At 38.5% G+C, this 140,292-nt stretch overlaps 1 protein-coding gene and 6 long non-coding RNA genes across 11 annotated transcripts; 2 read left to right on the top strand and 5 right to left on the bottom strand.

Annotated features, from left to right (window-relative positions):
• Window positions 1-6,639: 6,639 nt before the first annotated feature.
• LOC135288306 (uncharacterized) lies at window positions 6,640-32,842 on the bottom strand. The gene is made up of 3 exons (XR_010351496.1): window positions 32,607-32,842; window positions 29,008-29,196; window positions 6,640-7,266 (listed from the first exon to the last, which is right to left on the bottom strand). It is a non-coding gene; the product is annotated as an uncharacterized LOC135288306 (long non-coding RNA).
• A 5,524-nt stretch (window positions 32,843-38,366) lies between these two features.
• Window positions 38,367-60,196, bottom strand: LOC135288301 (uncharacterized). The gene is made up of 4 exons (XR_010351495.1): window positions 60,062-60,196; window positions 59,336-59,716; window positions 40,355-40,476; window positions 38,367-38,565 (listed from the first exon to the last, which is right to left on the bottom strand). It is a non-coding gene; the product is annotated as an uncharacterized LOC135288301 (long non-coding RNA).
• A 205-nt stretch (window positions 60,197-60,401) lies between these two features.
• Window positions 60,402-75,654, bottom strand: LOC135303319 (uncharacterized). Its single transcript, XR_010364788.1, has 4 exons — window positions 75,564-75,654; window positions 71,548-71,767; window positions 70,695-70,812; window positions 60,402-60,510 (listed from the first exon to the last, which is right to left on the bottom strand). It is a non-coding gene; the product is annotated as an uncharacterized LOC135303319 (long non-coding RNA).
• LOC135303324 (uncharacterized) lies at window positions 72,371-106,118 on the top strand. Its single transcript, XR_010364790.1, has 3 exons — window positions 72,371-72,488; window positions 72,581-72,688; window positions 105,986-106,118. It is a non-coding gene; the product is annotated as an uncharacterized LOC135303324 (long non-coding RNA).
• A 2,080-nt stretch (window positions 106,119-108,198) lies between these two features.
• LOC135303306 (uncharacterized) lies at window positions 108,199-123,360 on the bottom strand. Of its 2 annotated transcripts, none has more exons than XM_064424973.1 (3): window positions 122,942-123,360; window positions 120,411-120,491; window positions 108,199-119,825 (listed from the first exon to the last, which is right to left on the bottom strand). In XM_064424973.1, the coding sequence occupies exon 3, from the start codon at window positions 119,798-119,800 to the stop codon at window positions 119,048-119,050; it is 753 nt and encodes a 250-aa protein (XP_064281043.1). In that variant the 5' UTR covers window positions 119,801-119,825; window positions 120,411-120,491; window positions 122,942-123,360; the 3' UTR covers window positions 108,199-119,047. The 2 variants fall into 2 exon arrangements, with proteins under 2 accessions (XP_064281043.1, XP_064281033.1); XM_064424963.1 differs by having other exon boundaries at window positions 123,107-123,360.
• Window positions 118,897-126,910, top strand: LOC135303315 (uncharacterized). 4 transcript variants are annotated; one of them, XR_010364787.1, is made up of 4 exons: window positions 118,897-119,058; window positions 122,980-123,009; window positions 123,109-123,208; window positions 124,629-126,910. It is a non-coding gene; the product is annotated as an uncharacterized LOC135303315 (long non-coding RNA). The 4 variants fall into 4 exon arrangements; XR_010364786.1 differs by having other exon boundaries at window positions 123,109-123,472; XR_010364784.1 differs by having other exon boundaries at window positions 122,980-123,472.
• A 6,280-nt stretch (window positions 126,911-133,190) lies between these two features.
• On the bottom strand, window positions 133,191-139,741 carry LOC135303320 (uncharacterized). The gene is made up of 3 exons (XR_010364789.1): window positions 139,525-139,741; window positions 137,314-137,341; window positions 133,191-133,302 (listed from the first exon to the last, which is right to left on the bottom strand). It is a non-coding gene; the product is annotated as an uncharacterized LOC135303320 (long non-coding RNA).
• Window positions 139,742-140,292: the final 551 nt, after the last annotated feature.

The raw sequence follows: 140,292 nt of genomic DNA, 5'->3' as shown, positions 1-140,292 counted from the left end.
TAACACTATTGATTAAATAAAACAGTTTTTACTGTATCTTATGCTGATGGTGCCAGCCATGAGACATTGCAAGGCAGTGACAACCTCTTCCTAATCCCAAGTCAATGAGAAGTTTTGGCATTTACTTTACTGGGCCCAGAATTTTTTTCCCATGACTTTTTCTCAGCCATTCATGTGATTAGAGTAATGCACAAGCATAACAGATATACTTTATGCCACCACAACATTATGGTTTAGTCAGAGTGCACATTAAATCTATCTTTTCAATACTGTGCAATGATTTCCATATCTGCATTAGTCTACCTTTAGTAAGCACATGTACAATGTAGGCCACATTTGCATGTGAAAAGTCATCAAAAATCGGGAGGAAAAGTGCCTACCTCAGTAATTTTTAAATAACTCAGGCCATTAATTGGTAACCTTTGTTCTCCTACTTGCAGAGGCATAAATTAGTTTTATGGATTAAGTATATTTGAACTTTAAAAAATGCTTTTATAGCTTAGAAAGCAAAATACTGTATTTGCCATCCCACTTCAAAAACAGTGGATAGGTGTGTATGTGTCTGGGACATGATTAGGGCTCTAATACCTTGATGCAAATTGTTACTGGAAAAATCAACCTGATTAATATTTGCAGCAACAGCCCAAGGGTTCATGCAAGAAAATATTACAATTAGCAAAATCAGTTTTCACAATAGAAAATTCAGCATGTTATTTGTTTATAAAAGAAAGCTTTAGGAAAGCACCAGCCATCAGCCACCAGTTAAAAGAGAGAATATGAGAAACCTTTGGTATTATGATAAAGTTACGACTTCCTCGAGTACCATAGATTTCATTACCAGTTTGATGTCCTTACTTATGGATCCCCAAAATATTTTTATTTTAAGCTGGAGTACTCACAGGTAATTGTCCAGTTTCCTGACAGGTGTGGTGTTAACAGATGCGAAAGGCATTTGTGGCACTTGGGACTTAGAACCAGGTCTGACCTGTGGGGGACTGTTGCTCTGGTGGGGATGGACTTGTGTGCTGCATAGCTGAGGTTTCTGGAGCAAGTTATGGTTTAAAGCAAATTTTGACTTTTGGTTCCCAGAAGTGACCAGCTTCTCCAGAAGGGAAGAGGTGGATTCTCAGGCAGTGGTTAATCAACACTTAAAAGTTCCATATGGTACAATACAGTCCTGTGCCACAGGGCTCTGCCAGCCTTGGAACACCTCCAGATGGTGTTATCATTCACACGGGACTAGCATGTAGTAAAAAACATCACAGCAGCAAGGGGTCAGATATAGACCTCATGAGAGTTGCTGCTAGTGCTTGATACAGAATCATCTAGAGGAAGCTCTCACTAGTGCTGAAGAGAGGCTTTCCTGAACTCCCAATCCCTTACCCAAATCATGCAATTGAAAACCAACCAGCCAACTCTGTGGTTGCCTTTACTTGCCTTGTGCTCTACAGCCATTTCCAACTTGACTTTTCAACCATGATAAGACAAGGTATTAAAAGAACAAACCATGGAACCATGAATGTTTTGCATAATTGCATGACTCCAGGAGATGGAGCCTTAACAATACCATTTCTGGATGCATCTGTACTAACTTCTGCCTCTCTCACTATGCTTGGTTTGAAACTGGCAGTATCTCTGTTGCTGGGCTCTCTTCTACCAGGGGAGGCCAAAGATATATTTTTTTACAACTCTGAACAGTTAGACATCTTCCCAGATCAAGCAGCACCATGTGGTCAGAACTGAAAGTATTTCCCTGCCTGACTGCCTTGCAGAGTAGTTTTATAGGCACATATTTCTTTCCCCAGTATGGATCTCCTGCCCTGAATTTTTGCTTAACAAATTTCAGAGGACTTCTAAATATCTGCTTCTGCTCTAGACTCAAGAGAAATCAGGTGGAGAAACTTCTCAGTGATGTCAATATTATGGACACCTAGGGCCTAATAACTGTCTCTTGTAGACTTTCAAGTCTGCAGTGGTGGGTCCCACCATAGTGGACAAAGGTCTTCTGCTTCACTTAACCAGAGCATTTTTCGGTACTCTTTCAACATGAGCGCTTTGACTGTGGCTGCTAAAGTGAGGAACCAGGACCTGTGCTTCTCCCTCACTGTAACAGCTGCTTGAGCATTTTTCACCAGCTTTGTCAAGGCTCTGGATCACAGTTCACCTCTTCACAGATGCTGTGAAATATGTAACATAACAGCCTCTCCAAGGGCTTTTATGCCATTAGCCCATACTTTGTGAGAAAAGCTAAATGGAGCTAAAGGAAATAGTGATATAAGTATATGCCTTTACTTACCTAAGTTTTTCCCCCTATTCTTGCGCATTCATCTGAGTCTTTTTAAGTTTTCAGGATCTTGCCTTTCTCCTTGCATATAGACTTGCACTGGTTTCTCTTAGGCGCCTGGCATCCCATCTTATTCCTTCAGCCACTGAGGTAGCAGAGCACTTCTGCTTCCCAATAAATGAGATGACAAAAGACCTTGAGACCATTTCCTTTGTAATCATCAGATTTCATCATCAGATAATCAGTTACTCAGTTACCAGCTTATGAGAGCTGGTGATTTTTCTGGTTGGCAGCCAGCTCCTCACCTCTGACTAACTTTGGGTGAAGAGATAATAGAGGCTCAATAACTTTCTGTTGTTACCTCTGTCTTCATCATGTGAAATCCCAGTCCAAGGAGGGGGTAAAAAGGCTGTCTGATCACCCCATTCCTCATGGATAGTTTGATTTAAAAAAAAAAACAAAAAAAACCAAAAATCCACATTTCTTCAATCTCTATGCAAAAATTCACCATATCAAAGAGGAAAATATTGTCTTTACAGTGAGGGATTCTTTCAGCTGCTGTAGAGATCCCTTCATACACCACTAGGATGACTATATTATTCAGATGAACATTTTTACCTGTTTGGACATGTTTGTGTCTTGATGCAGCAGAAGGCTGATAGAGCTTTTCATCCATCAGACTGAATCAATCCATCAATCAAATATTGATGCATGACTAGTAAGTGAAATCCATCCTTAGTCTATCAGTCTTTCATTCCTCCCTATCTTCAAAGTCACCCACTCCTAAGACCAATTAATGCAGAGGCTGACAGTGGTACTCTTGCTTTGATTTCTTTGTGACAGAGTATCCAAAAGTATTTCTTGGCTTGTTCTAGCACTTACTTTCCTTTGCTTAGTGGTTCAGCAACAAACATGCACACTATTGCTAATTAATATATTTGAAATTCTATCCTGGCCCACAGCGCTGAAAAAAATCTCAGAAGTCTTTGACTGCAGTAGCTATTAATCAGCCCTAAGCCTTTGCATTTGTCCTAATTCAAAGCATTTGTTTCACAACATATTTTCTGCATACCACACCAGTGTTGATCAACGTAGGTTTCAAAATCCTTGTTTATTTTATTTTACAGCATGTCAGTCTGGGAAGTTAGGCAAAAAAAATAAAATACAAAAAGCTGTTTATTTGTCTCATGCTGGGGAATTACAGACTCCAGCAGGGTTCAATGGAGTGTGTGTCACCATCACAGAGCATCACAGAGCATGCTAAGGAGGCACACTGAGTGGGAGCTGATGATGAGAGAGAAGGAGCAGAAGTCCATGTTTGGCAGCAGAGAGGACATAAAAGAAAACAAACAACAGTCTTTGCAGAGACGCCTCTTTCATGCTGTACAATGGATGCATGTTTTTATCAGCCTGCATTGTCCATTCTGCTGCTTAAAGGGAAGTAGTCTTTTGCCACAAAACTCAACCCTACCATGCACAGAGGGTGACAGTTCCACAGAAGCTCTGCTGTGTGACCTCTGAAGACCTCAGGAAAGATGCTGAACTGATATGCTACCTGGGATATGGGCAGAAGCAATGTAATAAGCTTTGTCTTCCAGCTCTGTAGCAATTCTCTTAGAAAAAGGGATAAAACAACCATTATGCAGGTACAGACACCCCAGGACTCCTCACATGTTAAGGGTGGATCTGGGAAGCATCTCTCTAAAATTTCACAACCAGAGCAGAGGGAAATTTGAGATGCTTTCCTTGCCTCAGACCTCTCCCACATATATTGACTATCTGGATAGAGGTTAAAACATTGCTTTGAGCAATGACTTATCCCTTATTTTTCTACAATACTTCTCTATAAGAATAATTTTTGTCCCCGCAATTAATTTAATTTATTAAGATAGCAGGTATTTTTATGGTATAGTGACATGTTCCACTGGGTCTGCTAACTCTAACACTCATTGTACAATAACACTGTCAAGATAACACAGTAATACCTGCCAAAAGAGAGTACATTTTAAAGGAAAAAGTACCTACCTATTTCCAGGAAAGTGTAACTGTGAGAGAACACAACTGCAGCTGAAGCTGCAGCTGAGGTTGCTCTGCCCATTTTTTGAAGGAGATTCATGAAGAAGTTGGGGAAAAAAAAGTCATAAATTTACTTGAATAAAAGCTAGAAGCTGTTAAAAAACACATATGCCAAATAGGCAGCAGATTCAATAAATAAATAATAACACACACACCCCAAACCCAAACCAACCAAACAAAAAAACCCTACCACTAAACTTCCTCATGAAAAAGAAAAGAAAAAGCTTAAATCCAACTCCAGTCTTGCCCACTATGTCTTTGCAATTTCTATGTTTGGCTTGCCATGACTCACTGTCCAGCAGCTAAACCTGCCTGATATTTTGGGAAAGCCTTCCCATCACCTCTGAGGCAGCTGCTCCCATCTGTCACACAGGTTCTCCTGCTCCTCTGAGCAACATCAGCACCTCACTCCAGGAAGGAGCCATTTCCCCCACCCACCCAGAGCTCGTCTGGCCTATTCTTCCAGGAATATATAACTTAGTACAGATAAATCCGCTTCACAGCAATGCAGTCTTGCCATCTTTCTAAGCAGTGCTTTCACCTCACCTTGGCTATGCAAAATTTTTATGACTTAAATGGCAGGAGATGTTACTTATTTGTCTGATTTCTCCTCCTCCCCTCCTGTGGGAGCATTCAAGGACACAGTACTTATTGGAGGCTGGGACAAAACAGTCTTATCTATAGCACATCACTGCTTGAAAGCAAATATTGTTTCTAGCTTCTGATTCCCTTTTTCCCTAAGGTAAGTTTAACTCTCATTTAGTTTAGGCATTTAGTTTGCCTTTGCTTTGTTCCATCCCTAAAGTGCCTAAAAGCAAAACATAATGCTGTGTCCCTATTCCCTCTTGGTGTGGAAAGATTTCAGCGTCTTTATCCAGAAAGAAAAATAGAAATAAAAAACTGGGTGGTTTTGTTTTGGTTTGGAGTTTTTATAGGATTTGTGATTTCTTTCCATTGTACTGGAAGACTCAAACTAAGAGGGACACTGGCAGGAGTATCATAACAAGGAAGAAATGAACTTCCTGAGGCTCAAGGTGCACTTGTAATGACACCGTTTTTAAACTTGCTGCCATTATTTTTCCGTACAGAAATGTCCAGCTGGAATTTGAATACAGCTTACACTTCTACTTTAACAGCTGATGCGGTGACATTTTCATCTTAAATCTTTTCAGGTTCCTTGCAGGAGAAAGAAGAGTTTTATACCTCTGTATCCGCTGTCATTATGTTACAATTCCAGAGCCATGCTTTTCCAAAGCCTACCAGTCAAACAGGATATTAGATTCTCATTTCTGACTAGCTCTGTTGAAAGGGGTGGGAGGAAAGGTATGAATGGGAAAAGAAAGCGAGGATGAAAACAAAAATATATATGTGGGCTTGTCTTTCCCAATGATAAAGATGTAAAACTGTGAGATTTTAAGGAGATAATTTGGGATAAAGAAGGAAAGAGAGTAAGAGTGAGATCTATATGTTTTTTTTTCTTTTTTGTTCATCTTCAGCAGTGGTACTCAATGTATAGATGGAATGTATTTACCCACATCCAGAATTAACACGTGACCATAGCAACAATCAGTGCTTAATTCTTACACAGAATATTTTTCACCATAGCAGTAGATCAGACAACAAAATACAAAATTTGGCAAACAAGTCTCTTATCCTAGTTATAGAAAAGGATTTTTTTTTTGGTAAGGCAGGAAATGTAGTCCAGATTTCCTAATTTTCCAGATCAGTATGTATATCTATAGGCCATTAAGCACTACAAAAATCAATGAACTACATGTTGTAATATGACAGTGGGAGTGTCTTACAGCTTGTCCTTGAAAGATGTTTGTATTGATAGCAAACAACCCAAATGACAAAGCCTGCACCATGACAATTCCACAAAATCACTTAAAAAACCAAAAAGAGTACAATCCTTAGGGCTTCAAACCTTCCAAATTAAGGAATTGAAATCCCTATAAAATGTCTAACCCCGGAGGCTTTTTCCTGTAGAATTATCACTGGTAAATATATAGATTATTTAATTAATCCACTTGGTTTTAAGTTGTCTGCTCTTTTATTTTCCTTCTGTGCCTCACTTTGGTGGTTTGAGCCCCCTGGCACCTGCAGAAATTGCTGAGAGGTGTCTGGTAGAAAGGATCAGAAGTTCACAGGCACAGGTGTATGTGGTGTGAGGGACCTCATCCTGATGTCTCAGTCCCATTTCCACTCAACACTTGCCCCTTGGATGCAGTCTTAAGTTCAAAGGCACACCCAAAGTGGCACCCCAGTGGTACAGCCTTGCCTGCTTTGCTTTTAATGAGATCAGGGTTTCACTAGGCTCTGGAGTCTGTGATTCAAATGCTCTCCTCACTGTTCAGTTAATGGGATCAGAGTAGCTCCATCTGTAATGTGCGGGTTGTCTCCTGGGTAATCTGCCTCAAGGAGATGAATTGAGAAGCTTACACCTTTAAATATGATGCAGTCAAGGAGAATTATAATTATTGCATGTATTAACACTGTGTACAAGGCCCAAATTACATGGTACAGAAAATATGAAATAAAATGGAATATTGTAATAGCCAATAGTCCGGGGGAAAAATCCTCATTTTTTGAGCATTATCTATGCTTTTGGTAAACTTTGCTGTGGAGAAAAGAAACAGAACATCCTTTCTCCCTGAAACTACTGGAAGTCCTCTAGGGCCGTGAGGCAGATCATCATACTTAGCTTGTATGTGGGAGTTGCAAAGAACTCATCAGCTTATCCTTTCATTTCTTCTTCCTCGAGATCAGTCTTTTTCCTCATTTTAGGATCAGAGAGCAACTTTTGCCTCTTTTGCTGTCCAGGCTGGTTCATTCATCTAAGCACAGTTTTGTTAAAATGGTCGTTTTCTCAGAGGAATTGTTCCCAAAAGGCTTCCAAGCATTCCCTGTATTGGTAGAGAAAGGAAGAGGCTGAGTGAATTTGGAAAGTCATCTTTGAAGCTGACTCTAGGACCTGAGTGCCTGGTTTATTTTTCTCTTTCTGGAAAGTATGCATACAAATCCCTAAGCTTTCAAAAAAATGTAGCCCAAAGGCTTGACTTGTCAGTCTTAGCCTAAAGGAATGTAGGTGTCATCAGTTACAGATACAGTTGTTGGCATTTAGCTATCAAACTACTTGATTTGCATGTATAAAGATTATTTTAACCTATAAGCTTTGGATCTTCTGGTGTTGCCCAAATTGAATACTCAGCACAAAACCTCTCATACAAGATCAGGCTCTGATACCTCAAATAGCCTTCAGGAAACTGAGCATTTGCCTACTTAAAGTTGAAGTCAAAGACACTGGAAGTTGAAGAGAAATATATTTTAAAATACTGATTTTAGTCCTATTTGTTTGGCCCAATAAATACTGTTATCTGACAACACTGATTTTAACTGCTTCTTTCACAATTAAGGTGTCTAAATCCAGCATCGTTTAAGAGACCTAGTCCTCATCAAAGAGATTTTCTTCCCATTATGAGCAGTTTAAAAATCATTGTAATTTCCATGGCAACAAAACTCCTACTATCCATACACTTCCCAGCTAATTCATTCTTCTATATTAATTAAAATATAGCAATAAGAAACGTGTATTTCTCTGCTTCAGAAATCTGCTCTGAAGAACAGAAACACCATGCTGTATTGCAGGTATGAGTAAGACACTTTCATTTCTTTTTTGAGGGCTTCCTTCATTCTGCATCAAATAATATTTTTAACCTGACTCTTACCTCATACCACAGAAATGCCCGAGTCACAATAATAAGTACTTGAAATTACCTAAACCCTTTCCAGTTATTCTAGTTTCAAATATTTTACTGAGGATCACAAACAAGCATATTAGGGACCAGCTTCAGAAAAGGCTTGTGTTTGCAGTGAACCTGAGTATGCTGTGCAGTTTCGTTGACATCACAGGGACAAGGGTGGAACACATCAAGTGTGGTTGAAAGTTTCAGCTGTAATGCATCTGGTTTTGAAAGTTACAGACTCCAGGTTTGTGAGAAGAGAAAAGAGGGTCTCACAACTGCACTTTCAGACACAGATCTGTGAAACTGAAATTTTAAAAGCCTGCAGAGGAGGTGGCATGCTGAGTTAAAGAACTTGATATGGAAATAATCAGAGAGCAGACAAGATACAAAATAGAGAAAATAGAGGAGTAAGAGCTTTTAAGAAAGTTAAATGATTGCTCAAATCTCTCCTCCCCTTACCATTCCTGACCTCCCTTAAGTTAAGGCAGGCATGATGAAAGATCTACACACTTTCTTCTTCTAATAATTTCCTCGGTAATCAAGGGGCGGAAGTTGTTAAGTGTAGTACGATCGGTTGGAAGAGATTTGCTCCAGCATTTGGCTCTTGTGCCAAGAATATAAAACTGTCTAATAGGAAGTTCTCCACACATGAGCAGGGAGTAGAGCTGAAGTAGCAATCAGCAGCTGATCAAGGCTATCTGAGCACACAGACCAGCTGAACAAGCAGGAATTTCAGCAAGTGGTTGCTGCGCTGTTTTAGACTAGCCCGTGCATCTGATCCCACCGGCCCTGACAGCGGCTCTACACTTTGGGGAAAATCCTGCAGCTACTTGCAGGGGTATACAAGGACCACAATGCAAGTAGATTGGGAGGTAGAATAAATGAGAGTGTCACAACAAAAAAAAGGTGACATTTTGGTAAGACCTGTATATTAGGAAATGGAATGGATTACTTGGTGGGATAGAAAGCTAAGGAAATGTGATCCTTCTTGCTCATTCTTCCACGTTCTCCTACCTCCCACCACGAGTAAGTAACATGTGGGTGGATAAGTGTATCCTCTGGCTTGGTTTAATGCCAGCAATGAGAGCATTTGTGAAGCAAAGCCAGGCATGCTGGCAAACATCCATCGATCATTCTTTCCTTCATTAAAGTCCTCTCACCTTGTGAGAAGAAATTGATTACGCTCCCATAGACACGCTTCCTCCAGCACTTCAAAGCCTGCAGAGGTGGAAGCTGGATTTGGGCCATAGTGCCTGGAGCCTTCAAGAGTTAATTAAACATAATAGTAACCTATATATTTAGAGGTCCCTTTTTGATGACAGAAACAGAATAGAGGTTAACCCCACTTTTCAGGTTCTCCCTCAGGATTTGTTTGAACTTTGCTCTTCTTGCACCTCTCCATCAGGTATGAACTGAGTTCTGCAAGTCAGAGAGAAATGAGTGCTGAATCTCCAGCTGCAGACATGGGCCACAGGGGTGGAAAGACTGAGTGATTTGCCAGAGGTTATATGTGAAAACTGTGGCAAGGTGCAGTTGTATTATTTCATCCGCTTTTTTTCTCACAAATTCCCTGCTACCCTCCCTCTTCTGTGATGAATCATGAGAATACCAATACATAACTAAGTATAGATGACATGTAGGCACTGGCTGAAATTCTGCAAAGCACCTTACTGCTGCTGAGGTGGCAACGAATGAGGAACAGAAATCCTCCAGATTTACTAGTCCTAAATGCAAACAGCATTTATTTAAGCTTCCACATAAAGATCAACTAAGCAGCTTTAAATACATCACTAAAACCTTCAAGCTGCATAACACTGATGAAAAATTGACTCGGAATCAACATGCTGCACTGTGCTTACTAGCCCTGACAAGGTGGATAAAAATAGTAAGGAGACAATGGTGACGTCAATCAAAGACTGGGTGAGCCAAAGAGTTTTGCAAATACTCCCACGTGGAATGAGTCAGAGATGGAGTAGAGAGTTTGAGAAACACAAGGCAAGCAAAATCTCTTTAAAAGAAGTTTCGCTGTGTGCTCAGAAGCCGTAGAAAATTTAAATTTAAAACAAGAGGTAAATATTGAAAAGAGGGGGGAAAAAAAGAGTCCTGAACGTGTTTCAGTCCGCTGGCATGGTGAGAGGTTCTTTTATGATTTTTTTCCCTGAAAGCTTTCCAAATCAAATGCTAGATGTGATAAATAAATCCCGATCTTTAGGCAGGATAAATTTCTCAGCTGACATTTGGCAGCAAGAAACCTGATTCCTATGCCTTCATGTGGGGATGTGATAGGCACCCTGCAGGGTCTTGTACAGAGTATTGATGTCTCCTATCTCCCTACACAGGGACAAGGACAAGTCTGGCAGCTGATGGACAGACCATGATGTGACTTTATATGGTAGTTTAGGGAAGGAAGTAAAAAAGCATTTGCAGCTGATTGGAAATAATGAGAGAATTTGGGGATGCAGATGGTCATTAACTTATTTAAATGTTTTCCTAAAACAATGACAAGTAATTAAAAAAAAAAAGGAAAAAAGTAAAATTAAAAGCCCAAAAGTGAGTATTATATCTCTCCAAACATGTCAAGCAACAAAAATGTCCTCAGATTTATAGAAGATGGTATTTTTACATGTAGTAGTCTAAGGCCTCATATACATTCCAGTTTCAAATCCTATGTGTTTACTTTGGACAAATATAAAACAATCATGTTTTCTAAAATCTCTAATTCTGAAAATTCACCAAAAAGATGGCTTTTGCAACATCTGAATATCTTGACCATTATAAAAATACACAGCTTCTTGACAACACCAATAAAGATCTCTTGGATTAAATGTGTCAGGAGCGATGTTTCCTTTTTAAGCTCATTACATCCATGAGTTGATTATCTTGATCCACAGGGCATAAAGACCCTGAATTTGCATGCACAGTAATCAAAGCAAGTATTTTCCTATCTTCATTAGGCCTGGGACCAAGCTTCTTAGCAACTTAGCAACTTCATGCAAATATCTTTCTTTTTTTTTCCCATCAGAAGAGGTGCACGAATATGGTGCAACACACAGGAGATACAAATGCCAGCTCCTGTCACAATAAACATCTTCCCTCAGGTAAGGAAGAAGGTTTCTTTCACAAAACTTCTATCCACTCTGATTTTTTACCCAAGTCATGCCTTTTCTCCACAGATACTTTTTCTGCAGATAGCTTTACAACCTTTAAAGTCTACATAATGCAAAATTTACACAATTTTGTCCTGAAAAAGATCCCCACCAACAACCAATCTCTTTTTCATTTCAGAATTGATTCTTCTTGATTCTCACAGTCTTTTCTTTATCTTTGACCACTCGTGGAGTTGGGTCTGAAGCTGGAAAACAGAACAACTCTAAGGAAACAGCTGAGACAACTTTTGTCCTTTTTTTTTTTTTTTCTTCTATATAGTCTTCATCTCTTACCCTTATTTCTTTGATGTTTCAGTCTTTTGCAACTGTTGAGCAAGGAAGATTAAAGCCATTATTGCTTTATTAAAAATTCAGTGTTCTGTGCCACTCCTTTCCTGTTTTTGACTGAAAAGTCAGCCAAAACTAAGATACTATCTGTGGGTAGGAAGCATCTGAACCGAAAATGCCGTGGTCTCTAATGGTTACGAGGAAAACCAAATATTTTGGTATACACGCAGCCTAATTATTAGCTCTTTTAAAAACAGCAAGTACACACTTGCAGTGGAAGATCCATCCTAATATTATATATGTAGTCATACACCAATTCTTGAGAGTCCTTTATATGGCAGAACAATGAGAAATTCCAATAAAGACTGAAAAATACTCATATTTTTCCTTTTAACTTCTGGAATGAATGTAAAACAATGTTTAACTTTCTTTATGCTAAGTTTTAGCTGTGAAATGATTTTAGCCTTCCTCTACCAAAATCATAAAGTGCTGAGAAATCATAACTGCTATCATATTATGATTTTGGAAGAAGAGTTAAGTACCAAACCATAGTTTAAGGAAAGATACATAGGCCTCATTAACTGATCATGTCAGAACAACTTCACTGCTTCTTTTTGCAGACTTTTGGCATAGCTGAAGGCTTTAGTTTAAGGTGGAAGCTTCATTTTGGCCTGGGGATAGCCTCTGAAAGATGCAGCAACCTCACAGCAGAATAATGGCTTATCTGCACTGCTAATTTAAATACCACAAGACTGTGACATGTCAGTGTAATACTGTGGTGGAGATACTCAGGGAATTACACGTGCCCCACTTAATAACGTGACTCGTTAGTCAACAGAGCCTTTGCTGGTGGGAATTGTCTGCATAGGCCTTAATGGAAAAAGTCTAACTTCTTATCCAACTATGGAAAAGAGAGATATCGTTTTATTCAGTAAGACTGATACCATAATTTAAGTGGTGACAGCTGGAGGATTTCTGAGTGAAATCTGACCAATGATTACCATGAAATTCAGTGTTCAAGCAAAAATGATTGCCCATATTTTATAGCTATAACAGGAAAGAATATGGGCTATACCTTACTGGTTTCTTTCGACAAATCAAAAGTTTACTACTCAGAATAGTAACAGTGTTGTAAACTGTCATTGGGATAAGGGCCTTAGGTGTTGAAATGTAAATGTCTACATATAATCTGACTAATGCATGTATTTTGTAAGCAATTACTATCGTTTGTCCTTTGACAGGGCTTTCTGAAACATTACAGAGAAATGAAGAATACTTTTAATTTGTACTGTATTAAATTATACTTGTATTAATTATTAAATAAAGATTATTACTAAAACTTAATGAAAGAAACTATCATTATTATATCTGCCACAAATAAAAAATCTACCTATTGCATAGTAAAGATGATGCCATCCATTAATTAGTTTACAGATCCCCAAATCTAAGGGAATGCCAGAAATTCCCAGGATTTCCCTGACTCTCACATATATGTCAGGTTCCTGATGAAGTTGAAAGATATGTGCTGTGTATTAATTTGAATGCTTCTGTCTTTATTTCACTCATGTAACATCTTCCTCTTTCCAATCTATTGCAGAAAAATCATCTGACTGTGTTGGGCAGGAGATGCACCCATTGGGCTGTCCACAGAGGAGGTCTCAGGACATGGAGATCCATTGTGCAGAGAGTAAAGTCAAGCCACTTGCTGAAACCTGCCGGCCTCTACTGCTAAGCTCTACAGTAGGTTTTTCTTCCAGAGGACAGGAGGGGTTTTTTTTAGGTGGACATACCTACAAAGCTGTGAATCACTGCCCTCAAAACTGACACGGACCCAGCATCAGCAAGTGCTCTCTGAGGAGCCCCCACCAGACTAGGGGAGAAATCCACTGATCTTGTCTTTGCTGATCTTTCTGTCTGACAGTAACTTCTCCTCCTGCTTTGCACAGGCCCTGGGGAATTCACCCTTACTAAAAAAAATTCAGAAATGTGCGTGTAGGACATGCAGCTTTACAATTTTGATGTATTCATAAAGTCATGCAAATACTGTACAAGTATGTGAGGTACTTGTCAGAGAGACAGTTTCAGTTAAAATAGCTGACATACATATCTGGATAGACAGATGAACTATGCTGGGGTGAAAAGTATAATCGTGCTTTTAATATTCATGAACGGGATATGGCAATACAGGTCTTTAGGGATAGGACAATGCAGAGCCAGATACACTCAGAAAAGTTGGATGTCACTGGACAAACACATGATGTGATCCCAGAAGCAATGCTTCTCAGGACATTTTCTTATAGGAGCAACGTCCTTGATCTTGAATGACTGCAGGTTTTAAGTGAATAGTATGTTAGTACTTTCCACTGAAATAATTTTACATGACAACTTTAAAATACACAAAACATATTCTGCTGAAGAAGAAATTCATTAACTACTGGAGCCCAAAAAGAAACACCTCATAAATAAATATCTGGTAGCATTTTATGTAGATTAAAAATACACAAATATATGCACATGTATATGTAATAGTAGACACAAAGGCATATAGAAAACTAAATATATAAACATATGCATATTTATGTAAGATTCCTACACATTATTGACAAGAACAAACTATTCATAAGGTAGTAGGTTTACATATAGCAAAAAAAAAGGCATTTTATCACTACATTTTACTTGCTCTTGTTTTATTGCCTTGTCTGTATCCTTGAAATCTTCCTCTGTATTCTGGTAAAAACCAATCTCACATTTCTTAGCTGCTGAGTGGAAAATCTAGCAACTAACCTGTTTGAAAACATGCATAATCAAGCGTAAGTCAACATAGTGGGAGCTGCAGGTGCTGAGCAAATGAAGGGCTAGTGTAAAGAAGCCTAAGTAGAAGTAACTCTGTCTTTAGGTTTTAATATGGTAACAGAGACCAGGCTGTCAGATCTTGGACATCTGTTTGACAATTTTGACTTGTAATTATAATGATGAATCCTTAAACAAACAGATCATAGTAGACAGTGGAAAGTACGCTAGGATAAAGTAGAATCTGGTCTATTACTAGGGCTGATGTGTGTAGGAGGAATCAACAAATACTTTTTTTTCTTTTTTAAGTAAACCAGCAATTTTTCTGCTCTTCTACCTACTGAAAGCATACAGTGCAATTCATTTGGCATTGCCTGTTTAAACTCTGAAAGAACCTCAAAGCAAAGATGCTATTATTGCTTTGACTATGATGTGTTTACTGTGGCACATACTTGCAAAATGAAGAGCCTAAAGTAATACTCCTAACACCCTATTCAGACACTCAGACATCAGCAGACTGAAATCAAAGCGCTCATTGCTCTCCTTTAATTCAACAGGATTTGTGAGAGTAGGACATGTTAAGAATATAAGGCTGTTTTTACTTTGATTCCTTAATAAATGGACTTAGGTTCCCAACTGGAAAGCTGTAACTTATGTGCATAGCAAGGGGGTTAATGTGGCACAGGGTTAAGGTGGGAAGACATCAGAAGTCTCTTTGCTCTGTTTCAACCTTCTGAAATTTGATGCCATTCACCAGAGGTCTCCTAAGTGTAAAAGTTTGTCTCCTCTTGTTATATTGCCACCTGCTCAGGGAAACGCTAATCCATTAAGGTCAAGCAGTTCTGAGAAGGTGCTGCAGTGCCTGGGGCAGCCTCTTGAGTTTCACTCCTAGCAGCTGCAGGAAGATGAAGTCGGGATGGTCCTCGTTACTGAAATTAGACAGATCAGGAAGTAAACAGAGCTTGCCTTTCATCTGATCTGGCTTTGAGATGGGAAAGGTTGGGGAGGGGGGCAGAGCAGAGGGTGAATTCCTCTTCTAATTACTTTATGGGTCAGTTCTCCAGACTTTGTGTCAATGTCAGACATGCATAATCTTTTTTATTTTTAAATGGGAGAAAAGGAAAAAAAATCTCATGAACTACTGAAGATTTTAGGGTTTACTATCATTTAGTTCTCAATACCATGATTTTCATGGGGATTATTATATTTTCCTTTGGGAATGAGCAGCCAACAGATCTAAGAGGGGGAGAGCCATCCTTTCAGCATAAACTTCTTGCCCCTTTACACAGTGAAACCTTTTCCTTTTGTGTTCATTGCTTGGCTTCTTTTCTCTGAAGTGGATTTGAGGATTATGAAAGGCACTGGACTGACAGTACAGGCTGGAGTTCTCTTTTTTTTCCACACCTGAACAGCTGGGATAGCAGCCCTGTGAGACCATCTCCTCCCCACAGATCTGAAGGGACAGACACCAACTACAGAAGAGTCAGATGCCACCTCCATAGCAAAAACTTCCCACTCGTCTCCTCTCTTTGCAGCCCATGCCAAAAACCACCTTGCACAAACCACAGGCCCTCTGGGAGGGCATCATCACCTTGTCGAACTCCCTGATTTGCAGATGGTGACTTTGAAAAAGAGAACACAAAAACCTGAATGATGGAAGTTCACTGAGGAGCACTGCCTCGTGCGCTCAGCAGGAGCTATAACGCGTAGCAGCAATTCAGATGTGCTCCAGCAAATGAACGAACCAGGCTCAATCTTGTTTTGTCTCACTGAGAGCCAGTACTGTCTGGGATCAGCTGGGGCAAAAGCAGACTTTTCAACACCATTTTTGGGTAATGTAGGCTGTGATTATATGAATTCCATAGGCACAGGCAGCCTTATTGCTGCAGTCCCCACATCTCACACACCCACTTGGAGTCCTATTTTCACAGGGTTTTTAAGAGCCGCTTTAGAGAGCTGTGATAATCCAGGGGATTAGTGAGAGCCAGAGGGGAGCCAGACATATGATGCCCCACAACTGAAACATGCAGATTCTTTGCTTTGATGTGATAAGGTGCAATGAAGCCTTTCAAAACCGAGGTGAGGGAGTGTTTTGTAGGGCTCTGCAGCATCCTAGCTCTACTAGGGACTTCAGAAGCCAAGATGCTGTGAAGACAGCTGGTCAACTACTTGATTCAATTAATTTTTTTCCACCTTGATTTTGCTCAAAGCTCTCTTCTTCACCTTCCCCCACACCTCTGCTCTCTCAGTTTATGGGGCAATGTTGATGAGGAAGAAAACTGTATTTTCATTTGATATTCCCTTCCTCCAGAACCGGTTCTGTCTCCATTACATGTAGCCAGAAGGAGCCTTTTGACTGGATGGATATAGGCATGTTCTACAGTCCTCTTTCTTCCTCTGACTTGTAGCAGGTGTTTCTCCTAGAGCCAATACTTTAATTTGAAACTTTTCTCTCTTCTTCTAAACTGGGCAAGATACTCAAATGCCTGCCTTTCCCTCTATAAATTCTTAGAGTGTTTCTACACCAGAGACAAATGCATGTAGCAACATTTCTTTCTGCATAATTGCTTCTCAAAGTATATGCAGAAATTCTCCAATGTGCATGCAGATGCAAAGTACATATTTAATCATACATCTGTATGTCCCTATACATATATGTACAACTACCTGGGGGACCAGGACATTCACTTGGCAATTTTCTTTCACGCTAGAAATCTGTATGCATGCCATTGATGTCAATTATTTCATTAGGCTCAAATGAGGATTATCTTGTGGTGGACATTAAAGAGATCAGAGGAAAAACAATCTCTAAGGAAAGTAGTTCCATCAACATAGTACAAAATAACTGGATAAGGTAGGAAATAAAACTTTTTCTTGTTGGAAAATGCATTTTTCTAATACTATGTTGAAATTTCTTTTCTTACCCAATATTAAGAAAGCATAAATATTTACTGGCACTTGAAGTCAGAAATTCATAAATTCACCAGAAACTCAGAGTTTGTTTGAATCTCCAAGGATGCACATTATCAGGATTGTTTAAAAATATGACTCACTAATTACAATAAGTCTGCAGACGATGGATCACCAAGTGTGCTCTAAGGTGCCATCCACATATATTCACAAGGCCTGCAGATTGAATTTTTAACTAAAAAAATCCTAACTTAAGAAAAACAGTGGTAAAATACCATCACAAACCCAGATCCTGAAGCCAGACATGTTTGGTTTGCTCTTAAAATCCATACAGATTGAATTCTAAACAAAGTTATTGGAAACTACCTTTCAGGTTGTGACAGCTCTCGACCAGAAAGCATTCAGCAGCCACCACATGCTACAAATCTCAGAGTGATGAATAAGATATTGCGACACTACTTTCTTCTTTTTTGTGGTACCTTTACACTGTTTTGTCTTGGCTTTTTGCCCCTAACTTTTCATATTTCTATTTCTCACATCTCAGCTGAGAGTTGTAATAGGTAAGATAGGGACTACTGCGGAGTCACTGCTAGTGTGTGTAAATAATTACTGGGGGTTTTGGTTTCATTCTGCATGTTGTGAAAACAGGTCTTTAAATCTCAAAATTTGTCATTAAATAAAATTTTTTGGGGGTTTCAACCAGCCTAACTTTTCTCTGCCATCTGCTAGGCAAACTATCTTGTCTTTGGAATACAGTTGGAAGAGGTCTATTAAGATTAGCATAAATGTTGCTGGAAAATAAACTTTATGGGAATTTTTAATATTACTCCATCCGACAAGGACAGTCTTGCTAATTGGACCCTATTCCTGCACTGCCAGTTTCAGTTGAGAAGAAATGTAAGCAGTACACAGTTGGGATTTTCCCATTGTGATTAAACACATAGTTATTTAAACACAATCTAGAGGAGATACATCATTCAGTGTACCTCTAGATAGTTATTTCATTTGTGCAAGTGTTTGCCTCTTATCTTGGCACAGTTCTAAAATGAGTATTTAGTCAAAAACACTAAGTGAATTCTAAGAGAGCATCCAGTCAGGACTGGGCACAATATGAGTATTTTTAAAATAATGACAATAAACCACCAAACTAACCAGAAGAATTGTTGGAATCGATCAATTAGTGTAAATAAACTGCTCCTGACATAAGCTAAAATCTGTAAAAATTATGTTTCATAATAGCTTCACATCAGCAAATCTCTTCAGGATGCTCTTTTAAATCTGCAGTATCTTGATTTCAAACTCCCTGCAGAATAAGGGATTATCTCTCATTTTAATGTTCCAAAGGTACAGTCCCACATATTCTTTCAAGTGTCACTTGACAAAGAGAGTAGAAGATGTTAGCCCCTTTATGAAGTGGAAAGCTTTAAAAAGCTCTTATTATTATTCTGCAAAATGCAAACATAGCTCAGGAGGAGTCTCTGTTAGGAAGTGATTTGCATCTCTTGGAATGGTTTAAAACTGACACAGAAGACAACTTGAGTGACTTAGACGGAAAAGGAAGTTAAATATTGAAATTGTTTTGCTATTGAAAGACACAAAATCTGATCTTATATTTAGGCCTTCCATGCCTGCTTCTGGGCCTTTGTCACTTTATCATCTGTGACCTTGACTCAGGGAATCGCTGATTTCCATTTTATCAACAGCCAGTGGCTGCACAGTCTCTGGCTGATATTGACAGCACATGGTGCTTAAAAAATTGCACTGTCTCATTTCTCAAGAAGTTACTTATTTTTAAAGATTGTTTTATCTACTAGACACATTAAGATTTTCTTTACAATAAGAACCACATAGCTCTAGGACAGCAAGCTGGATTCAGTGACAGAATCATGGGAGAGTAGATAAATAAGTGGGGTTGTACAGTTGACTCTGGGAGTTCAGCATTTGTTTAAATATTCTAAAGAACAGAAGACTTTCCTGAACTAAAGAAATGGTAAATGGGAACCAAAGGCAAATAACAGCAGAGAACACATTTAGAAGACTTGTTTTCCTTATGGAAGATCAACATACCAACAACAAACCCACAATTTTAGATTAAATTTAATGTATACCAAAAATAATATCTATTACAGAGAAGTCCATAAGGCATGCTACAAAAACATGTGGAGGATCAACAAGTTCTTTGATCATTAGATCTGACTCAGAGGTACAAGGTGATAACCCAGATTCATAACAAGAATTACTGACACTACTATTTGTTATATAACACCATTTGATGGAAATCAACCAAAGTTTTAGCATATGATCCTCCTCTAGAACAGAGTTTGCCTGTGCTGTCTGTGAAGTCAACAAAAGCTTCACCTTTGACTTGATAGGAGCAGAATAAAGCCAGTGAGGACAGAGAAAAAACAAAATGTGAGCTTGACCAGACACACATATGCTGGAGAAATGACCCACCTAAATTATCACACAAAGAGCTCCAAAGCAGCTCCAAAACTAAAAGCACACATAAAGAAGATTCTGTAAAGGCCAGCCAGTCATGGACACGCCATGTTCCAGTTTTGTCTCCTTTGGGCCTGCCACACCAGCCTGGATGTCTATCCATCAGCCACAGACAGAGAATGTCTGGGCCCAATGAAGTCAACAGCAAGGATGCCCCTGACTGCCACGGGGCCATGTTTCATGCAGTCACAGTTGTCTACACAAAATTTGAAGTTGCCCCCTTCACTCTTTCACTTCCTCTCTTGCATGGCAGTGCATTTTGTGGCAACCTGAGAGTGATGGGAGCCACTGGAATATTTTTCAGTGTGGGAACTCAGCACATCACTCCAGATGTCCAGAGCTACCGAGATGAGCTTTGGGGGGCTTGGAAGTCGTGGAATGCTGCCAAAAGTGACTGGTGACTTGACTTTGACCCTTCTAAGGATGTGTCATCTGTGTATGAGGAGATGAGAGATTTTCAAGTTTGAATGGTGAAGGGATGGTATTCACTGGGTGAAACATAGATTTTAAAGCACTGTACAGGGGGGTTTTGAGTGTTACACAGGGGGGTTTAGAATCCTGTACATGGGGGTCAGGAGTCCCAAGATGGAGGGATTTGGGCATGCCCTGTCCTTCTTCTTTCTTCTCCTTGGCATCCATGTTCAGGATGATGTTGGCACGTGTGGATTGGTTCCTGGTAAAGGTGCACTTGTTAACAAGGGTGAAAAGTATTGGAAATAGAAGGTAAATATATTGTACATACTTTTCACTATAAAAGACACAACCGCCCCGTGGGCGGGAGAGAGTGCCCTTGGCTGTCTTGCTGATCAGACCTCGGCTGGGCAGACAGAAAAACTTTGTAGATAAGAAATAATAAACACAACTGAAGACCGAAAACTCATTCTTCGAGAGCGCGGCCTGCCCAGAACCACCTTTTCCTGTGCTGGGGCAGAGACAAGTAACTGCTGACCCCGACATTTCAGGACACTCTTTTTGGTGGAGTTGCGTTCTTCGGGCAGCTGTGCCCAGAGATGCAGAGGAATCAGCCAGGAACTTTGTATCACTGTGGTTAACAGTCAAAATAAAGGAGTCCATAATGTGTAGGCTAACAGTGACTGCAAAGGGATGAGATATTACTGCTTCTCCTTATTTGAGATTGAATCCTTATTTTAGCAAGGTGATGAAGATCAGTTTCCTTGCAGTTTGGAAGACAATTTTCACAGAATGACTAGGTTGGAAGAGACCTTCAAGATAATCAAGTCTAACCCATGCCCTAACACCTCAACTAAACCCTGGCACTGAGTGCCACATCCAGTCTTTTTTTAAACACATCCAGGGATGGTGACTCCACCACCTCCCTGGGCAGATCATTCCAGAACTTTATCACTCTTTCCATAAAAAACTTTTTCCTAATATCCAACTTGTATTTCCCTTGGAAATTTCAGTTACTCTGGGCTTTGATAATATGCTAAATAGCAGAGGTGTTCTGAGCTTGATTAGTCACTTCTAGGGATTACAGCAAACAAAATTAGTAAATAATAATCATAGTGATCAGTGTTTCCTCCTTAAAAAACTGAAAGTTCAGAAAAGCAAAGAAGAAAGGCATTCTGAAGTTTATGTCCACTGTATCAGGTGAGAAGAAATAACACATGGAAAATTCAAAATAACAAAATTTGGCTTTTCAGATGGACCAGGATGCTACCTCCAACTTCACTGACAAGGTCAAAGTCTCTTGGATTACATATCTAGGAATTTGGTGGCCATGACTGGGTAACTGAGAATAAAAACAGTCTCTTCTTGGCCACAAGAATACAATAATGCCTCTGTTACTACACTCCTTTTTCCTCCTTATGCTGGGCTTCTTGCTCCTATCTGATTCATGCTGAAAGAGTAAGGATGTGCACTAAGATCAGAAAGCAGCATGCAGGAGCAAGGATGTTTCTTTTGCAGAGGAATGGCACTGTATTTAATAAATGTCCTCAGCCTTAGTTCATTCAAAAGCATTTCATAATGAAGCCCATTGTTTAATCTTCTCTCCTCCCATAGTTAATAATATTCTAATTAAAATAATTATTATTTCTTAGCATTTACATAACACTATATATCTTCAAAGCATTCTCTAGCTATGACTCACACTGCTCACAAGTTAAGTTATAGAACTAGCTAGGATTTCTCTGCAAATTTTTTGAAAGAAAAACAATTTTTAAAGCCCTGATTTTATGATGTGAAGTGGTATAATTAGCTCATATTTGAACCTGAATATCTTTCAGTTTGACAAAGTAGCCTAGTTCCTTTTGGAAAAGATAAGGACCACAGCCTGTCCATCTGTGGCATCCAAACAGCTCAGAGGAATACTGAACAGGGCCCAAAACGGATAGGTAGATTTAGTTCAACAAATTGAAATAGAACATTTAACTTATTTTTTTAAAAAACACTTTCACAATTATGAAAAATTAAAATCCAGAAAAAAACCCAACCAGAATAGCGCAGAGAGGCATTTTCAATATTGTAATTTAGAATACATAGATTTTGAAGGAATGGATTTTTCCTCAATATGAATGTCCAAGTTTTCATCATCTTCATTAAGTTCAAAACGATGACAGAGCATTGTGCTATTTTCCTCACCTCTAACCAGTTTGCTGTGTGAACCAGGGTCTCAGAAAGCAAATGGGGAAATCACTGTTTCCAGCTGAAGAATGACCACTATGAAAGAGAAAATGGTGTTCTTAAACAGGGAAAGGGCAATGATGGGATTCGGGTGTCCAAACTTCAGATGCACATAAGTACCTTGCCAGCACAAGAACACAAGACGATTCACCCATCCTTGGTCACCAGTGGTCACAGAGGGAGAAGGAGGTTTGGTCACAGAGGGAGAAGGAGGTTTACTGGTTGTCTCTGCACAAGATGTATGACTGACACAGGTGGGTTGAAATCTTCCCAAGCATGCCTGTTTCACTTCACTGAGCACTGAAGAAGTTCTTTTTCTAAGTTCAGAGCTCTGAGTTGGCGCTAGGTAGACAAGATTAATCCCTCGTGGATGAGGAAAAGTGGCTTACTTGGCTTTAAAAGAAACTTAAAGAAACTTGTGTATTGACCAAAAAGACAAAGTCTCCTTTCTTTTAAATTTGTGCCACCTCTGACCTCCCCACAGAAAGCCATGACTTTTCACCTTCTGATGGCCTCTCTGAGAGGCACACAAGCTTGGGTTTGGTCCATAGATGATATTAAGCCATTAATATCAACAATAAACTGGATAATCTGCCAAGAAAATAAGCACTGCTGCATTTAACTTCATAAGAGATGGTTACTCCTGGACTATGTATATTAATGAGTTTTGAATGAGTGACGTTTGATAAAATATTCACCATCTCTTCAACTTTCTTTCATTTCTTTTCTTGCTGGAGCCCTTTCATATTTGAAAATTAATTATGCACACCATATTTAACCAGGGTGAAAATGAGACTTACATGGAACCTTTCCAGCTCTTCATTACATATTTAATTGTTAAAATAATCAAGCTATCCATCACACATTCTGCCACCCAGTCATCTGTCACCTTGGAATCAGTCAAAAAGAACAGAGAAAGAGAAGTGTAGAAACAGAAATTTCACATTTCTTGAGCTGAACAGTTTTGCTATTGAAAGGAATGGTCTTAGCATGGCATATCTGTATTGTGTTTGCAAAAATAACAAATGGCATCTTCATGGCATCTTCTGTGCTTTGTGTTTTCTCCCATGAAGCCCTAAAAACTACCACCATGTTATAGGAAAGTTCTTAGCGCAGAAGAAATTCAAGTTCCTGTGTCTTATTGATTTTAGAGCCTGGCTAAAAATGCTTTACAAAGTGTGCAGTGATCTGGTCAGGATTTAATAATAGCTGCATACTGTGGGATGCTTTTCATCAAAAACTTGTCCATGCACTTCACCAAAATGCTAGGAAACACAGACCTTGCTTAGTGGATGGTGAAACAGAAACTCTAGAGCAGCATCAGGCTACAGTGGTAATCCATCAAACACAACAAGGCATTGTGTGGAGCCGAGTCCTTTGTCCCAGAAAACCTCAAGGCAAATATAGGAAGAAGGATGAAACCTCCTCCTCCTGAGTTTGACCACTGCTCCTTTTACTGAGCTTTTCACATTCTAAGCGCTGCATGAAGTCTGCTGGGGTGTTGCATTTAAACATGGGACTCAGTGCTACAGGATCAGAAGCCCTTATGATGCAATTGATACACAATATTTTAAAAGTGTAAAGCACAAAGAATTCATGGACTTTCAATGGACCCTTGGTTTTTTATAAAGTAGAAGAGTAAAGGTGTGAAGAAGAACAAAGATTTCTTATTTACATGGGTGTCATTCCCCAACTATCTTATATGCTAAATGTTCATAATGTTGCCAGGAAAGCAATATTGCACACAATGTTTTTAAAATATAGATATATTTCAGTAGTCATAAAAATATAACCTGGTTTCAATTCACAAAGGAGCATAGACGAGGTGCAAGTTTTAGCTTTTCATATTTTACTGAAATTTTATTTCACTGTGTTCTATGCTAGAGACAAAAGGATCAAAAGGAATACTTAATTCTTACAGTCAATCCCATAGAGGTGAGATTTTCAAAGGCATTTTGGTGGGAACTGAGTAGCCCAGTTAGTTTATTTAGCCCAGTCTCACTGTGTATTTCTCTATAAATAATGATTTCAATTTAATCCCAAATTTTACATAACAAAGAGTGAGCTTATAGCTAGACAGGTCCAATGGAGCTCAGAAAAACTGCAGCTTTAAATGACTATTATTTCATTCTTTAGCAGTCCCTAACAGTAATTGTGCATTGCCCTGTGGTCTAAAAGGAAAATAAGCTTTCTCCTTTTTCATACACAAAGGTAGAACAAATACTATTAAAATCTAACTGGAGAGCTTTCTAAAGAGTATTAAATAAATCTCAGCTCAGGCAGACTGTGATGTATTGTGAAGGTCACAGCTGATATGAACAGTGAAGTAGCTACTTGCAGGGAAATAATGCATTTGGATAAAGAAGTTGTGCCTATCAAATAGGGATATGAGCTGGAAAAACAAAAAGAAACTACTCAAAAACCAAAGCAAATAAAAAAACCTACAGAAGATGTAAGAATCACAAAACAAAAGTCACCAACACCAGCCATAGCTTGAAAAGTATCAAGGACAGAACCAGTGGAGCGAATGATCTATCTTATAAATTAGACTTCAACTAGTGTAAAAGCAGCCAAAGTGAGGGCCCAATTGTTTTTGTAGCCTGTCGGAAATAATTTCAAACCTGACAGGATACCATGGCTCGTAGTGTGATCTCACAGATTTCAGTGGTCATGCTGAGAGATAAGCAGAGAAGCACAGTAAAAACCCTGATAGCAAAAGCACTGCTGCCAGCTTTGCTGTACTAAAAAATTATCATTCAGTCCGAATAGCAGATCAGGCAAGCACTGAATGACTTCCCTTTCCTTCTCTCCCTCCTCCTCTGCTTGTCTCCCTGCTACCACCCTCTTTCTTCCCCTTTCCACTCCCTGAGAGGACATGAAATGTTGTGTTTTATAGCATCGAAACCAGCTGTTATATCCAGTAACAACAAACATCAGAAGAATTACACTGTCATCAAACTATCTTATGATATCATTAGTGTCCTAAATTAAAGCAAGATGATTGCCCCAGCAGAGAGCAATAGGGATATGAGCTGGAAACCATACACAGATACTAATGCTGCAGGTAGGTTGTAGAATTCCACTGGAGGGGAAGGTGCTGTGTCCTTGCTCTGTAATTATGCTGGGAATCAACTGACAAAGCCCTTTCTTCAGTTACAAATGGTGAAGGGCAGAGCCACACACTTCTGTCTGAGATGGGGTGCCTGTTCCAGCTCTTCAGATTCCCAGAAGGGCTCTGTAGCCTGCCTCACTCAGGTGGGAGAAGAGCAGGTCCTCTCAGCCGTGCAATATCATGCAATTAGTGCCTGGACAAACATGGAGCCGCAGGCACCAAGGGAAGCCCACGGGAAGTTGTGGCATCTCTTTTGCTGTTAAAACCCTGTGGCTTCCTCAAGCAGGGCAGCAAGAAGGATTGGTAGATGAAGGGATGGGTGCAGAGGCACCTGGTTTGGAGTGCAGAGCCCTTGAGTGGGAGATGCTTTTGACCGCTTAACCCATAAATGGTCACTTCTGTCTGTTACCTTCTTTTTGGAAGTTGCAGTACTGGCATGCAAAATGGGAATGCCTCTGTTTTCTGGGGCAGGAAATATTTATTCCCCCTGCCTTATAACCTCATATACTCGGACTAGTATTTGCATATGTGCTATGCTATAAGGCCCTGTCCAAACCGTATTCCCTGCAGATTAATATTTTCCTGGCAGAAACACTTACTAATTCCACTAAAGGTACAGTTTGAATCCATTTAATTTATGTGCACAATCTTCAAGCTGGTGGGGAGGAAAGAGAACCCCCCGAGAAAAACACTAAGCAGGGTTTGCAGGGAAGTGAATTTGGTTGATGCAGTTTCAACTGCCAACAAATTACTTCATCAGCCTCTACTCATTGTCCCAAGTGGAAAACAGAGATATTTTCTTTGATCAACATATCCAATTCTAAAGTAGCTGTTCAGGACAATAGTCATTTAACAAATGCTTTCATTTCTAGAGTCTATCACAATTTGATTCCAATAGTAATTTGGCTGTCTAGCTTTAAACAACAACATGTGAAGCTAGAAGATGGGTTACAACTCCATTTAGCTTTTCTTAGTAAAGATGTTCAGCTGAAGCTTTCTTGATTCACCCCAGGCCCCAGCACTATCTCCTCAGTTCAGTATCCACCAATTTAAACTGATCTGGTACAGGTCAAATGCCCACGACTTCTTCTTTTTCCCCACCCACTGTATCCTACAAACACTTGTACTAACACTAAAGTGTTGGAAGATGAAAAGCAGAAAAAAGAGAATTATTTTCCTTCCAAAATTTTACATTACTGGTGCTTGTATGTACTCCTGTAGAGAGGCAAAAGCAATACCATCTTTGTTTTACAGTCAGGGAATGAAATCACAGAAATATTAATTGCCTTGCCCCAGGTCACAGAGGAATCTATTGCAAGGCCAGAAATTTGACATAGATCTCCCATATCTCAGATCAGTGTCTTAATCATGAAATAACCACCAGAAAGTTGAATAGTTAGGTTATCTGTGGAAATGGAAGGGGGTTTACTGCTATGGTCTATAAAGAGAGAAATGGCAGCAATGCATTTACAATAACTTATATTCTGATCTTGGGAAAATGGCACTGTGGGGATCTCTGTTTACTCTCATTTACTTTATATGAAGTTTGCAGAGTTTGCAGTCTAAAGGAAGATGCTTGCTTAATGCAAACTCAATTGAGGACTGAAAATTCATATTCAATTTTTCACTCTTACATCATCAGTAGATAGGAAGAGTTTTCAAAAATATCCCAGATGTTAAAGGTCCTGAAAAAGAGAGTCCTGTTTAACTGATCTTACTCCTGCTGGTGGCAGAATGCTCTCCAAAATGTGGAGGCCTAATTTTTTTTCATGCTTACCCTGACATTAGAGAGAAAAATTTTCCAGTCCAGTTCAAGCTATCTAATTTCTAAGACAGTTACCTTCTAAAATACATAAATATTAATACTGTTAATAGCATAATAATATTCCTTCACACTTGATTTCAAGCAATTATTTAATTTTATTAATCCAAACAGAGCAAGAAGGATTTCACTTGCCCATTCCACTTTCTCTTTTTGTGATGCATCCTTCTGATTGCAAAGTTTCAATAACTTGCAGTTTGCTGTCCTGCAGGTGCCAGACACACGGAACTGCTATGCTCAAACAAAAGTGTGAGGCAAAGAGTGAGATTTTGGGACGCTTTTCTCCACAAACACAGTTGCAGGAAGCAACTCTCTGGCATCCACCAGCGCTCACCTCACTGAGACTGTGGTTCCATTCCTGCTGAGCAAAAAGCCTTTTCACCTAAGGGCAGAAGCAAAGGGGTGTGATGCTGCTGGGAACAGAGCTTCTGGCAATGAAATGTTTGGTCAAGCCCAGATTAGCTGATCCCAAACTGGCAGGTCTCCAGTCCCATCAGGAGACGAAATGATCATGTGGGCAAAAACCCTTTCCTTTTTCCAGATTTTAAAAGAAAAAAAATGCCCAGGATTTGATCCTTAAACTTATGCTGGCCCAAAATTTCATCTGGCTACAAAGTCCAGGCACTTACAACATACTTTGTTTTCTCCTTCACATATTTCCTTGCTCCATGTATTGGTGTGCTTGCTATTCCATGTAATGTAGTAAAAAAAATTAATGCATGTCTCAAAATACTGACTGGGATGTTTAGGAGTATCAAAAGGCAGACTTCATTTTGAGCATCTACATCCAAGACAAAGCTGAGATTTTAGTTTATGGCCCACTCTGTGGCCTTGTGTTTGCAAAAACCAGCAGCACAGTGAGACAAATCCTTCGTTATCTCTAGCTGCTCACATCCCACATTGAAAGGCTCCATATATAGCTGGAATTCACCACAGGTAAGTGTTTGTAATATAGTGCTATTTCCTCCCTATTACTATATGACTTTCCCTTTCCTTACCCCCATTTTGAAAGAGTTCTCAACTGCTTTTGCAATATAAATATTAAGACAGCATGATGACAACAAAGGTTGAGAAGGTACAATAAAATTTAAAAACTAATAATACAGTACGAGTATTGCAGTAGTGTATGATCTTTCAACAGATATTATAAAAGAAAGCATTAATTAAGCTTCAATCATTTAACCTTTGAGGTAGGTAATATTCACACTTCACTAAAGAGTAAACAGAGGCCTTCTTATAAGTCTTGCATGTTACAAGCCTTGTCTAAAGCTGCCCAGCAAGTCAGAAGAAAGGGAAGAGGAGTAATGAAATTAAGAGCAACAGAAATTATTTCTAGCATGACATCATGCAAATTCTCTTCCCTACTTCCAGCAGCTAGTACCATTGTATTTCTCAAATTATGGTGGTTTTATATATTTAACCCATGGATTAACCATCTTCCTGCCATGGTGTAGGAGTTGCACTCTTTTCTGTGGGTATTACTGCAGGTTTGCCCTTTTCTTTGTTTGCTCACTGACTCCCTTGTTCCCACCCTGCTTGGTCTTCCTCACTTCCTTGCTTGCAAGCTGGCATCCAAAGCAGCAGAGGTCAGAGGAGTCATTTTCAAGTAAGGATACCTTTGCAAAGGTGTAGGTTTCCAAAGGGTTCATTTAAAGCCTGAAAATATGGCAACAGATCAATCAGCTTACTTTTAGCAAATTCCTGTCTGCAGCACCATCTATGGAGAGGAAACTTCTGTATGCATTTTACTTGCTCAATCTGCACAGTCACCTCTTGGGGTCAAGTCACATTCAGGGAATTCACCCCCCAGGAGGAGAACAAAACAAGTGTTGATTCCCCAAAAGACCATCTTCATGTAAAATTTCCTCAATGCCTTCCTGGAGAAAGCAGAAGAATAAGAAAGTTAGAATGTACAACTGTGTCTGCAGGAGAAAAAAAAACTAACCATCTTTTCTTTTACAGACTGGACTTTTTGGGATCAAAAGTAAGCTTCTTTCTGAGGCCTGGAGTGGTTCCAGACAGCTGTGGAGTAAGAAGGTGGGAGAGACAAGCTTTTCTCCCAGTGCATACTTATTTGTATTTGTGAGAAAAATGCTGCACTATTACATGAGCAGCACAGATAACGTGCCTTGGAGATGCAAAATCAGTTAGGCTGACACCTTACAGAAGTGCACAAAACAGAAATGCTGTCAGGAATATTAAAGGAGATAGGTAATTAATGAAAACTGTCAAGGATCTGCCCCCACAGTTATTTTAAACCTTGCTTTTTTTGCCTAGTCTCTGCCCTAGCCAGTGATGCTTCCTTCCCTCCTCGTTTTGATTCAATAGCCCTGACAGAAGTTCGCAGCTCCCCCTCTCTCCCATTTATTCCAAGACATAATGTAGTAATTATACTTACATTTTTAAAGGTAGACATTTCTCCATAGGCCCTATCAACCTGTGGCCTCACAATTATAATTACTTGATCTACAGACTGTTAATTTTTTATCTTTCATAGGAATAAAATAGCACAGGAATAGGACACAAGGAAATGCGGAGAAGTTGCAGACAGATAAAAGTTAATGTTCTCTAATGACTACAGCATATGACAGGAAATATAAATGTCAGGGGCATCAGAAAGTACATTATTTTACTTATATTTTTTCCTAATTTCCTATTTGTCAACATGTCAACAGAGTCAGTGAAATGGATTAAATTTCTAGGTGGCTTCCTGGGTTATAAGCAGCAAGAAAAGCATCCAAATAGGTTTCTGTTTATTACTTTTCCAATTAGATTTGCATGGCATTGATGCTTGCTCTCAGGAGTCTATTTGCAGTATTGGGAAAGGGTGTGAGTGAAATGAGGCCAAATCCATGACAAGTTTCTACTTAGCCTAGTTTTCCCTCAGTTACTTATGACATTTCTGTTTTTCCAGCCTGTAAACAAGATGAAAACCAGGAAAAGCAAGAGTTGGTAATAACAGTGCTTATGCTGGCTGGAAAAAACTGGTCCAAAACAGCAACCCTGGTTTTGATTACGTGTAGTAATCAAGCTGTGTTCATAATTACTTGACTTAATGTCTCAGGAAATGTTAATCTGCACATGGAAATCTTAGTTCTAAAGACTGTATTGATCCACTGACATCAGGTAAGAAGTTAAAGTACTTCATGCTTCCTTTTTGTCCACTGTAGTTTCATGTTGGGGGACGGCTAACAGAGATAATGGAAAAGCTGGTTAGTAAATGGTTAGTAATTTTTATCTTCTAGGCCAGGATTGAAACAATACTAAACAAAACACCACAAACAAAACCTATTAGCGAGTCAAAGAAGCTGGGTGTAACTTATACAGGAAGGTTTGGTTTTTTTTCGACTGGCCTTAGAGTACACTAGCCTGACAGCATATATTTTAATATACTTCAGAATTTAGTGAACTAGAAAAATACTTTGCTGAGGATATCACAGTGTAGCAAAAGTACTCTGATGTCAGGGTAGATGCCAATGGTGATCACTTAGGGTAAATTGTAAATTTTCAGATATTCTTTCATCAACATCTCCTAAAGAAAGACATACATTAGATGTCAGGACTGTTAACTACACCAGTGAATTAATTACACAGTTGCACATTGCATTCAAAAATAAAACAAAAGTGCTTCAGGACTACACAGCTTATTGGGAATGAAAGGCATGGGTAGACTGAAAGAGCTCAGAGGATGTGTGTTGTCTTGTTTATGGCAGGTAAGTGGCAGGTAAGTATTGTGGTACTGCAGAAACCCTCCCAGTCCCCATCAGGAGTTTGATTACATTTGGCGAAATTATTTTCATTTGATGGCAAATACCACCAGTTTCTTTTTGTCCTCTTTGAGTGTCTTGCCTCCTTAAAAACTGTTCTGCTTCCCATTGCAGCCAGTCAGACACACAAAGAGCTTGGGGAGAGAGTGGGACAGAAGTTTGAAGAAAAATCACAGTCATCCTGCAACATAGGGGAAAAAGTGCTTGAGACTATATTTGGGTTTAACAGAACAGCAGAAGAATGAGTAAAATATGGCAGTCTGGAGAATGAGACAAATAAATTGTTTGTGATTATTTTGACATACACTTAAGTACCAGTTTTCAAGCATTTCAGAAACTTAAGTGTTATTTCATCTTGTCAGCAAAACTTAACGTGTTTCTATAGATCAGAATTATTTTCAGCTATTTGACACAGGTATGGATTTTCTACTGAGAACTCTGGATTTTATTCCTTGTCAATACATCCTAGGCCTGTATTTGCCTCTTCCACGGGGTCAGCCTGATGGTTCTCAGCCATGGATGTGCTTGACAGATTGCACACCCAATACTTTCCCTTCTTTTATTTCCAGCTAAGAAGTTCTAATAAAAAGCACTTGAAACTGTTGGTGCTTCATGGGTGACCAAGCCCTTCATGCTACTGCTCACATCTTGTGTAGTATTCTCTCTCCATTAATTAAGACTCCCATCCATACTGCCTTTCTGGTATGTATGCTATATATCTCTGCAGCCAAGGTTTCCCAAGGTTAGGAAAATCTCAACAAATTTCATTAGCACTCTCTTGCTTTATATGACATGGTCAATCATGCAAGTATTAAGTAAAAACTGTCATAAGACGGAGCCTGCAGGAGCCTGTAACTGCAATACCTACTCTTTCAGCACAAAATACTGCAATGTGCCCTTTAACTTATTCTGCCCCACCTCAAAGCTCTTGACCAAATACTCCCTTTATGCCTTGGTAATTTTCCACCCCTATAGTACAGAAGTCCACAAATCTTCTGCACTTTCATTTGTCTAAGAAAATCTTACCAAGAAGTAGCACCAGTTGAGTGTGGTAACAATCTACATTGATGACCTGTGCTGCATTTTTCTCCCCTTTCACCCTTTTTTTCCCACACTTTTTTATTATTTTCTCTGAAAATATATTCCAGTAACTTTCATACTCAAATGTGCTAAACCTGTAGTTACCCAGATTTTTATTTTAAAACCTTGAATAAAGTTAACACACAATGATGAACTACTTTATAAAATTAAGACTAAAAGGAGTAAACAACTTTTTTCAGATAATATTTCTGAAAATAAGCACCATGAAAAATAGTTTTCCATGGATGTCAATAGTAATATAGTGGTTCATAAAATTTTATTCCATTATCAGAGCATGTGGTAATTTAAACTGATTCAAATCATACTGTTCATGGCAGAACCTCCCCCATGTGTGTTATAGGTGAACAGCACAGAGGGAGTTTGGCAAGATTAAAAATATGGTGATCCTTAGATTTAAAAAGTAAATAAAAGGAAGATACCTGGCTCAGACCTCCCCAAATCCTTTGTTCTTTATAACTGGCAATATAAAAACAAATAAACAAACAAATCAGCCCATCTCAGAGGTAAGCCATGCACAGAACTTTGTCCCCACATATTTCTGCCTAGAAAATATCTCTGCATTTATTTGCTGTATGCAAAATGCTGACTGGCACAGCAACCGTAGAGTGACTAATATATCACTGTAATCAAGGACAGCTGGTTTTCTTGTGGAGTTACCAAATTCTCTTCAGGAGCCCTAGCTTCTAATTATCTCTAACTAGGAGCAGCCTCCACCTTGCCTCCCCTCCCCTCCCCAGCACTACAAGAGACCGCGGTGCAGCACCCCCAGCCTCCAGCTCTGCTCCCACACCACGGGAGGCGATGTATTAAACATACAATGCATGTTCTAATAAGTGGAGCCAACGAGAGCTAAAGAGCTTGCAGCTGCTGGTACCACCTGTGTCCCTTCGCTTCCAGCCAGAACAATCTCCTCTCTGCAGTCCCTAGTTGTGGCGAGAGATAAAAGAGGCAGAAAGTGAGAGTGACATGTCTGGCTCGTGTCCTGCTCTCGTCATGAAGGAGCCAGTTGATCTGGAAAGCTTGCTCGCTCCCTCTGTGCATGTGGATGATTGGGCCTGTTTCCCCCCCAAGCAAGCAAACACAAAGTAGCCATGTATGAATTTCCTACTTGTTCCTCTGTGGAGTGTGCCCCACATGCTTGTTGCCATAGTTCATGGAAGTGCAATTTCATTAGTCATCCCTGTTGGCTTCCTGAGTCATGAGGATTGCTGTGAGATGGTAAACTTGGCTTGAGCAGGGAACAGACCTGATGGGTAAATGTGGCTTTGGCAGACTGAATGGAAATCCACCCTGAGATCCATTTTTTTTTAAGAGACATTTTTATAAAGGCTGTTGACAGAGAACTGGAGTATTTTTTTTAACCTTCCTCTTTTTTTTTTTTTTTTTTTTTTTTAATATGCTGTTTCTTTTTCCCTTTCCTGACCGAGTGGTCATATGGATGCCTTTCAAAGTTTGGAATTATCTGTTGGCCATTTCACTGCCTCAGGACAACTGGCATCCATTCAGGGATCAGAAAGACCATCAGTTGTTTGGATCTTTTTCCTTTCACATGGAGTTTTGTTTTGCTTTTTCCCTTTCCATGTATTTCATTTCTGAGTTGGCTGTTTTGAATCAATGCCCATCTTGAGCCAGATTGTGCCATTAAAGCACTGGCCAGTATTGTGGCCTGGGTAGGAAGCAGGGTTGGCAGAAATAGGCACTCACATAGATTCACACTAGATTATTACCAGTATTAGTTATCAACAATGAGAACTGAATCTAATTTTTACTGTATTCTCAAACTAGACTCTCCTTTCTTGAAACACCATCTGCAGTTTATCCACTCATTTTAGATATCCTTGCTTAGCTGATATTCCAAGCATGAGTGCTGGAGAAAATTCTCTCAGCCACATTTTATGAGCAGCACCTGTACTCCTACAGTCTTGCCCTTCTTACTTCTCAAATCCAGGGACCTTATTCCTTCCTTTCCCTTGCATCACATTGGAATGCTGCTGCCAGACAGGACTAACAGGCACAACAGAACATCTCTCTTTTTGCTCCAACATCCACTTGGCTCCTTCTGTTTCAATTTCACATAAACTAATGACCCAAACTACAAAGATATTTTAGCTTTGTAGTATGGAATCTGGGCTCTTAGAGCTATCACAAAGCTCTGGTTATAACACCATTACTTTATTTAAACAAATCTTCTCTTCAACGTAGAAATACTGTTCACAAAAATTTTGAGGATTCCTTGTGCTTGCCCATAATTTTTGAACCCACAGCAGCATTGGCAAGGAAGCTTTTCCCAGAGGTTTTTTCTCTAGCGAGGACAATTCTGAGTTTGAATATAATTCTCCCACAATTTAGAAAGGAAGTAATTGCATGTGGGGTTGTGATGCCTGTTCCAGTCATTGCAGCAGTTGTTTTCCTATTACTACATTATAGTAAGTATTCATAATAACCACATCAAATTATCTAGCACAAGCCATGCAGCAGATGAAAATACTCTTTGCTTCTCTGAATTTCCTCACAGAAGAGCTCTCCCTCCTCACTGACTACACAAAGAGCCTGAAACTCCTCACAAGACAACTTAGCAGGTGACTGAGGTGGGTGGTATGAATATCCCGCTGTGCCACTGCCTATTTACTGCTCCATGTGTCGTTTGTTTCATAGTCACTGTTACATGCTTTGTTCTCCTTTGTGAAATGCTCTGCAAAGCATTAGATGCTGTGAGAAAAGATTCTTGCATTTAATAGCCTGATTGATTATGACTGGTCTTGAAACAGAGGGGGCACAAGGGGTAGATTGAACAATTTAAGAGACAATGTTATTTGATATTCCTGCTAGTAAATGCATCAAGCAGAAAGTGACCATGTTAAACAAACAGCCTGCACGGTAACTATACCATTAGTTCTGATAGTAAAAAGGGAGTAAAAAAACCCTCCAACGTTCCATGTTGTCCCATGGCAACTCCCAGAATTTGTTTTTGTATTTGCACTGTAGCTCATTCTTTCAATCATTGCAACACTGTCATTGAACCAATTTAATTTCTCTTGGCCTCCTTCTTGCTTGTTCCCTGTATGCACTGATGGTCCAGTCCTATAATGTGGCAAGATGCTGTCGTGAAACAGAGGGAAATTGAATATTGCCCTGCACCTTCTAGGAATGAAGGAAAAGATAGCCCAGACTTTTCCAATTTTTATACTGCTCTTATTTTTTTTATTACCATTATTATTTTTCAGACACTGGACACATACAGTTAGCAACAGACACATACAGGTAACAACTGGTAGCTGATACTGTAAGTCTACCAGAAAGTGTTTATTTTCTTTAGGAACAATTGACTGTTTAATTGTGTTCCTCCACTCCTTTTACAAACATACTATTTATACAAACCACTAAGGAAGGCAGATATCCGTCCATCCGTCCATCCATCCACGTTTCTGCACAAACATGGTTTGCATGTTTAAATTCAGATGTGTTTATGAGTGCATGGGAGAAAATATTAATGCACAAACTTGGGTGTAACTCAACAAACCACATTACTACTTCTTTGAAAATGCAATGCAGTATTTAAAATACTGTTGACCTGCTGACATGCTAAACTAAGAAATGCTTAAAAGCATTTAACATTTCAAATATATCATTATTCTCCCTACTTAGCATATGACATTATAGATTCAAAACTTAAATTAAAGATGTTCACATTGCCATCTCCTTTGTGTGGGGGACTTAGAATAGTTGTTCTTACAGTGGGCTGCAGGAAAATAATTTTTCAATAGCTCTGTTTTGTGGAGCTTGACTAAGAAATGGCAATAATTGTCATTAGTTACTCACTAGACAGTGTTTGGGCAGAATTGTTAGTGCTATTTTCAAATCACTTTAATTATTTTTCATTGTAATAATTTTAACATTGGCATTCTGTGGAACTGATACCTTGATGTTTTATTTGTGAAAGATTCCAGTAATCTCTTTTTTTTTTCTTGTGTGTGTGTGAATGTGCTCTTAGTCTTTCTATACTTCCAGATTTTCTTCTGATCATTACTGTATGTGTAGTAATGGCCAAGTTAATGAGATTTCATTTTAACTTATGCTTCAGCTAGTCCTTTGTCACAGGAAGGAGGGACCTAAGGAGCTACTGCTTGTGAAAGTTTAAATCATGGATCCAGGTACCTGCCTCAAGAGCCACTCCAGGGTAGCAGTAGAGCAGAGTGGAGCAAAATTTAACCTCACGCGCAGGTGATTACAGCTGTGGTGTAGTGAAAACCCATCATTACTGCTTCTCAGCCAGTGTTTTCCTCTCCTCTCCACATGGATACTCTTAGAAGAGAAGAATTTGAGGGAGGCTTTTGCAGGAGATTGTGTCTGCTTTCCACCCAAGTCAGCTGCAGAAACACAGCCATCAAGCTGATTTTAATCTTATGCTTTGTATGTAGGGTGTACAGCAAACAGAAGAAATGTTTCAAAGCACTTCAGTAATTTAGGAGTGTAAACCCTGTTGATTTGTCAAGTGTACAAAACCCATTACTAAAGAAACCTGGATCATGGAAGAGATTTTCCTCATCAATATTGTGTTTGTAAGTTGCCTAGAGTAAGTGCAAACAGCATGATGCAAAATTGTATAATTTGTTCATACAAACAGAAAATTCTCCTTTCTGCCAAAGATTAATAATATTTGAATCTTTCACTTACTCTTACCAGTGTTTTATATTGATTTTAATATGGTATTTATCAGTGTGTGTCTATGTTTCACTTGGAGTTTTAAAATATGGACTCATCTGTATTGTATTTTATTCTTAACTATATCACAGGCATATTAATTTCCAGACTGTATTTACAAGTATGTAAAAGTACAAAAACCAGAAAAGGCTGCTGAAAACTAAGTTTTGTGTAGTTGTTGCTAGATAAAGCTATGTGTGAATAAGCAGTTACCACACATTTAGCTATATTGTGTTATGTATATCCTTCTCAAGATAAAAGGACAGGCAGAGCAGCATTTTCACATCACTACTAAAACCTTGTTACAGCAAAATTGTTCCATAATTATAGTACACATTGAGATACTACTGTAAAAAGCTGGGGAGAAATTACAGGTTATTTAGATAGTATGACATAACCAGAAACAAAGATTTGTTGTGTTGGAATTCCCAGTTTTAGTAGCCATTATCTGTTTAACTGATCTTGTGATTTCAAAAAATGCATTTCCTTATAGAGCCATACGCAAGTCACCTGCAAAGCAGAGAATAAATTCAGTCTTCATGTGAGGTAATATACACAGAGAAAAAAAAAAAAGAGGAAAAAGAAGCACACAAAGATAATTATATGAATCCTGGGCCTGATTCACTGCAGTAACGTTCCAGCCAAGTAATTCAAAAGAAATTAAGCCAGCACCGTATTGGAAGAGATCCACAATGGTAAATTAGGACTTCTTTTGGCACGCTCATGGCAAAAGGGAAATTTGCTTGTTGGATTCTCCCCTCACTTTCACAACATAAATCAGCAGTAATTCCACTGAAATCAATGGAGTTAAGCCAGGTTAGAATGAAGGGGAGATGAGAATCAGATTCACAAAGCACAGTTTGCTGTGATTTAGCACACAAACAAATGCCTTATAATCTGTTTACTAACAATGGATGAAATATGCAAATTGTCTTTTTGGAAAGCAACTGTGAAAACTGAGCTTCACAAAAGGAAAATGAGGGGTGCAAATGTTCTTAATTCCAGGCACTCTCATCCACAGCCAGAGGTTTGATACACAAACACTCTCTAAGTGAGAAGAAAACTGCCAAGTCTTCACAAACCATGCAGAAGTAAGGTAGATTATAACAAGATGTCAGCCCGTGATGTGGAATGGCAAACATCCCTCACAGACACCGGGATAATCCAGCAATCAGGCCCTGAACAATGTCCCTCCGAGCAAACCCAGGCAGGCCAGCCATGCCATTTCACATTACAGGCTGCACCCCAAATCTACTGCAAAGCCCTGTAAATGTGACTGGGTCCAGGTGGATCCAGTGTCTGGTAGACTAGAGCAGGAAACGTTCACAAAAACCCCCCACTTTAATGTTTTCAAAACTACTGAGGATTTTAAATGGTTGTAACTGAGAATCAGTATGTGTTAAGTGACTGAATGGAAGATCTCAAAATAACTACACAGTGAAATGCTTTCATATTCACTTACCCATGGAACGGACAGGAAGAGTTAACTTTTGCTGGCTCTGAGCAAATGCTCATTTTGGGTTTCTGGATGCAGAATGAGTGTGGTGAAACTGCATATCATAATTAGAGAGATTACTTCCTTATGCTGTCTTTAACTTGAGATTTCCTTCTTTGGATTTTCTTTTTCCTTATGATTCTTTTATTCTGATCCAGGCTTAACACAGATATTTATGTTACCTATGAGAAGACATTGTATTATGACATTCAAGACTGGGCAGGACATTCAATACATGGAGAGACTGGGATTTGTGTTAAGCATATCCCAAAGCATTGCTTCAGGAGCACTCCAAGTTCTATAGGAGAACACAATGAAGGAGGGCAGAGCTTATCTTTTCCCAGCAAGCTGATGACTTCATATCCCTAATTCCTGACTTCTGTTAATTTCTAATAGGTGCAAGGAGGACTGACTCACAGTTTGAGATAACAGGGAGGAGAAGACATGAAGAGCTGTCTCAGCTCACAGGCCTACAAAACTTACGCAGTTGGCTAGAAAATAGTATGAGGGAAACCAAAAACGTGTCACAGCAGACTCTGGAACCCTATTGCCCAGAAGAGGGCAGACCTACAGTATTTTTCAGTAGACGGTGGCATTCTTGCACATCTACTTTTCTTTTGTCTGTCTAGTCTGCTGTGTGGGCTGAAGAAATTAAATGCAATGCAAACATACAAACAACCACAACTCTAGAAAAAATAATCTTAGGTATTGGTCTCAATCCATGGGCTTAATCCTTTACCACTTTAGCCAGTTGGAGTTCTTAGGCAAGTACGTTTTCCTGTCTGCCTAAAAATTATTATGGTCAAGTAAGTTAACTAGATCCATTTCACTGCTGTAGATCTAGACAAAAGGCCTGTCATAGGTAAAACCTAACCCTTAGGACAGAAAATGCTGATTTCAATGATGTTCTGCATTTCTCCCCCTCAAGTAAAATGAAAACTATCACCCAACTTTTCACCTTATTAGTTTTCTCCCTACTTTTCTTCCTCTTTCCTTCTGCTCCCTTCAGATGACAGAAAAAGACCTTAATACATGATTACTCATGTATTATTAATTAACGAATATCTAACTCTCCAAAATATTTGAACTGATATTTCTATTTCACTGAAAGTGCATAGCAGAAAATGCAGTGAATTCTTGCTCAGTTGAACATAGGAATCATAACATCAGTATGAATATGATGATACTGAATGACAGCATCATCATATTAATGATGAATAACATCTCTATGAACACAGTTCTGAAAAACGCCCATTAAGAACAAGCACTTATCCAACTTTCTTAGCTTCCAAGCATTTTCACCTACTGCCTTAGAGTTACAGCTGTGATAAAAAGACAACACTTTTTGCTTTAAAACAAGCAGAAATTCTGGTCTGAAGCAGGCTGTGATGGCAGTGAAATCTCTGTTTGCCAGGTCTTATGAATCTTTCCTTTTTTGCAGTTGTTCTTGCTATAGAAGCCTCCTGCTCACCAGCCAGCTCACACTGGCACTTGTAGTGTGGTTAATGCCAATTGTCACAGGATACAGCTCCCCAGGGGAGTGCATCTGGAGCCTGGGTACTCCAGCAAGGAGCCTGACCCAAACAAACCTCTAGCCAAACTGTTGGATAGTGAAACATGGCACCAGGAGAGCTCTTCAAGGTTCTCACTCTTCTGTGATACTGATCTTCACCTCCTTTACTCAGATGTCATTTTAAAACAAAGCAGAATCTGGCATAAAATATCTGATATAAACTCACACTTCCCTATATACACTAACCACTAGATTTTTTGCAAACTGGTCATCACCAAGGCTCCCTTGAAGCTCTGTGGAAAACTGCTGTAACTGCAGAAGGTGACTGCCCCCACACTGTTCAGACAGGTGTGTATGAATCAGGCCTGCACTCCTCTCGGAACACCACAAATATTCTGCTCCACTAATGCATTAAAACTTAAAAGGTGAGAGAAAAGTACACACAGAACTATCCTTACTCTTAGGTTGCATCAAAGCTCTTGAAATCAGATGAGTTGTTCCCACTCACAGCTTCAAGTTTGGTACAGAGCAGGACAACACAGGTGTAATTTTAAAATACTTCCCTGTGGCATTGTGTCTCCTAGAAAAAGAGAGATGATGCTACTGATGAGCAGTGTGGAAGACGTACTACATATTAGACTCTACCAATTCAGAAGGAAATAAATTATGGTATTAGAAAAGTAAAGCATACCACAAATGGCATGGAGAGAATGAATAGGTAACAATTACAATTGTTTCTCATTCTGAAGAACATTAAATTATTACAGCCTGTTTAAAGTTAACAGAAGTAAATACCTTATCATTTGACATGCAATTAAAATATGGAGCTTATTTCTACAGGAAATTTTGGAGCCAGAAATAATAAAAGGGATAAAAGAACAATTAGAAGTGAACCTAGAAGAAAAATCTATCAGGACTATTAAACATAGAGATGTGCTATCTTCTCTAATTCTGGAAGGTGTCTATGTGTTCAAGGATTTTAGGATGACAAGCTCCAATACACATATTCAAATAATAATTTAGAATAAAATTTCTCAAAAGGGAAACAGTATTTTCCAACAAAATCCAACCCAGCCACCATCTTTCAAAATCTGTTTATGAAAACTGTCTGAGGTAATGCTCAAAACTGAACCTAACCCCTTCAGAGTGCTGCATAAGGAAGAAAAACATTTATAAAACAGCATTAGCTCCTGGCCTTGCAACATTTTCCAGAAAAATATCTCCCTACTTTTAAAGACCAATAGCTTTTGAGGTTCCAAATATTTTTGACAGAAACTGTTAAAAAACTTTACTCACAGCTCACTGTTTCTCCAAAGCAACAGACACAGTGTCAGAAGATTACAAACGTTAAAATGCAGCATACCCCAGTTCAGCTCCAGGTACAGCAGCTGTTGCTCCAGAGGCAGAACCAGCCTCTGGTGTCTGCAGCACCATGCATGCCAGGTTCTCAGCCTCAACCTTCCTCCAGCTTAAAGATTTGGACCTGCCAACATTTCCAGAGCAAAAGACTTCTGCCTCCTCACATCAGGAGAACACCTTTTCTTCCCTGCCTCTTCTCAGAGGGAAGAACAGGAAAGAAAAGAAGGCAGCATTTTCAGAAGCTATAGTTTAGCATCCATGAAATTCAGTGGGGGCAAATGTGAGCATCAGTGAGATGCTTGCTTAAAATGAGCACCCTCTATTCTTGGCTCTGTTATAAAGGCAGAGCTTGCAGAATGACTAGTTTTCATTACTGAGAGACAGACTAGGCTGAACAATGGGGACAGTTGACCTCAGACCACACACATACTGTCTTTACTTGGCTCCCAGATGATCTCTGGGTACGCGGCAATCACTTTTCCTGAAACACGAGTCTCTTCTCTCCCCAAAATTATCCCATACCTTCTCGGAGAACAGCTCTCAGAGAGTGAATCAAAAAACACATCACAGGTTTTCCAAAAGTGGATCCAGCAGAAATGGGACACCCTTTTATCTGAATGCCGGGAACCTGATTTTGTCAATTATACGCTGTATATAAAAAGCCTCTGCTATCTGCTTTCGCAGTACTCTGGGGAGTGCATATGAATAATTTTAAATGAGGAAAATGCTGTTGGGAATATTGTTTTATTTGGGAATTCTCAACTTTGAAACATATCTACAAAGACTATTTTATAATTAATAATATTTATTTTTCATATACACACATATATGCCTTTATTTTGGGTTAAAATAAATAGAGGAAGGAGACTTCATTTAGATTTCCACAACCACTAACATAGATCTTGAAAGACATGACAAAGTGCTTTAAAAAGAAATATCTCTGGACAAAGGTGGGAAGTGTGGGAAATTCTCTGATCACCTTTATGCAGGCCCAAGTGAATGACATGTAAGTGACAGATGTGCTATCTGTGGCACAGAAATTATTCCACTTTTCAACTATATACTTTCCCTGAAACAAGATAGTTATGGAACAGGAATAATTCTGAAGAACTTTAATATATGTCAATACTTGCAAAGTTTCTACCTGGCTTTTTTAGAAGAATGAGAATGCTAATAAACTGCAAAGAAAAAAAAAAGCTCTTTACATCATGACAGTTACTAAAGGGTGATAATTTAAACTTTTGCAGTCTTCTTGGCCTCTTTGATGACACCTCACCATTTACTGACATAGTTCATTCTCTTTTGAACTATGTCAGTTAGACTCATTCATCTTAGAAACTTAACAGTGATTTCTTAGAGACTGCTGACACAACACTGTTATTCTTAAAGGAACAATTTTCAGAGAAACACACAGGGGAATTACACTGTTTCCAAATTGCAATTGTTGGCCAGTTCTTTTGTCTTTCATGCTATTCTTTTTGGTGATTTTTTGATGTAGCAAAAAAATTGAATTCATCTTGGAAAATAAATGACAAACTGGAAGATTTCTGAGCTGTCCACACTGTGTCTGTTTCATCCTCCAGCACATGTTCCAAGTGTATCACTGGGACAGACACTAAGAAGGTGTTTGCCAGCTGTCACCACAATGTGGCTTCTGAACCGGAGTATTATTGCCAGATCCTGAGTGTTCCTGCATAAAAAAATATTAACAACGCCTGATCTCTTACTGATGACCAAAAACTTAGTAATGATCAGATACAAATTTCTGAGACGTTTTAAATGCCAGCCTTTCTTCTATACAGATGTTTTTGTATTAAAAACTAAGAGGTCACTTTTTATTTTATAAATCTTAAAATTTATAAATCTTATTTATAAATCTTATTTTATAAATCTTCTATTCCATTTTTTATCACTGGAAACAAAATACTTGTTATCTCAACTTTGTAACATTCACATATATTAATTTGCCTTCCTACAATACTGTACCACAAGATGTTTTCTGTCTTCCCTGAGCTCTGGATTATTTCTCTCTCAGCTACAAAATTCTGCAAAACATTTCAAAACAATGTTACAATAGTTATTATGTTAAGAGATTTAAAGTACAACCATCTCAATCTACAAAAGGCGCCCTACATTTTGCATTATATTTCTCTGTTCATCAGCATTTACTAATGCATTTAACTCTTTAGAAAACACAAGATTTTCCTTGAAAAGCAACACACAGATTTTAAAATATTTTTTCTTGTTAAAATGCATCATGTTTAGCATTTAATGTACAATATTTACAAAAACATCCACACACCCCTTGAAAAGAGCTCAGAGTCAAAATATTAAAAACAATAACAAAAGTCACCACTTTTGGTGAGGAGAGATAGATTACAGATTAGCCAAACATGACTTTGAATCTGGTCTCTAACTTTGGTTATAAACTTGAGATTTTCTTTTCCAGTGTTGTAAATATGAATACATTTGTGTTAGATACAACTTTCACCAAATCTTCCTGACTTGCCATCAGCACAATTCAAGGAACTTGACCTCTACCTGTCCTCATAAAATGCTTGATGATGATAACTCATGGGGGAAAAAAAAAAAAAAAAAGAAAATTAAAGATACAGTTCACTAAGGGGCATATTAGGGTGTTTCATTCTCATGATCTGCCATCTGCAGATGATGTCCAATGCTGATGAAGAAGGTTCTGCTCTGGAGGGAAAATACACTGCTGTAATATAGCCTCACATTTTTCAATAGAGATCAATTGTACAATAGTGTATTCATACACAAACAGAGATATATTTAGAGTAACTTACATTAATAACCAGGACACCCGTGGTAAAATACTGTAATGTAAAATATACTTTAGATCAAAACAAAAAAAAAAATGACAGAAAGAAGTTTTAAAAATATTTCCTTATAATATGAAACCTACAGTGGTGTCTGCTGCTAAATATGTTCTCCTTCAAGATATGATATTCCTGTGCATGAAAACAGGGTTATTGCACAGGGAATTGGGAATGCCCTGATATTTATATAATAGATTAGAAAAACAGCCAGTACAAACTGTTGATTTTACCCTTTCAAACAGGAGTAGAAACTCTGACTACTTTCCCAGCTCCAAGTTTCTTCTCCATCTTGAGATGACTGACACTAAAGAGATCAAACACTCAGGGTCTTGTTTGAGCTGGCATTTTTCAGGTGTCTCATGCTGGACACATGGAACCATGACTCACTTTTTGAAATCACACTGGGATGGGAAATGCTTTCAAACCTCAGCCTGAACTCTGGAATAAGCAGGAAACCCTGCCCTCTCTTTCTTCACTCACCCTCAACAAACAAGTAAAACTTTGCCATGTGACCTTGGTCATACTGGATTGCTTAAGAGCTTCAAAATCTTGTCTTTGCCTTAGAGAACTCTTTTTATCTTGTCTCAGCCATGCCTCAGCTCAGACTCACCACGCTGCCACAGAATTATCTAGAATTTCCTAGAATTTCCTGCCAGTGCCCCACTCTTGAGGACCCCATGTCTCTCCCCAGCCCTGCTTTCTGGTGGCCCCTGCACTCATGCTTCCACAGGGAACTTGAACTCTAGGAAATTCACCATAGCTAGAACTTGATATTACCACAGTGTTTTTATGTTGCATTAGAGAGTTAGAATGAATAAAAATCTTCTCCTAGAAGCAAAAATACAGATATATTTTAATGCAAATATTTGGCCAAATAAAAAATTGCAAATTACCTCAAGAAGTACCAAAAAGCAAATATGGATCATCTTATTTTTTCAGCATTGAACTTCGATAAACCTTGCTTAACTCTCACAGAACTCCTCATACTTCCAACTTTTCACCAGCTAAGGTCTTGAAGGCCATCCAATATCTCAACTGTTCAAACAATGACCATGTTAGCACATATGATTCACAGCATGCAGGTTTGCAAATAACATGTGTGTTGATGTAACTATTTATTCCATATGGGAATTAGGATTCAAGACTATCTGCACATTTGAAAAGGATAAAAATTAATAATAGAGCACATGTTCAGTCGTTTCCATTTGCATAATGAATTACCCGTAAAAAAAATTATAACTAAATTGAGTCAACAGTTTTGTACTAAACACTATTTTGTCACATTATTTTGGTACTAAATTGAGACAAAGATATAAATATTCAGGCATTGCTAGATACAAGTGCATGGCAGAAAACAAATAGCCTTGCTGTCAACATTTAAAATTACTGCAACTTCAGGTAAAATTATTATTAATATAGACACAACAGACCAGATCTCTAGCTGGTGTAAGTCAGTGCAGTCTCATGGAAAATTTGCCTCAGAAAATTAATATTGCTGAAAACAATCTCATATTGAGAAGTACATGTAAAACCTTTACAACAGTCACTTTTTTAAAGTTATGACAAAAATTGTCATAACTTAACTTTGCACTGCTGTGTATTACAAATAGTATAGAAATTGTTGGCAGAGTGAAATTTTCAACAAATTTTATATCATAGCAAATAAAATAGCCAGTAAAGAAATATTTGAACAGAACTTGTAATCAGATCCTATAATCTTTTGCAAATAGGTCTTTGATCCCCAGAAATTCAATAGGATTGATCACAAAAATATTGAAGTGCTTTACAAACACATCCTTACAAAACATCTCTGGGGGAGGAGGTATTATTTCCTTTTTATGGGAGATAGAACAGTGGTAGAGGCACAAAGATTTGTACAAGGTGACACCAAAAGCATGACATAAACAAGAAATGAACTAGAATTTTTTGGGTTCCCATCCAGAGTCTGAAACAGTACCACAGACTTTTGTCTTCAGTGAAATTCAAGTTCTCATTTCTTTATAATTTCCAGTGAATCCATTGTATTAATTAAAATAATTGATAGTGTTAGCAGAAAAAAAAGCTGCATTTACAGGCTCTGATCTCATGCACTCTTACCACAGTAGTAAGAGACTTGCAAAGCTGGCTCCCCATTCTCTCCCTTTTTGGAAGGGATTTGCAGGAATATTATTTTTCCTCCATTTATACTCTAAATGAGGACAAAGCTAAATGCCTGTCTCACCAAACACTCTTTTTCCAATCATGATCTCTTTCCTATGCCCAAGGCATTCACAAAAAGTAAAGGAAGCAGGTTTATGCTCTGTGGTCATTCACTCACATGGAATTTTCAGCCTGCACTGCTAGTTCAAAATGTTCCTGTCCCTGAAGAAAACCAAAGCAATACTGAACAATGATTCAACAGAGTGCTTTTTGCTACCTGAGCATATTCTGAAGCATGTCTCTGCTGAGGGTGTTTGCAGGATCCATGAGAATGAGCCCCTCAGCTGGCCCTGAGGACCTGTGGGCAAATCCCAGGGCCATCATATTTGTGTAACCATCTAAATGCTCAGAGTATCTTACATAGAATGGGCTTAGGAAGAATTGCCATTTTAAACTCGGGTTTTTAACAGATCAGTTTCAAAACCTTGCATCAGTGGTTCTACCTTCAAAACAGAGGCCAAACTCAAAACAAAGAAATTCCTTGCTAGACAAGATGCCAGCTGAAAAGAACAGAGTGATAACTTTCCTCTCCATTCTTCACTGATAGAAGTCTAAGTATCTTCCTTGTCATACCGTGGAGTGGAAAAATCCAGTAAATTTTATTTTAGGTATTCAATTATTAAAAAATACACTGGCTTAAAAAACCTCACCAAGCTCCTACTCTGAGAGTGACAGTATTTTTAGTCTTGACTGCCGTATCAGGAATTCTCAGCAGTAAGAATTCATATTTCTTCTCATTCTGTGAAATAAAAAAGGCTTACAATTCTGTGAAATGTAATGTACAGGTTTAATAGGATTGTACTCTTGCCTAATGTCACAGTAACAAATAAATGCAATAGAGAGTTGCTGACACAATAGAAAACTGCTAGTTCAACACAAATGAATCTCTGTAAATAAATCTGAAGTAATTTCTCTATACATCTTGGCTACTGCTTTAAGCTCAGCTTATAACCAGGGTGAGAGAGTGTGGGGCAACCTTACAGCAAGCTCCTTGGTGTGTTACAGCATTTTGCAACTGAAGGATAGAGTGACCTGTTGGTTTGACACCAAAATAAAAGCTGTTTAGGCACAAACTCCCCGTTGCAGCCCACATGTCAAAAAGCACAGAATGGCACATCCTGATCTGATGGAAAAGGGATTACAAAGGCTCAGCGGTACTGCCATGCGCTGCCCGTGGTCACATAGAGCTGTTGCCCCAGGTTTGGCAGCACATAACCTGGGTATAAGAAATGAAAGCAACACCTCACATCCATTGCCAGCAGGTTTTGACTCTTTGTGCTACCATTTCCATTCTGGCACAGGCTTTCTTCTGACTGAGAGATCCTGCAACAATTATACTGGGAAAATACCCATTATTCCTACCCCAATCACATTCCACCCTACTTATGCTGAGTTTTTCCAGCATTACCAATTTTAATGTAACAGCATCTCTACCACATGTCGACCAGTCAAGGGGAAAGCATAACCTAACATAACATACAAGCTGACAGGTTTGTATGTTATGCATTGTATAAAAGCATGAGACAGCTTTATCTTCAGTAATAATAAAGGCAGGGGAAAAAAGGACAAAAATTTTTTTTAAAAGCAATTAAAATAAAAAACCACAAACAAAACCCCAAAAGTGGCTGTTGTAAGTATGAAATGGTAATGGATAAAGCAGCTGTCACCCTTTTTCCTCACCTTTCCCTATATTGGCATGTTTCCTATTCTATCTTATCCCATATAGGATACAGTTCTAAGCAGCATATAACATTAAGCACATTGCATAATATAATATTTTTCAATTCAAGGTGTCAGCCCTCCATACACTCAAAATGTTGCTCTAACAACACAGATAGAAATCACTTTTTCTTTTTCAACATGCACAAAGCCTATTAAATAAGATGGCCAGTATCTCTTCTTAAGGGATACTAAAACATGCCAAGAAGAGCTGGCATTTTCTTCAGAACACACACTGGGTGGTTTATTCCAGATGTTTATTGTAAACTATATCATATAGTCATAGACTGCCTCCAGATATTCAAAAATGTTATAATTGATTTTGTCATGGAAATCCTCTTATATATTGCTATCATGACTTTCCTTCTGTAGAAGGTTGCCCTTGGCCACTCACTCCTCTCCCATTTCTCCTCAGGAGGGCAGGGGGGAAAAAATAAGATAGAAAAGCTTACCAAAAATCATTGATAAAATTATTGATGTTCATGGGTAAAAGAGACTTGATTTGGTGAAAAGTAATTTTTTCATTAAAAATAAATTAATACGTTATTTTATTAATTACTTATTGCCAGCTAAAAAAGAGTTGAAAGGTTTGGAACAAAGGCAAAAAACAGTTAAATACTCTCACCCTCTGATTCCCATTCTTAACTTCATTCCTTCATTTCCATCTCCCTTTGCCCCACCAGGGTCTCTCCAGTGGTGGCAGGGGACTCACACCTGGAGGAACTCTTTACCCTCCTCTCACTTTGATGATCAGGAAGCTGCTTCTCACGCTTTCTTCTCCTCAACCCGGTGTTTTGCCAGTGCTTCCCACTCAACAACATTTTGGCCTTTCTTAAATAAAAAACCAAAAAGCAACAACCCTTTGTTAGCAGTCTTCAATGATCTGCTTTCAGTTAAGTGCCATTATGGAATATGACACGTAGGAAATAAGGAGCGGCAGGAGGACCCGGTCCTTGCACTGTTTATTGACAATCTCCCTGGGTGGTTTGATTAGCTGAGCAGCAGATGCTATTTTGCCCCCCCTTTCTTGGTCTTTTTTTGTTTGGAAAACTTGAAGTTGATTGCACATATGCTTAAAGTTTAGGTATGCAGATTTGGAAAAATCTAAACATGTAAATACATTTCATGAATATTACCAAGTAGGCACCAAATATTTATCCTAACCATTGGATTTCTACACACGAATGTTTAGCTGATACAAACAAAGGGACTCAATTGGTCAAATTCTCTTTAGGTTATGAAAAGAGTTTGTCTTTGTTTCTGTCCTGGTTTAATTATCTTTCTTGGTCCAGATGCCTTCATTGAGCTGCATCTGCAAAATATTTCTTGGATGAGGTATGACTAAATCCTTCCTGTGTTATCCCCCATGGCCAAGATCCAGGCAAGCTGAACACCCTCACAGCTCGTCTGGAGGTACGAGCTGTGAGTGCTCAGCACCCTAAACTGTTTTATAGGCAGCTTTGCACATCTCAGTGGTGCAAAATTTCACAACAGAAGAAACTGCTCACGGGCCACTCCTCAGAACACAAATATACTTACATACATGTATACTTAATATTTTGTGGGGTTAGACAAGAAAGGACGGGACATTAAATTTTTTTTGTAGGGATGGATGAACAAGAGGATGTGAATGCTGGTTAAAGCATCTGAGAGGACTTTGTAGGGCCGAACTGGAGGGATTGTGGCCAAAAACCTTCTCCACAAAAGGACAACCACCGAGAGCAGCAAGAGATGGAGGAGAGCCTTTCCTAAACACAGTTAAAGGACTCCCTATGGCATGTTACCTCTTTGAAAGAAATATTTCTGACTGATCTCAATTTACCAGAGGACAAAAATTAAGGCCCTTCAGAAGGCAGGAGAAAGAATCTTCAGGGATCACGAACAACAACAAAAGCATCAGAACTATCTTGACAGAGAGCCTCTGAAGGTCATCTCCCTCTGATTCTGAGTCACCATTTCTTGTGACTCAAGGGTCTATGATTTCCATTGAACAGATGGATGCACACAGTCCATGTTTTAATGCCAGGAGGCAACTACTCTTCCTCTATAACAGTCTTTTTATTCTGGAGGGAAGGCACAGGGAGACAGGTCAGGGGACAGGGCAGAAATATTTAATTGATATTTTTAATAAAAGGAATTACTCTGACACAAAAATATTTAAAAAAATATTTGTACATTTTCCAAATTGCACCGAAAATTACAATGATACATTATTTGTTTCCCTATAACATTTTATTTTGGTATTTCCTGATCAACCAAATAGAAGTAGCTACATTTTCTTTCTTCTTTCTCTGTGCTGAGTACACTGACCTGAGTGTGTACATTTTTATAACTCTATGTACAATGGAGAAACTGATGGTAGGGGTGTTGGCAACATGCATGTTTTTAAGGCTGGAACAAGTGATCTATCTGTGAAATTAAGCCACAACTCAACTGGACAAGTACCAAGCAGGAATTTTCATTGGTATTGGTAAGAGGCAGAACATTAGCAATTGGACAGTAAACTTTTGAGCAAAACAAAAAAATTTGACCATGTAAATTTCATTAAAAAATTATCACTAGTCCTGTCATGCCACAACACATCCCTCCATGGTGAGTCAAGTAATAGTGCATTGGATGTCTGTCACACTGGTATTTTCAGATTAGAGTACTTTTTCCTTTTGGTGGGTAACCTCTTGTTTGCAGTGGTTGATTCACTTATTTTTTCCTCTTAAATTTCAGGGGGAAAATTCTGTAATCTAATCTGTTTTTGTGAGATGGAACTAACCAATAGGAAGAAACAGTTAAGACATATAGGCATAATAAGATGAATTTTGGTTGTTACCAATGGCTTTTCATTTACCGTAGACTTATTATGTATAATCATGACATTTACTGTATCTTTAATTGTCACAGATAACAGAGACCTCAGAACTCAGAAAGAGCTTTTGTGTCCAGAGTCTTCAGATATCTGTGTAGCTGAGATCTGGCTGGCTTATAGACAGTGAATTTAAAATGAGAAGGTAATCCCTTACAAATTCACTGAGTCAGACAAGCATTATGATTGGAGCTTTTTTGCATTATCTTACACAGAACCAACTGTTACCTCATCATTTGCTGATGGATGTATTTGTCTCCATGTCTAAAACTTTCTTTTCCTTTTCCAAAATGCATCCTTACAGAAAAACCTTCTTCTTCTCATAATACTTTTGAATGAAGTCTGCTATAGCTGGGATGGCTTTATATAGTTAACCCAGATGGTCTGAATAATACTGAATGATTCAAGCCACCCTAATTGCATACTATTTTGTTGTAGAAGTTGTTTTGTAGGAAAAAAAAAGTAACTCATTCCAGTAATTTTTTTTTCCTTCAGAAATAGACTTACTAAAAATTGGGACAAGAATGTAAAAAGCAACCAGTAAACATGGGTGCAGAGCAATATCTCAGAGAATTCACTCTCCTGGATGCACACTGGCTGGACAGACTTTTGAAATCAGGGCTTAACATGATCAGACAATGGTATTAAATTGTAGTTTATGTGCAACAACATAGTAAGCAGCTATCTGCTAGGTCTACCCTGTTCCACATTAAATGTATTCACAGCTAAAAAATACTCAGTTTTTCACAAAAAAAAAGAGGGGGGAAATTGGCTACTTCTTGCAAAAGGTTCCTTTCTTACTTTTTTTATTTTAACCAAAGATTTCAGCTTTGAAATATCTGGGGTACTTATATTTCTGACTTCATGTCCCATGGGAAACCAATGGATTCCATAATTCATTGCAGCAGCTCAGCAAGAGGTGAAAATTATATGCAATGTAATCTGTTTGGGGAGAATCACACAGCAAGAACAATGGTGGGATAAAAATCCAAAATATAACTCTCATGAGCACAGTGGAAGTATTTTTCAAATAAAAGTATTCAGTTTTCAATTTTTAGTAAAAAGGCAACATATTCTCAAAAACAGCTGCCTACTTCAAACCAGTGTGGTTAACTCCTGTGTAACTGTGGCAGCAGATACAGACACTGGTTCATTTATCTGTGTAATGTCTGCATATCATGACGTGGCTTTTCTTTTTCTTCTTTCAGTGCTGTGGCAGAATATGGCACTTACAAAACATGTATCTTCTTAGTCAATACGAGGGGTGGTAGAAAAGTCGTAAACCACAAAATCCTCCAACCTTACACTGTACTTTTGGTAGCCTAATGGTAGTGAACAGAGGTCATCATTAAGGTCTATCTGATTTTATTTTCCACTTACAACATATTCTGTAGATCACTTATAGACATTGAGACTCCATGGCCCTGCCCACAGAAGGAAGGATGACTCCACCATTAGGGCATTAGACCTAGGCAATTTAGGCTTCAATTTGCAGCTCTCCTATGGAATCTTGGGCAAATTATTTAATATATCAATTCCTGTCTCCCATCTGGGAATGCAATAATACTTCCTTCATGGCTCTTGTCGTTTATTCACTTAAAAAACACTTAGGGGCAGGAAGTGCCCTACACTGGGTGTCTGTGTGCAGGGCTCAGCACTGCAGAAATCCAACCCTGCTTGAGGAACCACTGTGAGACCACAACAATAGCAACAATAACCCACTCCCAGGGATATAAATACACACCCAGGTTGGCTGGAGCATGTGCTTGAGCCATAGTGGAAGACAGGCCCACCAGCCGAAATGGCATATTCAGTGCCTTCGAGGAAATCCCAGACCTGCCATAGCTGTGAGGTGAGTCATGCTCCATTTTAGCCTTTTGCAGCAGCTGTTGGGGCAGCAGCAGGGTGATGCTACCTGTCACCTGCAGGCTTGTGAAGCCTTGCTGCCTACTGTCTTCACCCACTATTCAGAGAGCCCTTGACCGACAGGAGCTGAGCAGTGTTTCACCCTGTGGGGTTCGTGACAGCCACAGTGTCTGTCAACACATTCTATCACTCTCTGCTTATGCAGACAATTTTTTTTCCATTTTCCTTTCTCTCTCGATCTCTCCTTTTTTTTTTTTTCCCTCCTGATGTATTCATCACTAGGCTGCAGACACCTAGTTAATCCATTTAGAACCTATCAGCTCTGTTCATCGGCTCATAAACCCATTACCTCGGAGGCGCTGTGCTCAGGGACACAGGTGCCAGACCAGTGCACAAAACCCAATTGAGTTATGTAGCAGGCAGCAAGGCCCTTGGATTCATGATTCTGCCTGCATGGGGAATTGCACGCGTTATGTGGCAGCAGCCACTTTATTAAATATCGATTTAAATCACAGCCTTTAATCAAATCTGATAGAAGACCTTTCTCACCTCCTCTCTCTCCTCCCCCTCCTCATGTCTTCTCAATGCTCCCCCTGCTCCCCCAGCCCTCCCCAGCCCTCTCCTGCCTGATGACAGCAAAGCTCAGGAATGAATAGTTAGCAAGTAGTTCAACAGCAAACCCTTATCAACAGTAATGAGGCATTTGCGATAATCGAGTGATGAAATGTAAATGGGCAGTAATGAGCACAATTACATCCACTGGGGAACCATCAAAGCTGCTTCTTTCCTCGCAGATAGATGAGCTCTCTCACTGTTGCTGCCCATTGCTGCCTCTGCTCTGAGCACGGCATGGATGCGGGGCCAGTGGGAAGGGAGGTGGCACTGGGAAGAGCAGGATCTGGCTGTGCCTTGATGGAAGAGCCTTCTGTCCAGGTAGAAGCCAGGCTCCCTCTGTGCTTATTCCACCTTTGATGGTTAGCCTTTGCCTCCTTCTCGCCCACCCTCCCTCCGCCCTCTCCTCCCTCCCGGTCCTTAGGGATGATTTGATTTGCTGCAATGTTTGAAAACTGCCTCATTGTGCTAACAAGATTAACTCGAGCCTATGTCTGTTTGATACACTGGAAATGTGCAGGGTGACTCAGACTGGCTTTCAGCTGGAAAAAGCCAAGAAATGGGATGGTTGCCAGGGAACAGGCCCGACGGCAGATTATGTCATCCTCGCCGGCAAGGGACCAGCGGGGAGCAACACCGAACTGTTCAGGAAAGGGGGAAACTCGGCGTTTCCGTAATCCAGCCGGGAAACATTAACGGATCCCAGAAACTGCTCACCCAGAAATAAACACATCAAACTGCATAATCTGGCCCAGTTACTCAGTTTATCCTGGATAATTTGTGCAACTAAATAGTGATGGAGAAAAGGCAAAGACCCAGGATTAAAAAGCTGGGCTGCAAAGAAACCCATGTGGAAAATACTCTTGTGGCTGCTGTGTGTTCACCAAACCGCTCTTGCCTCTTTATGTCCTGGGTCTCATGGGGTTTAACTGCGGCATATAACCTAATTGTCAGTGTCCTTATTTCCCTGTTTCCCACATTATCAATGAGGAATCATCATAATTTGTTTAAGAAGTGATCAGCTAAGGAATCATTATCATTTGTGACTTTTTCTTCAAAGTCACAGTAAAGCTTCTGTTGTGCCTAAGCTCTGACAGGATGGCCAAAGTTGTGTTTCTGTTACTTCCTTGCATTAAAATCCTCTTTAATTATGCATTCATTGTATCCTATGAAGAATTCCTATGCAGAGAAATCTCCTCCCAGTGGATCACACTCTTGAAAGCTAGACATAGTGCAGATGGTCTATGAAGAGCACGCTGCAGGACTTTTGACCCTTAGCAGATCTGCAGAGAAGAGTAGGTGTCACATTCAGCATGGCCAGAAACACGCCAGCCCACTGGGGGTACAGAAATGGGCCACTGGCAGAACTGGAGGCAGGGAAGAGAAGTTCACCAGTGACTGTGAACTGAATTTATACAATGCAAAGATGTGGGTCTCATTTGCAATAACTCCATTTCATAAACTGACTGCAAAGGGCAGGCTGTATACTTTTTGTTTTAAAAGCATACACATTTTGCATAACTTAAATGGCTGCAAAGTCTCAGGGATGACTAGAAAATCTCACAAAGCTAAATAGTAAAGCATGCAGTGGAACAAATTAATACTGGTGGATAGGGAGTAATGAAACAGGAAAGGGCGAATCTTTGGATTGTAAAAGGTAGGATCTGAATTAAAACAAGGTTTGTGAACAGAGAATACAAGTCAGAGACCAACAGGTTCAGGGGCAGGAAAAAATCTTGAGAGGAGACTGGCAATATTCACTACATGTTTTCAAACAAAGTCAGATTAAGGCTGAACATTTTGAAGACTACAGGAATGAAACAGTTTTCAAATACAACTGAGTTTTTCTCTCAGTTCTTCCTTTACAGCTCTCAGAACTGGAATGTTCTCACAAATGCAACTTGGTGGCAATTAATTCCATCAGTTACCACTTGTACCATATGAGATGGCCTCAAATTGAGCCAGAGGACATTTAGATTGGATATTAGGAAAAACTTCTTCAAGGAAAGGGTTGTCAAGCATTGGAAAAGGCTTCTGAGGGAAGTGATTGAGTCCGCAGCCCCAGTGGTATTTAAAAATGTGTGAATGTGGCACTGAGGGACATGGTTTAGTGGTGACTTGGCAGTACTGGGTAAACAATCAGATTCCATGATCTTAGAGATCTTTTCCAACCTAAAGGATTCCATGATTCTAAGAAATATTCCCTCTCATCACACTTTAACCTGCTGCCTTCTAATTTCAGAGAACATTCCTCACTTTCTGTGTCAGAAGTGGCTCCAAATGACCAATGCAGAAGCCACATGAGCAGTCCAAATCTCAGCACATGAAGTGTGTCAACTCATCTGGGAACTAATTACGCAGCTGCTGCATCTGGAAGTAAATGACCAGTACGTGGGTTTAGGAAAGATCCCACAGATACTGCAGCCTGGTGTGGTAGATCACCTGTTCTCAAAACAGAAAGCAGCTCAAACCTGGTCAGAGGGATGAGGATGGTCACCCCTGCTGGCTGCCACAGAAAATCCTCCTAATGTCCTAATGAGTTACTTAATATTATAGACTTCCATCACCCCCAGTGTTTTTACCTGCACTATTTTTGATGCAGGTTGCATTTAGAAATATGCTGGGATCTTTTATTTGTTAGAGATGCAATAGTTGTTAAACTGTATTAGTTATTGACCTTAGCAGCAATAAACTGTAGCAAGAGTAGTCTGTTGTAAACACTGCTAAATCATAATCAGCTGGCATAATGCTGGTATTTCTGACCATTTGTACCATATTCTGTAAAGTGCATTTGATCACAGTATATAAAAGTGTAAGAGTACTGTATGCAGTTTTGGAATGGACTGGATTTAAAGACATATTCAACCAATTTATCATTTAACTTACAGCTTCACAAAAGCTATTAAACAACACCGTGAGCCTGGAGGCCACACATATGCTACATCCCTGGAAATGTAAAGAAGTTCATTTGAATCCCTTAATAATGACCTTGACCTATCGAACAAGGTGTACTTTTTGTCAACAATTCATCTCACTCTTGACCCTGGCAAAATGCCTAACCTTTGAATACTTCTGGTTGGGGGAGGAAGGGCTTGGGGTGTTTTTTTCTTTCCCCTGGTGAAATGGGCCAATTTTTTTCCCTGTTTAGCAAAATCTGGAACACAGATCATTAGAATGCTTTTGGCAGCTAATTTGAACATCAGTGACTCAACTTTGAGAAGGAAGCCTTTTTCTGCCCTAAAGAATCTCAGAGAGTTTTCAGACTACAGTAATTGAAAAATCCCTAAACACTCACTCACAGAGGAGATACACATTACTGCAGGAACAGTCTACAAATTGTAAAGTATTCAATTTACATTCTCAGTACCTCAGGGCAGTTGTGAAGAATTTATATCTTCAGAAACCTTTGAACTAACAAAAGATAACATTTCACAGCAAAGTCTACTTGCATAAAAGTTTTTTAACTCCCTTCATTCTTATTCTGAAGGAAGTGTCTTTTGCACCTCTGGAACCGCTGCTCAGCACAGGTATCTGCGATGTTAGAAAGGAGATGGAAAGGGAAATAGAGGTGTTAAAAAAAATTTAATGGACATCCTGCATCTCATTTAGAACATGAGTTCATTGAGTTCATTATTCACCAGTCCACACATGATGTATTCTTGCTCTGAACTTGATGTCTTTTTAAATGATACTTCGGTTTGATCAATGTGCAAAGATTCTTAGTTATATTAAGGCCCTTTATGCAAAGGGCTTTATAACGTGCGGATATCAGGCACAGCTACACCCTGGGTGAGGGCAAGCTACACCTCAATGAGAGCAAGATGACATCTTTTTGTTCCTGTGAGCATCAGCTGGGGCAGTGTATGGTGCCACATCTAATGCAGTACACTGGCTATATCACCCACTGCGTCTTCATCTGCTTGCAGACTTTGCGTTTAAAAACAAATATTGATGACACTTCCATAAGACTGAAGGGAGAGTTTTTCTCATTAGGAACTGGTTTGCTTTTATTTTTTTTTTTAATAGGCTCACTACATAGATTATATCTCTTGGATCTCTCTCAGCATACCTACATTTTTAGAGTTTCCATTATGAACCATACAAAAACTAGTGTATTATTTTAGGTACCTCAAAGGCTTCATGGAATATCTTTAGGCACAACTTCAATGTTCTGCTCAAGCCACACAGAAGTGAGGGTTAACATCCAGCTGACACTTGAGTCAAGAAGAAGACAGAGACTGATAGGTCATAAGGGTTCAAACTCACAGAATCAGGCCCTGTTTATGTAGAGAAAATTGGTAATAGATACAGGCATTGCATTTGCTAGCTAGTAAATGATCTTTCTCTTCCTCTGCCCCTTTTCTTGATCAAAGAACACTCACCATAATTACCAATCTAATGACATCCTTTTGCTTGGCTTTTTTTCCCTAATTTCTACAGAAAAAAGAGAAGAGAGGAAGGACAGAAAAAAATTTGCTTCAAGCCAACCTTAAAACTGTGATTACCATATTCATGTCCAACACTAAGCATTATGTGGAAACATTAATGAAAGTTTTAAAATGCAATCATTGGTTAAAGTTTTTTTCCCTTTCTCTATAAAGAAATTGATAAATGTTTCTATTAACTAATAACCCAGGAATCAACAGTCTTATAAAACTGGTTTATTCAGCCCAGAAAATTAGGCAATCCATCATGACTGATTTGCTCACATTTTCCCCTGCAAATAAGTGAGATGAAAACTTTAAAACCAATAAGATAATGCACTTAACAAATTCAGCTGAGAGAGATGGATAAACTAAGATGCCACTGGCATCAGTTAAGGAAAATCTGTCGTGTTTCCAATTATTTGAGCAGATTTTGTATCCCAATTTGCTGCCAGACTGCCTGCATCCCCCACTCCCCTCTTTCAAACCAAATCATCTGATCTTAAATCAGAACAAGCTCATCATATCACACTATGGAAGGCCAACAGGGGATAAATGACACCAGATGTTATATGAGTTTTCTTTTAGGCTTTCATTTCAGACTTACTGCATTCCCCATGCTGCTTTTTACTTGTCAAAAACTAAAATGTGCTTTGATAGATAACAACCCTATTTTCTTCACTGCCTAAGCTTAGAGAATACCATTAAGTATTGATATTGATGGTGCTTAACTAGGGAATGCAACCTGGGACCACAGAAAGCAGGATCCTGGGATCCTGAGATATCTTTTGGTCCCACAGATACATTTTCTGTGGGTCCCAGGATTTTTCTGTTGTTGCTGCTGGGGGTAGTGTCGGGATACACGCTGTGTGATTTTACAACACAAAATGTGAGCACTCAAACAGACAGGAAGAGCAAGGAGGGGCAGGCAGGCTCAGAAACATAACTCTTAGGCCCATCTGCTGCTGCTGTCTGAGCTGCTGAGGGAGTCACTATCATACTAAAAGAATAACAATGAACTTCTGAAACTGAACTGAGGCCTGCTGGTGCAAAATCCAAGGCACATAATTTTAATTTTCTTTGCTTATGGTCTTCCAGAGTCATTGTGTGCCCAGACCAGTAGTGAAAAAGACTGGGAAATGGCAGAAACAAAGAACTGCAAAGGAGAATGAGGCATACAGAGGAGATGACACACATGACTGCAGGGCACATGGTACCCAACCAGTCTAAGTCTGAGCAGAGCTTTTCTGTAAGGGAGAAACCTGATGATTCTACCAAGGTGTAGGCATTTTAAAATCCAGCTTGGCCATGCAATGTGTTCCCAGGCTTAAAATGGCTGGCTAGTGCTGCAAAGAACCTGACATAAATAAAATGTGAACCACCTTGGTAAAGGGCAAAGAAATAAATTAATATATGTCAGTTGCAATTGTGAAGGAAAAAGCCATTTCTTTCAGTAGATTCATAAATTATTGTCTTTAGGTACTTTTAGAAAGCTACACCAGCCTTTCACAATTGCCACAAATAGTTTCTTAAGAAAATCTCTAAATACAGAATGCATTTTACCTCTCAAACCCACAGTGACAGGTGGCACCACACCATAGTGGTGTTTCCCATGAGGATGACACAGATCTCTTCCAGCTGGCCAGGTGTGCACATTTGTATGGAGGCACTACCACAGCTTCAGTCTATTGCCTGGGAGTCACTTGCTTGTCTCATGGGTGTGAGAGGTGGCAACTTAACCTCATTCCAATACACCTGGCAGGTGCAGTGAGGGAGGACATTCACATGTACTCTGACTGCAGCCGGTGACAAGCAGCTTGCTCCACAGTGCTGAAGTCAACAGGGTTAAGCCTTGAGAGCAAAGGAAGAGATAAGGGTGCAGCCAGCATGCGTGACAGCAGCAGAAGCTCTCCTTTACAGGTCAGAAATGCTCAGTCACAGATCCTGAAACAGAATTCAACTCCATTTAAACATCAGAATAACTTTCACCCCTCACCTCTATCTGTTGCACTGGTGCTCTGCTGCTGCCTGTGCATTTCAACCACGATTAGTGCACTTACTACCACTGATAGCATCACCTTTGCAACTCATGCAAAATGTGCTTGGTGAACAGAACACACCAGTAAGCAAACAGCTGTCAGAAACCATGACTTATAGCCTTAAACAGCATCAGTTTTGTTTGGCTGACACTCAGCAATATCTACCTACCACAGCACCACTTGATACTAAGAATGAGCTGGCCTCAGCTCCCACCCCAGCAAACTTTTACAGGAAAGTAGAAATCCTCACCAAGAGACTTGTGAAAAGAAGTGATAATGCAGAAATCTCAGGGAATGGGGAGGAGGTCTGGCAGCAGGTACACTGATATGTTTAGGCATATCAGTCTAGAGATCAGTGCCCTCTGGAGCCTGCTTTCATTCAAAGACCTGGGTGAAACACCATGTGAAGAAAGAATACAACAGCAACTCTTAAGTCTGGTGTAACAACAAAAGAAACATCACAGAATATCTCACAACAACAACTATGCTTATGCCAGACTTGACTTACCTTAGCCATTTGTATCACTGTGGGACATCTAGTGGTAAGCAGCAGCTTGAGCTGCTATCATTATTCTTCTCTCCTAGCATTTTTTAGTCTGAACATGAGCATCATATCAGTAGTTTGTCCAGCTTCTTCAGTGTATTTTATGTCTTTCATAGAAAACTATCAGAATAGGGTAGAAGGTGACAAGTTGATTGCTAAACAAAAAAAGATTAACAGTGGAAGTTATTTAGGCAAAATAATGAAAAAATGCATCATCTTTTCAAAGTATTGCCCTCCAAAAAAAAGATGATGGAATAATCTTTTAATATTTTCTAAACTTCTGATTGTTATAAATACAGTCAGATATGCTGGGTCAGAGATGAAAGGAAAGATCTCCCTTCCTCCCGTGCTCTCTCAGTGGTATCTTATCATCCTTCCAAGCATCTGCTCCCATGCTTTGTGGAAGAGGGACAAATTGCTGCTTTTGGATTGACAGTTACAAGACTAAATGTCTGTGACTCAGCAATCCTCCAACATCATGAGGAAGGGTCATCCCTATGGTCAGCAGAAATATAAAACCTGTGGCCCCCTAGCAGCCAAGTTAAGTGTGCTTCAGAATAGGCTGTGGTGGGGAGACACCCAGGAGATGCCACCTCTCCTTCCCCTCTGTGTCAGAAAAGAACAAAATAGGCTTGGAAATGGATTGTCCTGCACACAGGCGTTTGGTGTTTTCAGTCAGCCTGAGCTGGCTTTCTTGGCACAGCCTTCCTGTAAGGATTTTCTGTGTGTATGAAAGTATTTGGTGGAAATTTTTGCCTAAGCTGAAGATTTTAAGTGAAATTAGAAAAATATATCTGTGGAAAGTGTTTCTGGAACTTCTTTTGGTGGGCAGTTCATTCCTCAAATCAGGAAAGGAAATTGACTTCCATAACATTGAAATCAAAGCAGTTGGAACTGCAGAAGCAAATGCTGACAACAGACTGCTCTTAACCAAATTCCAGGCTGAATATTACAAGCAGAAATTAGGCAGCCAACACTTAGGCATGACAAATTGATTTAGGAAAATCAACACTCTGCTAACATACAAGTCATGAAAGAAGAGCAAAAGTAATCAAATCAATGGCTTGTTTCACTCCAAGATATTCAGCACAGCTAAATCCCACCTATCCCTTGCTTAGGCCACCAAAACAGTGAAATCTCCATGTTGTGTCACTGGCCTACCTGCCTGTGGGAACAAGCTGCTAATTTAGTCATTGCATATATTGTGCTCTTACTGCAGAGTTATTTCCTTTGACATTTTTTCTGACCTAAGACATGCCATTTTTTGGACTGATGACAAAAGGAACAACACTAAAATACCCCCATCAGTAACCCTATTAAAATAAAAGTCTGAGAACTAATAGCAGCTGCACAGGTATCTTTGGAGATTATAGGAAAAACTCCAAATTTCCCAGCATACAATTGTGTGAGTGTTTGCCTTCTCGTATCTTTCCAGTTGAGAATGAGGCAGCCAAGTAACGGGATTTGAATGCATATTGGCTTGCTGCCTCTGCTGTTTTGATTTGCAGACTGGCCAAGCAGAACGCAATTAGTGGTTATTGACACCTTTACAGGAAGCACTCATAAGGGAAATGGGAAATTGAAAATGTCCTTTAAAAGATGGAAGCAAAATACTGTATCAAAGCTTGCTGGTAAATAAGACGACCCCAGAAAAGTGCTCAGTCAGAATATTTGTATTTCTGTATCATTTAGGAAAATCCTATTATGGCTTTAGCCACAGAGACATCCCTGGTGTGCAAGATAGAGGCAGTTCATAAAATACATAGCATTTTCAGCTTGAAAATAGGGCAACCTATTGCTTTCTGTAGATGGCTATGTTACACCCCAGTTCCCATCAATAGAACATAATCTCATTGCAGCAGGCAATACTCAATATCAATGAAACACTGGTATTGTAGGCATCTGCAGACTGCCAGTACCTAAAGGACAGAAAGACTTTGTGTTTTTACAAGGGCCAATATCTCTGTAACACATTTACGAAACAAGGCAGCACACCAAGGAGGCAAATGAGTTATATGCGTGTGTCCACAGAGCTGTCTGCAGGCGTTTGTTTGCTCTTGCTCCCCTCTATTTCTCTCTCTCTCTCTCCTGCTACTTTGCACCATCCCTACCTTACATTCTCTAAGTTTCACTAGCAATGTCAGTTATGCAATTAGTCCCCTGCCAATTAATGCCAAATTAGATGCCTGCTGTCAGCGTTCCCTAGCTCTGACAAAGTGTATGGTAATAATCTGCAACCAGGATAATGCTCTAAGGAGTCTGCATTGTTCTCTGGATGGGGGGGGTAAAGAAAGCAAAGCAAAAGAAAAAGAAAAAGTATGTTGCACGTTCACTTATGCCATCAGCATACAGTGTAAAAATAAAATAAGTTTTGTTGTGCAGTTATCCCAATGATTAAAATATAATAGGCTAATGAGATTACAGAGCTGATTGTGAACAAGACCAATTGTGTTAATTGGAGGCTCCTGAATGGCAATTTGAGCTGCTGCCGCTGCTGAGTTTTGAAATATAATCAGTTTTACTAATTTTATCTGATTTCTTAATGAAGCTTGCCTTGAGCAATTGTTCTATGTGTTCTTTAGCAAACAGCGTGTGTCATAACTGCTGACATTAATCTTGATTACTTTAGTTAAAATAAATAGTTATACTTGGGCAGCTTTCAGAAAATACATCAGAGCAAATGTAACGTAGGAAAAGATGAAGATTTACTCATATTTGGTGTTTTTCCTATATTGTATTTGCAAAGTACCAACTGTGAAACATCTTTCTTGTGTGACCTGACCTCTATTAGGCCCTCCTATCTTTCATCCACCCTTCAGAAAGCATTTTTGACTTCCACTGAAGGAGGGATAAAGACAGTGCCATTATTACAGAAAAAAAATTTACTAAAAGACAAAAAAAAATTCAAAACCCATCTCAGAAAAAAAAAAATGCAAAAAGTCTTTTCATGCATGAATCTCAAAGTTGGCACAAGCACTCTCGCCACCTCATGTCCAGCTGCCAGTACTAACACTCGAGCCTTATAGAAATGCTCTCTCTCATATAGCTTATTTATTTTTATGGAGGATTAATATACTTAGGATGGCTCTTTGGAGCTTTCATGGTGAATTTGATGGGATGCTGTACCATACTGCTACTTACAAAGGGACACATAAACATTAACAAGAATAAACAGTAGAAAAAGGGAAATGGAAATATAAGCGCAGTCTGAATTAATGGTAAACATAGCTAGAGATTGTCCATATTTCAGAACTCCTATTATATTATGGCCTTGCCTTTGCAGGGATAATCCTTTTGTAATTAAGATAATGGCTAACTAGTCTGATAGGTATTATACATCTTTTTGTGCCAGTATGTTTATATGACAACATAATTTGCATGTACTTATTACTGAACTATAAAATCTGTGGATTTTATATGTAGTTACATTGATTAGGTACTTGGATGATAAATAGAAACCATTTGGGGAAAGATGATATAGGATATATTAAACATTTATTTCACCCCCTCTTTATAGCCAGCACTGGTTCGTTAAATTAAAAGTGTTTAGTCTGGCCTGAATAGTAATCTATGTCCAATTCAGATCTAAATATGTATAATAAACAGTCTTGCTTTTAATCCATATGCATGTAACAATCTCTTTAGTCATGAAGTTTTAGAAAGAATTTAGGTGATTTTTCTCTAAGACGTGTTTTCTGGAACAGGGGAAGGTCATGGTCAGCACTGCAAGGATGGAAAGCAGTTTCAACACAACACTGCCAAGGACCACTCTGAGTACCAAATAGCAGCAGCATTTTCTACTCACAGTTATGATGGCTGAAAGTCTAGATTTCCTATTTAAACCATGCTTCTGCAGGATTTAAACTCACTTCTGCTTTAAACACCACAGTTAGAAAAGGTGTAATCTTTTTTTATGGATGACTTTGACTTTTATGGAGAAGCTGACACCTGGAATACAGTTTTCACTCCCTGCCCCTCAAAGTACTGCCTTTTATTTAAAAATACTCCCTGTCCTGCTTAAAAATAGAGCCAACACTTTTGAGGAGGAAAACAAAACTCCAACAAACCATACATAAGATGTTTCCAGAATGGCCTTTCCTTGAAATAACTGTAATTTGTAATCATGATTCATAACCATGACTCACCCAAAAGGCAGCATCACCATCAGCCCAGGTCCCTCAAACACCAAACAACCTTTCCCAGACACGTTTTAAGTCTCCACTGAGTAGGCTCATGGCTTCTTTAGAAGGCCTGCTTCACTTAATGAGTACAAAATATATGTGAATTTGAATTTGTGTTTTCTTAATTTTTCTTAATAAATATGAAAATTTATATTTAATGAGAAACTACTTTTACCCCTCTCCACCTTCCTTAATGAGAGCTAATTGAATAGAACAATCTTCATTTGGCAGGACACATCATGAGGGCTTGTCTATACTTAGAAATTTACTAAGATAACTAATCTGAAATGCTTGAGAAATATCCCTACAGCTTTTCTGCCTAAATAGCTGTTTCAGAGCAATTATTTCAAATGAGCTATTTTTGTAAATTTCAAGTGTATACAAGTCTGCAATCTAATATCTGGCTGGCATTACATGCCCAACTAGTTTTTATGGATCAACCTATTTGATCTGGTGAGTAAGTCACACTGTAGGAACAAAACAAAAACAAAAACAAACAAAAAAAAGCCCAACAACAACAATAACAAAAAGTAACTTTGGGACTCATTTGCCTTTATTGCTAATGCTTGACACAATAAAAAAAAAAGAGTATTACTGCCAGTGATAATTTAACTATAAATGACCTGGATATTGATTCTACAGTACCAGGAGCAAATTCTAGCCCCATATACTTTTAAAGGTGTCATAGAAGCTACTTTTTGTTAAAATCTTTCACCTTTTTTTTTTCTGATTAAGACTCAATAATTTATTTCTGAAGTGCTTTCCCTGCAATTTAGAGACAGCTAGGCTGCTGTAACTTTCAGAGGTACATTAGCATGTGATAAGCCTTATTTTAGGTACTTGCTGTGCTCAGTCTAAGAATGGCTACGAAGTTTCAAAGCTCACCAGCGTTTCTTTGGGGTCTGGCAGCACACCAAAACGGCAGTCTGCTAAAACAGCCTGGATTCGGCAGACATGGATTGATCCTTTCTTATTCTGTGTGAGAACCATTTCCCTCAGCATGACCACTGCTTTAATCTTGTATTTTAAACATAAACAGAATGGCAGATTTTACAGTGTAATCTGCTAGGCACAGCAGCCTTTTAGAAGAATGAATCATTAACCTAGAAGCTATGTTTAAGTAAAAAGGACAGACAACAAGAAAGGGGAGAGAGGGAAAGGGAGAGATATTGGTTTTGTTCATGATTTAACACACAACTGTGATCCACTCGCCTCTAAAATGCATTGCTGGAGAAGAAAAAAACCTCACTACAAGCAGGGCAGGAAAAGGTGTCAATACAAAAGAGCTTAAGAAGCATGGGGAGAAAGGGGGAGGAAAAATGATTTAAAAAATTTTCTCTCCTGCTGCATTTTTGAAATGTAGCACATAATTTTATGGTAGTAATATTCTTGTTTCCATGCTGGTGTAAAGAGACAGAAGAGGAGGCATGTTGAGAAAGGCAGTGTCTCTCATTAAAGAAACTGATACAAGTGGGGAAATCAAGGACACAAAATGTTCCAGTTTTCCTTGTAGTCAAATCAAGCCGTTTAATAAAAACTTTCATACCAGTAAAACACCAGGTCATTTCTGTTTAGAGGATAACTAAACTGCAGCTAATGTTGTTATATTAAACAATTTGCAGAGGAAGAGTATCTAAGACACTTTCTCATTAATACTACTCTCCATCTTGCATCAGGCTGGGCAGATTAAATGCAATTTGCACCATTGTTCAACCATTTATTTTGCATTGTGAGGTTATTAATGTAAGCAAGAATCAGAACCTTTGCTCTTAAATATTTCTGAAGGTGGCTTAGAGACTAAAATGTGAAACTGATGCTATTCATTTACTGTCTCCTTTAATAAATTTCCCTCTCATTTATGAGTATAAACATATGTGTAAATGTATTGACATCACAGGTGCATAGGTGGACCAGGACAATCTGTTTCAGCATTGCTATAAGGTATGTATATTTGTTCATCACGTGTACACATAAAGCTTTCCTCCTCCTTGATTACAACAAGGGTGTTAGATTGACCCATTTTTATCTTTAATATTTTGACTGCATGTTGCATTTTTTAATTAGACCTCTTAGGAAGAAAGCATGGAAAAAAGGAGGCCTTTCAACTTGTGATTGGGATATTTTCCAGCATATTATTTAAATCCTTTGCGTAACTTGAACTTGTGCTGCCCAATTGTTCACTGCAGTTGGGATTCCCAAATGCACATCCATGTGAACAGCAGTTTTTTTCTGCCATTTCCTGGGAATTGTTTTATACACCTGAGTCACCAGAAATTACTGAGCTAGATCAAAGTAGGGCGAGAATGCATTCATCTGCTTGGGTGGCTTCTCTCATGTGTCCTCATATAATTTGATGATACAGTGAAAGAACATGTTACTGTGACAGGATACATCAAAAGGAAGGGAAATATGTTTTCAGGGAGATGATGTCACCAGAAAAGCTTAGGCATGGCCATGTGCAGATATATACATAGAGCTACCTGAAGAAATGTCCATGGCCATCTATAAATGACATCCTGCTGACCTGCCTGTGATGGATTTTCTATTTGCTTGGGAGAATGAGCAATATCTCTTTTCTTTTTTCCCCCTCTTCTTCTTTCAAACTAAGGCATTTGTAAACAAGAAGCAAACTCAGACCAGATGGGATCTTACTTTTCATAATGCAAAGACCAAATTGTTATTTAATCCTTCCAAATTGATTTACTGTGTCAGACATCTCTTCTCTTGCTAGTGCTAGAACTGAAGAATTTGGGGGCTTACCAGCCCATCCCAGAACATAGACTGGCTTATCTCCTAGTTCTTAAACCTTCTTTCACAAGCACAAAGATGAAGCCACAGATCAATCATATTTTGGGCATTAGAAGTCTTTTATATGCATGTCACAGAAGACGTGCATGCCTTCACCTTATCTTCCTTTAAGGCATCTCTGCATTTTAGAAAAAATGGTGGCATTATGACCCCTTCCTCCAGTTCTTCAGAATTACTTTTTATAAATGCTGCAACACCTGCACTTCTGAGATGCTTTGCTAACGTTTTATTTTTTTATCCTTAATTTCTCAAATGGATCTGATGAAAACAGACAGCTGTTATTTTTTCAGGCAATATTTACTTAAATTTTCATATAGCCTATATTTAGATTTTTCTTTCAGAAAATATTGTCTTAGGCTGTACGTACATGTAGGTAAGGTGTCTTTGTATTTTTTTTCTGTAGCTACTTATATCTTTCCATATTTTCAAATACTTCATTTTTTATTAGTTTTTTTAACGTATTTTTCATGCATGACTGTGGTTTCCTCTGTAAACTTTTAATACATAAAAGCTTATTTTACAACAAATAAGAATTAGCTAATTTCACAAAACAAAAAGAAAAAAAACCCAAAAGATTAAGGTGGGCCCAAGGTCTAAAATTTGCCTATAAATGCAGTCTAGCACTTAGATACATAGTTTTAACTGTAGAAAAGTCGCATTGAAATCTAGGACAGGGTATTTAGAATAGTTTTTAAGCATTGTTGTGACCAGCTGGGGTTGTAAGAAGTTTGGCTCTCAAGCACAACAGAACTGTGGAGTGATTTTATTCCTGAGCCTTCTCTCAGTTGGACAAACTGCAGTCAAAGCACAATACTGCAGCAGAAGGATGCTATGAGACACCTTGCTAGACACCAGCTTGAGACCTGGGTGTAGCCAAGATCAGTCAGATTGCTTGCTTACCTTCCTTTTCCTCCAGAGTTAAATGAAAACCCACAGAGTCAGGAAAAGATTAACACATTTGGAGCTTGGGAGCAGAAAGGCTGACTCGTTCTTGTTTATGATGCTTCCCTGGTTTGTGATTTAGAACACAAGAGATGTATCCAGCTAGATTTTTCAAGGACATACCAGACATTAAGAGTTGCCATGCTTCAACCTTCCTCATGGAATTATGTGAAAGGCTGTGTAAAGGCTGAAGAAAAACACTCACAGAGGTCACAGTAGTTTGCTTCAGCATCTGAAATCTGCTTGCTGTCCTCTAAACACTTGCATTTGGAGGAGAGTTTTTGATAATTATCTAAATGAGGTATGGAAAGTTCACGGGCTATTCATAAACAGTGGGGACAGCTGGGTACAGAGATTAAGCTAAAGGTGTAATCTGATGGCAAAGTGAAAGGCAAGAGTTTTCTATAGATTGCAGACCCCGAAGTTGTCCTTTATCTTTCTTCCAGAAAAATAATAAAAAATTAACAGTTCTTTCTCCCAACATCCTTAGGATTCTAAGGTACCTGTCACTCAATGCTGCACAGATCTACTTGATCCCTGTGTTTTTAAAATGTTTATGTATTTTACTGCTGCTAACCTATTTCAGTCATTTTGCAAGGCCAGCTGGATTATTCAACCTGTGCAAGAATAGAGTTGCTAATTTAATTCCACTCCAAATTTTTGCCATATATACATATGTCAATACACATACATGGGAGAACTTTCAGATCTCATATCAAATGCAATAATTGACCTGTTTTCCTGACATGGAAAAGCTGAATCCATATATTTCCTGTCAGATTCATTCTATGCCATTTCTTTTGATTTAAAGATAGTCTGCAGTAACTGGAACTAATGCAAATTGTTTTGCTTTTTGATAAATACAGTAATTGTCAATTTTCAGACGACAACTTTCAGATCTGCAGACTTCATGCTTGAGTAGGAAACTTGGTTTTTACTTTTGTTAATGTGTTTTTCGTGTTTTTGTCTCTGCTGTGATGATTGCAAGCAATGCTAGACACACACTGAGGTTTTAAAAAATCTTCAAATCACTGATCATTTGAAATCACTATTAAAGAAATAAAAATAAAGTCAGGAATTTTTTACTTCAGTTTAGAATTTTTGACTGCAGAAATTTTGTTTTCAGGAATTATAAAAATTTTTATCTTGGTTTCAATGTATTCGATTAGTTCTTCTCAATGAATAATTCAATCAGCATTAGAAACCAGTTGGAAGCTTAAAAAAATCTTGGTTTTGTCTTTAAGTTATAATGCATACAGTAGATATTAAATTAAGTGAAAACAATATTTGTTTAAGGAAATATGTTTTCCCTTCTACATATCCATTGAGTTAAAGACAAATTTATTTACTTAGTGAGAGCTATTTTAAAGTGTTTTTCCTTCAATTGTAAAGATGTTGTGATATGTTTATAAATATTTTCTAACACGAATACCAAAAAAAATAGTATTCACCTAATGAAAAGGACTTTTACCACATACCATATTCTAACATTCTGGAATGTAAAAAAGAATGAAGTTAAATTATATTAAACTAAAGACCTGGCTAACTGAGTGGGCAAAGATATAAAATATCTTTCTGATCAGCAGCAAACACAAAATGAGCAGCTTACTTAGTAGGATGTATTTAGTCACACATTTTACAGCTTACCAAGCAATCTAAAAAGGGAAAGCTTTCAAAAGGGCACAAAAAGGACAGAGGCAAACAAAAGCAGAAGATAACTTAAACCAAGTTAACCTCCTCGAAGATTTATATCATGATTAAAACAAACAATTTAAATCCTCAGGAATTAAATCAGGTCATTGAAAGCTTTGGGTTTGTAAACTTCTCACACATATCACAGAGAGACCCTGACATACCCTGCAACACCAGTGGTGGTTAATCACAACTGCTCTCACTTTGGAGCTCTCTCCTGGTAATCAAGCTTGACAGGCACCCCTGTCGGCCACACGGTTTAGCTCTGGGCCACAGCTGGATTTCCCCCACAGCATTTAAAGATCATGCAATCCCAGAGGTTTTCAAGCTGTGACCCACTTTAGGATGATGGGTGACACAAGGCTGGGAGCAGCATTTCTGCTGCTGATACCCAGAGAGATCCCTGCCCCTGCTAAGCCTAAAATCACTGTCCAGTGACCAGCCCCCAGCACTCATAGCAGAGAAACGAGACAAAATAATTTTCTCCCAGGGTCTGTAGTGACCAGTCTTACAAAGATGACCATGGTCTTCAGGTACAGAGCTATTGGCTGGACCTTTCACGCTCCTTACAATGAGGAGATTCCTGTCTGTTCCGGCCCAGGATTTCCTCATAACTGTAAGGTTTCAAGTATCACAGAAAACATCAACCAGCTGTTAGCTGGACTATAACTAACCAGTATTTACCCTTTCTCAAATATTTCTGTCTCAAACCATACCATGGTTGCATCAAGGGAACTTGGAGGTAATGGCATCCCCAGATTTTGTGCTTCTCTTCTGTTTCAATCCAGCCAATCTGCTGCAGGTTGAGTTTCTGTAGCAAAGAGTGACAGCTACCTGTAATAAAATTAACCATGGTGGAGATACAGAGGCAATAACTTTGATGCTCTGTATGTGTTGCATGCAATGCGGTGATGATGAGCCATCTGGAATTTTTTTACTGTAAACCCACCACTTTTAATTCATTGCCTGTTTGTTGGGCTTGAAAACTGAGTAAGAACACAGCCCAGATCTCACAAAAGCCTTCAGTCAAGGGGCAGGTTCAATAGCTGACTATACAATAGAAGAAGTCTGTCTGGTTTTATTTCTGGTAGATGAAGTCACTTTTTGAAAAATTGGATCTATAAAACTGCAGGGCATGATACAACGATAATAAATGCATAGAAGCTTTCATATTTATTAATTGCACATATTATAAGATAGAAACCAGCCAGAGTAGTTTTCTAAATTGGGATCAAGATTTTTTAAAGCAGCAGCTCTTTCAGCTGCAGATCCTCATACAAAACCTAGCAGCAAAGTTTCTGAGCATCAAGAAACTGAAAATTGTGTAAGTATTTGAGACAAGGTAACAAGACTATCATGTGACGTTCATAGCTGCTTTAAATTACCTTGTTCATACAAAGATGTACATTAAAAAAAAAAAAAAGGGTAAGAAGTGACGCTTCTAAAGTCTTTTCCCAAACCAGTAAATAAAGAACAACTTCTAGAGATCACTTGGAAATTATGTGCAAGCTTCCATTTACTGTTCTGAAACATAAATGATAAATGGCACAAAACTGTTCTTATTCCTACCTTAGGAAGTAGAAACTGAGGCACTGAAAGTTTATGTAGCTTCTTTAGAACTGCCAAAGGACTTGGGAATACAACTCCTGTCCTTGCTCTCAAGATCGCCCATTAATTTTCCAGAAGTGGGTGATGTTAGTGTGATGACTGTATTGTTTCCCTTCAAATGAAAGGCAAGTCTCCTCCCACGCAATTTTCTTAATATTGTTTGTTAAATTCCTTCTTGTGGCTGTCAACAGGGCATTTAAAAAACAAAATATTCTATGAATTTAAAAACCAAAATACATAAAGGAAAAGCTATGACACATGGCAGGTATAAAAAGCAACAGTTCTAAGGATTCATGCAAATATTGGAATGTACCTCCTACAGTTAACCTAGTGTTATTCATGGTTTCTGTTACACTGCCCAGAGGTGTTTCATTGTTTCCTGCAAAAAGGATATTTGAATTTTTTCTTTTACTTTTATCCCGGTAATTAGTCATGACTGACATTTAGAGATATGCAGGGCAAGATACCCCAATGCATTTTCTTTTGATGGTCCTTGAATTAGGCTCACTGCTAAAGGAAAATATTTCCCTGCATCCCTGTCCTGTATTTTTAAATGAATGTCATCCAAATGGCATTGCCACTCAAATCTTACAGCGAAATTCCTCACATGTTGATACTGCAATGTGGGAGTCTCTAAAATTGTCCCCCCTAGGTTCGAATTCAGCCCCTGAAGGTTCACTTGAGTTTAATTTCACAAATCACACGGGGACAGTTATTTTTTGCTCTTGCTCAGCTTCTCTTTCACTTGCAAGCACACACACACACACACACACACACACACACACACACACTCACTCACGCTGCATCCCTCCCTTTCTATTGCACTTAAGTCCAGATTCTCTCTGACCATTGCTGCTCACGAGCAGAGAGCGACGCAGCATCACGGTGCCTAAGGACCATAGGTGGGTCCTGTGCTTCAAGCCAATTTATTCACATTTGCGATGGTAAGATTGATTTTTATCCTGCATTTCTGAGTTTATTTAACTGATTTCAGAAATTGCCACAGAGGTGGGGGCAAAGACCGTCTTCAAGGTTGTTGTCATCCGGAATTTTATGTCCTTCATTTTCTTCCACTCTGTATGCCTGTCACATCGGCTTAACTGTGAGTAGCGTACTAGCCAGTACCTCTGGCATACTGTATATTAATAGAATATTGATATATCCCAAATACTGTTGTGGGATTCATCATTTGGTAAATCCTCTGCCGTCTGCAGTTTTACAGAGCTGTTTAATTAGCAATTTTACAGCCTCCTATTCTCTCATTAAATTAATTAATAATTAAGTTCAAATATAGGCATCTTTAATGTCATAATTATATTTCAGTTTTATGGTCACCAGAGTTTAGCTCATTAGGCGAGGTAGTCATAAACCACAGCTCTATTTAGGGGCTGAGGCACTGATGCTCAGGTAGTTCGCTTCTGTGTGGTATTTTTTATCCTTCTCACTTTCTCCTCTTCTTCCCCTGTCTCCCCCCTCCTCCCCCTGATTCTCCTGCTCCACTCCCTCTCATTGCTCTCTGCTAACATTGGCAGTTTTTTTTTTCCTGTGGCAGCTCTTTATCTTTCATATGTCATGTTAAAAAAATCCCTGTCACACACCCTCACAGCCCTCCCCTCTCTGTTGCTTTCTCTGTGATATTGCGCAGCGATGCTGGCCTGCTGTGGGTCCTGTTTCCTTGCAAGCCCTAGGGACCATCACCTCCAGTGCTGGGCACCCAGCAGTAGCAAATTTTGTGTCGCATCCTACCAGGGACATTGTATTCCTTTTTGACTGTGAGATTTACCAAGGCACGGGATGTAATAATGACATTTCACACAGTATGGTATGTTGTGCGTTGTTTTATATGTAGTGGATTTATTTCAGTCATTATCGCTGATTAAACCAGCTTAGTTGAAAAGGCAAAGCAAAACTTGGCTTTGAAATTGTTCTTATTTAATTTTGTTTGTGCTCACATAACCCAGGACAGCACTAATTATCTCTTTAGTGTAGCTCATATTTCTAATGTAATTCATATGTAAATTGTAATTTAAATCATATGGGAATGTTTGTGTTCCTTGCATATTCTCAGTAAAGAGCACAAACAGTGAATTAAAACTGTTTGGAAATGAAAACTTTATGTTGCCTTTTTTGAACTGTCTTTGATTTCTTTTGGCTTGCTGTTTCTCTAATGAATCATGATTCAATTGGATGGCTAAGGCCAATGCGTTTAGTCTCCTCTCTCTGTATTTATGCAGCTTGCTCACTGGCCTGCTTTTCCTTCTGGATTTGGAAGGCTGGGGGGAGCTTTCTGCCTGCTCGCTGTCTTTGAGAAAAAACATCATAAGATGATTATTATTAATAAATAATATTTTCTATGACTAGAGAGCCTACGAGCATGGCATGACACTATTTGTGCTGCTTTGCTACTCAAACAGAGCTGTGCCAGAATGTTCTTTCTGGTAGCATATCTGAATGCTATTAGGTTAAAACTTTAATCCCAACCCAAACTTTCCATCTAATAACCTCAACATTTTTTTTTTGCTTAATACAATATATGCAATATTACTGTCCTCTCTAAAAGCTGCTGCTGTCCTTAATGTAGTGGTATTTTGACAGGGCAAGTGAAAATTGATTTGCGTGAGTAGAGCACAGGACAGTTAAAGTTGTTCCTGAACTTCTGAAGTTTCAGGACAGGTTTGCTTGCTGGGTGCTGTGGTACACTCCAACACCAAACACAGAACCCAGGAGGGTGCCAGGAAGGCAAGTGTGAAAGTCTGAAGAGCCATGGGTAGCAGGTGCAACTGTGCTATCAGCTCATGTGGAAGGGAAAATGAAGCAAAAGACCTGAAAGAAACAGGAAAGGTAAAAGTTCCATTGGAAGAATAATTAGACCTAAGGAGCTAGCAAGTTAGCGAATGATGATGCTAGCTGCACCTTTCTTTGCCCTTTATATTTCCTAGACAAAACTGAACTCACCCATTGGGGAGATAATGAATGCCTGTTTCTCATCCTGCCAACATACATCTTTGCCCAGCCCACGCCAAATGAAGTTTTCTGTCTGAGCTGTACAGACAGACAGATGAACCAGGCCCAATATCATGGCTTTGCCCAGCAAATTGTGACCTGACCTGCCACTGGCCACACAGGAGTGTGTTTGCAGTGCTTCCCCAGGTTTGGTGCAGGAGACTCATGACATGATGGTCCTAGAAGTGTCTTCCCGTGGACAAGAGCTGTTCAGGCTGGTATGCAAAGCCTCCAAAGAGGAAAAATCCTGAACTCCCTGCCAGCCTCTCTGTTGTTTATGGGTATTACTGTGGCCAGAAGAGAGGTAAGGCTTTGAGGACATATATTTGTGTGTTAGTCCCTGCTGCTTAATGCTGAGTTCTGGGACAGGTGACCTTGCCCACCGGTGGTAAACATTGCATGTTTCTCTGCAAAGAAAGAGGCAGAGGCACCAGTGAACAGGCACATCTGTTTTGTAACATCCAATCTCCCCGCTGAGAAAAGTACTCCCTAATTTACAGTAATCATCTTTCTCAGGTTTTGGGAACCCCTTTCAGATAAGCTCAGCCTGTTGAGGTGCAGTGTCAAGGCGCTGTGTAGTGCAGCTGAGCAGATTGTGGGCAAGGCAAGCAAGAGGGACCACTGGTCTGGTTGGGCTGTGACCACAGAGCCCTCCAGGGAGGGACACTGCCACATTTAGGGCACGCATTTAAAGCACATGCACACACACGCACATACTCCCTGTGACGACACCAGAGCTGTCCGAAACTATTTTCAATAATTGATTTGCTGTTTAATTGAACATCATGACTGACTAACATAGCTCATTACTTTACTCATTAGTTAATTATCGGAGAAAGTAGGACAAGTCAATAAAATGAAAGGCTGTAAATTCCAATACTAATTAGCACCATTTCCTCAGAGACATATTTAAGGGCAGATTGGCTACCCAAATGTCCCTGGACCTCGTAGATGAAGGGAAAGGGTAGACTTACCATAAATCTAGATTACCGGCAAGCAAGACTCCTCAGCAGAAAGTAGTCAAGTACACAAGTGCTGAGCTACCAGCAGGTACCCTATTTGAACTGGAATATTGGAACACAAGCAGCAGAAAAATTCCTATTTTTAAAAGAAAAGAGGGGGGTGGGGGTGGTGAGGGAGGGAGTGCTCACACACCAGAGAGGATCCATATTTAAAATAAATTATGCAAAGTGAACTACTTCTGCAGAGCACATTTGCTTTCCTAAGCTCTCTTTCCTGGTTTCTTTACAAGCATATGCTTATCCTCTTTTTTTGGCAGTTCAAATCTTATTCAAAACATCAGAATATCCCTTCAGAAGTGGACACATTTTAATGTGAGGATTCTAATTTATATCTCTTTTTCTAGAATATTTTTAAATAAATTATTCAAGTAATGGAAATTATATTCTCTTGCTATTGCTTTGTAATATCTTTGTATTATCTGTCTTCTCTGTTATCTCAAAATTATTTTTGTATTCTTTTTAATTTAAATCAAGTCTGATATACCATCTGAGGCAGAATTTAATGGGTCCAGCAGAGCCTTAAATGAGTCAAAAAGTGATTTAAAATGAAGAAAGATAGGCTCAAAGAAGATTGGGAGAAAAGTAGACTAAGAGAATGCATGTATGTGTATGCATATATACATATACATACATAATACATATATATATATATACACACACACATATGTATTATACTTAATAAGTGTATGTATGTATATTAAAAAAGCCAGACACATACATACAGCTGCACACATGAAATATGCCTGTATAGGGTTCATATTGCTCAGTGTGGGAAATTATCAAACTCCTTGAGTTATGAAGTCTCAAAGCCTACAGGTCTTTCTGTCTTCCTTTAAAAATCAATACAAGAGGACTCAGGATAGAAAAGGTCTGTTGATATACTGGTACACCATTCAACAGTTTGTCTAATTTTTTATAAACAACTGAGGGATCAAGACAAATATATTTCTTCAATTCCTTTTATTTGGAGGCATATCCCCTGTGTCTTCCTCTCAGCATATATCCATTTGTGAAAAATTAATTTCCAGTTAGGTGAATGGAAATGGAGATCAAAAGCATTACCTGAGCTCAACTTAAGGGAAAAAATCACCCTAAGAATAGCTCTCGGTCTGGAGCTTTAAATATTTAGTATTTCTAAAAATATATTAATGGATTAATGTAAAAAAAGCTAACAAATGTCTGTTACTTGACTTGCTATACTTTGTGCCTGCAGTTCTGATTAGTAAGACACAAGTCCTGGTTTATTTTCAGTTCTTTTAAAAAGTATCTTGCCAAAGTGTTCCAAAGATTGCATGAAGTTTTTAATCAGCAGTTTTAAAAATATGACTTCTGGTGCTAATAAAGCAAGACTGAAATTTAAATTTAGGGAAGAAGGGGGAAATGTGGTTGTCTTGCTTAACAGAAAGGTTCTGGAAGAAATAATGCAAGGAAAATTCTCTATTTATTTTGGTACATTAAAATTTTTAAATGGTATTTTATTATCCATGTTTGGCAAGGATATTCTTTTGGGATGTTCTCTTTCCATTAGTGAAGGAATAAGAAAAACACCACCATGAAAAAACTGACTGGTGAAGAAACAGAGAGGAAAAGATTTTCTCAATTAAATGTTCATTCAGCATAGGCCAAAGCACAAGGTATATACAGCATACACAGGCGCTGCACACCTGCTAGGAGTTGGAAATTATAAAGGAGAACATTCAGAAAAGCAGGAGCTGAGATCTCTCTTGTTTCCAGACAGTGCCAAGTGCTCTTTGATACTGATAATTCCTTTTATTTTTAATGGTTCTGGTTAGATCATGCTGGATCCCTGAGCATGACTGAACACCTTGGCTGTAGGGCCTTGGGAAGAGCTCCCAAGCTGAGCAGCCAGCATGCTCTGCCTGCAAGAGCTCAATATGCATGATAAGTATGGGAATGGGGAAAGGCTGTGAGAGGACCCCACCTCAAGATTTAAGTCATGCTTTAGAGCCACAATGGCTCTAAATGTACACACATATACAATTTTTACATTTTACACTGTGATTTATCACACCTGATATTATGTACATACATAATATGAGGTAATCCTCATTTGCATTTTCAACTTCTTTCCTTTATCTGTTCTCAAACACTCCCAAACTGGAGGCAGAACTTGATTACTGAGTGCAATACCTGGCATACCCTGAGCCAGCCGATGCAAAACGTGCAGACTGGAATTGTTCTGGTGAATTTGCAGAGGTCCTCTTTCCGAGATGGGGGCCCCAGGCACCTGCAACCTTTAATCAGCTGAAACTGGAGTGAAGCTGTCAGCTCCTGCTTGTGTCCTGTCAGCTTCAGTACCACTTAGAGCATCCCTGACAAATGTGCAGTGTACATTTAACAGTCAATCTGTGGCCAAGCTTTTGATTTTGTGGGAAACTTTCTAAGGTTCCACTTTCTACAAGGGAAAACTTTCTAAGTTATAAGGGAGGAAAATGGAGAAAAGCATCCTTCAATCAAAGTCTTTTGTTTTATGGAAAAAGCCAGCTGTTATATTTTCTTTAGCAGAATGATGGATTGGCTCCGTTCAAGGTGATATCCCAGCTGGTGCAAGACAGAGCAAGGGTTATCATGTGATGGTGACACCTCTCCTTCTCTGTCAGTCAATCAGTGCTAGCCATCCCACAGAAGTGCAGCAGTCTGCTGTTATGGGGGGTATTGTCATTTAAATTATTCAAGCTGAAATATTTGTTCGGCTCTGGTGTGTTTTTAAGTTTCCCATTAAGAATTCACATTTGAAAATATTTTCCAGCTGCAAAAACTTCCCCAAACACCTTTCCTCCAAGCTGATTACTTCTGGTGTTACTTCAACAAAGTGTTAAGTGTCATTGTCTGGGATGAATGACTTCAAGCAAAGCTTGAAGTTTTGAAAGCTTGAAATTTTTTTTAAAATACCAAATGTATTTCAAAATAAAGCAATGTCCCAGACACAAACAAGGATTCTTTTTATGTTTAAATTATTTTAAGACTCTTCCCTTACCACTTTCCTTTCTGATGCCTGATGACTTTTTTTTTGTGAGTCGTTTGTGGGCTAAACCTATTATTTGCTAATTAAAGGTCCTTCCTTCTCCTCTTGGGAATTTAAATTCTCTACTATTATTTCTTCACAGAGCTTGTTCCTACAATATCCCTGCTGTAAATGCAGCTGAATGTTTCTTAATGATGATAAAAATAAGGCCATGGCACATGTGAGCAGTCTGGAAGGATACAGAGAGGAGGAGGACAGACACAGTTTCTTCTCAAGTCAGATCAGTCCCTAACCTTCAGTTTCCCCACAATCCCCATGGTGATGTCATTGCAAGAGGGAAATTATTGTAACATTGCAATACTGAGCTCCAATAACCACACTGACCCCTGAGGATTCTGCCATTTACTGCCCCACAACACAGAAAATTTCCTGAATAGGCTCCTTCCCTAACCCCATTACACCATTTTCCCAAGCAGAGGACAGAAACTTCTTTGAGGACACTCTAAGAGTAAAGAGTCCTCAGAAGACAGATTTGGATGCCTTCAATGCCATTCCTGTAAAATGAGAATGAAAGCACTTCTAGTCTCCTAAAGGCACCATATGAAGATTATGGAAACCTCATCCAGAGAGAAATTAGGAAATTAATTCTAAATTAATTAGAAGTTAAATTAAGCATTGGATTAATTAATATGTAAGTGGAACCAATATATAACTATTTATTACTACTAGTAAGAGTGTTGTTAGTATCACTTTTATTATTTTTTTTAATTATATGTGGCACTTTGAAGCCCTCACTGCAGATAAGACCATTGCTGTACCAGCAAAACAGAGCAAAATGTGGTCCCCTCTCCAAAGGGTAAAAGACCAATGGCTGTACTTATGGGAGCAGTTTTGGGCCCATCACTACAGAGAGTTGCCTAGTGGATTTTGGAAGACAGCTTAAAGGGGAAAAAAAAAATTAATCCATATAGTTTCTCATGGAAGTTAGGTGCCTAACATGCTTTAAAACCCAGGCCAATATTAGGCAACTGCAGCTGGTGAAAAAGAATGTACACATACGCTGGTAGACTTAGTAAAATGAAACAGAAAGTGATAGTAAAAGATTTTAAAAACAGAGAGTTTGAGGAGTTAGAAAGAAAGATAGGCTTAGTAGGCCCTGGGAAAATGTTAAAAATAGGCCCTGGGAAATGTTAGGCCTTGTGTTTGCCAGTTCATGTGAAATTGCACCTGCGTAACCAGAATATGATAAATGATATAATTGTTAGATGTGCTGGTTGTTTAGGTATAATTATTGTTTAATTGTAAGAAGAATCATGAGAAACTATGTTCAAGGGTTTGGGGTGATCACGAGAAACCTATGCTTGGATAAAATCAATATGTACAATAGATCAATGTAAGTTTAATAATTAATATTTAAGTTATATAATGATAGAATATAAAAACATGTTCATCCCAAACCCATAGGTGGAGTCAGATTTGGGTCTGTACCCCTGACACCCAGAGCTCTTCAATAAAAGCACCAGTATATAATCATTCAGTGATTATGTGTTCCTGAACGCTAACAAAGGTACAGTTTTAGGAAAAAAACAGCAGCAAAAAACTTTTGCAGACTTCAGTGAAGGAGCATTTCCAGTCATCTTTAGAAAGAGAAAAAGTTTCACACAAAGTCAGCCTACCCATCTTGCCAAAAAGAGTTAAAGTAAAGCCACCCATCCATCTCTATTACACATCAAGTAAAAGGCAGAAAAATATGGAAATAAATAAATGTTTATGCATATATATATATTTGAAGAATCCTTCTTTCCTGCAGCTGACATTTGTCAAATTCTTGCTGCCTCTCCCAGTCAATTCTCTCCTTCAATTAACCAATAAGTCAATTTGCTCCTTCTCCACCAGAAAAATCCCCTGCTCAGCAAAAAATGCATCATTTCACTATCAGATCAATTCATCCTTCCTTCTTGCTGTTCAGTCGATAATCTCTACATGTCCTAAACAACAAACAGGTCACTGGAAAGAAATCCTCCTAGGAAGTTTCTCTCCTATTATTTGGCATACTACCTACATATGGTTGGCTTGCTGGGCCCTTCCTGAGCACATGAGCACAGCAAACAGTCAAAACAATACTATAGAGGATTGGATTTTAAGACAACAGAAAGATCTGAACTGAGCATATACGTCCAATAACAGTGCAGCTCTTTGGATAACAGGTGGAACTATATGTTAAACCAGAAGTACATGCAAAATTTCACAATATAAAAATCAAATTACAATTAAGGATGTGATGAAAAACTGCACCATTTTTAGAAAACATAAAGCTTTTCCAAACCATACTGTCCACTGATTGAATTTAATAAAGGTAACAAGAAGTGCCCATACCCAAATCTCTAGATATCCAGACATTGCAAATAGAGACAGCTATGCAGAAAGAAAATAAATTAACTTCTAATAAAGAATGGCTGTAAACCAGGCACTTGTCATTTGGCTTCACCAAAAACCATCAATAAAGTTCAGTACATTCAAGATATCTTTTCAAATCCAAAAATGTAAGGAAAAACACAAGTTCTCTGAGAGGTTACACCTTCAGTACAAAGCACATACAAACCCAACCCTGAGTGAAAGACAAATACCATATAACTAGACAAAGTCAAAATGCTCAGCAGATTATGGCATGAAGTGAAAAAATATAAGACATTTAGATTATATAAAATGATGCAATTAGCCAAATTGTCTTGTAGCACAGAAAGAGCAAGGACCTCCCAGTCCCCAGAACTATTGGCAAAGTACAATAAGCACTCCATTTGATAGTCAGGGAATACATTTTGTGAGAGTATATTGGGGGGGGGGGGGGGGGGGGGGGCAGGTTTCTACAATATTTAAAAATATAAAGATTTAAAATATGCACTGCTAAAATAAATACATCTTCACCTTTTTTTTTTTTAAGTTCTGCTGAGGTTTTTTTTTTTTTTTACTTTGGGTTTGGGCTTTTTCTTCCTACTTCAATTGTTTGATCTCCACAGCAGTAAAACAGGATATGAAATTTGCTTTATACTTCCAACTGTGCATCAAAGCAAAAGTGAATGTTGCACCTTTTTCTGTGTGATCTATTAAGATTTGTGAATATTTTCATAACTAGAGCACTATTTGCATATATATGAATAAAAATCCATTAAATACCAAAGTTATCATTCTCATTCAATAGATTTCTTAATCTGTTTTGCCATTAAATGATAATCTCAGTATAGTAATGCACGTTAGTCTTGGGCAAAAATTTTCAGTTGAATGTTTTATTTTGGGAAGAATGCAAATTTGGAACAAGGCAAACTATTCATAAACTCGTTCTGAATTTTGTTAGTAGGTCACCTGAAACTAAGAAGAAAGAAATTCATGAAAGTCAAACCACTCCTTTCCCCTTGTTTTAAGCAATGTTTCCAGTTATTGCCTCAAACTGACTCTTTTCCATTCTAGGGAAAACCAGGTCTCAATTTAACCCACTTAAATACTTTTGAACAACTGTGACTTATAGACACCAAAATTTCCCTAAAAACACCCAGGGAGCTGTGGTCTCCTTTGGGAGCCCTGATGTTTTTTGATTCCCTTGCAGCTGGGAACATCATTTGCGTCAAAGAGCTCCTGATGCACAGACTCCTCCCTGCAAGGATGTTGTGTCTTCATTTACGCATTGACAGTACCTTCACAATGAGGTGGGACATCCCACAGCACCTCCAGTTAAATTCTCTGGGGGATAGGGGGAACCTTATTGCACTCTACAACTACCCAAAAGGAGGTTTTAGCAAGGTGGGGGGTGGTGTCTTCTCCCAGGTAACAAGTGACAGCATGAGGGGAAATGGCCTCAAGCTCCACCAAGGGAGGCTTAGACTGGATATTATGGACATGGTTTTATCAGGGAAGAAGTGGTCAGGCACTGTAACAGGCTGCCCAGGGAATTGGTGGTATCGCTGTCCTTGGAAGTGTTCAAGATATGTGTGGATATGGCACTCAGAGATACGGTTTAGTAGTGAACATGGTGGTACTGGGCTAACATTAGGCTTGATAATCTTTTCCAACTTAGCAATTCTATGATTCTGCAAAAGAGATAGAGATTACTGTTACAAAAGATGTTACAAAACACACAAACATTAGCAGCCTCTACAACTGAGAAGCTAGAATAAGATACAACTTCTTTGAGTCAAAAATATCTTCACTTTTAAGACCATTTAAGTCTACATGTATAGCAACTGGTTCATGAGTTAGGCACAAGGAGTTATGGTGAATGGGGTGACATTCACTGTCTGATAATCCTGTCACTAGTGGGGTTCCACAGTGCTTCATCCTTGGCCCTGTGCTCTTCAACATCTCCATAAATTACTTGGATGCAGGACTGGAAGGGACATTGAGCAAGTTCACAGAGGATTCAAAACTAGGAGGAGCTGTTGAACATCCTTGAAGGCAGAGATGAGAGACTTTGACAAATTAGAGATGGGCAATCCCCAACCACATTAAGCTCAACAAGAGAAAGTTCTGGATTCTGCACCTTGGATGGAACAACCCTGCATGTATGGATAGACTGGGGAATGAGAGGCTGGAATGCAGCCCCATGGAAAGGTACCTGTAGGTCCTGCTCGATGGCAAGCTGAACATGAGCCAGCAGTGCCCTGGCAGTCAGGAGGGCCAACCCTGTCCTGGGGAGCATCAGGCACAACACGGCCAGCCGGGCAAGGGAGGGGATTGTCCTGCTCTGCATTGAGGTCACCTCACCTCAAGTACTGGGGCAGTTTTGGGAGGCACAATATAAAAAAGACATTAATCTACTAGAGAGTATCCAAAGGAGGGTCACACAGATGATGAAGAGACTTAAGGCAAAGCTGTGTGAGGAGCAGCTGAGGTCACTTGGTCTGTTCAGCCTGGAGAAGAAGAGACTGAGAGGATGCCTCATTGCAATTACAACTTCCACATGAGGGGAAGAGGAGGGGCAGGCACTGATCTCTTCTCTGTGGTGACCAGTGACAGGATCCAAGGGAATGGTCTGAAGTTGTGTCAGGGAAGGGTTAGATTGGATATCAGAAAAAGGTTCTTTCCCCACAGGGTGGTTGAGCACCAGAGCAGGCTCCTCAGGGATGCAGTCACAGCACCAAGCCTGAAAGAGTTCAAGATTTTGGACAATGCTCTTGGGCACATGGTGTGACTCTTGGGGATGGTGCTATGCAGGGCCAGGAGACGAATTCAATGATCCTTGTGGATCCCTTCCAGCTCAGCATATTCTATAATTCTGTGATTCAGTGATTCAATAACGAGTGGGACTGCTGGACACCCTGAAATCCATAACATATACACACATATTTCACATTATACAGTTCATACTGTGAACATGTACACATTGAGTCTCATTTGAGGCTGAAATAATATAGATGTGAATTTATTTTGAATCACAGCTGATTGTATGTACCTGAAAACTCCAGCATAGGGAAATAATCTCTCCTTGAGCTGTCCTGGGTTGGATAAACACAATTTTCACAGTGTTACCCCATGGCTGTAAGAGCTGCATGGTGAAGAGGGAGGGGAGAACCAATCTGTGCAAAAGATTATGGAGGGGAGAGAAGATTGCAGGACACAGATTGGTCCTGCCACAGTGTTTGTGATCATCATTCAGTGACTGTCTCTTAACCTGGGAGAAGGGAGTGACAACAGAGAGGATACAAGGTCTGTTTTTAGCTAAGCAATTTACTTGTATAGGTAGCAGCATACAATGGTACATGGTAGCAGGGAACGATGCCCATACATCACTTGACCAGCAAGACATTTTAACATTGTTGCCCTTGAAATCCTTATTTTTGTTATCCACATGGCTTCACTGACCTTCTCCTCCATCCTCACCCTTTCCAGCTCTCAGAAGGCGGGCAGGGTTGGGCCAGCCTGCTCCTGGCCCTGTGGAGGAGGTGGCAGAAGGCTGGCCTTATTTACCTTAGCCGTTCCCCCATGTAATCTGGGTAATCGTGTGCCTAATCGGCAGCACGGAGGAGCCCCCCACGCTGCAATTCACAATGCCAACCTATTCACATTCCATACAATAGGGTATTTAAGTCATCCCATGCCTTGCCAAGGCGATTGCACTCCCTTTGTTGTGATGTTTTCGGCAGGGGTTTCCAGCCCTACTCCCCCTTTCACACCAGCATATGTCCTAACTCTTGCCTGCTGCAGCTGGGCAAGGGCGGTTGTTTTTGTTTTATTTTTCAAAACCAATGAATCGATTATGGCAGTGTGAAATGTGGGTTAAAACAGTGCCCACATGTATGCATACATTAGCCATTTGCTACATTGCAACTTCACAGCAAGGTGACTGACGAGGCAACACTGCTCATGGTCTTCCATTTTGAATGGGCAATCTGTTAAGCATAAAAGAAAATAGTAAGTAAAAGACTGACTGAACATATTGTTTGAAAAATGGCTCAGCGTGCTATATCAAAGTGAAATTAAAAGTACCTCTACCCCAATGTACTGCAACTGTAAAGAAAGATCAAATCTGTCTTGTAACAAAAAATTACAGGGTCCACATGTATGGATATAGAATATTAAATTCAGATCATATTTCTGCAATAAAGATATTCAACTTTATAGGCTGCCTATCTCACGTTTGGCATGTAATGAACTCAACAGCCTTACAAACTACAGGATCTGATCTCACCTTTGAACAAAAAGCCCACAGTAAACTGCAGTTCAGGATTTACCTCTCCTAAGGGTATCTGGACATGTGGATAGGAATTGGCAAGGAGATACTGCCTTCATCTCCTAGGCTGCACCATCAGCTCTCTTCTGTCCCTAGCTCACAATGGCAAAAAGTCAGTTCACTCCAGGAACTCTTTTGCAGCTTGTGCAAAAGAGGTCTTGTGACTCCTTTCCCAAGGTGTAAGGAAATGACACATCATGGCAGCTGCCCTAAAATTAATTCTACAAGCTTAGGCTAAGGTCTGGAACAGAAATTAATTACTTCTTTGTTTTTTATGAATAACTCTAAATGTATTGTCAAGTCATTTAGGTAATTAAAAAGAAGTGTCATATGACATGCTAGAAGATGTCATTCATTCCTGGTTCAAGTTCATGCTACTTCATGGATGTACTACTGGTGCTGAAGCACATCAGGCATGATGTTTTTCATAAATGCCTGAGCCATATCACTTGGCTTGTGTTCAGCATAGGGAAGTTCACATCTGTGCCCTGCACATCAGTTTTCATTTTTTACTCCTAAAATTTGGGGAAAAAAACAGTTTTGAGCCAATTTTCCACACAAAGCTAAGCTTTCTCTGAAGAGTTAATTAATTAGGACATGTGCAATATTTTACAGACTTAAGAATCGTACTGTATGATGTAAAGTACCCAACAGGAAAAATTTTTACAGCATGGTCAGCTAGTTTTTGAGTGCTTAACTGTAAAGTTAGAAATCAGAAAATTCAAAATCTTGAGAGAAGCAGAGGATACGACACAGACATATTTAATATTTCATTTTGATTATCAAAGAAGTTACAACATCTTGTTACAAAATACAACTTTCTAATGTCAGAATTTTGAAACCTCTTTATTTCTCCACCCCCCTCCCCCCAAATCACAAAATAACTTAAAAAAATAAAACTTCTCAAGACTAAACTTTCAAGATAGAATCTGGCGCTAGAATGTGCAGCAGCAAACTATCTGTACATCTCCCACTGAAGTCAAGCATATTTTTTTCAAATTGCCAGCAATAGAATTTATACCGCTTGAAAATGATCCTAATACAGCTAAATTTGCAAATGGTTACCTCCCCCTGCACCCAAACAGCAGGCACAGAGCTACAGCAATATAAATGTGCTAATCCCAGCACGATGTATTCCCACCTCTCCCCGTATCAAATCATTCTAAAGGGTTTTCAATATACAAGTTAATTAGCTACAACGAAGTCTAGAGTAACATCTAATGAAGACTGAGGCTTAAAATACCATAAATGCCTGTCGTACCCTTTTCCCCACCTTTAATATCAACCTATACTTTTGAAATGGGTTACAGATATAGTTCAAGAGACAGGAGGCATTTAATGAACAAGTTCATGTATTATTTTGATTATATGTTAAACATTGTGGTCATTTTAAAATATGTGTTTTCAACAACATCTACTAGAACACCATTTCTCCATTAGCACCTCAAAATGCTATTACCATACATTATCTATCTATCTGTCTTTCTGTCTGTCTATCTATTCACTTTTAATGCTGAGCAAGAAGGTGACACCATTTTTATACACTTTAATAACATACTGCTTCTCATTTTTTAAAACAATCGGTGCATTAAAAAGCAGTTGTGTACATTCTACACACATACACAAAAATAAAACTCTGTAAAAATATATGCACAAAATTTAAATTATACAAACAAAAATGTCTGCAATATGCAACTTGCAGACAGAAGCTGAAAAACAACATGAGAGTAAACTCAATTACCTAAGAAATATATGCTACTTTCAAAAAACACGAAGATGCATGTTTCAAATTTAACTAAGAAATTAAAAGCCCTAATTAATTAAATGAAAGTCCTGATCCTGACTGGAAGTGGAAGTCAGTGGAGAGTTTATCCATGTGAATCTCATAGCTGGAGTGGGACTGAACACTCCCTTTTGCTGTCTATCAAGGGTGAAACTCATCTTGTAATCCCACCACTTCATTAGCACCTTTCCAGCACATTATCTTTTCCTTAATCCTTCTGTCACTTTGGGGATTCAGGGTCATTAGAGCATTGAAGGGTCGATGTTATTGTCGTGGAGGTGTGAATTGATCACTAAGATGACAACTGGTGACAAGTATACTTTATTAGTCTGCTACTTTGCCTCTTAATTGCTACTGATTAACCTGTCTGTTAAAAAGGAAATTTGGACTCCTGCCATTGCCAAAGATTACACTGCTTTTGATAGGACCACACTCTCTAAAGGAGCCCATTTAGACGTATTTGCCCTACTCAATGGAGCTGTTTATGTGAAGTAAATACAACAAGGTAGGGCCTGGGCCCTTAAACTCACCCATTTTATTTTGTTCAGCTTTTCATTGAGAGAATTTCTCAATTAAAAAAAAAACCAAACAAGTACTTCTGATTGCTTCTTTACTTTTCTAAAGTCATGAATAAGATCATCTTTTTTTTTTCCCCAAAAGTCCTACTTTAGATGTGGCTGTGCTTGCTATTTGCATAGACTTCCCAGAGGAAGAGCTGGCTCTCCAATCATATTGCATTTAAACTACACATTAAGAGAAAACAACAACAAAAAAACCCAAACCATCCAACCAAACACAAAAACCCAACCAGAATGCTGCCAGATTTCATATGTTTCAAATCTTAATTTTTGTTGACCACAAGAATTCCACTTTCTATTTAGTTTTATAGAACACACTTTTGTTAAAAAAACAGTAAAAGAAGAAAAGAAAAAAAAAAAAGCCTTTTCAAACTAGATAGCTAGGATAGTAGACAACTCTTAATACTTGCTGATTACTGACAATCTTTGGTGATTTTGTTTCAAACCTGGGTAAGCATTTCTATAAGAGATCATTGTCAGCAGCAAGGGAAAATTAATGCAGAACTCTGAAAACTGTGTTCTCCTTTTTGACATTGATTAAAAAAATAACAAGGATAACAAAAAGAAAACTACTCCCAGATCTCCTATTCCTACTCCAAAACCCACGTAAATATTGGTCTCTCTATTACACTGCCTTCGAAACCCAAGTGCTAAACCTAACTGGCAAAAATAATGTCTAATCTTGGATTTGTACTAGAGACATTATAATATGACTCTAGGTGCTCGGGATGAGTATTTGACCTTCCTGAGTCATCTGAAGTGTTCCAGGTTATTTAACAGGATCAGTATTTCACATTCTAATTCTTAAGGATGACACATCTCCCATGAAGAAAAATTGCTACATAAAACTCAGATTGGCTCTTTGACTTTAATTGTGGTCAAAAGAAAACTTCAATCAGCTTGTGCAATAATCTGATCCCTCCCTTCCTCTTCTAACCATGCCAACATAGAACTTTTGCAAAAGCTCTTGGTTTGCTTATTAAAAAATATTGAAGATGATAGGAGCCTTTAATTAATTTTTTATTTGATTTCACTAGAGGAAAAATAACAAATACATAAGGTATTAGTTGTCCAAGAGTAGTTTTACATGCACGGTCCTGTTGAAGAAGTTCTTTCATTTTACTTCCACAGGTTCATACACAGCACATCTGCTTCTGACTAGAGTGTTGTTTGGCCTCTGGTCCCACTGTCTTCTTCAAAAAGAGAGCTTGATCTTGATATTTGGATGGAAGCCCCTATAGACCCCATTTTAAACTATAGCTCCTTTAACTTCACTAGTTTGGGTTTGAAACTCTTTTAATTAAACTCAAGCGCAGCTCATAAGTAGTCAATGTAATTTCAAGGTGAGTGATTCACCTCAGTCTTCATTAACCAGTACCTTAACAGCTCGGTTTACCTGAAACAAATTGGCCTGTGTGGAAATAATCCCCACACCAACTGCAAGAGTTTTGGGGTTGATGAGCAAGATGTCTGGGAGACAGAACACATCTGTGAAGTAAATGGGGGAAAGTGAGCACTGTCGAGGTCACTCCTGAAACCGATGTTAGTGCTTGCTTTACACAGCCTGCTCTAACAAAAGTAGCCTTAGGGAATTCCTGTTATCTGACAGCAATTCTGTGGAAACAACCACACCTGGATATCCATTCCTGAAGATGGGTACTAAGAAACAGTTGAAACAGTAAAGGCACTGAGACACACTGGTGCAGTGAGATGCAACGGAGATCTTTCCTTACCATCACCACGCTGATGACTCAAAATTTGGTTCCCACAAAACCTTCCTGCAATAGAAAACCAGTGAGCAGCCCTTCCTGGAAGGAGAGTGGCTGAATAACCATAATCTGCTCATTATGACCTAGGTAAATCATAAGGTCATGTAGTTTTGTTGGTTTAAAAAAAAAAAAAATCAGGTGAGTGATCTCTGTATGTTGAACAGCTTTTCCAGTGATTTGAGATCTTTCTATTTTACATTAGAAAACATGCACTCTCTGTAGCACAACCTTTAAGTTTTAGTAGAATTAAGAGTCAGACAGCAATTTCCGTGGTTAAGCCACTGCATGCTGTTAAGTTCTTTGCCCCAAAACTTCTCACAGATCAGAAAGGTATTGTCCTCCTGTGGAAACTTCCACTCTATTGAAATCTAAAAAGTACAAAATTATCTGTCTTGGGAAAAAAAATATTATATATATATGCCAAGTCAAAAAAAAAAAAAATCACAGAAACTTCTTTAAGGAAATTTCTATCAAAGAAGATATACCTTAGACCTTACATGATATGGGAAAACAGCAGCCCAGAAAAAAAGATGCTAAACACTCTGGAGAGGGGAAATTAAGTATACTGCAGTGGCTAACTGTGCTAACTTGATGGCCCAGACAGGATGGCATTGTGGAAAAGCAAATAAGTAATATTAACTCTGCATCTGGTACTGAGAAAAGCACTACTGGAATGCACTACTGGAATACCCTTTGACATGCATACATTAAAAAAAAAAAAAGAGTCAAATAATTGGAAAAATTGAGAAGAATCACACAAATAAAGGACTAAAAAATAAGACCAAAAATGGGAGAAGATTGTAAATTTGTCCTGGAGGAAAAGACCTAGTATCAAAAGGGAAATTAGCTGGCTAAATTCCTGGCTAAAAGCTGGGAATAGTTTTACTTTGAGCTGAAGGAGAGCATATCTTTTTCAGGAGGGTATACATTCCTTTGCAATGACTGAACAGAGAACTGTTCAATAACAGCTGATCCACTCTCACAGGCAGAGCTGACCGAGTTTCTGAGACTTGCTCTTTCAAGCAGAGCATCAGCAGATGATAATGCACACCAGCCAGCTCCAGGGTTCCTGTGGCAGGGGCCATATCTGATGACAGCAGGGATCAGATCTAGGCTTATCCACTCTATATGAAATATCCTTAACACTACTCCTTTACTTCCACTGCAGGAATAGTTCTGGGGTTTCTTCCCTCCCGCATCCCTGTCTCCCCAGCCTGTTGTTCCAGCGTATAACAACCAGGCACAACACAGCTACTACATATCCAAGGCCCTGTCACATATAGCCCTACTAAATGAGCCTAAGGATGCCAAAGCACACATTCACAAAGAAATTAAGGTAGTCTTTTCTTTAAAAATTTTCCAGTATTATGAATTGGTGTTAGCAAGAATTGCAGTTCAAGAGATAGCTGTTTGGATAGGTAAAACACATGAAGTCCTGGTCAGATTGATAGATTAGCTCAGAGCTCTGGCATTTGGATTAAAGCAGTATAAAAATGAATCTTATATTTGACATTTAAAACACTTTCAAAGGGAACCTTTTCCACTGCCTGCACTTTCTTAAATCACAGCAGAAAGAACTGCCATGGCAGAACAGTGTGAGAAATTACTATCCAACTGCTTCTCTGTTTTCCCACGTTATGACTGAAGACATTAGTCCCTGAATCATTTTACATCCAGGCATTATGTGCAACAACACTGTGTGTAATAAACAGACAATGCAACAGAAAGAAAATTTGAAAATTCATTTCTCATTTCTTTTGGACAACATCTAGAATATAAATGTGAGTTGTGGCAGCTCCAGTTGAAAGAGAAAAAAGAAAAAAAGAAAGGCTGCTTTTGAGGGCCATGACTAAAACTTTAGATTTATATAGTCTGACTCCCATTTCCCACACGACCTTGGCAAAGTCACTTATTGTAACATTTTCAGAAATGGATGCTATTTCCTCAGGCTTTCATTCTACTTCTCATCTCCAGAGTATATGACTGTTTTGCATGTACAACCAATAGCAAAAGTAAAAGTCTCATGGGAGTTTATGGAGTCTGTGGATCTTGATCCTTTCAGGGTTTCAGAGCTGTTTGATGTAACATATATATATAGCATGATTTGTTAGCTGTTTCAGGACTTCGATGAAACTTTGGGCTTATGGACTGCCAGATTTTTTGAAGCCCAGTTTGAGACAGCTAAATCACCCAGATTAAGTAAGTAAGAAACATTGTAGTTCTAAAATATCAGATCTTTTCCCAACTAATTTCTTTCCATCACATGACATAAAACATTTAATGACTAAAGAACACACAAAAGTGAAAAGTGGGTGTTTCATGTCTCCTCTATTTCTCAGCTACCAAGACATAGCTCTAGATATTTTTGAATGGTTGAGGAAGAATTAAGGAGATAACCACTGAACAATTTGAAGAACTTCACACTTGGAGGAAGTGAAGTGAAATGTTTTATGCATATACTGTATATATGAAGGGCTTTGTAGATTTGCTAGCAATTTACATTATTTTATAAGAAACACCCTCTCAAACCCAGATATTAAGGTTAAATTGCCAACTGCAATATCACTGTCCTGCAGTGTTAAATAAATAGTACATATTTTAGGACTGAAAGGATCAATCCAGATAGGAAAGACTATATCAGATCATAAATTCAAACAGACCAAAATTCTGCTAATCTTCTAAATTCGTTATTGTAGGATATTTAAGTATAGCACACATGTCCTCTTTATTGTCACTAATCACTCTCTTAGTCATGGTCAAGCTGAGGTAGGATATCAACCTTCAGAATCATAAGAAATCACATTATAATGAATATTCAGACAAGTTTGGCAGAGCGTGGGAAGTTGAATTGCTCTAATAGACCTTGGAAAAACATCAGACTCTCTGTAGATGTTCACCCCACCAGCTTTAGAAATCCTCTTATTCTTTTCTCGGGACAGTTTCAGCAATGCCACTTAAGGTTCTCACTGAAATTTTCCATGGGTGAGCTCTACATTTTACTGTGCCCATAGGAAATGTCATTTCTCATTGCCATGGCTCGAACTTTTATTTCCACCTTCTTCATTTCAGTTGTGTGTACATCAAGTATTCATTAGCTAACATTTCTTCCCTTCTTTTTTTTTTCTTTTTAGAAAGAATATATGTTTCTTTCCTTCTTTTTCTTTCTTTTCAGCCAGAATATATGTAAGCATGTAATCACTCAAATACTCTATGTAGACCTCGTAAGATGTTCTATTAAGTCAAAACTATGTCAAAGTGAAAATAACCCTTGCTTTACACACCAGATCATAAAAACAGCTTAGCTTCTCTTGACATTCTGGTCATAAGATTTTCTCATAAAAGTTGGAAATGGTACCAAACTTGTGATGAACCTATTAGTTCCTTTGAACAGCTCTAACCACCAGCAACAGGACAGAGGACTGTCCGCCACTCTTACCAGCAAAACTCTACAGGGACAATAATCAGCAAAGAAAAGACAGTGCTCACTTTTGTTTCAGTAGTTAAACCAAAAAGAACTGGAGTGAAAGTCCTCCTTACAGTTGACTATAATATTGCACACCTGTAGTGAAATCCTGGCCAGTAACTGCATCAGTCATTGTGCTTGCAGTGATTACCTTTTACACTATAAAAATCCAGTTGTACCAAGATTAATAAATGAGTAATTAAAGCAGATGAAAGAAAACATTATGCAGGCAGGAAATACATAAAATTAAAATATTGGGGGGGGGGGGGGGGGAAACAACACCCGGAAAACAAAAGAAATCTATAAAACAAAGATCTGAACAGGATCAAAAGAACTACCTGTGGCATTCACTTGTGATTCTCTCAATATACGATTAAAGATATCTCTATTTGTAAAAAATAATTTTAAAAAAGATACTCAGTTCCAATAGCTTTCTTAACAGTTAAGAAAGCTATTGGAACTGTTCTGAAACAAAGAAACTGCAGTACACTAAATGTTCAAGATGAATGTGAACACAAACTTTCTAACACCTCAGTAAATACTTGAAAGAGCATTACTCTAATATCTGTAAATCAAGGCACTTACAAATTAACCCCACATTCATTAAGAAGCTTGCTGATTTTATGTTTTTATTATCATTCTGATACAAGCCTGAGAACAAAAGTGCTTAACAATTCCAGTCAAATAGGATCAGGGCATTAATTCTTGTTTGGATGCAAGAGCAACATAAATCATCTGTTCCAGGCTAACAATTTAAAGAGTGCAGAGCGCATTATGTTAAATAAAGTATTAACACTGAGTTAAGAACAGCTATTAAGGGACTTTGAGAGTTCTGGCTCACATTACCTTACACCATTTTTTTTTAAATAACCTTATTCCAGTTTTTAATCCCATAATTATTCCATAACAGTTTTGTCAGAAAACCCCAGTTTCTAACCATATGTAGCTGTAAGACGTCATGTGAACTCCTTCAGCTGAGTTCTTATTCTTATTATCAGCCTGACCCACATTAATGACTTTTAGATATTAATGTATATATGACTTTGTAATTGTGAGATGATTAAATAAAGTGTACTTGATAATCTAAATTTCTGTGGTTTTTGAAACAAACTGCTGAAATTGTGAAGAAAAAAATCAACTTTTATTTTTGCGTGCACATATATACATCCACATATATACACACATCAGTATGTATTTCCCTTCACTCAGTCATTTAGCAGAATGACTTCTTCCCAGTCACTTTCAAAGTCTGTTGATCAACCTGAGGCTCTTCTGTTGCGACCTATAGGTTTTCTTTCCAAGACGTTTTCTCATGGTCTACTCCTAAATTCAGCGGACGTGCCAGATCTGCGGTTGTGCACACACACATACTGGATGTTGCCACAGAACTCATTAAGAGCTTTAGATGCTGAAAGTGTAAGAATTCCTTAGCAGTGAGGCTGATGTGGCAGCAGGGGGAACAGTGGGTGATGCTTTCATGAATTCATGGATTGGCTTGGCTTGTGTATCAGGTCAGACAGGCCATACCCATCACTCATTCTGAGCAGAATGCTGCTACCTTAATTGCTTGCGCCAAGATTTTTTTTTCACAGCCCCTTTTTTATAGAGTTTTGTTTTCCTCCGTGACACCTGTGATCTCTTTGAGTCAGAGGCAGGACTGTGCATGTATGACATATCTAGGGGGCATATGGCAACTATATTTGTTTACATAAATACCTATCTACAGAGAAAGAGCTCTCCAATATTACAGATAATTGATGTTTAGCTGGAAATCAGAGAAAGCTTTGGAAATTTTTCCAGTCGCAAAATGTTCAGATGGTCTAAACATTCAGTAGTATGGAACAAACCTAACCAAAGTAACTTCATGTTACAGTAGCAGTCAGACATGAGAAATAACAGCTTTAAAAAGGACACGTCTTACTTACTGTCTGTACTTTTTGTCCCTTCAGTACAAGAAAGACAGGGCCAAACTGGAGAGGGTCTTGCTGAAGAGGCTTTCCCCTTTGGATGGGCCAAGGATTGGAGCTGTACAGAAGACTTGGACTGGATGACCTCCTAAATTCCTTCCAGACACCATTATTCTGTTACTCTGATAGTTTTTCCAGTACATCTCTTCATTAGTAATTATTTGAAATATAACTGAATAACACAAAGAGAAAAAAGGTCTCAGGCATTATTCTGGTCTGTTCCATTTCCACCTTTTCCTTGGCCAGATTTTCCATCTGACATAACTCCATAAAGCTTTAAAGTAGCTAAGAAGGCAGCACCCAACCCTATTGGATTTAAGTACATTTGTCACAGAAATTGATTTGAACAATTAGCTGAATAAATAGATATAACATATCTTTTAGTGCCATAAAAGTGACATGACTGCAGGTAAATCATATGAATAATTACAACCAGAAGCCCAGGTTTTCCAATCACTTTCCATACATACTTTGAATTGCAGGGCTTTCTGGTGACTAATTTACCTTGTTTTGTAGAGAAATTAAACAACAGATTTGCAGTGATGGTCAAGCTGCAAGGTACCAGTGAATTAACAGCAAAAATAAACATGACACTTTTAAGAAACATTGAATTTTGCTCATCTTTGTTGAGTCTCACAAGTATTAATGTGAGCACAGTGTCAAGAGAATGAATTTTTATGTCTGCAGCTGAGATTAATTCATTCATGAAATGAAAATACTTTTGTGAAACAAATAAACCTTTCTTTAGGCGGAAGTGAAAGTAGTTTATAAAACCTTACCCAATCAGAGAAAATAAGAAAATTGCATGATTGAGATGACTGTTCTGATAGATTGTATGAACTATGATCCATTGTATGAACTATTTAATTTTCAAAGGATCTTTCCAAGCAGAGAATCTATGGGAAAATCAAATATGAACACTGTTTACATGACATGTAATTGAAATATTTTCATTTAACATTTTAGACATAAAATTATTTTTTAAGGAAAAACACCTCAGTTATATTGGAACGGTCCATTGTCAATTTGAAATGAAGGCTAAAATGGTCAAGAAATAATTGGAACAAAGACAATGTGAAATTTTTACCCTTTTTAGTGCATAGCTCAGTCAGCTTTAGAGCTGGGAAGATCCTGAAAATGTCTGGATATACTTTTAAATACAAGTAAAGAAATTGTTTTCATGGAAATTTATCTGACTTCCCAACCAGCTCTACATTTCACAGAAAAGCTTAAGTTTCTACAAAGCAGAATTTGCACTAATTATTACTGAGAAAAAGAGGACTACATTTTCTAAAAATAATAACCTGTTATTATAGACAGACTATCTGTCTAAAAAATTTACCAAAGGGGTTCTGTCTCTTACATCCTGCAATAATTTAATTTTGGATTTTGGATTTTTGACCTCAACATTTTCTTCTTTATATACACATAAATGTGTGTGCCTATCTGTGCTATCTGTGTCTTGTTCACTTTCTTTTCATGTATGTATGTAAAATAGAGGAACAAACCTGAGACAAACTCAAATAGATAGGAAAATTTGGTATGTCTGTTTTGACTGACCTTTTCTTTCTCCCATTTTAGTTTGGATTTTTTTTCCATTTAACACAATTATTTCCCAATTTACTATAATTATTTTTGACCTTGACTTTTCCAACAATTTTGGTAAGGCCTGAACTGTACAAGTCATGACTCTATGAACATGAGCCAGCGTGTTCTCTTGTACAGGGTGTTGTCAAACAGAAGGTTTGAGGAACATCAGGGTAGGGCTTTTGCACCTTTCCTGTTTCAGCTGAAAATTACTGTTGTGAAACGTAGCTGAACCTCTGCTTTGAAGAGCCCAAGGGAGAACACGCATATTTTTATTTCAGAACTCAGTTCCAACTTTGCCAAAAAATCCAGAAGTGTGCCCCATCACTGCTGGTTGCAGTCCCTCTGAACAGTATCTTCCCCTAGCTGTGTTGAAAACCCAGGTGTGAGCAAATCCATTTGGAAATGCCAGGAGAAGAGACAAAAAAGCATTTTTGTATTTCTCAGGTCACTGTTACACCAGACTATGAAATAATGCTACTGCTTCAAAATGTTTTTAGACACTCAGTTTGTATAAGCACACAGTTTGGTGGAATACCTAAGGATTGTCAGCCTGGAAAAATAGTGAGGATTCACATGCTGGGTTACTAGGTCCAGCTTCCACTCACATTCACATCAGACCTCAGCTTCTAGGTGAACCAGAGCAAGTTGCCAAGAACAAGGTACAAGAGATAGCTAGATGTTTTCCAGCCTGAGGAAAAACCTAGTTCAGATGGGTGCACTCTGAAATTTGGACCAGAGAGCAGATCTGAGTTTTTGTTGTCTGGTCTCTGCTTGCATGAAACACAATGAAAAATTCAGATTCTTACTTGCATTTGCCATAACAAGGCTAATATAGAGTAAAAGATGAACAATTTAAAATAAACCTCACTGAATCTTGGTCTAAACTGGAATAAAACCCCAAACAAGTAAAAACCAGTAAGACTAACCATAAAAAAGATGGATAGAGTTACTTGAGCAGTGTAACATTACAATACTAAGCACAAAGATTATGGAGCTCCTTTAGCTTCCAGAGCTTACCCATTAGACCCATCTATTCCCTATATTTTCATATGCCAAACACTGGTCCTTGGAGACAGGGAACTTATTTTATTGGACAGACTTCCATAGATTTAAAGTGGAGTTCTTCTTGGCTGAATCCTACATGTTAGTGTGAGAGACCAAAAGGCTCATATGGTCATATCAAGCCCCATGGGGGTGAACAAAGATGTCCTTCCCAGACCCTTCAAATCACCACAGATTTGCCTATGACACAGAGATAACAACACTGCAATTAAGTTCACTTCAGTTACATGGAGTTGAAACTACTGTTTAAAAATATAAATAGGGGGAAAATGGAGAAGAAAGTAACAGCCTTTTTTTTTGCTGAGGTAGGAATTTTCAACACATTTGCATTTCAGTGCATCAACAGACACATCCACGCTAGTTGAAGAAGCGTGTTGCCGCATCACAACAGCTAGTTTCTTTCTTTGTCAAATAATATCACATAATGTGCTCAGTTTGGGTCACTTGCTAACACAGGAAGAGAAGGAGCTGGGGCCTTTGTGAGAGTGTGTTCATAAAAGGTGTTTGTTCTGTATATTACATCAGTTTTCCACTGGGGATGTTTTTGTTCTCAGCATTCCTCTCCCTGAACCAATTTGGAATCAATGCCTCATCTTCTGCCTCTCTTACATCTTGCCTTCAGAGTGTTCTCCTTAAGGAAATTATGCATGGAAATTCCTTTTTAGGAGCTTTCATTGAAACCACAAGTCTGTATCTGAAAATATATACTACTGAAAAATTTTGCCCAAAGCTTTGTCTTGGATATATAAAGAAATTATAGGTGTGGACCAATTTTTGAATTAGCATGAAAACTGCTTTTATGTGCATATGAGAAAGGCCTTTTGAAACATCTTGCCAAAGGCTTTTTTGTCTTCTGGTTGTTATAAGAAAACATGGTTGCCCAAAAGAAAAAACCTGATCATGGTTCCACCTTAATCAGATTCATGATCGTGTCCTAATGCAATTTGTCTTAATCCATTTCTAAGGAAGACAACCATTTATGATGTGGAAAGACATGTGGGAATAAATGTGGCTATATGGAAATCCCCTGAGTCCTTTATTTACTATATTTTACCAGTTCATAAAAAAAACTAATTACATTTTAGAGAAGAAGGCATTATAAATGCAATGTATATTCTAATACAAAACCCCTCTACCCGGGTGTCCTACAATCAAACTGTGCTCAGTTTGCAGTCTCACAGTGCATTTTATATCTCTGTTGCTGGCTTTAGAATAATGATGCCACGCTTAACACATTACAATCCTGATCACATATTTCAGCACATAGCTGAAAGTGGTGCTGTGCTTGTTTTGTTTGGGGATTGAATGCCTTCTGGTTAGTGTGGCAGCAAATTGCCCTTGCAGCAAAAGAGATAATTACTTGATACCCACAGAATAAATGAATTAATACTTGTGCAAATATCTGTACATTCATCCACACACAAACCCCTATATATTTATTTAGTTAAAATTATGTGCTCCAGAGAAGGAAGGGACAGTTCAGTGTGTTCAGGAATGTGTTTAGAGATACCTACCCCAACACATGTACATCAGGAAGCGAAGAGTGGGATGGGAAAGGATACAAGAAAACACTTAAGAGAAGACTTAGCTTTCTACATATGAGTTGTCCCATTGGAATTGTGTGAATAAAGTTAACCATAACTGTTTTTGAGAACTGAGGTCCTAAAATAATACAGAGGAGTTCCAAATGCAAAACGATTTAAGTTTATTTGCACAGAAATTCTTTCATGTACTATTTCCCCCCATACGCACACATTAAAATATTATAAATGTTATTGTTAAGAAAAAATTTGCTATAAACATTACTGACTATAATAAATGCCATAAACCTGGGGCAGGTCAGCAGTGTAAATAATCAGAGTCTTTGTATTTACCCATTTGTAATAAATAGGAGATCACGTAATCATGAAATTATAATTATCCAACATTTCATCATTTACTTTTTACTTGAAAAGTTTGGGAAAGAATGTTTTTCTTTTGCATGCTCGCATCTGTGGATGATCATTTGTTCTTAAGCTAGTGAAAACTGAAGTCCTAATTCAAGGTTTCTCATCTGCCATAATCTTTTTATCAGGTGACTGGTTTCACGTACTGGAAAAGTTGTGCTGATGAAGAAACATTATTTACATGGACCTAATAATGGACTTTTTTTGTTTGCTTGCCTGATGAAAAATAGCCTTCCATCGAAGTTAAAGTTTCATTTTATGCAGGGCTTCAAGATAGAAAAAATTGACTCGGCTCCAACCTGGAGCTAAACTTAAATAGTGGAAAGACTAGTGAAGGAAAATTCCATTATTTGTTCAAAACACATTGATCTTATTTTGTGCATCTATAATGTTAAATAAGACAAATGGGAATAAAACAAACTGAAAACATGACAAAAATTAAAAATGTTTTTGAATCCTGCAATATTAAAGCAACATTTCAACATGAAATTGCTTTTAAGATTTTCTGAAGAAAAGCCATATTGGAAAGAGTTTTACTTTTTATAAATCAACATATTGAAAAGTAAACTTTCCTCAAAATGTCTAAAAAGATAGAAAATTAAGTCCTTTTCCATAAGACAGAATGTTAGGTTTTCCTTTTCTGTTTTAATTACTTACTTTGAAACACAAAGAAGTGAAATACATCCCCTTGATGTTCTAATGATTTTCTATGCAGTACACCATAAGACTGGAAAAAAAATGATGGAGTCATTGAAACATTCTCGTTACCACTATGAATTTTGGCATTCAGAAAACTTCATGCCTTAGCAGTATCAACAGTCAGAGATTCAAAAAAAACTTCAGGTGTGAAAAAGGAGCATTGTAAGAGCAACTTTACTGGTAAAACAAAAGGACTAAGATTAGATGCCTCCTGATGCATAAGCAGAATTTGAAGTAATTCATAACTGTGTGAAGTTTAGTGTCCAAGAAAATACAGTCTCCAACATGTTTACAGTTGAATAGAAAAGGAGACATAATAGATTTTTTTTTTTAGTACACTGCAACAGTAAATCTGCAAACTGAAGTCCTAATTAATGTATTAATCAAAAAGTGCAGCAACTAAATCCGTCTAATTTCAAATTACTACGTACACAAAATTGAAAGTGCTCTCCTTTAATTTTTGTTGCTGTTATCATCTTGGTTTGTTGTGGGATTTCACTTTTTTCCCTACACTGGAGACCTTGCTTTTATCTGAAAAATCATTTCTCCCCATGTATTTGGTTTTAGTGTTTGGCATATATATCTTACACATATAGCACACCACATGTAGGCCTTGGTCTAGACAATAACACTGGCCAAAACTTGTACTCATATCAAAAAAGCAACTTTTTAATATTGAAGAATTTTACAACTAGTACAGAATTGGTGTGTTGTGAGCTGACAGGCAATGAGTATTCAAAAGCAACAAATCTAATCTGAGAGGAAAATAAACTGGAGAAATTTTGGAAAGAAAGGTTGTCAAAAAATGGATATTCAACACTTTCTGAAATACTGCCTTCTTTACACTTGATACCAAAAAAAGGCCCAAGTAACCAATTTTTTTTATATTATATTTTTTAAAAAATATTTAATTTTAGATTTATTAAATCTGAAAGTTGCAGACATAGTTTTTGCAAGCTTAGCATGCTCAACAAGTAACTCTGAGTGCCTTTAACAAGACAAGACTGATTTTCCTATTGGGAAGATTAATTTCTCATTGCTGTTGTTGTATAAGTACAGGCCTGTTTTCCTTTGTAATAAATAAAGCTGAAGTCAACACATGTAACCACTGGTATAATACCTGCATGTTGTGAAACTTGCCCTGACTCAAATCTGCTTAATGGTTTTCCACTGAAAATTCAACATCTGCCAACACCACACAAATCTTGATAACTGATGTCATCATGAACCCATTAAGCCTTGGTTTTTAACATGTTAGGAAAACAAAGGGTTTATGGAAGACTGCTAACAGAGGGCTAAATTCTGGAGCCCTCATTTAACAGTAGGAATTGTTATTTAAGTAAGGTGTGAGTAAGAACATCTTAAGCCTGGTAGAATGTAAGCAAGCTCTTGTTCCACATTAAATTTAATTAACCAAGCCATTCATGAAAATGACACCGTAAGATATGAAACCTGTCACTACAAATCACCTTTCGTCACTGAGGCTGATTTGGGAATGCATGTCCTGCCACACCAGCTACTAGCTTTGATGTGTCACAGCTGTGATACTGCAGCAAGGAAAAACCATTTAAATAGAGGGAGAGCTTTGGAGGAGTTAGGCATTTTCCCCTAAGGATCTGAAACTTCTCAGCAAAGGCCATCCAGAGATACACACTGAATAAAAAGGTCTTCATACTAAAATCCCATAATATGCCTGCAGGATCCCTGTAGCAGTAGCTAAGGGAAAAACTGTGTAGTGTTGAAAGAAGAAGGAGCATCTATCCAGATAAAGGAGGAATCCCGAGTTATCTCTAACATCCATACACCTGAAACACTGATAGTGCCTATCCAGCAGTTTGTTTCCTGGGCACAGAGGTGGTTAATCAAAGTTACAGCCTCAGACCTGTGGGGGAGGGAAAGTCACTTAATTAATGTGCCAGATATCCTTGCCAAAGCTTTTGCCAAGATTAGGGTCAGATTGTAAAGAAATCTCCTAGAGAAGGATAATTCTCAACACCTGCGGGCACTTTTATTAGCTGCCTGCACAGAATAGAAAACCTTATGTTAAAGCATTTTGTCTCTGCTCTACCAAACTGACCTCACATGCTTTTATCTGGACATAACCATAAGCAGATTTTAAAGCAGGCTACAGACGAGTTTGCTAATGGGCGAGTGTTCTGTGGCAAATCGACTCAAATAAAGTAACCTGTGGATGGAAGCAATCATATAAAGCTGTTCAAAAGGGGATGCCGTCAAAACAAGGGCAGGTTTGGGTGCACAGAGGAGGAAGAAAGTGAGAGAGATCACTAGGATTTTTAACATACAGAGGAGGCACCCACCTAAGGAAAAGTTATGCTAGATCCAGGTTCGGACCACCAGAGCCAAACCTTGGCTTTGTTAAGAAGAATAGAACACTTCCTGCAAACCTCTAAATCTTTTTCTCCTGACAAAATTTCAGCAGTGTTTTTTGTTTGTTTGTTTGTTTGTTTTGGAGTTTATGGTTTGCGTTTGTTTGTCTGTTGTTGCTTTGGGGGATTTTGTTTGTTTGTTTCTTTTTCTTTTTTTTTCCAGAGACAGTTGATTCTACAACATTGCAGAACAAGGTTCAAAAGTTGAATGCATAGCCACAATGCTTCTAAGGAAACAAAACCTCAGTAAACACCTGATGTGTTTAAAAACATATTACAATAAATCTAGGAAATTATTATGTTTTGGCAATGCATAATGTAACTCCTCACTAGAAGAAATTCAAATTAATTTAAGGTATGTTTTTTTCCATATTTGGTTGTGAAATAATTTGTTTTTATCTGAAAGGAACAGTTACAACTGTCTGGTGGAGGCTTATGAAATTGTTATTCACTCTTGATCCAGTGATATGTATTTTCAGCACATATAAACACACAGACACATGCACAGACATGTGCAACATTATTTCTGCAATGATTTTTGGCAGCAAAACACGAATTCTCAAATGGTCATAGTTCTACACAGTTTAAACTGTCTCTCTTTAAGCTGCTTTATCCATTTGAATTTTATTTTTCTGTGGTTCAAAACACCCCTACCATTTTTCTACATAGAAGAACAGCAAGAGGGCTCTGATTTCCATTCTTCTGGTGCTAACAAAATACAAGTACTGGCAATTATAAAAGAAACATCTGTGACTTTGGAAAATATAGTGAAAATTTTCAGCTTTTTCAAGAAATAGTCTTGAAACATTGTCCTGAGCTTTGGTGGTTGCATCACTGCTCTGGTTGCATTTTCTCATTCCTGTCTCATTTGCACCAGAATCCTTTAAAATAAAATGTTAATGACAATTCACAGCCCTAATTTCAGGTCAGATCCACCCCTCTTCACTTGGGCTAACCAGTACCTCATTCTGCAATTAGCCTAAATCACCTAAATGGATGATTATCATAATAATGACTAAATGACCAGGTATATCAGAAAACTGCAGTGACTCTAAACTTTGACTCCTTACATTTCTCCTTACATTTTTTTCCTAGCAAACATCACAAAAACAGTGAATCGCCCCAAGTATCGATTGCCCTTAACCTGAGATGGGGTAATTTATGACACTGTGCAGTCAGTGTTGCATGCTATAAAGTGCTGCATGAGGTATGAAGAGCAGAATTCTGGCAGAGCCCTGCCACTTGCAGACATTTGCAAAGGAGTTGCAGAATCAGATGCTCATGTCATGATCCTAAAATTTGGGAGGAAAGGCCCTCTCACAGCCTCTGAAAATATTTGCCACTGATCTAATGGCTCACAGGCTAAGCAATTCCTGGGCAAATAAAATATATTCGTTCAGAGCTGATACTGATTTTATCTTTCAGGAAGATGAATATAGTCTTAATTTCAACTAACTGTGCACACTTTAAACACTATAAATCTCTAACTATTATTAGCTTTTACAAAGCAGATAATGAAAAAAAATCAAGTGCAGTGGAATATTCCTAAAAGTGTTCATGCTTCTCCAGGAAGGTAAAACTTCTACTAGGGGTCTGAACCACAAGGAAAAGAGCATTCCAGCACTCTCCACAATCCAAATTCAAGATGATGGCCTTCTCCTTCCATTATGTTACAACTTACAATCATTTTAAACCTTTCCTAGGATTTTACTTTGAAAACAATTTGGGGTATGTATATGAAAGAGTACAGATATTGATCACCTTTTTAAAGACAACTTAATATCTAAGATTTTTAGTACAATAAATTTCAAAGACAGCATTGCTGATACAAGTTTCTCTAGATAAGACCTAACTATTTGTTTTATTACAAACAATGGAATATGAAACGATCCAGAGAGCTGAAAAATGTAACACACTTTTGTGTTTTGTGGAATTTGCTCAGGCCTCAGTCCTAAAGAGTGCATTCATGAGAGTTTTACACCTGACTAGTTTCACCAGTTGAGAGAGGGTTAAATGTGAAAATAAGTGCCTGCAGGAACTTAAGGAGCAGCACAGGCACTGAAAAGACAGGATAACCTTGATGGGCAAATCACAGAAATGTTCCTCCATGAAAATAAAAAAAAAAAGTGAGCCTGCCATAATAGCTTCATGAGTGCAAATTTGGCAAGCAGAACCATGGAGGCTGACTGTAGTTTTTCCACTATAAGCCTGACCTGTAACTCATTAACCTACCACTAAAACAGTATTCACCTCATATTCAGTTATTCGAAGAACTCAAAGGAAAAGAAAACTGAACTGAATTTTTATTCCACTTCCCTGGAAAAAGGGCAAGCTATGCCATATGTGCAAAATTTCATAAACACTAGAAAAAGACTAAAAAAGAAACTATGAATGACTTATTGAATGTGTTCATACAGCATTCCATTTTCTTTTTTTTTTTTTGTCCACATTAACACCATTGGACTGTAACTCTACTTTCATATTTTGTTGTTCTCACATATATGTAAACCAATCTTCCTGGAAACCAAGACTGCAAAGGTTCAAGACCAATGATAAAACTTCATTATTTCCCTGGGTACTGGCCATCTGCCCTATTGCCAACACTAGCATTTCAGGGTATTTCTGCAAACCCTGCAGTTACACCAAAATCACTTTTAAATCTTTTCCTAGAACCTGAGATCATGGATGGCTGTTAGTTTAAGAAGTCTTAATGGGAGCCATTTCACCAAATACTAACATTGCTTTCTATTTCATGGGATTGCACACAATTCAAAACAGCCTTCAACTTAGCCCATGGTGGTTGTTTTTGCATGGGTTTATCAGTCTGTCTAAGTGAAGACAGTTCTATAAATAAAACATTAGGGTTTTTTTAATTCTTCCTGTTATTACCCTCATTAGGAACACAGAAAGGTCACAGTATGTGAAAAATTGTGAAGCATTAGATTAGACCCCTTACATGGGAATAAAACCAGTACTTCCCAAATTCCTTCAGGAAACTCAGATGAGTGGCTCATTGGAAAACGAACTTCACTCCAGCTTCCCAAACAAGTATTTGTCATTTATTGGACGACTTTAAGGTGATTTTTTTCCTCTAGTCTCTGTATGAACCTTCTAACTAAAGCACTGCAACTTCTAAATAAGGGAGAATAGGTCCCTGCAATCTTGGAAATAAAAGTTTATTTTTATTTTCCTTAATACAATACAGTTTTTCCTATCTTAAGTCTCCCTATCTCATCCTTCTAAGGTCCCTGAGTTTTCAGGTTGCCCTTTGACAGTAGAAAAAGGTGCCCAATAAGTTACCAATGCACACAGGCTAACCAAACTATTACCCTTCCCCCTCCTCTGAAAATTGTCTAGATAATACATCACCACCACCATCAAAGATTTCTAACTTCTACTTTGCTGGTTTTTGTTTCATTTCAGACAAGAGAAGACTCTGCTTGCCTTAAAGACTGACTGGTGTCTTCCAGCCTTAGTAGCTGATGTAAAGAGAGACAATGCTTCTTCTTACAATCCTGGACTTACCCTGCAAGTCATCTTGGAGATTAGGAAGCCTGCGGATTTTTCTGGGAAGAATGTTTCTTCAGCTTTTACTTCCACACTCCAAATAGATGTAATAAATTCTGCACAAACACAGATATGCATAACTCTTATATGTGACTAGTTTTCAGAATCGATAGCAGAAATGCAACCTATGGTGATTTGTGTTTTTAAGCTGAATAGCAGAGGCTGATCAGCACTGAATTCACAGTCTAGAGGCAAACCCTTTTTACAGGCAAATTACGGGACTGGATGGACAACAAGAGCACTCTCTTCATTTCTGCAGGATTTTCTCTACTGCCTGGTCTAGTTCTATAAAATAAGACCTTCAAATGGAGGGGCAGGACTGTTCCTATTCAAGGTTACAATGTGCTTAATTTCAAAGTTTTATGCCTGGGTGCTGTCCACATTCAGATGGACACTGCGTGTTGCTCACTCTTCAAATTCACACACTTTTATTGTTTTGATTCAGTTTACAAAACAGTTTATAAAAAAGATAGTTTGGGATGCTGTATTACTGTTTCCTCCAGTAAGGCATAATCAGACAAACAATATAAACAGTATAGTTTCTTTTTGCCTTTCCTCTTATATGGAATGTTGGTTTATAATGGGTTAAAAATCTGCTGCTAAGCACTGGCCATTTTAAGGTGTATTCTTCTCCCCTGCTGATTTGCCCTCTGACCTTCTGGGGGCCAGGGTGGCTGCAGCCTTCATTTTTGCTCTATTTCCTGGTCTCTCTCCTGGCTGTGCACTCAATGCTTCCACAGCAGATTAATGACAGCTAATAATATCTGATATATCTGGACATTGCCACATAATGAGTTGCAGTCCCACTGGGTGCCCAAAGTGTCACTACTAACAAATTCACCAGAGCAGCATATAATTAGCATGTAAAGGGAGTGATCATGCAGTAAATCTGGAGGGGAAGATGGATAGCCCATGAGGAAAAACTATAAGGGAAAACTACTATTCTTAACACTCATTGGTAAATGTATGTTTCTTGCCATGAATATTTTCTTGATAACAAACTGTGGACAGGTTACCTTTACAGTAACATTATTCCTTCCACGGCTGATAGGCAGAATTTCATTATGCCACTGCTAATGTTACAATATTTCTGCAAAATGTCACCATATGTAAATTAGAAGAGGTTAGGGTTTCCATCTTAGTTTTCTTTCAAGATGCACTGTCCCTTTCTGCTATAGCCTAATTCCCCTTTCTACTAGTTTACAGACATGCTAACATTGACCCAACCATACAAAATAAAATTGGCACTGGAGGATCTTCCTTCTCCAACAGCTAATTAAGAAGCATGAAATTCCACACATGATGGAGAAAAGATAGGAGAATAGAAACAAACTTGATGCTCTTTTATCAAAGTATAACCTTTCCTGACACATCAGAATATACCCAATAAAACAAAAAGGGATGCATGGACAATGTGAGTTTCCTGATCCGATCCAAACATGGGTCTCTATTTTGTGTCCATCTGGTGGACTGTCACTCCCTAAGTGCTGCCTGCAGTTTGGGTATGGGAAAAGAGGCTTTCCCAAGAGGAGGGGGTCGACAAGGAGCAGACGAATTGTCCTGATGGGCTGCATTCAGTCTGAAGAGCCCTAAATGGGACAGCTCTGGTCTAGTTTAAGTCAGTCATTTGTCCTCATTAGAAACCATGGCTCAGCAGTGTTAAAGACTTCATTTTGGTTTCAAGTTGTGTCATTTAGAGGCCTTTTACCTCTTTGACATCTGTGTGGTAACACTTGCATTTACATCTCCAGCTCTGAGGTTTATTTGAGTAACTGACAAAATACCTGGTTAATTCCAAGAGCCAGGGTGCTGGATTTTTAATTATTCTTTTGCTGAACAGAGAGGACTTTGGCCCTGAAAGCTCCAGACCTTAAATTCCTTTTGCTCATAAGGCTCTTCTGTCATTTGAGATGGAAAAAAGTTAACAAGGAAGCCTTATTTAAAAAACCAAACTGAAATCCTAACAAACAAAAGATTCTTCCTATAACACAAATATTTTACTAGGATAAGCAGTTACTCAAAGATGTGAAAAATGTGTGTTAGTTTAGTTATATAAATTTGTACAGATTTATATAGCTATAGAAATGTATGACATTTGTAAACAAATACATAATTAATAACTTTAATGCTATATAGTAAGATATAATTATAATTATTATCTAAAGATTACGGTTATATACATTTATACAAATAAATAAAATCACCATTTAGCTCAGTCTGATCTCTATAGCCTCCTTCTGCAGAGAGCGCCTGGCTAGGAGAGCCTTGTGATCCTCAGGCTGAGCAAGCACCAGCTGGCAGAAGCAGAGTTACATCCCAGGCAGGAATTGCACAGAGGTCAGGTAGCAGCCTGTTTGTGATGCTGGTGGGCACTGTCCATAAAGCTTGACCCTGTTAAGAGTGTGAGTGGCTAGCCAGCAGTGCAGGGATGCACCCTGGAAACAACAGTAGCTGCTCCTGCCCACAACTGCATTCCTGCTCCTGTGCTTAGCAAAGCGCTCGTGAGCCTCACGGATCAGTTCATAAAGTGCAAAAATTTCTGTGTATCTTTATGGGGTTTCACACAGGTTTGTGTTCTGCTAAAGAATCAATTTCTGGAGTCGCATAACTTTAGTTTTCAGAGTATTTTTTTAAAAAAGAAGATTTACAAACTGGGTGTATAAACCCTGGGGACTTAAAAACTGTACAGTTAATTAAAAAGCAAGCATTTAAAAAAAAAATCCAGCAAGCTTTCCTACTTCGAAGGGCAATTTAATTGGATTTTGTAAGGAAAAAAAAATAAAGAAATTAAAAATCTTTAAACTTTTTCTGACAAATAACATCTTTAATTTTGAATCCCTTGTTCTATTTCCTTGCCTCTGCAATCCATATGGTAACTCTCAGAGCAATTATTCAGTATCCACCTTTTCACATAATTTCTTTGAATACAAAAAGATCCAAATGAATAAAAACAAAACAAACCAAATCAAAATAAAGCAAATAAAACTAAAAATTAAAACAAGACTTGTATTGTTCATCTTGTTTTTAATGAAAGAATGAAACTCACAGCCTATCCAACTCCCACAGGGACCTTTTTTTTTATGCAATCTTAATGATAATTAACTGACAGTGATTGATGGTTGGTACTGAAGTAATAGTAGATAAAACTGCCCAATTCCATCCAATTCGCTTCTCTATTTTTTATGAGTCCTTGTTTATTTCTGAATGATACCAAATGAATTATTTGTCCAATTATAATTTCACATTTAAAGTTCATCAGGAATGCATTTGCCCAATTGTTCTGTGATTTTGCTGACTGAGATTTCATAGAGTCAGATTTCATTCTGTGTCAGGTTTAAGGAGGACAACAACTTTGCCTTGGAAACACATGAAAACATTCACATACATTTCCATATATTTTGTAGGCAAAAGTATTTCTGCTGGAAAATGGGCTCTGGCACACTGAGGCCATACAGAATTCTTGAATGTGTCCACATGGAATTATGTTGAAGGGAACATAAGTCTTTTTCAGCTTCATTTCAAAATATTGTTGTTAGCATTGTAGTCACCTCTAGGGGTATTTTTTATATGTAATGAATGGTTTTTCTACAAAATCACCTTTGCTGAGAAACTCCCAGTGTCTCACATCCAACTTTGGTCTTGTTGAAACCTCTATACATTGTCTAGAATGACTACATGATATTACTGCAATTTGTTCTTTATTCTTCAAATCTACTGGTTTAAATAATTGTTGCCATTATGCTGGTTGTGTCAGCTTTAAAATTTTGTACATATATTGACTATTTTAAAAGGTTTTTGCAGAGGTCTGTTGCTTTACCTGGAAAATGGTCCAATTTGAAACATGTATGTTACAGAGAAGATCTCATGTTTTAAATTTCTTCATTTGAAGCTGAATTCTCTCTAGTATTTTATCACTTCCTGCATTTAAATGATATTATTTTAACTGCTTTTTTGAAAGGCTCTTTCTTTCTTTTATTGGTTGAAAGAAAAATAAGTTCTTTTTAGACATGCAGCATTCCCTTAACAGCTTCACTGCCCTTTCAGTGTGTCATTACATATAACAAAATGTACACACAATGCATCCCTTGGGAGTTGAAGCTTATCACGGTGCAGTACTTTCAAAGTGAGTGTTTTATACCATTTGGCACCCTGAGGACATGTGAGGTGACACCAGTGATCTCTCAGGAGAGACCTCACTGATTTCTTACTGCTCTTGCTGATGAAGAAATTAGTCAACAACTATATTTTGTAAATTCTAGCAGCCTTTTCTTTCTTTTTCTTTCCCTCTCTCCCGTAAGACAGAGGCTGTGGTAAAACTGCATCTGCCTGGGCCTCAAGGCATGTTCAGTTCTTGCCTACCTTTATGCCCTCATTGATGAGAGCAACAAATCAAGTTCAAGCATCCTGTACTGAGGGATCCTTCACTAGCCAGACACTGCTAAGCCCTGACTACCAGGTGAGACTTCCATGGAGGTCTATCAACAAGTCTCAATCATCTATACAGGTTATTGCTCAGGGACAAGGGACACGTCTTTCTGCCCAGGGGCTGCCTGCTGTCACTGAACCATCCTTTTCCAATACAATCAGTGATCATTGACACACAGGGGACTTCCAGACTTCCAGGATTATGGCCAATAAACCTTCCCCAGTATGAGAAGAACAACCAGTGGCCATGAATCATGCATTTTTCAAGCAATAGAGAAGATGGGCAATACATAAATACCTCCTTATTTTTGAGGAATGCTTTTCTTAAGAATAAACTGGGAAGTGTTGGTCTGTGCACAGGAAAAAATATCTCTGCCTCACGCAGAAATGGCATAGTCCCACTGCTTCAGAGACAACGACAAATGGAAAAAAATTATTGCAAAAAAACTGAAGGTGTTTTGTTGGGTTTTTTCCCATTCAACTGAAGGAACAAAGCAGCAACAGCAAATGATTTTCTGTAAAAAGAAGCCTTTCTTCCAAGTGACCTGAAATTAAATGTTTCCTTGTCACACATTGTGAGCAAAGGGATACAGGAGCATAGAATGGTTTCAGTTGGAAAAGACCTTAAACCTCATTCAACTTTTTTTACCTAATAAGAAGCAGCACAAATAGGAAAGACTGAGGGGCTCCACTTCACTTCCCCCATTTTAAAATATTAGAGCAATTCTGACATCTCTGAGCAAATAGGTGACTTAAGTTCAAAACCCATGAGGTAAAGGTAGAAAAGGACTTAAGTTCTTCCAGGTCCTAACCTCTGTGCTGCTAAAAGGGTTGAGAGGCCAGGGCAGCTACATACACTGCATTATAAATTTTTAGCATCAATTTCTTTCATCAGAGAAAATTACTCATGAATATGATACAAATCAATGTTTTTCAACAGGCTTTTCTAATTTTATGTATACCCACCTATCATATCTGTGCAGGTATCAGAAATATATAGTAATGAAGACAATCATCCAATTATAAATAATTTGTTATCTGACACAATGTTGAATTTCTTCACAACAAGCAAGAATTATAAAATGCATCCAAGAATTATGGAGAGAATTATATCTTCATATTCCATGGTACTTCATGTATGACAAATAACACTTGAGATAATTTGTAGATCTAATGCCACAGAGTAAAAGACATCCTTAATTTTATGCTGGTAGGCCATTATAAAATAAAATAACAGACAGACTGACCTCCCAGATCCCGTTCTGAGCTATCTCCTGATCTCACCAAAGCATGGGTACAGATTTACAAACTTCTGTCAATGGGACTACCTTCATGTTTTGATACTTTTACAGCTTCAAGAGAAGCCAGTTACCAAGGAACTTCTTAGTGTGATATGGGGTTTAAAAAAGGCTTCATTGGTTTCAGGACAGAATCTAATTTACCTATACAAGTAGTTCTGCTGCAAAACCTGGAGAGACCACCTTGTACTGTGGAATCATGACTGTTCTCTTCATTGCCTAAATCAGGCACCAGGTTTTCTGTTCAACACTTAGGCCCAGAGAGCAAGGAAGGAAAGAGAGGGACTTAATCTCATTGTGTCTTGTCTGTGGTTAATTTAAAGGAATACATTTGAAAGGAGAAAGCAGGCACCAAACCACACTGGAAAGAAACAGTAGCACTGATGTGTGCTAAAGAGCAATGGGAAGGGAGAGCAGTAAATTAGATATTCCAGCACCTAGTTTCAAACTTTCATTTCTGAAGTTTTGGACCAGGCCTGCCATCCTTGTTCCTGTTGCATGTTCCTACCATGCAAGCAATGGAAAACAAACATGTTAGCTATGCATAACCTGAAAGAGACCAAGAACCCTGCTGTGACCCCAGCTCAACTTCAGAGCTGAGATTTTACAGATAAGAAGAGGACAGTCCACCAGAAAAACAAACAACACCCAAAGCCCAGGTCATTTTCTCGGGGAAGTTTCTTTTCAAAACAGATGTATTTAGCTAAAGACATTTCCTCCTCATTTCCTTTGAATGTCTGATAGGCCTGGAAGAGAGAGCTCTCCTATTTGAAGCAGAATGCTCACAGCATTGCAAAAATGTCTGCTCCAATAATAGGAACAGCGTTTATTTCTATCTCTCTTTGTCTCATTGAGTCTTAGGCCAGGTTTTCTAACGCAGTTTGAAGGTTGTTATTAGGCAAGCAACCAGCCTCTTTCCAGAGTGGACAAATTAACTGATTGAAACCCCTGCTGGTGTCATGACTCTGTATTTGCACTTCTATTCTTACTGGACATTTTGCTTGCCAAAATAATATCTAGGTAGGTACAGAAGTTCCAGGTTCTATGTTGTTATACCCATTTGCACAGGCATACACACATTTTGAGCCAGCGTTACTTTGCTATCATGTTGTATTGGGGAATTAGAAGAATGGAAAAGAGCCTGTACTAAACTTGGTGATTCATTTAAACAAGCTTTGTTTCAGTAAAGCAAAATTTGTACCAGTCTACATCCCAATTACCCCAGACAAATCTGCCATGATTTGTAATTACATTATTATTTTAAATTAATCCATCCATGAATTACAGTTGTCTTTTGTTTATTCACTTGTTTAGGCTGGTCTAAAAAAATGAGCAAAGCTTTCAACCATTTATAATAAAGGCAAAATGACCAAAAAGACCTACTTTTTTTTTTTTAGTTTGCATTAATGAGTTCATCCCAAAATATATATGCAATAATAGAGGAAATTAAGTTATAAATGTAGGGATGTGCTCCAAGACACCATGAAAATCTGCATGCAAATGCATAATAATCACAAATCTACATTATTACAATATTAAAAAATACCTACAATTAAATTATCATGTGGAAATAATCATAATGTTATTGGAAACTCAATTATTGTGGCAACCCTTGTCGGGGAATTAGCAGGCTATGGCAAAGGCAAGTCAGACCTGAATTCATCAAATATATATTATCACAATATTACATGTTCACTTCGATTCCATGCAAAGACAAACATCCTCACTCACTAGTATCTGCTCAATGCATTTGTATTATTCATGAACAACTCTGTGATCTATTATACATACAAAACTGATTGTACGCTGCTTGCCTGAGGCTACAATGCAGAGACACAGAATTAATTTTATTATATACACATGCATGATAATTGTGTAGAATTCGGTCAAATATCAAACTCTGCTCCTGTGCTCCATTATTTTACTTTCCAAAAAGAGGTCTAAGGTCAGCAGCAATTTCTCTTTGGTGACAGTGAAACTCTTTGTCATTTAGAGTAGAAAGTTCCTGGGTACTAACGAGCCTGGTGCTGTGATGAATGGTCACACATTCCCTTTCCTTTCCAACCCCCACTCATCAAAGGGAAAGTGCAACTTTTATTGAGATTCTCAAGAATTTCTTGATTCTTATGCACACAGAAGTCACTTTGGACTGTGGACTTAGAGACTTCATTTGCCAAAGATGGAGGCAACTTTTTCATTTGTTTTGTGGACTTGGCTGAAATTGTGTGAGAAAATGATCAGTACAATCAGGGAAACTTATTTGCAGCTGTAAGGACCTCTGTTATTTTCAAGACATTTAAATAAAACCTCTAAAAATGTTTTCACAGGACCCTCTCTGCTTTGAATTTTCACAAAATAATAATAAAAAAAATTACAAAACCAACAAACTCCCTTTTCTTTAATAGCACAAAGGACTTATGGGAAGGCCTCCAAATATAGAAAAGCCTGAGAAACAAAGATTACTGCCATACAAGACAGTTACAGCTGTTTGAAGATACCAAGAGGTAGAAATGCATCAAAATTAAGAAGGAACAGGAACAAGGTATACCTCAAAGTCCTAGCATGGATTGAAGTGGCATTAAAAATCAGCAGGACACTCAACTTCAAAATATTCCAATTTAGGTGGCAGCCAGGTTTAGGGGACTAAGTTATATGGATACATTTTGGCAACAATATCTATTGTCACTCAGATTCATAGATGGGTATCAATTTGCACATTGCACAAACAAGCATTAGCATGCATCTAGCCTAATGATTCAAAAGAGCTTTTTCAGGAGTGAGAAGTAAAAGGTTCTCCTTAACTGAGAAAAGAAACTGTCCAGTGTGAGATTCTGCATGCTGAATTAAAAATCAAACCCTGAAACCTTTCTTGTAGTTCCACTCCTCCATCCACCATCCAGGGTTTTGGCTATCATGCTCTGAATCCCTGAGTTCTAAAACTGAGGAACTCTTACTCCTTGCCGAGTACCAGTCAAGCATATCCCAAACCCATCTTTGCATTACTGCCCTGCTTTCAACAGAGACAAGCAAAAGGGCCTTTCCAATACACTTATGTTCCAGATTCATAACATTTCAACAAATACACTGTAACAAGTCTTCTAAAGGGTCTCTCCTAGTCTACTCATCATCCAGGAAAGATTTAAACACCCTCATCTTTAAATCTATGTTTTGTATGCTTATGTCATGACCAGAGTCCATAATTTTCACAGTTCCAAGAACAATGCAGGGTGATCTGCATTTAGCAGTACATGGCTCATAAGTTTACCACACCATCACTAATTTACTACAAATCTATAAAGCTGTCACTGTCCTAATTAAAAAATGTGATTGACACATAGGAAAATCTCAGGAAGGAGGAACTGAACAAACCCTTTGCATAGCTACATCACAAAAGGCAATAAGTGAACATCTTAAGGTGGGCTGTTTATCTTGTCTGACTCATGGCCATCCACAACAGAAACACGAAAACACAGTTCTGACCAGTCTCCAGGGCAGCAGTTTAGCGGACTGAAATGCTGGAGATGCAGAAGAAAAGTGCTTGTGCAAAAGAACATCTCAGTAATTCATTTTGTCGCTCAAGTGTATTGTAACTCCATTCTGTCCTTGAATATTTCTGCCTTTGTGTTGGCAGAAGCTACAACTATTTTACTGTTAGCAACTATTACAAGAGGGCTGGCACCTTTTAAATATTCCACTCTCACAGTGAACCCATGATTATTTTCTGCCACTTCAGAAACAGGTGAGCAGCAGGAACTTACAGCTCAGGCAGCATAATTTACCTTCAACCTTTGCTGTAAAAGTACACAAGTTGTTGAGGATCATGGAATATTTCTCCCACAGATCATTAGTTTGGCAGGCTCTGGAAGTCAGTAAAGATAATGGGGAGAAAGGCCCTACTGAAACTGCTCATTTTGCCATCATTACCCCAGTTCCTGTGAGGGCTGAGAGTTGAATTCAGATAAAAATAAAAATTTTAAGAAATTTCATTGGACCTCACCCAAATCACCAAAGCTCTTAAGAACATGAAGAGGTCAAACTATATGAGAGGAAACACTTTTATTCAACCTGAGACTGCTGCTCATTTTGATATGCCTGAAAACACCTCCGAGAGTTACCCGTGGCATTCTGGAACTTTCTCACTGACCTTCAACTCCCAAAATACACTAAAACATACAAGGAAAAAAACCCATAGCTGCTAAGCCACATTTTCCAAGCTTCTAAAATAAACTCATTTTAAAAATCATATTGCATCTAAGTGCTTTGTCCAACTGCACTTATTAGTAACTACTAGAAGCGCTGGCTGAAAAGCAAATTCTTGCAAAGACTGAATTTATTTCCTCAGTTAATATTTATTTTGCTTGTATCCATAGAAGTACTACATGGAAAGAGTGTGCACACACAGAATAACTCTTGGCTTCATTTTCCTGCCAGCTATCAGACAGCATTGCTCATGCACAAACTTTTGGTATTTAATATTCATAATGCAGAAGCATCTACTGATCCCAGTTAGGATCAAGAAATTTTATGAGATGTTGTACAAAACAAAGATTATCACTGTTGTGCCACAAAGAATTTATAGTTGGACAGATTGACAGACTAACTATTTCTGCACTAGTTGTTATGCAAAATGTATTTCTTAATCTTATTCTAGTCACTCCTTAATGCAAATATGACACTATAGGTAGCTCTATGCAGCAATGTAGGCCACTCTTGCAGCAAATGCAGAACAGTGCTCTACTTCAACAGCTACTGAGGCAAAACAGTTACTTTGTTTTAACAGCAGGGGTTTTTGTATTTTGGTGGGGTGGGGTGATATTTTCATTGATCTATTATATCTCAGTGGAAAGTTACATGGTAGTATTAGTCAACCTGAATACACTGTGAAAGATAATTCTTCTTCAGTTCAAAAGAAAAGTTGGCTAACATTAGAAACAATATTAATTTTGATTGTCTTCCTAAAGGAAACAATTTGACATTTGGTTTCAAAATGCAGCAATATTTTTGAGATGTGACCCCTCTCCAATACAGCAAAGGAGGTGACATCATAGTCATTTGCTTGTGCTTGGTTCACATAACACTTACTCTTAACAATGACAAAAAGGCTTTTCTAGTTAAAAAAGTATGGGAGGAAAAAAATTAAAAAATCTTTACGTAGCACTCTTGGCCACGATCAACCCCTTGAATCCTTCTTGAGAGGCATGTGAAGAAAGAACAGGTTACCTTTGAGGCAAGTTTAGTATTTAAGCATTCTTTAGGAAACCTGCATTGCTGAGAGAGAACAGCTTTCCCTAGGCTGAGCAGAGAGCGAGATGGGATCAGAGCTCAGGAGTAATGTTTCCCAGTCACATGCGGCCACCAGCTCTCTTCTGTAGCCCACTAAAGGCCTCTGGCAACCTGAATTCCCCAAGTGAGGCAGCAGAGGATGCTCCTTCAAATATCTCCTTGATGCCAAGGATGTTTCTATGGTAATTCTGCATTCAAAGTTACTGGTTCGTGTTGCATGAGAGGCTACACAAGGGCCCAAGGAAATGAATGAACCTATCTAAGGTTGTGCATACCCGGGGGGCTTCCATAATTTTTGGGTGCACAGAAATACAAAGACGGAATAATGACAATGTTGTGCTGCACTTCATTTGTTGAATTACTTCAATACCTTGCTCACAGATGTGTGCATGTGAATCTAATCAACCAAACTCCTTGTAGACAGCAGAGATTATTTTGAGAGATTATTCCTGCTTCTGCTACAGGAAAAGAAGCATCAGCCTTTCATAACTTCTTGAATACAGGGAGGTATGTGTACATGCATACACTAACACACACATATCCCTCCCTCACCAAAAAAAAATGAGAATAAATTTTTTCCTCTATATAGCACATTATTTTCATAAAGGATGATTAAAAGCAGACCTGCCTTTTTATGCAGAAAAAAAACCACACCAAAACTTGTTTGATTGTTCATCTAGATAATCAATTATATAAAATAATCAATTATATAAAAAACAAATTAAAAACTACAGGGGGAAAGGAAAACTGGCATGATCTGAAAAAAATGTGATATTTCTGTATCTCTTGAAATCATAGAATAGGAAATTTTTCTGTAGTTTTTCTTCTTGAATCATATTTTGTTTCCAATCCTAAATTCGACTATTCAATTTGCTGTTCAATAATAGTGACTCACATTGCCTTTTAAATGCATACAAGAAAGTTGCATCTTTTTGTTTTCATTTTCCCTGTGTGTTTGTTGCATACTGACATCAAATTCCCTGCAGGCATCCTAACCTTGCAATTTGAGAAACAGCGCTCCAGGGTTTTCCACATGTCTAATACACCTGGATAAAAGGTGCTAATTGTCACCAACTTCCATTAAATGACAGCAGTAAGGCACAAAATATGCTTGATTTGCAGATGCTAGTGCCACTGGGACTTAGCAGCAGATTAATAATTGTGCAGACCTTGAACATTCCCCTGGCATTGCCAGCCTGGGTTTCCAGTGCAACGTCAGACTACAAGGCCCTTGTTTTTACATTACTTTCCTGAGGAAATCAGGCTTAGGCATTTGCACTCTTTCCCTGTGTGTGTTTGGCTGTCCTACCTTCCCACAATAATTTCTGATCAATCGGAATAAATTCTAAAGGAAAGTAGAGGTTGCAAACATACAGTGTCCTTAGCAGTTTTGTGAAGAACAGGCAGCTAGGTAGATATAATCAAGCCTGAGCCTTGTGTTTCAAATATCCTGGATTTTTAAATTCAGGTATTCTTGCAGACAAATAAACCCTAATTCAGTTCAATTTTTTTTTGGTTCTGAAAGTAGAAGGGAGATGTGCCATATCACATATTCAGCAGGCAGCAACCTTGCATCCAGCCAAGACCTTTATGGGTCAGGTGACAGACTAGGTTCCCATTTTGTGGTGATTTTTTTTCTTTTTACAAACCTATCTGCCAAAAAAATCCCTTTTCACCTTGAGGCTTTGAATGGGCATCAGGAGCCAGCTTCTTGCACAGGTTCACCCTTGTTCTTTTTTCCTCCATTTAAATTCAGGGGCCAACACTGTATCTTATCTCCTCTCTTCTGGACCTGCTGCTGCTGCTGTTTCCTCCCCACTCGGCGCACACGAGGACACCACCCCTATGGCATGCAAGCTTCCTGGCGGCTCGGGTGGCATTGCAAAGCTCATTTCTGCAGGCAGCAACATGATTACGGCGAAGGTGAGGGCGAGGTTGGGCAAATGTGTTTCAACACTTCTTTCTTTGTATTTATCACCGTGCCATAGCATTCCTGCAGCCTGGCCTGCTGCTGCTCCAGCTGCCTATGCAAACTCCTGATGGAGCGCAACAGCAGGAGCCGTCGGTACATTGCTAGCTGGAGCCGGTACTTCTCCTTTTCCTCCTTTTTCTTATTTTCCAAGGTCTCTGTTACTGTTGTGGTCTTCATCCAAATCACATGGCCCAAACTGCAAGAGGCCATGTTGGTCTCAGCGCCAGTCCCTGCCTGCAGGGCCTCGCTGGCCTCACCGCGCACCCTCGGGGTCTGCAGCGCCTCTGAGCTCAGTTTGCCATCACAGCAGGGACTTTTGGCACACAGGGAGGCAAGGCCCACGGGCAGCAGGTTACCAACTGCTGCAGGGCATGAGGAGGCACCTAAGGATGTAGCTACAGCTGCCAGAGGATGCTCAGCTAGCCCAGTGGCTGTCCTCTGTGCCCAGCCACCACAACCCATCTCTGGGCCAGCTGGGGCTTTTAGCTGGGCCACTGCCCTGCTGGAGAGGACAGAGAGTCTTTGTGGAACTGCTGAGCTTCCCTTGTCTTCATCAAGGCTGTCTAACAAGGAGCTCGCAGAGCAACCAGGGGATGCTGTTACAGCAACTTGAGTCAGAAACCTGTCTTCATCATCACTGCTGTTTTGGATCTCCTCTTCTTCTCTTGATATTATAGCTGCTCTCTCAGCCATTTAATGAATTAGCTACAGAAACTTTCTGTGGACAAAGTGGAAGTAAAAGGGTTTCATTTTCACATACACACACAGAGAAGCCCAGTGCAGAGTGACATTTGAAGAAAGAACCTCTTTTTATATTTAAGCAATGGACCTATTACTTTTCTAATAAAGCACAACCCTTGGGTCACTTCAGGCCATTTCTTGTGATTTGCATTAGATGTTCTTCGAGACACAACATTAATCCAATAATAATTAAAATGATATACTGTACTATTAACATTCTCAAATCTTTAAAGGCAAGTGATCTATCCCTGCAGCACCGGCTGTGCTGACTAATTAAAGAGAATACAGCTGTAAATGGGCACTGTAAGCACTTCTCCCATTTAAGAACACAGCTCTAACAAGTGTAGTTTGTAGAGATGGGCGAGTTATCGGGATTGATCAGCTTTAAAGGGAGGTGGACGTACCACAAACAGCAGGTTGCATTTAAATGCCCTCTCCAAGATTAATCTGTCTGCTACCAGTTTGTTTACAAGGTTGCCTTTCCCCCTCCTATTAATTCTAACAGTAAAGCTATATTAGCACTACACTAGCCAAAGAGAGGAAAAAGAAACCAAACACTTACCGAGGTTACTGGGGGGAAGGAAAAGAGTTACAGTGCATTGTGTCTGTGTATCATATTTTCTTGAATGTGAGTCAGCACAATCTGGAACAGAAACATCACAGTGCTGGAGCAGGAGCAGCAGCAGCATTACGCTGTTCCACCCAGCAACAACACAGTCAGTCCCAATCACAGAGGAGTGCAGGGCTGCTTTCTTCCTCCTCAGTGGGCATTCCTCCCTGGCGTGCAGCTTTCATGTCATCTTTGAGCATCAAAATGAGTACCAGGATTGGATGGCACTTTTTTCCCACCTCAAAACCAAACATACCTGATTCACCCATTCTACAGTGGACAATACCTATGGCCCTTCCCATCCCTGACTGTCAGCAAGAAGGTAGCACAGCATCAAAAGAGGATGAGGTATTCTGGACTCCTAGTGTGTGTGTGTGTTTTTCTGAAAAAACAAAAACAAAAACAAAAACAAAAACAAAAACAAACAAAAAAACCCCCCCAAAAAAACAAAACAAAAAAACCCCAAGAAAACAAAACAAAAAAAACCCCAAAAAACCAAGCTTAGATAAACTTCAGCTGCATGAACAAGCTAAACTTAAAAATGCAGTAAGCATACAGCAACAACAAAATGCTAAACACAAAGACAGGCAGAAGATGTAGATCAAAGTGGTTGATGTTTAATGAGGCTGGCCTAATCTTTAAAGAACAGCACTACTTCCAACTAAACCATCCCACAAAACAGTAAACTTTATCTGCACTTCTGATGTTTAGAAAACCTACCTTCAGCATCATCTCTTGTTGTAGTGCCAGGAACAAAATTCACAAATTATCTACCTGCATCTACTTCAATCAATTTATCATGGGGCTTCAGTTGCCCTAAGACTTTCTCTACTCCATTCTCTAATATAAATAGAAGAAAGAAGCAATCCAAAATACTATCTAAAATCTTCCAGCAGCTGGAAAAGAATGAAAGTAGATCCTATCTTCACTTCTACGTGTCCTGTAACACAGATAATAATTTCTTATTTTTCATCTGTACTGACTAGTCTTCTTTCTGATGAGTCTGCTAGGATATGCTTACAAACTTGAGCACACAAAGCCTGGTTAATATTAATTCAGATTTGTACATTGAGATATAACTCGAATGCATTTTTTGCTGCAAGATATAATTTGCACTAGATTTCTAAAATAAACTAAACCTGCTGTGTTTATGTGCCAAATCATGCTGCCGATTATATAAATAATGTAAGAAAGAGATTAATATCCAGTGAGTTAAATATACAGTGCAAGTTTATATCTTGGTGATTCCCATTTATCTGAATCACAAGCTACGGTAATTGAAGAATATGGAATTCAGATAACGGGGATTTTACTGTATTAACATATTGAAAAGTTTCATTGTAATACAGCATTATGTAGAGAGTCCTTTTGTTTCAGCTTCTCTCATCTCCAAAGCACTGCGGGAATATCTTCCACTCCAATGAGGACAGGGGGTGGGTGCTAAGGGGTGTACCTGATCTCCAGTGATGTCAATACTTTTCTATAAGCTATATCGTTCTGTTCCTCACTTCTACCTCTGTAGCCATTTGCTGTAAATAAGTATTTTCTAACAGTTTAACAAGGCATGAAAACCCAGAGTTTTGGTTTCCAGGGTCTTTTTTGTCATTTTAGTTGTTTGTTTGTGGGTCCTGAGTTTTTCTGTTTGTTTGTTATTTCTCTGCTGCTTTATTTTTTTCAGCAAAATTTTAGTCAGTACTCTTTAAAGAGATGGACAGAGGGCCAAAAAAGTAATTTTGCACACCAAATTAGTGTAATCAAAAATAATAATAAATGTTTTTTACTTGTAGATCTGAATGGAGTAAACAGGTTTTTCATAGAATATTATGACTTCAGCGGTAACCTATGAAGCTTAAAAGCAAAAAATATTCAGTCTATTAGACTTCAAGAATGAGTCAAATAGAAATAGACATATTTGTTATTGCTAAAATACAAGATCTGGTTATGGTAAGGGCTGCATGTGTGTTCTATTGTTACCCTTCCCTCCATTGTTCACGATTTCATAAAGTCTCATCTAAAGGACCAGATAGGAAGGCTCTAGCCTCAGTTTCTGCCTAAAGGTGAATATATACTAAGCACTTTGGCTGAAAAATAGAGATGCTTCAGTAAAAAATGAGGAACAAATCCAGTCTTAGAACTGGGAAGACTTAAGGAAACCTTTCAGGAGAAAGGTCGCTTGTGTAACTGACAGACTGGAGAACAGGGAATGAGACCACTCCTCATTTCAATGGAAACATGTAAATGCTTGTTCTGAGATGACACAACGATCATAGTCACCTAAGACTGTTACCTTGATGAAGTGGCTCCTACAGTTTATCTCCCTTTTATTTGCAATTTGACAGAGCAATAGAGACCTGAAAAGGCCTTATGTTAATTTCTTCTTCAAAAATCACATTGTGTTATTTCCCTGATAAAGAAATAAGAGAGTTTGTTGTTCTTCTTAAGAACATGTCTCAGGCTGACTCTGCTTAATATCACTTGCTCACCCTTGTACTTGTTTTTCTGTTTGTGGGAACCTTTCTAGGCAGAAGCTGCTTCAGATTTTGGTGAACATGTAAGTCAGACCAACGCACGGAGAATTTCAGGCAAGTAAAATGAAAGCCAAGATGCCTCTGGTTGAGGTTCATTGCCTTTCATTACCACCCACTCACAGGTTGATGCAACTGCAGCAGTTTCAAGGTGTCAATAGACCCTGGGGAGCCACCTACAAGCTGTCAGTCTTGCACACCCCTGAGATGTCTATGTCAGCAGAGGTTGGTAATCCATCACACTCTTTCTGGTAATAGCTACAAGAGGTGCTGGGAAACCTGCAGGCTCATAAATGTAAGCACGTGCTGAAAGTCTCTGAGCTTGCAGACTTTTGGAATGAGTGCTGAGCCATCACAGTTGGGTTTTGTGTGGTAGCAGAAAAGGCCTGGTCACAGGGGGAGTCCCAGCCGATAGCCAGGACAAGTGTATGTATTTCTCTTCCAAATATGATGCCATTCTCAAACATGGACAGATGCGAGGACACAAAGGTGCTTGGGCTTTTTATTTCATTAAGTACAAATCCTTTACTGAATTTCAAAGCACAAAACCACATTTACAAACAGCATTAAAGGTGAGATAAGCATTGGTGAAGAAGATAGGCCATTAAAAGACCGAGGCCTGGGATGTTATGTGTTTTGTATTTCAGTTTGGGGAATATTTTTAACAAATTACAAAAAATATCCTCTTACACAGTAGTGTAATTACATATTTTATATTAATTGCTCTTAATGATCAAAAGCCATATTTTGTCTGTTAATGTACACACTCGCATGGCCTTCACAGTGAGATCCACATGTGTGCATCTGAGGCCTAAATTTTTTCCCCAAAGCTTCTTTAAAATCCTTTTACAGAGCAGTAAGTTGCAGAAGAACCTCCAATATTTCCTTTCTTCTCCCTTCATACCCAAAACAGGCAGGAGTTATTACAGGCTGCTCTGCATGGCATGGGGTGGTAACAGTATCCCAAGGGACCAGTGGCCAGCCAGGGATTGCCATTCTGCTTTCACACTTGTCCACACCCAGGAGTTTCTCCACTCCTACAAACAGAGAAATAAGAAATTGAGTCCACTGATGACATCAAGAAGTGCTCCAGATATTTCAGGGGCAGGGAAAAGCACTGCAGGACATTTCTACAGCTTTCAGACAAAAGGAAATTAGGAATATGTACAGAGCTGCAGCCCAATTGTGTGTTCTGGAAAAGTTTAAGAAAAGTAGTTACCAGTTTACCATTTAGGAAGGGTTCAATGGCTTTAAACACAAAAATACAGGCATTTGAGCAGACTGTCTTTATATAAAGGGTAAAAGATATTGAAACAGTCTGCCACAACTGGTAAAAATTAGCAGACTTGCTGGCAGTCTCAACAGAGCTGCATGTCAGAGGTACAAATCTCTAAAGGAGTATGCTCACAATGCATTTAGTCTGAGTTTGAATTGCATTTGCAAGCTTCAAAGTCTTAAGACTGCAGGTGCCAAAGTGACCCAAACACTAGGAGGGACTTGATGACAACTCTCACTGCAATATTTCAGCAAGTCTACCGTTAACTATGCTTGGGCTTAGCTATTCCCAGGTACACAAAATGAAAAATACATTTATATGGCTTTATAAATATATTTTAGAAGTGAATTGTTTTGATTTTTCCTCAAGGCAGCAGCTGTTCTCCCTATCGTCTATGTGGAAAGCATTAGTTTATGATTTCAATCACCACTCACCAAGTGAAAGAATAACAGCATCATTGCCCAAACCAGTATAAGCCCACATTCCTGCCACCAGATCCACAGAGTCGTGCTTTTATGCTGAAGCAGCCACAAAGGATTTTCCAAAGTCTTGTTATGAACTCAGGGATCTACTTCAGCCAGCACAACGAGTAGCTGAAGGATATCATAGAGGCCAAGATGGAAATGGACAACCTGTAGGAACAAAACTCTGGGATTTTGCTTGATTTTTCTCCCATGTCAGCAGACCAACCTCTACTAGGCAGATCCAACTGGCATCAAATGAGCCAAACAGACTGCAGAAGAAGCACTTTAAATATAATTCTTAAAAATTCCACTTCATTTCAACATGAAGGAAACCTCACATTTCTAGAGTGGATTAAGAACAATTTGCAACAAGGACGTCTGCAGTGTATACTGTACAAATCAGTGGGGGGAAAAATACAAATCTTTATAGTGACTTAAAAAATCTTGAGAACTGCCAGTTTACCCCACTCACTTTTTCTGTTTCTAACGGAGAGTATATGCTTGTCTGTAATTCATTTTCATATCAAAAAGGAAAATCAAATTATACACTGAAAAAAATTATGAATTGCAAAAAATAATTTCCCCTAACTGTTAAGTGAAAAGGAAATTCTAAAGTATCAAAGTTTCATTATTTTTTTCCTATAATAAAGAAAAGACTTTGTTTCATGGTAGCAAAATTAAAAACAATTACAGTGTGATGGTCCTGCTTCTGTTTTTTTTAACTTTAATTTTGTAGAATACCCATAATTTTGTTCAGGAAAAAATAAAGTGAGGGAGAAGGAGAAAAGAAAATGCAAAAGAATTTAAAGTAGAAGATTGTGTAACCTGAGATTGCAGTCTTCCTATGGAGAAGAGACTAAAAAATTATTCCTGCAGAAAAGATGGTACTTGAAATATTTTGAATAACCTGCAGTATTAAAAGATTTAAAAGTATTGCTCCTGTACTGCAAGAACTTCATGCCTGGCAGGTGAACACTGGATTACCCAACCTAGCTGTTAGATTTCAGATGTGAAAATGAGTGTGCAGACAACTCACGTGCCTAGTTACAGTTCACATCCGGTATGCATTGAGAGAAAAATCCTTTCTTCTAATGAATATGTAAACTGACTATGTAATTTTTGGTAATTGGTGCTTATCCTTGCTTTCATTTGGACACTTGATCATAACTGACAAACTGGCAGCTGAGGAAGAAGAAAACTCTAAGCTGTAAGAATAATAAACAGAGCAGAGTGGGAGATGGAAAAAACCTCCAGCATACATGGGAGGAAAACTTCAGCAAATGGGGCTAAGCCATAAATGGATTTTTAAAAAATGGTTTGGTGTTTCTACAACTTAAAATGAATTTTTTTTTTTAAATTAACAACATTAAATGTGTGTCAATTTTCTGCCTTACCTGTTCAACCAAAATAGTATGTGAAGAGAATATTAAGAAAATTATATTTAATACAAAAAGTTTTGTTTAAAAACAGTTTCATATTAAGCACCTAAAGAGAAAATTTAAAAAACAGATGCACTCATTCTGTTTGAGCCTAACCATTTCCACAACTACTAAATTGACTCATGTGAAGCTTTACTCTGGAGGTCAATATCAAGGACTGAAAAGTGTGCACCTACAAACAAATTCTACTTTCTCATCCAAAATGCCTTGTTTCAGAGCCATGTGGCTTTACTAATAGTGTCTACATAGACTCACCTGCTGTCTGTTGTCCACACACAAACATCAAAAAAAATTCTCCAAGGTCATTTGGGGCTGAGAAGAAGGTCAGGCTTGCTCACTCCTTAATACCTTTGAAGCTGCTAATGTGACTGAGATGGATGAGAGTGAGTAGGATACAAGCCTGTCTGTCAGCAAAACACATGATCTCAGCAATATAAAGTGTAATTGATCTAAATCTCAGCTACAGCAGTTAACAGACTCCAAGAGGGAGAGAAGACACTTGGACCACAGGGTTTGTATTTGACTATGTTCTTACTTTGCAAAATAGACATTGCTCAGCAGCCTGGATTTTTGCAGCTTGCTTCTAGTGGTTACTACAGATAGTATTTTCACACCAGCACTTTCATTTTTACATCCAGAGGCTCTTTACTGAGTCTCTATCAAAGTCCAATTTATTACCTGATAAATTATCAGCTAAAACCCTACCACTTTTCTATAAGAAAAATTTTTAAGAGACTAGAAAGTAACAGAAAAAGATAGACATATATGTATATATACATAAAATTAATGAAAAATAAGCTTTTGAATGTTTGGATGTTTATTTTAGAGATGTGTATCCACAGATACTTACTTCTTAAATAAGAATAAATATGGAGTCAGATTTCTACTTAATTGAATAGAGAACAGGGTAAGAAAGAAGAATGTGAGATCCCAACCCCACTGAAGTCTCAGACTGAACAGAAAAAAAATGCATTCTTTCCAGAAAGAGTGAGCATAATTAGGTTCTGGATGACAAAAAAAGGTAATGCTTCCTTGTAACATTTATGTTGCCTGCAGCCTTGTCTGCTTGAACCGTAAACCGTGGTTGAACCTCCCGAGCAAAGGTCCTGCTCAAACCTCACTGGCATGCGTGGTTCAAAATCCTCCTTGTGCCTAGAAGACACTATCAAGCTGTTATTAACTCTAGTGACACCAGGGCACAGTTTTATCCTCAGTCATACTTTTAGTGAGCCTCCTTGAGATCTACCTGAAGAGCATCAAAAGAACACAGAACACAGTCATTGCCATCTGTCAGTGTATTATCTGTCATTTTGCAAGCTTTCCCCCATCCTTTCTAAACCCTCTGCCAAGGCACCACCTGTACCACCTTTCTGACTCCTGAAGAGATCCCAACACTTAGTGTAAGTATTGTACTAATTAAGACATTGAGAGCAGTAAGCAAAAACCATAATGTCTGGCCTCACACTTAGCAAATTACTCACAGTTCCTTGCTTCCCTTCACAAGATTATCTGATAACAACCATTGCCAGTAGGGATCTGAGGCAATGAGTGTAGCAAAAAACCCTAACAAATACATGCCCACATATGTGAGCTCCACTTCCTTAGGCAAAAATAATGAGCCAAATGAGTGAAGGATCTACTGCTCTCTTATGTACGGTAGCTGTGTATACACTCGTGCAAGAAGCTTCCAGAGACTTTTGTCACAGCTTGTCAAAGTGCCACAGCTTGTCAAATCACTGATTTCAGAAACTTGCACTACTCCAAAAGGAAGGGTGCTGCTTTATCATTTTAGAAAGGTGGCACACCTCTGAGCTTCTTTCAGTGTAGGCTGAGGGAATGACTTCGTGTTATGTATGCCAGAAGGAGGTGGAATTGGCCAAGTTGAGCAAGTTAGGGCAGTCCAAATCTTTGAGACAGGGCAAAAATAAATCCATGTGGAAGGACATAGTACAGGCATAAACAACACCCACACAGACTATCTGAGGTCTTGCTTTCTTGCTTGGAAAAACAAACTCCTTCTGAACTCTGTTCATTTTTACAGACAAAGCCTTCAAGCTTAATGGACAAAAGTACAAGTCATAAGTACAGGACACTTAATCTAGGTAATTTATCTCATCCTTTAGTGTTTTCAATACAGACAGGAGTAGCTGCCACTTGGAACAGGCTTCCTCTAACTTCACTTTCAAATGACATTAACTTTCAGATGACTAAGTCCAGAGAAGTTCACCTTAACCATGAGGCATGTATTAATGAGAGAGACTGAAAGATCAGTCTTAACACAGTTCAAACAGGAACTGTTCTCACCCATGGAGAGGGTGATCCTTGCACTGCTACAGCCAAATAGCTTCCAGCAACCTGTGTTTTAGGGTTTTCCTGTGCTTGGTGCTGCATCTAGATAACTGCAATTGACAGTCGTTGATGGAACAATTTTTCAAATTCCCCTTTGAAGACAATTATGCCTTTTGGCTTCTATAACATCCCATGGCGATGAATTCTGCAATCTGATTTTATGTTGCATGACTAGCATTACCGACAGAGCAAGCCACACCTTTCCAGGGATTCAGTAACATGCTGACACCATCTTACTTTTGTCTCACTTAATCTCATAAGTCATAAGCAATATAGCAAAAATTTTCTACAGCTATCTGGATTTTTCCCCAGTATCAAAAATCTCTTTTAAAGCAGTGGCTGTCAACAGGTAAATAATCTGGCGTACTTTTTCACAGTGTTGTATTAGCACCATTCTACTATAAACCTCAGGATGGCTGAGGCTGTTCAGCAAAGGTGGCAAATAATAAATAGCTGTTTGCAGAAAGAAATGCCAGCTTGAAGGAGACAAGGAACCCTCTCAGAGTTCTGGGATAGCCCAAAAAGGAGGCAGTGGTATTTCCCTGGAGGAGAAAACCTAGGAGAAACCAGTAGGAGTTTTAGACAGAGATTGAATAAGAAAAAGAGACGGGGAGAAAGCAAAAAGATGTCTTTAGATTTCCATTAAAATTAAATTGTAAAGGGCAGTGGGAACTACAGTGGAGGGGCAGGTTAAAAGATTGTATTCCTGTTGTCAGCAGAGAGCAAGTAGGAAAAGAGACCTGGACTGCCTCTCTCCCAAGTGTGCTGCCCTAGGCAACTGTTTACTGTGCCTTTGCCCAAGCCAGCATGAGATGTTATAAAATGAGTTTCCGAAAGGCTCTGAGTCACCAGAACATGGATGAGATCTGTGGATTCAAGCCACCTTTCAAGATTATAAATCTCTTCTGAATATCCATTATGCCGATGATATATAACAAAATCACTGCTGTAATGTGATGCACATGTCAACTTTAAGGATACAGTCCCTGCTCAGATGGCATCAGCAGAGGGACACGTCAGCATGGTGGATTACCAGAGCAAATGCTTTAGCATGCAAAGTGATGCAATGTGTTTTGACAACAATTGTTCCCTTATGTTTGTTTCTGTGTCAGGTTTGACTTGACTATCTGCCAGGACAATGCTCAGGATCCTTTGCATTGCTATGCAGAAGCTGATTATGTGATCAAATGCTTAAAGCACATAAAATCACTTCCAAGATTCAATGAGATAGATGTGCCAGAAAAGTCAGTAGGTGTTTGAAGTAATTGACGCTAACAGCTAGACCTGGATTTTTCAAAAGAATATGTGTTTTGTTTTGGATTTGGGTTTTTTTGTTGGTGGTGGGGTGGGTTGTTTTTTTTTTTCTTCTAATGCACTATCACATAATCTGCCTAGAAATTCAGCCTTAACATAATGTTCACATCAAATGAAATTCACCCGTTAAGAAAAAACATACACAGCAACATACAACAAGAAAGAACATACACTTCAGGGTTGTCCCTGAAGTGGAAAAAATGCAGTCTTTGTGTACAGCAGATCCCCTGTGAGCCTTCGTACTCAGTGCACATGCCTAGAACAACAGAGAAGACTCCAATGGCTCAACAGAGCTGATATTTGTAGGTTTGGGAGATTCAGCACTGAACTAAAACTCTTGTCAGTCCTTCGTCCTCCATGTGTGATGCTGAAATTCTTCTAATAAAGGCCAACATCCCCACAGAAATGATGCATATATAGATGGCTGTAGAAGAAGCAGGTTACCTGCTCTTATGACTTTCATATGGCATTTCCAGCTTACCCTGAACCATCACACAATCTACAAAGTGAGTAAATGAGATTTCCATTCCAGAGGCAAGGGCAGAAGGCAGAGCCACTGTGGCACTTGCCCAAAAGCCATGATGTCAAATACAGACTTCAACCTGTGCTCCCAGGTTTTGGTCTAGTCTGGTACCAGTGTCTCACTGCACTGCTTTGCAAGAGCTTTGGGCCCTCAGAGGTATTTAGGCACCAAAACCAACAAAAAGTTGTACCTATACACTTTCAGAAACCTGTCTTTAATTTCACCATCCCGTAAATTGCTTTCATGGAGGCATCTTTCAGCTTTTCTGCTTCACAAGCCAGTTGTGAAGCTTAATTACACAATGATTATGAACTCCAGCAAATACAACATATATTAAGAGCAGTTTCTGTCACTAACATGCTCTACCTAGTGTGAAATATTAGTCATATGCTAAAAAAAAATAAATTAAAAACCAAACAAACAAACAAACAAAAAACCCCACACAGATTCAATGAAAAGCCAATCCTTCTTGATTACTTGCATAAATAACATGTTATATACAACTTGATGGTGTTTCTTAACAAAAAATGGAAAATACTATAGACTTTTCTGATCAACATGAAACACAGCTTACTCATCCACATGTTAGTTGTTTCTTGTAGTGCCTGGAGTGACTGCCCGTAGTGCTGCCTGAGTGGGAACCCAAACCCACAAGGTACCTACTTCCTAAGGGCTCCAGTGGCTTAAATACCTCCAAAGACCTAACAAGAGGTCACAATCCCCAGGTACCACTAAAATTCACTGAAAGAAGATGGACCTAGTTTCAAATTGTGTACTTGGCAGCACAGTCTTAGCTTACCACTGGGCCCCACATACAAAAAAGTGCACAGGACATCACTGCAATTGCAGTGTATTCAGCCAGTTCAGAGTCCTCACACTGCTTTAGCCATTTGTCCACTGCTTTAGCCATTTGTCCATAGCTTTGACCAAAGTGCCTTCGTCTGTCAGAAAAGAATGAAGAAAGGAAGGAAAAGAAAACAGTTTGTTCCCTGACAAAACAAACATACATCCTACCTATTCTGTATCTGCACAAATACAGTTCCTGTTAAGAATTATGGTATAGATTTCATAAATTAACAAAACTTTTGTTGAGATCAAGCAAGAGTGATTTTCATCACATAAAGCCAGCTACAGCAACTTCTATTAATATTCACCAAAGGGAAACCTGTTTGTTGACCTAAAGTGCGACTGCTCCTTATTCTCCTCTTGTGAAATTGTTTAGGTCCTGTGGGACAACTGTACTGAGCTTTTGACACAAATATTAAAATTCTATTTAGATGTACAATGTTTTAATGCAAATTTTTTACCATAAAAGCAAATGCTCCATTCAGTTAAATTAATAGAATTACAAAAAGATGTAATGATAGCAATTAAGTCTTGAAAATGCAAATTTTATAGTCAAGGACAATTACTTCATTTATAGTATACTGGAATGATGCCAGATGAAGGTAATTTAGATCCCCCTAGCTCACAGTTATATCATGAAGGATATCTTAATTTCATTAGTACAACAAAGATGGGTGGGAAGTTAGAGAATACAAAAAGAAAAAAGGGATGGGAGAGGAAATTTGACCTTTCTCATTTCATTGCAGAAAGAATACATAGATCTTACTAAAGTATTAGTAATATTTCTTTCTACTCCTGCCTCTAAAAAAAGTAGGATTTTTTTTATTAGCAGCAATGGAACATTAGTATGTAAAAGGTCAGCTTCATTTAGATACTTAGAGCCAATGTGTTCATGCCACAACAGTTACAGACCTTCCATTATTTCAGTTTTAAGGATGCATATGGAGCTCATGCCTCACCAGGCCTCAGGCGATGGCCTCAGGGTCGCAGGGTTTTGACTCCAAAAGGAGTTAAAGCATTTTTGAAAAATTCTGCTCACTCTTATAAAAAGTACTCCTTCCTCCTGCAAACAGGAAAGTCAAATGCTATTAGTTTTTCATTAGCATAGCAAAGAGAGATTAAGTAGATGCAGAATACAGGGTGATATACTACAGATTTTCTGCCCTGCTCGCATATATGTGTAAAAATAAATAAATAAGTAAAATACTGTTTCATAAATTTACTTTAGCACATTACTAAGTTCAAATAAGAGTTTGAGGGACTCTAGAGGTTCCTTCTTTCTTTCAAACAAGTATCCAGGGAAAGGCATATTAAATATTGTGCAGTATGAAGTTTCAATAAAAGCGCTTTACCTACCATTTTTTTCCTTCATGGCCTGCTGTAGGCACAGCAGAGAAACTTAGATCCAAGAGGGATGGACTCACTGGGTGACAACAGGCTCCAGTTCCACACTGGTGTGTGTCCCCGGTGCATCATCATGTTGTTGCAGGAATGTGGCAATGCAGATCCCCAGCCCACATCCCCTTCACTGCAAAACAACTTGGAGGTTGTTTATCCTTCACCCCACTTTTCCCATGATGGCCAGTGTAATAAAACACACACATGCAAGCCTTACTGGGAGGTGAACACAAACAAGTGGAACTGCTGTGCTATTCTGACCTACAAGTCCACTAGATTTATTCCTCAGAAATGTTCATCCTAAAAACCAAAGAACAACTATGACCTGACTTTAGTTCATTACTGATTCTAATAACAGGGCTGTGGCTATTTTGTTTTAAGAAAACAAATCCATTCTGAAGGGAAAATGTAGGATTGAGTTGGGGTTGTACTTTTTCCTCCTTATTTCTGGTCTGAAATACAGACAAGGGCACACGGAGACATTCTGGCTTTACTTCCTTAGAGACAGTCTTTTGAAATAAGACTAGGCCCAGTGCTTTTTTTTCCTTCTACACATCTATGTTTATGCAACATGTGTGCTCAGGCACACCTGAGGTGCCATCATTATTTTGCACTGATCTCACCAGTGGAAGTCTGAACATGCTGAAAAGCTGGAGAGATGCCATGGACTTCAATGGCAGGATCTCAGCCCAGGGTCTCACACCATATTTCTGCAAGTCAAAGAAGCTATCAGTCATCCCTGTGCTTGAATATGGTGAATGATATCGTGACTCATTGGAATATATTTGGCTCTTTGTGTGGTTCAGAGATTTCCTTCAGTCAATTCTGTCCTGTGTCATCCAAGAGAAAAATTAGACCTTCTACCAATAAGGACTTTATCTTGTGCTTCTGATTATTAAAACTCTGCTATACCTGACAAGTTAGTGTGAGCTTGCTATCTTTAAGTATTTATTAATGCATAAGGACAGGTGTATCATTCTAAACTCCCTTTCATTGTGGATGTTGTTTGGAAATTTGGCTTAATGAGGAGTGCTTGAATGAATTACGTCTGGGTATGTTTGCACTACATTGTATAATACAGCTTAAACACTCATGTAATTTTATTGAAAAGCATAGATTTAATTCGCTAATAGTTTGTGAATCTGCCAAGTCTCAGCTGTTGCAGGGAGAAATGTTTTGTCCAAGCTATTCCCAATGTGTCTCAGTTGTAAAAAAGAAACCAAAAACCAAAACAAACAACAGGCTGTGATCGTAATAGGATATTGATTAGTCTGGATCCCATACAGAACAGAACTTGATTCTTTGGTGGACCACTAAAAGGTCATATTGCTTGATTGCTCTATAGCTTCTAAAATACAAGAAATATTGAACCAAAACTGCTTTCAATTATACTTGTGTTATCTGAGGCCTGGGAATGTAACCAAGGGCAGCATTTGGCTCATTCTATTAAAAAAATGGGGAGATACTCAGCATTTAATTTCCTCCTTAGCAGAGTCAGACATCAGCACTGCCTACCCTAATTGATGTCCTGCCCTAAAGTTAATTCCCAGGTAAGAAGGTGTGAATCTGTTTGATTCAAGGGCTCAATTTAGGATGGGTCTGACATACAGTGATATGTGCTTAGTGTTATCTAAAAATTGTGGTTTGGTTTACATATTCATACGTATTTCTGCAGAATAATATTTACAACTGTTTATATACCTCAGATATTCAAATTCCCTGCTTGACCTGACTCTCACAGTGAGCTTAGGTGAGCAATAAGATAATGATTTGCTGTTAAATAAGATTTAATCAAAGCAGTATGCTGTTGTCTGTGAAATGAATTAGCTTTTTTGTGCTAACAAGGATCTAGGCTAAAAATTACGTAATGTCAAAATATATTGTGGAAAATACTGTACATATAACCCTTCCTTTTATTACACTGATGTAACTGAGGTTGTAAACACAGAACCATGTTTTGAGGAAATCCTGGAATAGAAGTGAAGGAAAAAATTGTTCTTTTCTATCTTCTTCTAAGAAATTCAGTTTTCTAGTCATAAGCCCAAGAGAGTACATTCCATTTCCGGTCACTGATACAATTCAAGACATTTATGAAGGAAAATTCTAGCAACAAGTCAATTATTTCCTTGATCCTGTCAGAAATGTATGTTAGATTTATCTCAATACAAAATTTCACTAAATTCTAAAATGCAGTAAACAAATAGAGGAGTCATACATTGATTTTAGGCAGTACTGTTCCTAGTTGTTTTGGCACTTGGAAAGTTAGAAAGTAACTTCTGCAGTGTGTATTTATTCTAAATTAGTAGATCAATTATGGAAAAAAATTAAATTTATTTTTATGTATTTATGGTGTTATTTATTTGTACTTTCAATCCATACTGCAATGCTTCATACAGTATGAAATCTCTTTGTTGCTCCTGACCTGCTTTAAAATCAGTATGGCTGTGATAATTTCTTTTCTCTTTCCTAATGTTTTCTTCTCCTTATTTGATTAATGTTTGACAGCAAGAAAAATTTTTTTCTCATGATTTTCGATTTTCCCAGTTTTCTGAATACTTGGCTGGGTTTCTTTTAAGATGTGATTTGAAAAGGATTTAAGGACCAGCATTTTAAAGTCCATTTTCTCAGAAGTTGCTTGTGATTTTTGGAGACTTGGCCATTTGTGAATCCAGTTTAGATTTTCAAATACTACTTGATTTTGAAATATTCAGATCATTCACAAAGAAGCCAGATAAGGCTTTTGGTGCCCTTTAGGCTTATTCTCCTCATTAACTCCAAATTTTTTTTTAGAACTATGTTGTTTGAAGAAAGTCAGTGGGAAGATGGGATTAAGCCCAGGCTTCAAGATTTCCTGATTCATTCAGAACTTCCTGTCTATTGGACAGTTCTCAGAAAATGTAGCTATCCATAAAATTTTATTAACAGTGAAAATCAATACAGTAATATTATATATTATAGTAATATTTATAGTAATATTTTATTTTACTATATACAATGGAAAGCCATCAAAAATATTTTACCTGTTTTTTTAAAGATGAATATTGACTTATTTAGACTTTATATACACCTTTCTTTTTCGTTGTGAAAAAGATGTATTATAAAAAGAAAGTTTGTAAGACAGAAAGAAACAGATATAAAATTCCAGAATAGAATGAAGAGTATAGAGAAATATTTGCAAAATATTACAAATCCACCGGCACTACCTTGTTCACAGAAACACATCAAGTAATTTCATAGAAGAAAGCTTTCTACTTGTTAGTTTAAAATGTTCTAATGCAACATTTAGCTGGCAATATTACTGTATCATATAAGAGCTTTCATATGCTTTCCAATATAGCTTCTGACTGGAAGTATTAGCTGATGCAGCAGCATAAATAAAGAAATGTCTAGATTTCTATGGTTCCCAAAGGTCATTTTTATGAAAAGATCAGGAAATATGTTTCATTGAAATTTAAAAGAAAACTATATCAAGTTTAATAACACTGTTACTATAATGACATAAAATTCAGTGAGATGGTGTACTGTTTAATATTTGACTGTCAAGTTTCCACAGTGAGGCTGAGATGTGTGGAAGCATTTAAACTTTTTAAACTGAAATTGTTTTCAATTTTATTTCTGTTTCATTACTGGATCTGTTTCATTACCAAATCTTTTTTCACCTTTGCTATAATGCAGCTTTCTTTTTTGTTGAACCTGATCTTTCTGTGAAGTACAACAAAAATCCAGAGAGCTGTATACCCAGGGAGACACAGTGTGAAAATGCATCCCCAAATAGCCAAAATCTTCCCACTCCAATTCATTTCCTCAATCAAGATAGAACCCCAGCAGTGGTTTAGAGCATGGCAAGGGAGCCCCTGTCAGGACACAGCTGCCTTCTGGGATTTCTTAGTGATGGCATCATTTGAGACAGATTGGTATCAGAAGCTGTATCAACCTTCAGCCTTTCTGGAAAAAGCAGAAGGTCCAGCTGGCATATGCCTTTACTCCCAGGCTGCACTCACATAAACAACTGTAAAGGCAACCAGAGCCACCACCTGCAAAGTCAGAGTAGTCTCTGGCTGCACACAGGCTTTCGTTGGACATGATGTTGAGTGATAGGATAACAGAAATGAAAAGTGTATAGCTTGGCACAAATCTGAAAAAATTGGGTTTTCAGATAACTAAACAAACCAACCCCCATCCCCAGTCCTGGGACCAAAATGACTTAATACACATGAATAACATGTTACATTTTTAAGATCAAATGTTGGGGGGGTTTTTTTGGGTTTGTTTTTTTTTTTTTTTTTTTTTTGTTTGTTTTTTTTTGTTTGGTTGGTTGGTTGGTTTTTGTTTGTTTGGTTTGGGGTTTTTTGTTTTTTTTTTTTTTTGGTTTGGTTTGGTTTGGTTTTTTTTATTGCAAGATTGGTTTATCACATTTCCCTGGGATGGATTTTAACGGATTATTTTAAATGAGTTGTTTGGATTCATGAGTGTAGAAAACAGATAGCTGTAATGTACTGGAACAAAAGTCTGAAAAAGCAAAATGAGGGACACAATAATTACCAAAATCCATTTGTATGTTCTTACTTACAGGACCACCTAGAAGGCAGGTGACACTTGTCAGCAGAGGTTCTGTGCTGTATCTACCACAAGCCATCTCTCAGGTGAGTCTCAACACCGTGCAGGTGTCTGGGCATCCTTCCCTTCTCCTCACCCCTCTGCAATACTTCCTCAGGACTCACCTCACACTGGCCAGGAAGTCCTCCATTCCTTAAAAGGAGATTTTTTTATTTTTTTTTTTTTTTTTTTTTTTAGTTACTGTAATACTGGGCTTTCAGGAAAGATTACTCAGGTAAAAGACTCAAGGAGCCTTTGCAAAGGAAGTTTCAGAGACGAGAAAACAGGCAGAAAAGTTTCCATTTCAGCATAGCTACACAGAGCCTTGGTCACAGGTAGCATAACCTGTGTGAGAGGCAATTATCACCCTGTTCAATTCTGCTCTTTCTTTTCCATAGGAGTTTATGTAGACAGGTACGTGTCTACAACTCCTGTGAGGGCAAAACAAACTGATGGGAAGAACGATAGATGTCTAGGGGCAAAGGGCAACATGACTGCTGAGGTCACATGGAAGGGATAGCAAGGGACCATGACTTGATGAAAGTTTGGGGAATGGTGTACATTTAGCAGTTCAAGCCAAACACAGGTATTAGAGAGTCATGAAATTAAGTATTTGGTTTTCAGGGAGAAAAATAGAACTACTAAGTAGTTATACAAATGAATTATTTGTTTGTCAGAACAAATTACCAGGTTTTAATATTACAGAACAAAGAGGACTGCACAACAATGTAATTGTTTCCTTAGTGTTGATCTGTTTTTTTTGATGGTGTATTCTCTATTAGGACATGCTGAAAGCAACAGTGTTTTGGGAAAAGGGTGGGTCAGGGGAACAGAAATATAAATATTGGGAAAAGGACTAATAATAGGGTGTCCTGATTAGCCCCCTCACTCTTTCCTGTAGACTGTGGTGAGCTAAGCCAGAAGGTGAAAAAAAGGCCAAATTTCTCCTTAGTTATGAGTCCTCTGGCTGCTAAAGCTACAAGTCATCCTGGGTGAGGCCAATTTTCTGTGGTGACTCAAAAGATGAAGTTGCTTGTGTCAGCAGAAGCTCAGCTATGGTCACAGCCACACAGGTGTGGACACTGCTCCTCTTAGGGAACCACCTGCAGAATGGACAGGTTGCTGCATGTAGGAAAAGAGTTCAAGAAATCTGGGAAGGCTGATGGAGTTTGAGGCATCAGCAGGAACACCATGACTGCTTCCAGCCCAAGGTTACAAGTGAAGGGGAAGCTGCAGTCCGTGCTTGGCAAGGCCAGGCATGCTGTGGAATAATCTGGGCAGCATCAGGTCTCGTTTTTCCCTAGTTCAAAGGCCTAACCCAAACATTTTGGGCACCACCAGTGTGAGCAGGGAGAGCCCAACAAGTCACTGCCAGTGCTTTGCTGCTCTGAACTGGCTGGTTTTTTGCTTACAGGCACTCTGTTGTTTCATGTTTTTATGACATCAGAATACCTCGATCTTGACAGGTGCTCCTAGGAACAATTATAAAAAAAATAAAAATGCTTCAGCTTTCAAAACTTCCAAGAAAACTCTTGGGGGAAAGATACTTAAGTTTTGGGTCTCAGTGGGCTATCATACAAGGTCTGAAAATCCAAAATGCTGAGAAAAGAAAGCTGGGATTTAAGTCCTCGAAAACAAGTAATGTTAGAGTGGTCCTAGTGATTACATCACTGGCAGCTATTTCTTCACAGCAACAGATGTACCAAGTATCATGACATTTATGGAACTGCTCCACCATGGGCAGCTCAGTGTTGCTACCATGGTCCTTAGGACAAAATAATTCCCTCAAGAAAAAAAAAGAAAAAAAGAAAAAAAAAAGAAGAAAAAATAAAGAAAAACAAAAGAGGACTCAGAGTTATACCACAGAAAATGTGTCCAGGTATATTCTAGTGAGGAAATAAATTCACAAAAATAAGCATTAACCAATGGATGGTAAGACACCACTGAATGGTGTCTGCCATGGATGAGACACAAGGTAATACAGACTCTTGATACTGAATAAACCTCAAAGATCTGTAGTGGCACTTGCTTGCTGGGATTGCTTTTCATAAAGAAAAGAAGGTGTTTATCCCAAGAGGAAGCTACAGAGAGGTGGGAGCCTAGCTGTCCTTCCATGTACACCAGTCACCAATAACTACTGCCATATTGCTTGCCGGATTTATTGCACAAGCAAAATCTAAAGAGAAGCAAGACTGCCAGCATGCTGCACATTGGCTGGATGCCTGATTTGCCTGTGTCACTACTCAGCCAAGACCCGAAGACAAGTTATCAGGAAAACTGAGGGCTTAGACAGAGTTAGAAATACATTAAAATGCATGGGCTCTATTGTTACTTACCATGCCATATCTTCAAGTAGTGGAGTGTTGGAAACAGCATCCTTTGCTACATAGTAGGGATGCCCAACTTCATCATCAAGGATGGGAAGAGAAGTAACGCTCTTTGACCACTTAAGCTATTCAGCATTTCAAGTTGTCAAGTGTTGGTGGCATTTGCTGGCCAGAATTCCTTCTGCATATCAGAGAAACTGGTTTTGTAGTGCACAAGTGGGTGATGCCAATGCAAATTCTGGAAGTAAAATCAAAGCTGGCCTCACCTATCTGTGAGGTGGGATCTCTGGTGTCACAGGAGTGGAAAAATAATAGAAGCAGTTTCTATCAGAAGGACATCACCAAGTGTGCCAGGTCATGTTACTGCAAAACCAGAGTGGTCCCCTTCTCCATCTTACTGTACTCATTCTTTCTTTAATGATGAGTGAGTTATAGTCAATTAAAGGTGACTTATAGGAACTATAGGGAATACATTCCTTATCAAATATGAAAAATTACCATATACCTTGTATACAAATTACATCATGAGCAGAAAGTAGCTGGTTGATTGGAGCAATTAAATGTTTTCTTTAAGAAAAGAAAAAAAAAACTCCAGTGAGAATATTTTAGAAAATGACTTTTTAATCATCTGTAGAACTGCTAAAATTACTCTCTCCTAATAGTTTTAAAGTGTTCCTTAGTTAGAATTAACTGCAATCCCTTTGAAAACAGAGGAATACTTCCCCAGGAACTTGTTTAGAGGAAACTTTATTTTTAATCACAAAATCACATCTATAT

The sequence above is a fragment of the Passer domesticus genome, chromosome 1 (assembly GCF_036417665.1).
Source record: "Passer domesticus isolate bPasDom1 chromosome 1, bPasDom1.hap1, whole genome shotgun sequence".
Taxonomy (NCBI): Eukaryota; Metazoa; Chordata; class Aves; order Passeriformes; family Passeridae; genus Passer; species Passer domesticus.
Note: the sequence above shows the minus strand (reverse complement) of the source record. Positions and strands in the feature narration are given on the sequence as shown.

What these genes read in the sequence shown, in the direction of transcription:
- LOC135303306 (XM_064424973.1), bottom strand. Translation starts at nt 119,800, where the DNA reads ATGGCTGAGAGAGCAGCTATAATATCAAGAGAAGAAGAGGAGATCCAA.